Source organism: Sabethes cyaneus, chromosome 3 (genome assembly GCF_943734655.1).
Source record: "Sabethes cyaneus chromosome 3, idSabCyanKW18_F2, whole genome shotgun sequence".
Lineage (NCBI taxonomy): Eukaryota > Metazoa > Arthropoda > Insecta > Diptera > Culicidae > Sabethes > Sabethes cyaneus.
The window spans coordinates 54,522,509-54,666,687 of NC_071355.1; the positions used below are offsets into that span (position 1 = coordinate 54,522,509).

At 39.4% G+C, this 144,179-nt stretch overlaps 3 protein-coding genes across 4 annotated transcripts; 1 reads left to right on the forward strand and 2 right to left on the reverse strand.

Moving 5' to 3' along the window:
- Positions 1 to 12,225: 12,225 nt before the first annotated feature.
- Positions 12,226 to 40,867, reverse strand: LOC128742462 (uncharacterized). Its single transcript, XM_053838833.1, has 6 exons — positions 40,386 to 40,867; positions 21,873 to 21,985; positions 13,452 to 13,582; positions 13,247 to 13,380; positions 12,927 to 13,076; positions 12,226 to 12,855 (listed from the first exon to the last, which is right to left on the reverse strand). Exons 1-6 carry the CDS (start codon positions 40,447 to 40,449, stop codon positions 12,704 to 12,706), a joined length of 744 nt encoding a protein of 247 aa, XP_053694808.1. The 5' UTR covers positions 40,450 to 40,867; the 3' UTR covers positions 12,226 to 12,703.
- Positions 40,868 to 60,657: 19,790 nt separating this feature from the next.
- On the forward strand, positions 60,658 to 78,250 carry LOC128743220 (uncharacterized). 2 transcript variants are annotated; one of them, XM_053839755.1, is made up of 4 exons: positions 60,658 to 60,805; positions 77,299 to 77,511; positions 77,573 to 77,995; positions 78,056 to 78,250. In XM_053839755.1, exons 2-4 carry the CDS (start codon positions 77,334 to 77,336, stop codon positions 78,202 to 78,204), a joined length of 750 nt encoding a protein of 249 aa, XP_053695730.1. In that variant the 5' UTR covers positions 60,658 to 60,805; positions 77,299 to 77,333; the 3' UTR covers positions 78,205 to 78,250. The 2 variants fall into 2 exon arrangements, with proteins under 2 accessions (XP_053695730.1, XP_053695729.1); XM_053839754.1 differs by having other exon boundaries at positions 60,658 to 60,787.
- Positions 78,251 to 86,304: 8,054 nt separating this feature from the next.
- On the reverse strand, positions 86,305 to 105,208 carry LOC128743046 (soluble guanylate cyclase 88E). The gene is made up of 12 exons (XM_053839556.1): positions 105,041 to 105,208; positions 94,959 to 95,240; positions 94,210 to 94,415; positions 93,919 to 94,042; positions 93,709 to 93,850; positions 88,622 to 88,748; positions 88,206 to 88,557; positions 88,010 to 88,142; positions 87,230 to 87,948; positions 87,082 to 87,176; positions 86,792 to 87,019; positions 86,305 to 86,599 (listed from the first exon to the last, which is right to left on the reverse strand). The coding sequence occupies exons 1-12, from the start codon at positions 105,206 to 105,208 to the stop codon at positions 86,305 to 86,307; spliced, it is 2,871 nt and encodes a 956-aa protein (XP_053695531.1).
- Between the last annotated feature and the right edge of the window lie 38,971 nt (positions 105,209 to 144,179).

Below are 144,179 nucleotides of genomic sequence, written 5' to 3' on the forward strand. Positions count from 1 at the left end.
TGGAAAGGGATGGAACTATCATCACGAAATCTCACATGCTTCTTGGTTTTACGGATGACGTCGATATCCTCGGATTCGAACGTAGAGCAGTGGAGGAGGCCTTCAGACCCTTTAAAAGGGAAGCGGCGAGATTGGGACTTACCATTAATACCGCCAAAACGAAGTACATGGTTGCTGGTAGGGAACGTGGGAGCTCAAGTGGTGTTGGTGCAGAGGTGGAGTTAGATGGGGAACGATATGAAGTAATGGAGGAATTTATTGCATTTATTGGAATTAGTTGCAGCCACGAATCGGACTGTCTACGGTTTACGTAGCCAGCTGAAGTCCCGTAGGTTGCAAATTTGCACAAAACTGGCGCTCTACAGAACACTAATCCTCCAGGTGGCTCTTTACGGACACGAATCATGGACGCTAAAGGAAGCTGATCGACGAGTGCTTGGGGTTTTTGAGCGTGATATTCTGCGATTTATACTTGGTGGCAAAATGGAAAATGGAGTGTGGCGCAGACGCATGAAACACGAGCTGTGCCAAGTATACAAATATGCTGATATAGTAAAGGTGATGCAATGTGGCAGGCTGCGGTGGGCTGTTCACGTGGCCAGAATGCCCGACGAAGGAGTAGCCAAAACTATTTGCAGCAGAAAACCAGGAAGAGGCCGTAGACTCCGAGGCAGATCCCGCACTCGGCGGGTGTGTGCTGTCGAAAATGATGCGCGTTCAGTTTGTGTTCGTGGGGATTAGAGAACGGCAGCCCAGGACCGACGGTACTGCAGGACCATAATTCGTCCGGCTCAGGATCGGTAACGGACCGTTGCAACTAAAGTAAAGTAAGATGAAAGTAAAGTAGATACCGTTTGACGGGAAATACCCGTATTTGAGCAACAGCAAAGTTGAACAACCCTACTAGCACGGTTGTTACAAACCAGTTGTGGTAACCGATTTACGACCGATTTCAGTCATAAATAATTATCTGCAACCATAAATACGATAAGTGTGCTACTTGGGAGCATTACAAAGTTGATCAAAGTTCATCAAATAGCACGATACCTAGCTGGTTTGCGAGAGAATCATTCGACATTTATTTTGCAACAAATCCTAGATAAGTTCCGTCAGTGCCGGCTACAGACCTATCAACCGCTCGTGGATTTGAAAGCGGTGTACGATTCAGTTAAACGAAATGATCTATAATAGATAATGCTTGAACATGATTTTCGACGAAACTGATTGAGCTGAGTTAAACAAATATTGAGCGACGAACTCAATTATAAATTCATGTACAGTATTGTTTCGATAACGAATGCCTATACACAGATAGCACGAGTCACTGAAACTGAAAAATCGCGGTAACCCTACTCTTATGACATTCTCCTCTCTGTCGCTCGAGTAATTGGACCGTAGTGAGTAAGGACTCTATGCACCATTTCAGCAGCTGTCATTTGTTTTGTTTTGTTTGATTTGCCATTTTATCATGAATAGACTGAACACCTAAACCACGCCTGGGTCCATTTTACTTAAAAACGATGCCAGCCTGAACATATCAGCTATTGATGTTGCGCTACAGGACAATAATCACCAAGTTCTCTACTGGGCGGGTATTTTGCAATTTAGTTAAATTCTCAGTTTTGAAAGATGATAACACTTGAACGCATGATCAGAATATTGTAATATTGATGCCAAAATGTGAAGAATTGTGTTCAATATATGTATGTTATTGTAATGCAAATCGTTGTGCTACACGAAAGAACCGAACTTCACTAAAGTACAGCTTGCACAGATAATAATTAATAAATATAGAAACGTGACGTCAACAAGCAGGATCGTAGATGGTGCCAGAAAAGTGCAATTAATAATGTTTTGTCACGGCTAAGAGAAGGTTAATTAGGTTATTTCTATAATTAGTCAAGCACAGAAGACAGGTTTAGTCCCAGAATATACTCTGCTAAGCGCGATTCGGTACGATGGCTGCATTAGACATGCCCAGGAGTACAGATATACAATTGACGTCATTATCTAAGCCTTTCCTTTATGATTGCTGATGCATGAGGTAAAATTTCTCAAAATAGTTAGTATCATTAGATATTATTTGTCTTTTAATAGACTGTTGCTTCGAGATCACAAAATTTAATGATAGCAGTAATAGTAATTAATAGTAGTAGAAAAGCACTATTTTGAAACATATAAAAATAAACCTTTCTCTATCTATGAAAAAGATAAAGATACAGGTTTTGTAAAAGCAAAACTAAAGTGGAAATCACCATCCACTATGACTACAGCAGGTGACTTGTTTTTGATCTGTGATTTTGCATAATTATCAACCAAACGAACCAAAACTGCTATGCGGTGTTAATCGGCACTTCGTAAGCTAATCTTCGTTCCATGCGCGGATTCGCATCACATTCATGCTTATGGCGAAGTAAAGGTACCGATGTGATTATTACTCAACTATCTTCCGTACATATTCACAATAGCCGAAACAGTCTTGCGAATCAATTTCCGCGAGTCATCTATTCTTACGAACTCGAACGAAAGGCTTTCATCGTAATGACGGCACAACAAATAACATCACTTTCAGCTATACCGCCGCTCGGCACGGCACCTGCAATGTTCGCTTTCATTCAATTCAGCTAATTGAGATAATGGCAAACACCCATATGCGATTTTTCACTGTCACTGCCGCACACCGCCCAGTTCGTGCCGTTTTCAAAAGTAAATAATTACCCACAGGATTTCACTTTTGCACTGTTTACTTCCCTTCGTCCAATTCCACAATATTAACAGAAAGTAATAAAATATTCACAATAGCACCGGATTGGACCGATCGTAATATTTGCAACTAGAAATAAACCTGCAGACACGTTGATAGCTACAACGTGTTCACTTTGAACTGTCTGGAGGATAAAACGGTACTTCTTGGGAGCACTCGGAAAGCACTTAGATCACGGGCGAAATTGCTGCGTCCATCAACGTCATCACCACCATTGCCACCATCACACATTCGTTATTCAAGTTATTCAACAAACCACAATAATGGGCCACTTACATTTATTTTTACAAAAATATAGCCCTCTGCCACTGTCGATTGCAAACTCCAAAATGTATCGCGAAAGCTGACAATCTATCTAAAACCAGTGAAAGATTCACTGTCTATCTGACGAATGCTGACGAAACGATTCAGCCACGAAGGTTTTATATCTCTCGCCGGTCCGGTTAGGAATCGCATCGCACCGAGAAAGGCTTTCTTTGCGGAAAAAAGCGACCCACACTCTTAGGAACGCTTTTTACCAATCTTTCAGCTTTCAGCGATCAATCGTCGCGCAGTGGTCAAGGTTGTGTGTTTTTCCTCCGCAAGCAAAGCTCCGTCCGTCAGCAGAAGACGGATGTTCGATGATTGCTCCTGCATGGTGACTACGGCGTGCAGCCTTTCGAAGTGGTTCAAAGCGTTCATGGTAAGTTGAAGTATGAAAGCTTCATTTCGACCAGTTGAGACGCATTGAAGCTTACGGGAATGTTTAGAGTTTGAGCTTCAGACTATTTTAAGCTTTCACTTGACCAGAGTGTGGCATTTGCTGACTAAAATTGAATACTAAACAAGTTGTATCCTCATTTTCGTTTTCTGTCTTGTTTCCTATATTGTTCACTGGTTTGTATTTTTCTCTATTTTCTCTGCCTTCACCGTTTCTGCGTTGTTGAATGAAAGAAAACTTTATTCAGAATTAAAGTCCAGTATTAACTTTATAAACGACAGACACGTATTTCACCTATGACTTACCGGTTTTATCGGTGCCTGTTTTCGAACACGTAGGGTACGGGAGGGTATTTTCATCACGCTTCTAAATTCGGCCCACATCTCGGTTTTATGGTTGTATTTAGCCGAACAAATGCTTTTCCTTCATCTATCTACCTTAAGAGTAAAGCAGCATCCATATGCTTTAATATGTCAGCTAGTTTTTTCCCGGAAAGCGAATGATCTGCAGTTTTTCTAATAAACTTGAAATTCACGTTTTCCTTCACTAACACTCAATTAGGCTGAAAAATAGAAGCAATCGCTTAAGATATAATCGCCATTCACTACCTACAACATTAACTTGCTTCTTATGTCAGCCTAAACAGTATCAAGACTCATTTACACTACCACACATATGCAATGCAGGCATGCCAAGAATTTCTCATGATTAATGAGTGAAAAACCGTACTATTCATACTAAATAAATTATATTACCGATATTTTGGCAACTCTGATAACCAAAATGTATGTAAACCGGCTTACACCATTTTGCTCTATAGGGTGTTTGCAGAGTGCATATGTATTGGAGATCTGTTGGGCAGGCAAAAGTGACAGCTCCATATAAAACACACGGGCTGGGAAGAGCAAAATTTTTTAAATGATTTATTTTCTTCATTTAAAACAGAAATTAAAAATTGCTTCATACATATGGCAAGGTAATATATCTGTTTACTAAATAAAAAAATTATTTTCAACAAATAAGCTAAGACGCGGTAGCAATGAACAAAAATGTAACTATGACCTATGTTAGCGGGATAAAATTAAACAAATATCAATAGCCAGCAGTTGCTTTCGGCTAAGATAGCAATTTATTACGCTAAAACCAATTTTATATTCCGTTACTTTCAACTTGGCCTATGCCGTATATTGCTTCAAAAAACAGTATATTTGCGACACCGATTTAACGCGAATTCACCGAAACCCTAGTTACCAAAAGTCAGCATATATTTCAGAGAACATTTGTCGGTTACTTTGACTATTAGTTGCTTTAAAATGATAAATAATTTTAGAAAATAATAATAATTTTATCCAGCACGATTTTGCTGCATCGAATAGGAAAATATGCAATGTGTGCCCAACAGATGTCTTGCATGTGTGTGTAGCAAAAGCCCTATTGGGAGAGAACTGTTTCTGACAGCTATACACTCTAGAAAATCGACACGTCTCATCCACGTGAAAAATCATACACCAATTTCTGTACAGCAATTTTCATGGACCTCAGGTGCTAGTTAATGGGAAAATTGATACAATGCACTGGGATCACACATAAAACAGCTGCGGCTAGTATGAGCGTAAACCAATAATTCACGTGAACGTTACATGAAAAGCGCGGTGGATGAAAGTTACATGTTTTCACGTAAAGTTTACGTGCCGATTTTTTTGAGTGTAGCTGGCTAATTGTTTTCACCGCAAGTTTTGACATCTGGTGTAATTTCGATTCGTAGTCGTGAATGGCCGTGAGGCATTACGTGTAAGTGGTAAAATTTCGATTCGTACGCAAATAACTGTGAACCGTGGTCAAATTCCACGTTTTCGGATTGTCAGTGTATTACTAAAACAACGATCCCAACGTCCCGAAAAGTTCAACCTAGAGCGAAGCCTGCTTAAAAACACAAACGTTTGGACAGCTGTTCGATTGAAACTAAGGCGAAGGTTAGGTTGGACCTAAGTAAATACAAAAATCCTTTAGTTCCAGATGGCGCTAGACCTAATAACTCGGCGAGCTGATCCGGCCCCGGATCCAGCGTGAAATCGCGCAAATTTTTCAACCGTTGATACTCTTCGTCAACGCGGAGAGCATGTCACTCTGAAAAATTTTGGGACAACACTGGAGGAAGCTATGAAAAAATCTATAATCTATCTTTTCCCATTTGAAAGTACTGCTGTTGATTACAGTAAATGCTTGGCAAAAGATGCAATGGGTACATACTCGTTCATTTGACACTATTTATACCATATTGACTTTAGCAACAATGCATACAATTCTAGGCCATCCTTCGTCGTCGCAGGTCCTGAAATCAAATACTCGTCATTCACAAGCAGGAAACACGGTCGGTCTCGATTCGCTCGAGTACAGCCAGAAACGGCCTGAGCAATACGTGCTCATCTCAGAAAAAAGCGATTTGATGTCACTTGCAACCGTACAGAATGCAAATCTTAATCTAGATGGCCCAATTGACACAGGGAAAGACCAATCTCATTCTCTTAAGCGAATGAGACACATGACGAACACTTCAGAAATACGAAAATTGAGTATCTCTAAACGTAAAGGAAAATAAATAAATTATAAACTGAAGACACATGCTGTTTTAACAGCGTCGGAGAGACTGAACGAGTTGAAGTTTATAGAAGAGAAAAAAAGGAAGAAGTCATGAGGAAGGCAGCGTCTCCAGCAAAACGAATGGAAGCAAAAATTAAAAAAAACGGAAGAGAAATTGATTAAAAAGCAAAATAGAACGAAGAAAGCAGTGGAAAAGGAACGGCTGCAAAAAATAAGAGAGGAAGAAAAACAAAACAAAAACTAAAGGGTGTCCCACATCAAATTGCACCACCGAAGAAACGCTGTAGAAAATTACCTAACTGACCGATTCTTTTCAAACTTTCAGACAATAAAATATAACCCATTAGTAAGGGCCTGCATAGTGTCGTCGTCCTGCCAGTAAAAACCAGTTAGATTTAAACTTCTCGCTCGGTCGTAATCTACAATAGATGTAGGAAGAGGCACAATTTGTGTCTATAACCCAACCAGACGCGTCGCTACCTTGATGAGTGGGGTTTGCAGTCTCCTTTGGTCCAGCGCCTCTATGGTTCAAAGGTACAAAGGTTCAAAGGTACAAGTACCAGCGAATCACATGCCCTGGCGGGTGTTGTGGGTTCGAATACGGTTATAATCTCAGATTATAGCTTGGTCCGACCCTTGCACCTTCCAGCATTGGACAAAATGTTAAAACGACTACTTGTTAAGCGTAGCTACCAATATCCTCCCCCCTCGTCACATTTCTGCTCTTCCCCCTCCTTCACCAAAAAATTTTCATTTCTTTTCCCTACCGTCCCTTCATCAATTGTAGAACCATCGTTTCAAAAAAAAAATTAATATATATGTATGACCGCATTTCAAGGTCAAGACTAAAAACATGAGATTAGTCTAACAGCAATATGATTAGGCCCTTTTTATAATTCACACGTCATTTCATTTCACTGTCAAAGTATTAGTATTATGTTTGGCTTTTTTACTGGCGTTCGATACTGGGATGAATTTGGAAACCACATATGCCGAAAATATAAACAATAGGCTTAAAATGGATGCAGGTAACAATGGATTTATCGAGTGTATAACCCAAAATTGAAAGCGTTTTATTAATATGTAGATATACTCATATGTTCAGGATACGTAACCGAACAAACCGACAAGGACAAATCGTTTCGAGTAAGAATACTCCTATTGTAATTGGAGAAAATAGTTCATGTTGCTGCTTAATGGGCTGAAAATACCCTTCTGTACCCTACATAGACACTAGACATAGACATAGTCGTAGACCAAATACGTATCTATCGAGAGTAACATTAATAGTGGAATTTAATCGCGAGAAAAGTTTTCTTTCTTTAATTTTCGTATCCACTAAGACACTCATAAAAGCTTTAGTCAAAGATACGTTTTGTTTTCTTCTTGATGAGCGAGGTCCGAACAGCGACGGTTCGGATCGAAAAAAAGAAAATAGTCCTTATGGTTTGATTGATTTATTATAACTAACTGATGACAATTTTCTGCTATCTTTATACTATATGCGAATTTGATTACAATAATGAGAGCTGATAATAAAGGAAGTGAACCTGTAATGAAGATAATGAGATTGGTATCGAATTGAAGACGAATGAATTCTATAAAAGTTTATCTTCTATATATCGCTGTACGGGAGATGTTCGTTAGATTCCGTCACAACACTTCTTTTCTTGTTTGGTCTACTTCTTCACTACTACTTCCACTCTTCCTGACTTCTCTGTATCTTGTTAATTTAACTATAAGCTTTTTATTCATTATTTTTTTCTTTCTGTTATTCGAATTCTCGCTATTTTGTATTTTTTCTGCTTAATACGTCTTCTCTGATTTCCCCGCTTCCCAAAATTGTTTTGTCTGTTTTCCAATTTCCTCTGTTCTTTCTTGCGCGACCAAGAGACCAACGATCGACGAGCACTGAGCTCTTGGTGTTTTTGAGCGTAAGATCTTGCCATCAATTCTTGGAGACATATTAAAAGAAGGAGTGTGGCGCAGGCACGGGAATCGCGAAATGTAGCGAGTAAAACATGGCAGGCTATAGTGGGCTGGTCACGAAGCAAAAATGCCGGATGAGAGACCAGCGAAAACGATATTCAGCAGAGAACCTGACTTCGACCTCGTTGACTTCGTGGCAGACCCCGTACCCGCTGCGTGAGCGCTGTTGACGGGGATGCGAAAACAGCGGGTGTTAAGGGCGACTGGAGAGTAGCGCCCCAACACCAAAAAGCGTGGAGACGACTCCTAAATTCGGCCCAGATTCGACAAGCGAATTGTCCCCTAAAAAGTTAAGTAAAGCTTTTCTTCTTCTTTTTCATTTTTTTCAATTTTTCTATTTCAAGACTTACCCAATTCCTTTTTTCATTAACTTTTCTTCTACCCCTGTTATTTATAGATATTTCTTAGGTCTGCTGTTTTGTATTATAGATTATATTTCAAATCTTTTTTCTACTCCGCTCTGCTTTCTAATTTTGTCTGCTAGTTGTGTTCTTCGTTTGTTCTGGTTTTTATTTTTACTATTCTTCGTTTCTTTGGCGTCTGACTCACAATTTTCTTTCATATTCTCTGTATTCTTTGTCTATTGTGTATTTTTTCTGTCGTCCTCATTATCGCTTTCACAGGTTTTACTATTTTTTCTGTTTATCATATTCTGTTTTCCATTCTTGCACCCAGCTTTCGATGATTCCTCTACTTTTGTATGGCTTTCAATTTTTTAAGCATCCTTTGTTCGCTTTTATTTCTCTGTTTTATGTTAGTTTTGTTTTCAATTTCCACCGACTTGAGTTATTTTGTTTTCTTTGTTGCGTGAATTTTGTTTTATCTTTTAGTCTTCGATCTCTTTGAGAATTTCCATTTGTTATTAAAATATTTCATTTCTATTTGCTATTTTCTTCAATCTTTTTTGCTCTTCCTTGAAGTTTTCCTTTTCTTTTTCTTTGACCATTATATTTTCTATATTTTTTGCCTGATCTGTCTTACGTGGTGTTCATTTTTATTATTTTCGATTACTTTGTTTGTCTGTTTTCTACTATTATTCTATTCATTTTTTACGACCCTCGAAAACGAATGGAGTTTGATACGTTCGACCGTCAACGAGGCCGCAACCGCGGTGGTAGGAGTGGATACCTCTAGTGCACGAAATAATTGGTTTGACGGGGTACGCCAATAAGCGATAGAGAGGAAGAAAGAGCTTGGAAAAATTATTTAAGCATATTCACGAAAGAGAATTTGGCCAAGTATCGACGAGCGCGGAATGATTTGACCACGATCCTGAGGAGGAAAAAGCGCCAGAAGGGGGACAGAGAGCGTGAGGAGCTAGAACAAATATTCCGGGCTAATGACACGCGCAAGTTTTACGAGAAAGTGAACCAATCTCGTAAGGGCTACACACCTAAACCTGACATGTGTAGGGACGAGGGAGGGGATCTAATCACAAACGAGCGCGCGGTAGTCGACAGCTAGAAGCAATATTTCGATGAGCACCTTAGCGGCGATATAGCAGAAGGAAACGCAATGGCAGTTAACCTCGGAGTGCCTACAAACGACAACAGCGTGCCGGCTCCCCATCTCGAGGAGATCCGGCGAGAAATTCGTCAGCTGAAGAACTATAGAGCCGCCGAAAAGGACTGAGTCCCGGTAGAGCTCTACAAAAATGGCTAAAAACCGCTAGCAACGGCACTTCATTGGATAATTTCTAGGATTTGGGAGGAGAAGAAACTACCGGAAGAATCTACAAAAAGAGCCTCCTAGCCAGACTAGATTGCTGTAATTACCGCGGCATTTTCTATTTATTTATTTATTTATTTATTAGGGATATTTCATCTGACATAAAATATTGTCTACATGAATAAAATCTTATACTAAATTAAATTAAATCTTCTTACGTTGGCCAACGCCGCTTACAAGGTGCTCTCCCAGATTTTGTTGCGTCGTCTATCCCCAATAGCAAGAGAATTCGTAAGGCAGTATTAGGCGAACTTTATGGGGGCCCGTGCTACTACGGATCAAATTTTTACTCTCCTCCTCCTCCTTTACATTTTTAAAATCCTCCAGAAATGTCGAGAGTACAACATGCCCACGCATCATATTTTCGTGGATTTCAGGGTAGCATACGATACAGTTGAACGTGAACAGCTATGGCAGAAAATGCATGAGTACGGTTTTCCGGACAAACTGACGCAGCTTATCAAAGCTACTCTGGAGCGAGTGATGTGCTACGTGCGCGTTTCGGGGACACTCTCCAGTCCTTTCGAATCGCACAGATGGTTGCGGAAAGCGGATGGACTGTCCTGTATGTTATAATATCGCTATTGAAGGTGTGATCCGGTGAGCGGGCATCGAAACGAGAGGAACCAAATATATGGTAGGAAGAGGCTCCAGAGAAAGCAACGTTTGCCTCTCACGGACAGTGTTTATTGATGGTGATTACCTACAAGTGGTTGATGAGTTCGTATATTTGGGATCTCTAGTTACCGCCGACAATAATACGAGTAAGGAGATCCAACGACATTGATATATGTTCCTAACTTGCTGCCTCTCCTGTTACCGGTTTTGCTTTCTCGGATTACTCAGTTTTCTTTATCATCTGTTTGCTCAATTTCTCTGTAATCTCTGCTTTCTATATTTTTGCTTTTAAGTCTTGGCTTTTGTTTTGTTTTCCTTGTGTGCTCCTTCGGGTGTTTTTTTCCGCATTAACTGTTTTGCACTATCTCTGTTTTATTTGTTCATATTTTATATCTTGGTTTTCTCAATGTCCTGGGAACAGATTTATTTTATATTTGTTCTGATATCTTTGTTTTGTCAGTTGCAGGTTTTCCTGGGTCCGTTTGCATCTTTTCGTTTGATCTGTTTTTCGCTGATGCTTTTCGCTGATATTTAATTTTTTTTGTTAGGTTTGTTTATCATTTGTTTCATTATTATGTTCTCTGTTATTCATTATTATGTTCTCTGTTTCATTTTTCCCATTTCATGTTTTCTATTTTCTTCATCTTTTATGTTTATTGTTTTGGTCTGTTTTATTCATACTTGCATTTCTTCTACTTCCTACTTTTTGTTTTCTTTGATTTTTCTGCTCTTCTTGTATGTATCTTCTTGTATGTTCTTATTTTCTTTATATCTTCTTTTCCGCTGACTTTTTTATTTTCTGTTTCTTCTCTATCTTTTCGCTTTACTATGTTTTCTTAATTTTGTCTATTTTTGTTGTTTCCTGCTTTCTGATTTCTCTATATTCTATTTACTCTCTTTCATCTGCTTTTACATGTTTTATCTGTTTTCGGTGCCATATATGCTTTATATGCATTTCAATTTTTTCCTGCTTGCTGTTATCTACAGTCTCCCTTATATTTCTTTGCATTTGCAGTTTTCTTCAGTTAATATTTTCTAATTCGTTTTACCTTTACCTTTACTTTTGTTTTTACCACATCTTTTCTGTTTTCTTTGCTCCTCTTGTTTTTATTCTTTGTTGACTTCCTGTTTGATCTAATTTTGTTTAGTTTTTCTTCTGTTACTAATTTTCTGTTCGCTCTTTTTAATTTTTCTATTTTCTCTGATTTCTATTTTCTCTCTTTCCTGACATTTTTCTGTGTTCTAGTTTATCTGTTTGTTATTTGTTTATGTTTATCTAATCTTCAACGTACAAACTGTCAGCAGATAATAAGATGAATCCAAATGTTTAAAGGCAAAAAAATTCAAACACAATGTTGTTTCATTTACCTATACAAAGTTTAGCTGAAAATCAACAGCACAGCTTGTAAACACGATAATCGTTTGGAATGTCATCGCATTTTGTTTGTCATTTTGTTCCTCTGTTTTCCGTTTCTTCTGTTTCTAATTTCTATGATTTTTTTCAATTTCTCGGTTTTATATGTCATGTAATTTTTATCTATTTTCTCTTATGTTTCGAGATGTTTCATTGAATCAAAATATTTATTGTAAGGAGTTGTCTTCCAGCAATTGATGTCCTTTTGCTTGGATAAATTTGATGGAACAATGGACAAATAGGAGCAAATGATTCAATCGCACGCAACAGTTAGTGTTTCGAAAAATTTTATATTCGGATTCGTTCCAAATGTTCAAATATTAACCTTCAAATAACCTAAACTTTCCAAATTGTGGTTGTGATATTTACTAGAATAAAAATATTAGTCATTTGTATTAAAAATGTATTTCCTAAACGCATAAAACTACGCACAAATACTAGGATTGCAAATTGTATAAAATTATTTTAGAGAAGATGTCCATTTTATGAGTTTCCATTTTCATACAAATTTACAACCCCAAGCTCATTTCGCTACTGAGGGATACTACGGTTTCAACAGGACGCGTAAGTTTAGGTTCGAATTCACGCTTTGTCTGTGAATAAACCCGAGTTGTAATAAAATTGAATTGAATTACACCATACGGAACATCCAGATTCGCTGTTGCTAACCGTTGTTGCTTCTCCTGCACTATACAAACTATTCATTACTGTAACCCTCGATCAACGATTCGCTTAAAATTTCTAAACCAACATTTGATGTCTACATCTTTCGGAACAATGAGGGGCAAGATCTAATCTACAATGCACTAACAGTTGTAAAATAATCGAATGTACATATTTATAACGAAACAAAGAAATGCCAAAAACGGGACAAAATATCACAAAACATTTAGTCAATAATGAAAGAGTTCAGAGGAACATTTTCCAGCAGCTGGTTGGAGATTCCCATGAATTCGGCTGACAGCTTTTTCTGCAGCTGAGGCTGGAGCGCACGCAGTACTTCGTTGCCGTTCTCTTTTAGGAACAAATTGGTGGCTTCGGCTAAAAAGAAAAATGAAAAAAAAAAAGTTTTAAATACCTAAGATAAGCTTGTATTACCATTTATTTCATACTTAAAATTCGGTTATTATTGAAGATCTTCGAAACACTCAGTCGGGGCTTTTTGATAGACAAGTTCAGGTCTAGAGTTTCGACGCGCATATGAGTGCCGGTCGGTTTCTCGTTGAACGATACTCGACCTTTCACGTCGGCGGTCACTCCATCTGAAATGGTCGAATGGAAATTTTAAGCGATTGAAGAGAGCAGCTTGTCCTTCGACAAGCACACAAAGTTTCAATTTCAGCATGCCACTTAGTAACGTTTTGTTCATTATCTAACTGTTATTGACAGGCTATTATCATACGGGGAAGATATAATATCGATAAATTCTCACCAAAAACGGCATCGAAATCACCCGAACCACTGGCAGGAATAATAATCAGAACACCGCTCGAGGTATACTTAGCATGAATCAACAGCTTCGGAATGGTTAATCGGGCCTCAAATGGTTCATCGCCTTCACTAAGTCTGAAAAGCACAGAGGATGGGTTAGTTCAATACGAGGCACGTGGACTGTTAACGGTCAATTCGTTTCCTACTTGATATTTTTGACGGTGAAGTTACTGGCTCCGTATACCTCCATGTTTTTCAGATTAATTCTGTAACCTTGAGGACCTCCAGTTAGCTGCAGAGAGAGTTGATCCATGACAAACGGCTCAACGGGTGGGAGCTGAAATGGGAAGAACATAAAATAGTCGTTTAGTCGGTAAAACAATTGAACTGTTGGAATCAGAGCAGCTCTGAAGGCGTTATAAGTGGTTGAATCGATAATTGCACGTACAGTAAATAAAGGTTGGGTTCAACAAAGTCGTCTAAAAAGTTGTTCCGATTGCCGGATGCAATGAATGACACTTTATCATCAATGTTACTACTGTTACTAGGCAAAAGGATATCCAGATCAATTAATAGTTAGATCGAGATTAACGCTCGTGTTTTAATTGTTATTTACTGACCATGTTAGTTTCTTTGCTTCTACTCTTTACAAAACGTGTTTTTTAAATGTTTTTTTAAATCCTACCAAAAGCAAATGCCCCAGCATTGCAACCAGCGAAAGTGAAGGAAATCCAGTTGCAAAATACATATTTTTTGCGACTGACTTATAAATAGCAAACAGCTAACAGAAAATAGTTAAACAGGTTTTTAGATTAATTCTATTCCACTTTAGATAAAGTTATACTATATTTAGGGCAGATAATTCTTCTCATAAATCTCAATTCATTGTTGTTTTCGTTTCATATTGCTCAAAAAACAAACTCTGAACACAACTACAACACTGTACACACCCTGCTGAGTGGTGACTTTGGCATTGAACTTCTGTTGATTTTGATCCGCAGTTTTTACTTTCAACAGGTTGTTTGCTGACACCCAGCAGTTACGGAGCCGGCAGCAGAAGAGCACACCAGTCTACCTTGTGTGTACTGCGCTTTACTTAATTAGCGTGTACCCGGCTACTTTTGCCGAAACGAGAAAACTTCTTCATCTTCAACTTCTGGTTGATGGAGGCTGAGGCTCGTGTGCATGGTGCATGCACTAACCACAGCATCACCATAGGAGAGGTCAAAACAAGTATTTAATACTTGAACCGCCGCGCCAGTGGGAACCTTCAGAAGTGGATGCGTAATTTTCGATTACCTTTCCCTCGCTCCCACCCCCCATCCGTTCAAATTTCAATAAAAACCGGCTTGTCCGGTACCGACCGGTGTGGCGTCAGTTGATGTGATCAACTGGCCACGACCTTGAGCCTTGAGGTTCAGACCTGCTAACATGGTACTGAGCACCATTGGGTGATAAATGTCAAAGCCAATTGGGTGATGACAATAAATACGGCGTCGAACCGGTTGCCGGTGATTTGCTGGGTCGCACGAGGTGGAGCAGGAGATTTACTTTCTTGTTTTGTTTATCTTCAAGTGGTTGGTTCACCACCACGTCCAGATGTATAACATTGGTTAAAGTTTGTCGTGGTAAATTTTGCAACTTTTCCAATACATATTGATTTTCTTTTTAATGAGGTGCGGTTTTCAGCTGGTACAGTTTGTGCTGGTTAGTGTTAAGTTGTTGAATTGGTCTGTGTGCTAGTTTCTTTTTTGGTTATTGTGCTGCATTGCACAAAACCGAACATTACTTTAATCGTGTTCGATATATTGGTTTTTGAACATCTACCGTTCTCGTTTTAGCCCAAAATCGTCGGTAATTATGATTGAGTTTATTGCTTGCTGGGTAAGCAATATTCTTGCGGAAGGAATTATCGTTACCATACGTGACATTTTTGATTTCATCTTCTACTTAGAAACAACCCAAGCAACACAACTTTGGTACTTTCAGTGCCGGTGACTTATTTATAACTAGAACTAGTCATATATTGAATTGCCATAACAACTGCTTTAGTAGGGAAAGTTTAGATAAGCATTTATCCAATAATAAAGTTTCTCTCAAGCTGACCATGTTTGCAGTTTCACACTTCGCTGGTTTCGATGCTTGCGCAAGAAAGAAACCTGTTGTGTTTCTTTTCTCTGAAGCATTATCATTTAGCGATGTCCTTGTTTATTGATACCGGTAAATAGAACGAATGCTAAACCCGAGCCTAAATGTAAATACAAAAGTTTGTGTTCAACATACTGTTGCACTATTAATATTAGACTAGAGCGTTGCAGTTTATGAGGAAAACCAGAGAAAATGTGTGTTAAAATTATAATTGAAACTTGAAATTATAATTGAAAGTTAAACTAATTAACGATAGCATCATAACGTCGTTTTTATACACGGCTATTGCCACTACCATACCTGGCCCTTTTTCCATGTGTTGACTCATCACTGCGACCAGTATCGTTGATTTATTGTGATATCGTTTGGGAGTTTGCGGTATAACTTGCACTGCATTTCTTTTTGTTAAAATCGTTATTGGGCGATCGATATGCTTGTTAAATTTTATGCGTGCTTGTGTGTATTTGGGTTTACCCTTCGTTCAAAGGTTTTTCTACATTACTCATTCGTTCTTCGCAGCCAGTATTATCCCAAAGCGGTATTAATCGGAAGCGGAGAGGCAAGCTTAAAGCCGCAGCACTGTCACAGTGGTTGGTCAGAAAACCTACGAAGGGGCCGTGAAAGGATGAAAGTCATGTTGGTCGCCATCCCTAGATCGGTAAACGTCTCAACATGATGGTCGCCATCTCTGGATCAGCACACGCCGAGACTGGGACAAGGAAAGTGGACGGTCCAGTAATATGGAGTATCATCAAGTCTGAGAAAAACGCTATGGCTGTGGAGACGGAGATGGGCGTTATGACGGTCGCCATCTGCGGATCTGTTCACCTCTCGACAGGTGTATGGAGCAGTGTACAGATACAGCCTCTCCTCGAAGTAATACTTAACGGCGCCCATGAGGTTTTTAGTGGGTTAGTGTCTCACACTGTGCCCCGTGATGTAAACATACATCACTAGTGTATCAGCAGTGATTCTGCGCATCATCATTAGTGTGCTTGGCATTAAGCGTTTCTTCAAGAAAAAAACACCGACAAATGCACATCACTGGTATAATCATTTCTGCAATTTTTGTCATCTTAGATGCGATTTTTGTATCATTTTTCATTTAATTTTTGTAATTTTTTACATAAATTTACATCATTTATGTGTCATAGGTCAACATGTATTTTATGTTATTTTTGTATAATTTTTATGCCATTTTTGTTCCATTTTTCATGTTTGTGACAATTTTTTTCTACTTTTCGTCATTATTACTGAAAGCAGCATAGAAAACCCAATTTTTTTTGTTTATAGCATAATACAATTTATTTCAATTTTTAGTGTCGTTTCTGCTTGTGTTCTTTTCCATTACCGCGTTATTTTGATATTATATCCATTAGAGGCTGACCAGACGTCCCGGATTGTTCGGGACTGTCCCGGATTTGGATGGCATGCACGCTAAAACTGCGGCAGGCTATCATGGGATTTAATGAAGGGCAAAATCTACCTGGGGAGACACCTACCCCTGTGTATCTCCGAATTCTTATCCGTCACAAAACACTGATTTTCACACGGATGCCAATGAAACGCTACCGCGAGCCAGATTATAAAGAATTTAACTCCTGGGTTTTGCTGAAATCGGCCTTCTCTGAAGCTTATTCATAATCGAGCCAGACACATGCATTGCGTTTCGTCACCAGCCGGCCGCACAGCCCACAAAACCGGATTCTAACCTTTGTTTATTGTTTGAGGCTTCTGTTGGGCTCCCCACTTGCTCGGTAACACTTGTAACCATTCCTAGATGGATTCGCAGTACAATACAGTGGTCAGTTTTTGCAAAGCACAATCCGTGGTGTGGAGATCAGCCTTGACCTTCCGAATGACCTTCAACCGCAGTTGACGATCAAGAGTTCAACTCCAACTTCTGACCTGCGCCTTGTGGACAGCCCTGAGAGTTTCCTTGCACCCTTCAATTACTCACTTCACAGCTCTTTTAGGATAATCCGTCAGTCTTGCCAGCTCCCAAGCTGACGCTGATGAATTCTGCAGGTGACCATACATCATTACTTTCATTTCTCCTCCTGCATGATGAATATCTCGAAACCGCGCTAACTTTAAACTGTGAAAAAATATACCGAGCAGAACTGTTTACAAATAACACAACGCTACCAAAAGTTATAGCATTCACGGCCACTGGGAGCGCCGCTATCGCCAAAATGAAGTGCTCAATTACTTATTGGTCCCATCTTTAGCACCGAACCGATTTAGCAAATAAGCCATTCAATATGTCCCGCATTTATCGCATATATTTATAGTAATTCTCGTTGAAACGGAGCCACTACTGACACGAGATATTCAAATATTGGAGCTTTTGCACTTAATTGTTTGAAAATGGTTAAAAAACGAGAATTACATTTTTATTACCTCGAAATAGTGGACCCCTCGTTTGCCAAGCGGCCTAACAGTTTCAAAAAAGTTGAATTTTCAACAAACCTTCATGTGAAATTTCATAAATTTGCAATGAAACAACTAACAAATGGCCTAGTTCTGTAAAGAAGAAGAACAGGGCTATCAAATGGAGTACAAATTTTTTAGGCGGCCATTTTGGAATTGGTCGCCACATTGGATTTTATCAATAAATCGTCGTTTTCGCCATGAGCCTCCTAATAGATTTTCGTTTCAAGACCACCATCGGAAAGCTGAGAAAAAATACTACAAGAAAAATTCTTAAAATTAGGTGTGCAATAGCATTAACTGAATAAAACGACGAATTATCTGTAGCAAGGTTCACAATTTTCATATAATTATTGTGATATTTCCAACATTTGCTATGAAACAAACTACAAACGACACAGTTTTGTAAAGAGGAGAGATAGGGCTTATAAATGAAGTGAAAAAGTGTCGGCCATCTTGGATTTGGCCGCCATATTGAATTTTATCAATAATTCGCCGTTTTCGCCACGATTCCCGCAACCGATTTCAATTTTAAGACCGGAAAGCTGAGAAAAAATGCTACAAGAAACATTCATCAAATTAGATGTGCAACGGCATTAACTAAATGAAACAATTAGTTTTCTGTAGCAAGATATACCATTATATAGGAATTGTAAACAGCGAAGTCTGTCGACAAAGAAGGGTCAAGTCTTAGAAAGACGTTCAAGCTTAAGGCTTTTCTTTGCTAGGCACCGAAACAAGGACGACGAATGAATACTCGGTACTTGGAACTGCAGATCACTAAACTTCGCTGGTGGCAACCGGGTGCTGCTCAGCTTAAACCACGTAAACTCGTAGCTGCCGCAAAGGAGAGAAAGTATGGAAAATCCACCGGAAAGGCCCAGTTTTACCCGAGCGGTGGCGCTAGTAACGAACTGGGAACGGGCTTTGTAGTGTTCGGCAAAAGGACGGTCGCACGATAGATTCAAACTTCGAAGGCGATCAACAAGAGCATGTATCTATTGAAGATAAAGGGCCAGTACACCGCCTGCACGAGAGTAGCTCCGACGATGAGAAGACAGCGTTTTACGCGAGGCTGGAGGCAACGTACGGCAACTGCTTGCCAGGAAACATTAGGCCGTATGAATAAAAGATATAGAGAAAATGCTCCCATACGATTTAAACGGGAAAGCAAAGTAAACTGATTTATTCATACGGCCTATTAAAATCGTCATAGGGAACATGTACGTCCAGGTCGGTAGAAAAGAAATGTATAGACCGGTAATAGGATTCCATACCCTGCTCACCGATACGAACGATAGCGTCCAACGATTAATGAACTTCGCCGTTCCCCGTGGTCTGGTGATCGGAAGCATCTTTTTCCCGCTCAATGATATCCACAAAACCACCTGTCGATCACCTAACCAACATACAATGAACCAGATTGACCACGTTCTCATAGATGGCCGATTCTCCTCTAACATCACGACCAAACGTTCCTAATGGGGTGCGCATATTGACTCTGACCATCACCCAGTAACAGATTTGCACTCAAAGCAGTCAACCGTATACCAGACACGACAAAGCCGCCCTCTTCGGCTGAATATCAGGCAGCTTGGTAACCCACAATCTGCCGCGAACTACACACTGGAACCTGACACGTGTAAGGACAAGAAAGGGAATCTTATCACAAACGAGTGAGAGGTGGTTGACAAGTGGAAGCAGTTCTTCAATGAATACCTCAATGGCGAAGTTGCAGAAGCCAGAGCGAAAGTTAATAATATACTAGATTATTGTTGCTAGTACCTAATCTCCAAGAAGTTGAACGAGAAATCGGGTTACCGAAGACCACCAGAGCCGCACGTAAACGTGACTATGAAATGCTGACAACGACTCTATATTGGGTTTCGAAGGGGGAGAAGCTACAGGTGAAATGGATGGATGGATGGAAGGAGTGGTTTGTTCCATCTACCAAAAGGGTGATCAGGTCGACTGTTGCATCTACCGCGGCCAAACGCTGGTATACGCCGCCTACAAGGTATTATAGAGTATCACTATTCTCTATACGCGTTGTTCATTAGCATTTACCGAAGCGGACGGTTTGTCGAGGTAGAAAAATACCGATGAAGACTAGACTGCTCCTGAGAGCCCAAACCATGCAATAGCCCGTGGTAGATCAACGGATTTCGGGGTTGCTCGAAGGACTTATTTCTTCAGTCGGCAATAGCCCGATTGGGGTCGCGTTGAATACACTGAGTCTGAAGTCGAAATGGCTTGCTTTATTAGTCGAAGGATTTGCTTTTATAGTTGAATTTTGGTGGAAAATATCGGTAATGCATATCGATATTTTCCATATTCTAAATGCATTCTTAAAGTTAAAAAGAGATAGACTACTGGGACAGAAAGATTCTTTGTTCGATACATTTGGTTCTGGAATTGTAATTTAAATCCTTACTGAACACCGAGTCATATCGGCCACCGACGGGTCGGAGAGACAGCTCAACAGAATGCTTGCACTTGTGAAGTGTATGCATGACGCTGGTGCTTGCGTTCGGTGTCCGCCGTGTGCCTCAATACGGTTGGAGTTTTGTCTGTTTTGATTTGACCTATTGCATAATATTTGTTTACATGATGATAAGTATGGTTAGGGTAGAGTACGGATAGTACAGTATTCTTGTAGATCTGTTACGTCGGCTGTCACCGATAGCACTTGATTTCGTAGAGTAATAATTCTTAGTTTTACCATTCGACAGATTTACCATCCGACAGATCTTACAGAAATATCGGAAGTACAACGTGCCCACGCAGCACATCTTTATTTATTTCAAAGCAGCATACGATACGGTCGATCGAGACGAGCTATAGAAGATAATGCACGAACATGGTTCTCCAAACTGATGCGACTTATCAGAGCTTCATTGGATCGAGTGATGTGTTTCATGCGCATCTCGGGAACATTCTCGAGCAGCGATACTAACCTTCCGGACATTTGTGCTTGCATAAATTTGGGACCATGTCATTTTCTTCGCAGTATTTTATTTTCTCAGTCTAATCTTTTCTATAACAAAAATAGTTTGTGGAGTTGGGTTTGAGTTAAAGTAATATTAGTAAAACCAGAATTCACAGGAACTAAAATAACTGTTGGGTCTCAAATTTATGCTTGCACGAATGTCTGGTAAGTTGACATCGCTGCTTCGAGACGCGACGAGGGTTAAGACAAAGTGACGGCTTATGCTCCACGCTTTTCAACATCGCTCTCGAGTTGGTGTTCCGACTTGTCGGCATCGAAACAAGAGGTACGATTTTAACCAAAGGTAGCCAACTCCTAGGCTTCGCAGATGACATGCGATGATATCATAGCTAGGAAATTTGTAACGGTGGATGCAGTCTATGCCGGACTGAAAGCGGCATCTACGAGGATCCAAAATCAATGCGTCAAAGACCAAATACATGAAAGTACAGACTCAAAGGAAACAAACACGCACCTCCCACGGACAGTAACCGTTGACGGCGACGAACTGGAAGTGGTAGATGAGTTCGTGTATTTGGGATTGCAGGTGATTGCGGACCACAACACTAGTAACTAACAATACCACAACAATAGTAACGCATTTACTGCGACGAAGCTGACAATGTGCAAAATTCTTATTAGAACGGTGGTTCTTTATATACTAGAAGCCTTGATGCTGTCATACGGAGGACGTGCATTTAGTTACTAATGAGCTACTAGCATAGCAGCACCGTTACTACAAAAGATACAACAAAACTTCATTCAGAAAGATTGTAGATAATAACTAGTGCTACCAATGTCCCATATATAACTTTGTCAAATTTTGCTCTGCTGAGACGGTCAAATGAATCAAAACTGAGTCAAAGTGGTCGAACCATCCCTACTTCCAGTGAATAAAAACTGAAGGTATATGATTTAGTATATATCAAAATCCTTAGCTGTCCGGTACTGGGGGACTTCCCCCTATTAGCAATAATTAGGAACTGTTGCCTGTTTCTAAATGATCACCGCTTGCGGGCATAGATGAACGTACTAAAAACAGTTCTCCAAAACTTACCTTGATATCGGGGATTCCCATTGCCAGGTATGGCCGCAAATTATGCAGAGCACCTTTAATGCAACCGATTAGCTCCGGATCGGATCGTTTACATTGTATGATGTAGGAGTGAGCTGAAATTAGAACCAGAAATGGAAAAGATCTTAGTTAGTACATGCCTCATATTCAAGTTTAAAATTCTAATTAGTATAGTAATTTTATCAAAAATTTTAATCAATGTTTCTCAACCCAGCTTGCAATGGCAGCCAATTAATTACCTCGAGGTGACGACAATTTCCCAAGTCCGCAGCTTTTAGTGATATCGATTAGATTCTATTAATGTATATCAGTGCTAACGAGTTCGTATAACCTTCGCTGTCACGAAAACAACAACCATGTTCAAGGTTGTTGCGATAGAAAACCAGTGTCACTGCAGTCGGCAAGCGGTGTGCCACTCTAGAACCGCCCAGTGCATATCCGACAGACTATTTAATTGTGCGTATAGGAGCCGACGGAGCCGGCCAATGTTTAAATTGATTACTCACGATACGCGATGGACGCTTCATAGCTAAACACACAACTCAAGAGCATCCAGTCGGCTTATTTGATTCGATTACCTAATCTGAAGTTCGCGTTGTAGTTTGCATCATTCCGTGCAGTGCACCTAACTGCAAACTTCGAGCGGAACTGCACGAGGACGGCTATAACCCTTTGGACTTTGGAGGCTTTTTCTTTTAACCGACTGAAGTCATTTTGCGTGTGACCACAAAGTAGTTGCGCCCGTCTACTAATTGGGCAACGGTTTTCGACCATGTGGGTTTGTTTCTGCTGCGAAATGTTCCGCACCCCCAGCAAACCTCCACCAACAACACCAGCTGCTGCGGCAGCTCTGCTGACCTTTAAATCAGTTGCAAAAAGCATCATTTGGTGGTGACATATTTCTAGCTACCATTATCGTATGCCTTTTTCTCGTCTCACAAAGAGCCGTTCATTGCTAGGCGAAAGTAAAAGTTGTAGATTTGAACAGCGGAGACAGTTGTGCGCTGCGTTGCAGCGTTGAAGGATGTTCGCCAGTATTTCGTCAGTTTGAATGATGACTCGAACCTCGAGTTTTTTCTAGTGACATTTTCTCCTTCGCTATCAATGAAACTCAATGGATTGTGAAATTTTGTGAATGAATGTTCAAAATGTATTCAAAACTAGCATTTAATTGCATTTTGCACTACATTCTAAGCTATCATCAATGTTATATATTTTTCTTTCGATGTGGAAACCTTTAGTTCGTGCAATGGAAAACAATTCGACGTTTTAATAAATATTCATTTGATCACAAAGAGTTCATGTTCAAATTATAGTGCCTGGTCGTTTATAAATCCATCTGGCGTTTAATGTACTATTAACATATGGATCCCATACGTTATTCGCGCGCATCGTCACAATAAAGGATGCACTTCATAACGTTTGAAACTGCATACAAAGACTGCTGCGTGAGAATATCGGACAAGAAAATGCCAGTCACGTTCCTGGTTTCACTCAGCAGCGATAAGAACAGACACCGAATGGATACCTAACGGAAGGTGCTATACCTATTAACAATGCAAAGCAGCAGCAGCGTCGCCGGCGGAACACATGGGCTGATTTCGAGCGATAGTTCTAAAAGACTGTATTTACGTCATAAGACTCATGGTGAGAACACCTAGTGAAGATGACGTTACTACAGTTAATGCCAGTTAAAACTAAAAATCTGTAAGTCGGCGCACACGCAAAATGACGGTGGAAAAATAATAGTAACATATCCATAATAGTGTCAACTTGTCCATCAAAAGGTATTAAAATGTGCCAAGTATTTTCTTATTATGTACGATATGAATAAGAGATGTGACAGTTGGAACAATGAGACAGTGGAACTTCATTCAGCTTGGTGAAAACGTTTCTACAGAACCCCCTTCTGTTAATTTTATAATTTATTTGAACAAAAAGCAATCGCCGGTTTAAAAAAAACATTTCGCTATTCCTCTGCTGCCAATATTATGTTCCAAGAAGCATGTTCGTAAGATTTAAAATACGATTGACTATTGTTTAGCTTCGGACTAATTTGCCTTAATTTATTTTTTGTCGCCTTTTACGACTTTCGGCGGAAGGGGGCTCCCACCCACCTTAAGATGACAGCTCTGTTGACGAGATAGGGGCCTTAAGCTAACAACTTACGGAACCCGAAAACAAAATGAGATGATCTCAGCATCGCTGAGATGCGTTTGCGCGTCGCACGTGTTCAACGACGGAATGAAACTAGGCGACGCCGATTGAGAAACCTGAAGTGAAGAGAGTCTTCGTCGAACAACTTGAATCCCGAGCCTCGGAGTTGCCACCTGGTGGAACCCTCGAATAGCAATGGACCGGCATCAAGAACGTCTTCATCAAGACCAGTGACGAAACTCTCGGCAAAGCGAGCAGCGGACGGAGAAAGTTTATTTCGGATGAAGAGCGGAGAGAGGCGAAAGTCAGCATTGAGCGAGCGCGAACCAGATCGGTCACTAAAGTCACTGGACACCGGTTAAAGTCACTTGACACCGAATGGCCTGATTCTACTAAGATTCGAACCCACGATCACTCGCTTGTCAAACAAGACTCGGTAACCTTGCGGCTACGGAGCACCCCAACTAGCCTGCTTGCGTAGATAAGTGCCGTTTACCTAAAAGGGAGTCCCCTGAACATTTTCAAATGGAGGGCTGGGAGGAATTATTTGACTTGGGTGAGTCAACGCACTTGTTTACGCAAAGATTGCGTAGATTTAATTTAGTATTAGATTTTATTAATGTAGAGAAAATTAAGGTCAAATGAGTTATCCCTCCTAAATAAATCTATATAAGAGGCTTATGTCTGTACCGAAAACCAGGTCTCTGATAGGACGTCGTAACAGGTAACTAAAAACAAGTACCTAACAGGACGTTATGCTTTCGTAGCAATGGGTTGTATTCTCAGCAGGGATGCCACATATAATTCTGTGTTTTTTGTTGGAAAGATCTGACAATCTGTACGGCGAGGAAAAATATCTGTGCAAAAATCTGTCAAATGTAAAACAATGAGAGTGAAAGAAATAGAGAGACATTTCGCTGACTATTTCAGTCTCTTTCACTCTCATGTAAAAGCTCAAAAATCTGTTTAATCTGTGTAATTTGGCGAAAATCTGTATTCTATACATACAGATTCTGTACAGGCGATTTCTTTCAAATATCTGTTAAACACAGAATAACCCTTGCATGTGGCAACCCTGATTCTCAGTCACCTCACTGGTCGACTGCTGGACTGCTCGACTGGACTGGTCGACTGGACTGGTCGATCAGACTGCTCGATTTGATTGCTCGGCTGGACTGCTTAACTCGACTGAACTGTTCGATTCGACACTCGACTCAACTGCTCAACACGATTGCTCGATTCAATTACTCGACGCAACTACAGTAGGATTTCGAATTTGGCAACAAATGCATGTCGCCTATGTTGCCAAAATCGAAACCGTACCAAAAACGAGCCCCTGTTTTCGATATGAAAAAATTTAATGTAAATGCTTTAGAAGTTGACTAAATATCGTTAATCAACGATTACAACCATTTTATGTTTGAAAAGTCCGACAAGAGCTAACGGTCCGGTGCAAACAAGTTATTGACACCCTGCGGTAAGACGTAGTCCTACGGCAATAAAAATATTGTTCGAAACAACATAACTTTTTTTCATGAACATACTCAGGGCATCATTTTTTCGTCATTTAAAGCATGTATGCAGAAACTGATTGATATTTTTGCATATTTTTGGAAGTAAAATATCTTGTGTTGCCAAAAACGAATATTTTTGTTGCCAAAATCGAGGCATGCCAAAATCGAACCATGCCAAATTCGAAATCCAACTGTACTTGATTTGATTGCTCGACTCAACTGACAGCTTGATTCAACAGCTTGACTTGACTGCTCGACTTAGCCATTCAACCCGACTGCTCGACTCAACTGCTTGACTAAGCTGTTTGATTCGACTTAACTGCTCGATTCAACTGCTCGACTAACCTACTCGACTCAACTGCTCAACTAGACTACTCGACTCAACTACTCGAATAAACTGTTCGACTAGACTACTCGACTCAACCGCTCGACTCAACAGCTCGACTTGACTGCTCGAATGAACTGCTAACTCAACTGTTCGACTGAACCGCTTGGCCCGACTACTTGACTAAACCATTCGATTCGACTGCTCGACTCAAGTGCTCGACTAGACTTCTCGATTCAACTGCTCGACTGGACTGCTCGACTAAAGTTCTCACCTGGACTGCTCGATTTAACTACTCGACTTGACTACTCGACTTGACTACTCGACTTGCTTGCTCGACTCGACCACTCGATTGAACTGCTCGACTCGACTTCTCGACTCAATTGCTCGACCGGACTGCTTGACTGAACAGCTTGATTTAGCTGCTCGACTAGACTGCTCGATTTGACTGCTCGACTTGACTGTTCGACTCGACTGCTCGACCCAACTGCTTGACTCGATTGCTTGATTCGACTGTTCGACTCGCCTGCTCAACTCGATAGCTTGTCGCGATATCATATGGTCGGTGTTAAATCAGACCGGATCAAGTCGCAAAATTTTAAAAAATGGGTTAATAGTAGCAAACGATCAAGAATTTTCTAAGCAACATTTTACTCTAATCAGACTACATAAATGTTGCCAACAGCCAGAGTTAGAAGATGATTTCGAATGCAGCAAACTTTGAATGCGAAGTCGAAGTCAGAATTTTGCCCCTCGGTTCCGTCTGACTTAACACCGACCATATGAGTCGGTTTGCGACCATGTTGCCCGCCTATAGAATCAGCACAGTGGAGATAATGTTTTTATTCAGTTAATTCTAAAATAATAAAATAATTTTATTCAGTTATTCAGTCGATGTATCCGCAGTTTTCTGAATTCTGAACAAACTTTAATCTTTTCTGGATCGTTAGATTTAGGCTCAACTAGTGAATAAATAAAGAAATAAACCCTTCATACAAGTATCGTAGATTTTTGGATGAAAGTGACCGATAAACATATCATTTGGGAAAAGTTCTTCACAATAGTTTCCACGGTGGTGAGAAACTCTCTGGAAAAGTTAAAAAACTTTGACATGGAACATTTATTTCGTTCTGGAATGTATCGACGTCTCTCGCATTGGTTTCTTTTGCGTAAAAAATTATGTTGTCTAAAACATAATTAAAAGAAGAGGGCCCAGGGCGAGATGCTTGTGGAACCCGGAAGTTATAAAATTCAACTCTTACAGCAAATTGCGAAGTCTGTTGAACAAAAACAGAAATACTGCATTTTTCCATTCAAATTATCAAGAGCTTTTGTCCTCGAAGAGCAGTACTTGGATTCAAAATATTAAACTGAATGGTCAGCTGATTTATTTTTGTGTATATTTACAGGTAGATCGACTTATTTATGTATTTGGTCTATCTTTTTTGTGCGTTCATTATAATAATGTTGTTTGTATCATTTTACTTATTAATTATAACAAATTATAACGCAACCATTGACGCAAAGCATTACGACCAAAAAGTAAACAGCAAGGCTGGTAACTATCAAACTTGTTGATCTAAAGCAACCAGAGCTGCCAGTTGAGCCTAAATAAACATCAAAGCTGGTCTGTTTTTCTGTACGTATTGCAAAAAATTCAACAAGCGATAAAAAGGTCACCACTCAAATGCAGCGTCTGCAACATTGGATTAAAGTGATTGTTTTGCCAGGGTCGCTTGGTTTCTTTTCCGGATTGCAATCGTAATCCGGTCGTATTAATATCGAAAACTCTGACCACCCAATTAAATCGACTGCTGATTACTTCTTGAACTTCCTTGATCCTGCTTAGTATGGGTTTGTTCTACAGCAGTTCGTTGACCAAAAGTGAACACCAATTTTGCTAACTGCAGCGTGCTGTCATACTATGTTGGGGATCTGACAGCAGTACGCAGTGTGTAATGCACTCTGCGATTGCAGATATACATACATCTCTAGGTCTGCAGCTTGTCATTCATTGGCGTAGAATGGTTAATTTGGATTCGGAACAACCGGTTTCGTTAGTTTGGTACCAACCACTGTGGATAGTTGCATCGTTAGCCATTCTTGTGGTAGTAGTCATGAGCCTTTTTAGTAAACCGAAGTGTATTAAGATAGTTAAGATCAAAGCAGACCAACAACTCTCATTTTCCATTTTTTCCGATGGTCACAACAGTTCGTTAGAAATATTTATTTTAACGTGCACTGCAGTGAAATCATGGTCGCATGCTTAAGTAGAAGCGTGAGTTTAGAACTCCCATCTCACATTAATCCAATATCCAATATCAGCCTCAAAAACAATAGTTTAGTCATTACAATTGATTGCGCATCGTTTTATAAATTAGGCCAAAAGAGAATTCATGGAATTTAATTTTGTGCGACGTTGATACAATTCAAGATAATTAACAAACTTCAAGGTTCTGAACACTGGAAGTACTCGCCGTTGCTGTTGGTCAAGTGTCAGCTTAGGCATTAATCAGCAAAAAATCCATTACGCATTTGTACGCAAACTCCAAATTACCTACGGCTTAATGGTTTGCGATGTGCTTTGTAAAACCTCCAAAGAACGATCAATTAGAAGAACAACGGAATGAGCACTTTCGGCGTAAATTAATATTCTCCCATCACCTTGACCAAGTGTGTTGTGATGTCTGCAACAACGCAACAACAGCAACGCACTGCATAATGAGTTTGGTTTGCAGGTTGGTACAGCTTGGCGGAGGTTCTCAGCGATGACAGTTTGTCGACCGTGAAGCAACAATTGCAATTGTAATTATGTTTAAAATTCACTAATTGACTCGTTAGACTAGTTGCTATACACGGGAAGCCGGTGAGACACTTTTTTGTATAGAACAAAATTTAAACAGTTTGCTTTCGTAAATTTTCACAGCTGATAATGATATAATTTATCTAATAATTGTATTTAGGACGGAAAATAAGTAAAAACTGCACACAGGAAATTCACCTAATGGGCTCTTTGTGGTCGATGATAGCGCACAACCGGAACCGCGGAATATTGCGTGTTCCTGTGTAACGTTTTTGTTCGAACAGGTTCAGGTGTTTAAACTTAGATCAAAGGTGAGCCTCGCGATTAAAACTATAGCCCATAGAGGTGACTAATCTTTCTCACAATTATTCTATCATCCGAATAGTTTAGTGCTGTAGCTGTCGATTTACTTAGGTAACGATCATTACGTACCAACCGATAGATGAGAAGTGTGTTACGGGCTCATAGTGCATGACTGCAATCAGCTGTTTAGCCAGAAGTAATCTGCATTTGTAATTAATTTATGAACGCATACCTTACTACTGGTTTGAACTAGATGCTTCAGCAATGATGTGATAATCAATTGTATATAATGATAGCTTTATGTCACCTGATTGATAATATTCTCACAGAAGATCGTTTGATTCATCGACCAACTCCCGGTCGAGGGTTGATATTCTCAGAAAAACCAATACGGGATTGGTCCGAATGTGGTACTAAACTTAAAACTAGAATTAATGGGATTCCCGGCCCGGGATTTTACCTGTTACATAAATAAGTTGATGCTGATCGTTTTCTTACTTCAAAGATCATATCTGAAGCTAATTAAAATCGAGTAAACGGATCTACGTTTGAATGAAAAAAGAAACTGCAAACGAATGACGCAGCATAATAGGTAACAAGTTAACAGATTTTTCCTGTTATTATACAATCCACTTTTACCTACTGCCGGTAGCTTTATTCGGTGTACATAAAATTGTTTGAAAATCTGTTCTGATTAATGTGTACGATTTGTACTCATGCTACTACCATGCCTTTCTTCAACGGTACAAGAAACGACTAATAGAAACAAGCTGTTACCAACACCTAGCGAGCGTGAAACACTCATTAGTTCGATGCAAAAAAAAAACGGTTTTAAATGCAATTCAACTGCTGACGGCAGCTAATGGACTTACTAGTAAATGAGCAGTGCATTGCGCACGGTAACAGTTTTTCCGTCGCGTAAGGTTGAAAATCATTATATTAGAGTTTTCTGATTCTTCAAGTACCTCATTATATTTAGTGTACAAAAAATAATTTAGCAACATACCAAAGTCTAACTATCAAAATTCCAATAACGATTCAAAAATGATGGTAGATGTGATAATGAAAAAATGCACAAGCTGCCAATTTGCGTTCTACTCTTAATAATACATACATTCGAGGAATCATCAAAGTCTAATGAAATATTTTCAAAAGTAAGAGATGTCAATTAACGATATTCAATTACGTCAAATTAATACATTTTTAAGCAATGTTCTGGCTTTCAAAGCAGATTTTCAATCTTGTATTTGTCGAATGCTGCTGGGAACCAACCGCCTCGACACTAGATTCCGGTCGGGCTAGTTTCGATCAAAAACTGTATTCTAAATTCCGATCGACGTATGCTATAGAGCATACAGCTTAATTCTGATCGGGAAATTTCTAATCGATATACAGAATAGTGGCGAACATTTCGATCCCGATTTGAATCGTCTTCACAGTTTGAAGTGTTGATCGTCTTGTCCCATTCTGTTTGGATACTATAAAAACCTTCTTCTAGCGTCCCCTCTGTCAATTGTAAAAGCCACTGATATAAAAAATTCTGACATCATTATTAAACGACAACACAAAATCTATGGAAATGGGTTTTGTAATGCATGACAAATTTACCAAGAGAAAATTAAATACAAAATCACTTGTATTTTCCAGCTGGATATACTTGATTCATCAATTCTTTGTTAGTAGAGTTTTTCTTGAAAAACTCTGCAGTTTTCAGACAAATTTTGTCTCACCTGTGCAACATTTCTCTGAACTTTTCAACATTCAACCAGCACGATGATAAGATCAGTCAATACGGGGGACACTTTCCGGAGCACTTGGTCATCCGGGACCGACTTGCAAAGACCAAGATGTTTGATCAAACCAACATCATGTTTCGTTGTCTTCAGTAATGAAATATAGATGTTGTTAGTATTTCCGGGGAGACGAGGTGTGAAGGGGAAAGAGCACAAAATTAGGTAGTGAAGGGGGGGGGGGTATTTGAAGCAACGCTTATTAAGTTTGTTTCACATTCCCCTTTACCTGACTGGGGGATTCGAAACGAGCTAAGGGAGCAAATTATAACCCGATTCAAACCCAACTTTTCCCTCAAGCCGAGAGCCGGGGTGGCTCTTGCTGTATCAAGAATTCCTCTCCATTGTACTCGGTCCTGGGCTACTCGTCGCCAATTCGTTGCGCGTCTCGACACACGCAAGTCGGCTTCAACCTGGTCGAGCCATCGTGCACGTTGAGCCCCTCTATTCCTGGTGCCGGTGGGGTTCTTGAAGAGAACGGATTTCTCTACACAGTCGCCCGGCATCTTTGCGACATGGCCGGCTCACCGTAGTCGTCCAACTTTCGCCAGGTGCACGATGGGAATCTCTCCAAGCAGTGTCTGTAACTCGTAATTCATACGTCTCCGCTACTCTCCGCTTTCCGTTTGTACTTCCGTTTGTGTTTGTGGCAAGTGCATGTATGTCTTCCGTAAGCAAAGTTACTGCCTCAAGTCTGTAGAGAACTACCGGTCTTATTAGCGTTTCGTACATCATCAGCTTTGTGCGGCGGCCTATGCTCCTAGATTGAAACGTCTTGCGGAGGGAAAAGTATGCTCGATTTCCAGCTTGAATGCGTCGTTGGATCTCCTTACTCGTATTATTGTCGGCGGTGACCAGAGATCCCAAATATACGAACTTATCAACCACTTCCAGTTCATCGCCGTCAATAGTCACTGTCCGTGGGAGGCAAACGTTACTTTCTCGGGATGCTGCAATGAAATCCACGAATCCACATTTCTGGAGGCTTTGTCGGAGAGTAAAAATTTGATCCGTAGTAGCACGGGTCCCCATAAAGCCCGCCTGATACTGCCCTACGAATTCTCTTGTTGTTGGGGATAGACGACGCAACAAAATCTGGGAGAGCACCTTGTAGGCGGCGTTGACCAGCGTAATGCCGCGGTAGTTACAACAGTCTAGCCGGTCACCCTTTTTGTAGATGGGACATACTACGCCTTACATCCACTCCTCCGGTAGCTTCTCTTCTTCCCAAATTCTTGAAATCAGCCAGTTACCTCAGGTCCTGTGGATCGCATATATTGGTGAGCCTTTGAACCACGCAGACTGGATAAAAATGAAACTTTACAAAACTCTTATTAAACGTGCAGCAAACTAAATTACACCAATAGTAGTGGACTGAGTTATTTGAGTTATTAGCAATCCAATACGTTTGGTACGGACACCATACCACATTAATAAACTCTAGAACTGAGAAGACTAATCGAAAATATAACGCTCGCAAGCACAGCAAAAACAAAAGGGGTTCAAGATTACTCCCTTGGGGGATGCTGGAAGCATTCGTAAATACTTTAGAACAAGAGGCTCCGATCTTATTGCAAGTGGTTTGTTAAAAAGAATCTGAGCCAATCAAGGATATGTAGACTCCAAATTTTTCTACCAACTGCCCGGAAAATGACCCGCGTTGATTGACTTTTTTTAGGCGAGGAAGAATTTTTCGAAAAATTGCGAAGAATTTTGCAAGAATATCTTTGATGATGGAGAATTGATAAACCAACTACATTAAAATGAAACAAATACATACTTTTGTAGGTTGTAGGTTGTACAGAGAACAGACTAACAAGCAATTACCGAGAAGGTTTTGTGCAACGAGAAATCCCTCGATGGAGTACCACTCGAACTATAAATCTTCACAAAAGAAATATGTATAGGTTGTTTGGCAAACTATTTCTGGAGGGCGCCACTGAAAGATTTTACCTAAAAAGAATCGAATGCTTTCCTCGAGCGTGTTAATCTGTTATCTGTGCTTTGAATAGATTTGGCGTCCACTACAAAACCAATTTTGTTTTTTCCCATTCAATACCCACATTTATCTAGAAAAATAATCTAGTCACTTCAAGTTAAAACTACCAGCGCTTTCATCCAAATGAAAGAATGGTCGTCCATTTTATCTGCCAGAAGTGCTACACGTATCATAACACCGAAAGTTTCATTCAAAGTTTTAAATTATAAAAATCCTTGTTAATAGCGTTCCGGACTTCCATCATGTTTGTACTGCCATCTATTTACCGGGGAGCAATGAAAAACGAGGTGCTGAATACAGAAAAATACACCTTAACGATATCACAATAGTTCAATATGCTGTTCGCAGTGATAATGCCCATACAAAAAGAAAAACTGAAGGTCCTCTTTGGGTTGATCTTCAATTAATTCAGCCACCATCTTGCGTGTTTTTGGTGTTTGCTGTGAGAGAATTACTTATGCTTACGCTGCTCCTACGATATTGAATTGGATGTTCCGTGCAGTGTCGTTAGAGACCACAACACTCGGATTGGCAAGGACAAGGAATTCAGACCGGTTATTGAAAAGTTCAGCGCACACCGCCTTTCGAACGAAAATTACCAACTACTTATTGATTTCGTCGCTATAAAAATATGGTCACATGAAATACCTTTTCCCGGCATAGTCTTCCATATCGATACACCTGGGGATCACCACCACAGACCAATTTGTGAATCGACCACGTATTAATTAATGGAAGGTACTTCTCGGACAGCATTGATGTAAGAACCTATCGTGACATAAACATCGATTCTGGCCACTACCTTTTGACAGTCAAAATAAAGACCCTGACGTCGGATTCTTATTACGTTTTGTATATCGTTTACGGAAAATAAAAAAAAGAAGGAAAAATTGCCGCTCATTCACGAGTTACCAGTTATCACCTACACACATTCGTCCGAGACTGAAATCAGAGCGGGCTTCATACCAGTACATTTCTATCCAAGGGTGGGTTTGTTATGGGCTTTACGAGATGTTGGTTACGCTTTTAGTTTTAACATCTGTATGAAGTGTCATCCCATTGGTCCAAGTGCACCACAAACTTCGTTATTACAGATATTCAGAAACGTCGCCTGCCACCATACAATTTGGAACGACTCAAGCTACCAAAAGTCGCTACTGAATACGCGAAAAATCTTGAGGCAGCACTGTCGAGCTATTTAACCAAAGTTAACCAAATCGAGCCCAAGTAACAATTTGGGTTTTATTACATTCTTATGATGGAATTTAAGACCAAAATTGGTCATGAAGACGGCCATAAGAGTACAATAAAACTCACATTGTTGCTTGGGAGGACTGCTGGAGTAACGTGAAAGCAACCATCAACAGCCCAGCGAAAGGTACCATTGGATTCGTGGAGAGTGGTTGACGTATCGATTGGTTCAACGAGGAACGCCAGAGGATATTAGACGAGCAGAACGTAGAAAGATATAGGCAAAAACGAAGACAGCAATGCTAGTCTTTTCGGGATAAGAAGCGCACCGCCTGGAAGAAATGGAGTGCGATGAAATTGGACAGCTTTATCGCTCTTAGGAAACATGTAAATTATGCAAGAAACTCAATGTTTCCCGCAAAGGCTTTGTGCCACAAGCAAAGCCGTAGCGTGACACTATGGCGCCCTTGGCGAAGACCCGATTTAGTACTCCGTCGTTTCTTAAATCCGTGTTCCTTCTAAGATGATTTTTGATATTTTTTTAATCCACCAACCAGATTCTAAACCTGCGCTAAATTCTGGACTACATTTTTATCAGATTTTGTTCCAAATTTTTCAAAAAAGTTTGAAACTGATTTGAACTAGATTATGGACCACTTTTTTGATCAGATTTTGGACCAAATTTTGGAACTGGAGCAGATTTGGGGTCACAGTTTTTTGATCAATTGTTAAACCACCAACCAGATTTTGGATCAGGTTTTGAACCAGATTCCGAACCCTAACCATATGGTGGACCTAGATTGCGAACTGAATTTTTTAATCAACTTTTGTTTTGGATTTTGGAATAAATTGGCACTAGGGCATGGGAAGGTATTTTCAGCCCATTAAGCGATGGCATCTATTTTTTGACGTTCTTTGAACAAAAATAGTAGATTACATACAATCTTAAGAAAATAGTTATAACATATTAAAATTGTACGTCGGCAAAGTAGGGGCTTGTCCCCTGTTGTAAAACGGCTTCGGTAGTGAAACACCCATCGTTTTTGATGTGTTTATTAAACTAGCACTACCAAATTACTACCAACGGCTCGTCTCAATGTACTCTACCTTTTGAGCAAACATCAATCAAAATACAGCTTTTAGAATGTTTTGTAGGAAATGTGTTCGAAAAACATGCCCGAAAAAGTTTTTTAGAATATGTTTTGATTGATTTTTTTGTCTATCAAATAAAATAGAAAAAGGCAATAAAATGCATATAACCTTAGTTTGGACCTCTATTTCATTACACAGACAAATTTTAAGTCAAATAATTTACTCAAAAATTATTACATAAATTTTTGCAAACTCGTCGTTCGCCCCGGTTGTGAAACAGTGAAGTTCTCCGGTTTCGAATAATTCAGGAAAACGATTATTCAATACTTCAATGATCACAAACATTTTCAACACACTTTTCAGGCACATGAGAGCCAAATCCGCATATTTGAGATCTAGAACTACATTGATTACAATTTAGATTTAAATGATTAAATTAAGAAACTGATAAATTACTTTGCATTTAAGGTGTTTTCCTTTAATAAATGAATGTAATATTTTATTTTCATTTCATATTTCTTTTTCTTCTTTATTTTTATTTTCTTTTATGGATTTTTCGAAGTGTTTCACAACCGGGGACACTTTTTTTTGGTCAAAAAATTCTATCTCTCCCAATTTCGCTATAACTTTTTTGTTTCAAACAAAAAATATATGCTGTCTTTAGCAAAAACATATGTAAGTCTTCAATCTTTCAAATGCTTTAAAAAGATTTAGAATTAAATAATGATGAATGGTTTGTGAAACAGGTTTTGTTTTTTGGTCATAGATTTTGAACGGAATCTATGACCAAAAAACAAAACCTGTTTCATAACCGGGGACATTCCCCTATTTTGGCGAAAGAAAAGGCAAATATGCTAAATTTAGAAACCTGCTGAAAATATCCTCCCATACCCTATATTCTTGAACAAATTTTGAGTCGCATTTCTGATCGGATTTTTGACCATGGTTTGAATCAGATTCTGGAAACGCACTGGAATATGAGCCATATTTTTATCAAATTTCAAACCACAAATCAAATTTTGTTGCAGATCGTGTAAAAATTTTAAAACAGATTTGAACTAGATTCTGAACCAGGATTTTTGATTTCGGACTACATTTTAATTAGATTAGATTAGTTAATTAGTTCAGGATCAAATTTTGGTTCACATGTTTATCAAATGCGGACCAATATGGTTTTGGATAATATTTTGGATCTTATTTTTGATCAGATTTTGGATCAGACGTGGACCAACACCAAATTTTGAGCCTGGACCAGATTCTGAAGCACAGTTTTATCAGATTTTGGTCCAGATTTTTGATCAGATTCTCAAACTGGACCTGGGTTGGATATTTTGGACCTGAACTATACCGTGGACCACATTTTTTGTCAAATTTGGTATCAGATTTAGACTAGATTGTGGACCATGTTTTGGACCATATTTTTTATCAGATTTTGGATCAAATTCCAGACCTAGTTTCAGAACGTCGTAGCGTGACATTATGGTGGCGTTGGCGAAGACCCGATTTGGCGGCCCCTCGTTTCTTAAATCAGTGTTCCTTCGAAGTTAATTATTTTTTAGAATTAGACTGTGATACATAATTCGTACAATCACTGAATTCAGTACTTCGCTACACTCGAGAGTGCCTTACTGAGTGAGGTTCAGGCCGGTTTTGGTGCCCTCTAGAGTTACAGCCCTTGGCGGACGCCAGTCTAGCCAACTGCACACTACGGTGCCGACCACAAGCTAAAACATGTCTGAATAAAGATGGAGATATCTTGACGTATGAACGTGAGGAGAAGCACTACAATAAGCACCTGAATAGCGTACCAAAACAACAGTGGGAATGACTTTATGCTATATTCACCGACGCCATTAAGCGGATGAAGAACAGCAAGGCAGCCGGCAAAGATAGCATCACAGCTTGATTATTAACCGGCCGATTGTCAGAATCTGGGAGACAGAATGGTTACCGGAAAAGTGGCAGGAATCTGTAATATGCCCAATGGATTACCTAGGTATGGCTGAAATTCAAATGGCCAGATCACGAATGGCTGAAAAAATAAACGGCATAATATATCAAATGGCTGAATGATCCAACCACGAATGATCGACAAAATTCATGGGCTTCAACCTGCACAAATGTTGACTGCATGCTGTCCTTACTCGCTACCGCTCAACCGGTCTTAACTAAAGGATAATCCCTACTAGTCAGTAAATCTCGGAAAATGTTTGCACCTAAATAGAAGCGGTTTCCCCGGGGGGCTGACCCCGCAGTGGCCAACCTTTCCGACGGCAGGTCATTGGAGAACACTCGCGACCTTCAACCGTTTCGCCCTGAACTGAAGCATCTGGGAAAGATTTGCTACTGACACGGCAAATAAATGAAAACATCTATCCAAAATACAGAAATACACATAACATGAGCGCTAAATGAAAGGTGTTTTTGAAGCATTTTTTGTTTTGTAGTCAATAGTTGTGTTGCTTATCTTGTTTTTTGTTCGATTAAAGTTATTTACTAACTGCTTTCCAATTCGTGTTTTTCATGGAATAGGCATGTAGGCATTCCCAGAAATTCCACCCTTCACATTGAGCCTTTCGAGACTGAGCCAAATAGTCATTCGACCGAATTCAATTTCGGCCTTCTGTGACAGTTGTTGAAATTAGACCATTTGAATTTCGGTTTTTTTTATTCAGGCATTTGTGTTTCGGCCATTCGGTGCCAGCTCTGCCCAATATACAAGAGTGACAAGTTGGTAAAAACTACCGAGGAAGCAATTCTTAACATTGCCTATAAAATGCTTTTTCAGATCATCTCTTGCCAATAGCAAGTATTTTTTTATTTATTTATTAACTTTTTTGTATTGGGGCTTTCAACCAGTGTTTGGTTTGCCTCAACAATAGCAATTAGATTTGCGAGTAATTATCATGCCAGTTTTGTGGACAGGCAGCCAACAATGGACCAAACTTTTGTGTTGCGTTAGATCCTCTAAAATGTCACGAATATCAAATCAATGCGTCACACCTTTTCATCGGTTTCAAAGCCGTATATGATAATATCAACCGTGAAGAGCTATGGAAGGTAATGAGCGAAAACGACTTCCCCGGAAAGCTGATTTTAAAGTTGTAAAAATCAAATTCAAAAACGTTTAATATTTTAGTACAGCATAATTCCATGGAAAAATGACCTGTTGAGGTTGTGATTTTGTTCAATCTGCTTCCTTGTTCAAGAAAACCCTTTTAAGTAAGAGGAGAAAAGGGGGACTCCGTAGCCGCAAGGTTACCGAGTCTGCTTTGACAAGTGGGTGGTCGTGGGTTCGAATCCTAGTAGAATCATGCCACTCGATGTCAAGTGACTTTAGCAATGGGTTTATTCTCAGGCCCCTCATTACCCTTCCTTCATGCTGAATTCTATATTTACCCACTGAAGCCTCTTGACAGTGCAAAAGTCGCTCCTATAATTAAGTGTGCTGGTCAGAGGAACGAATTGAGTCCTCGCCAGGGATGGCTATAATATGGGATAGTACTGGCATCGAGGAATAAGTGGGTAAAGTAGATCAAGCTTTGAAGGAATGGTAAACTCCAATACACACAAGCACGCATATAAAATTTAATAAGCATATCGCTCATTCTATAGCGATTAAAGCAAAAAGAAAGGCAGTGCAGGTCATACAGCAAACACCTGGGCGATATCACAATAGATCAACTAATGCTGGTCACAGTGATGAGTCCACACAGGAAAAAAAGAGGAGAAAAAGGCAAAAATGATCATTTTTGCGACCACTCTAAGTCAGAAGCCAGGACCCTAATCGTAAAATAAAACGAATTCATGACTGAAATTTTCCGGGTAGGAACCAGTACAAAATGGTTTGAGCAAAATCGGATATGATCAGAGATGATATTTGCTATTTTACTAAAACGCTCAAAAGCAGACTTCAGTAAACTTCAATCCAACCTTTTATTTTCAAAATTGAACTAAACTTCGTCTAAATTTTAAAGATATGACATTAAAGACTTGTGCTGTTAGTCGCAAGTCTCATCAAATATTAATGGTATAATAAATTTGGTTAATATTCTTTACAATATAAATAGCAAGATAACGATAATATGCTACAAATTAAAACATTGATTGTCTTACTATATAAACCTCTAGAAAGCATCATATTACTTTACCAACCAAACCGTTCAGATCCCTAGAATTAAAAAACAAATCCAACTCTTTCTGAACTTTTTCTTATCTGATATAAAGATAGGTGTCTTCTCTATTTCAAAAATACCAGATCTGGTTCCAAAATGATCAAAATTCCAATGAAACCGAGATTATATAACATGGCCAGTGGATAAACTTTATATAACGTTTCTCCACAGAGATGGTTCTCAGTTTCCATTATGCAAATTATTACACAATTTCAGTTCAAACAACGCAGAAGAAGTAGTCACACAAGCATATGGCTTGGCAGCACAATTCAGCCGCTGGCTAAGCGCGATATCTAAACTATCAACGAAAGCCTTCGTTGGCGACTGGCGAACGAGTAAATCCAATAAATCTAATTTTATTATATTTTACAAAATAAATTTCCACACACACAAACACACCGGTATTCTATGAGCCAAACGGATCACTTTCGACATAACATCGCACAACTTCAATCAACTTTTAAACGCGGTTGGCAATAACCTAAAGAAACTAGATCACAGCACGATAGTTAATAAGACAATGTGCTGCAAATGAGTGACACTATGCATGAATCACATATTTTCTGCATTGGTTTTAAAAGATCTTATAATAGACGATTCGTTACGCAAACTCTGCGCTGCGTTCCAATCCAAAGAGAATGAGCATTGTAAACTTCACAATTTGCATCTAAGGGCTGAATGGTTTTTTATTCATACGAGCCGTGAATGGTTTTATTGAAAGATCGGAACCAACAACGTGTTGACTGAGATTAGCAAACACTCATTAAACTCAAGCATTAGTCGGATATAAATGTTATTGCAGTGGTTCACACCACCGTTCAATATATCAGAAGGATCAATCCATTAAGGGTTCGATTGCTCCTTCAACTAAAACCATTTTTTTTTTATTATTATTATCTCTTAACGTCATTATCACTTGTTAAATTTTTGCTTCCTTATTTCCGTACTACCGGTTCAACGGCTAATTATTTTCGGCCAGTACAGCACGTAAATAACCTTCGCGGTAGCAATCGAAATCACCCTTCACTATCTGGTCGGTCCTGCCATCGTCCGATGCACTAAATTAAGCTGAACTTCTGCTGAGCTTCAATAAAAGGCGGAAAATCCAAAACGGAACCATCAAGTATCTCGCGTAGCTGTACTTACTCGAGTCTTGCGCCGCTACCAGCGTCACCGTCAGCATAAATACGTTGGCAATGAACTTCCACATTGTGTCGTTGGATTATTTGCTCGAATTGAAGCGCTGGCTATCGGTACAAATTACCGAAAAATCGCCGGTCACGAGTTGTCTCGTTATCACGTACTCGCCGCTGGAAGCAACACCCGCACGGAAGTTTTGTTCCGCACCGTGCGTATTTCGATGACGAATTTTTTCCGTTTGATCACACACTTCAACCTTTATTCTAACGCACCGAGGGCACCCAATTGGTCACTTTGCACCGAAAACTTGCCCCAGATTGATTCTGATTGTTTACTTCGCGTAGTGTACTTTACGCGCCAAACGTAACCTGATTGGATCTTCCGGTCTGGGAGTCTGTCGACTGTCGGCTAATAGCTTCACAACACTGCACTCCGAGCTAATATTCTACCTTCCGATCTCGCACGGGGGATGTCCGCAGGGTACCAGTTCGTTGTTATGTCTGTTCGCCACTTGCTGCGTGCCGTCTCTTTTAATGAAGTTTCATCAACCTCGCGCCCGCCGGCGGCAACAAACGCGCTCTAGCAGTGTGCAGTAGTGCAGATTACTTGAGGGGCCGCAACGCGACGATCCATGCCGTGACGTGACAGACAGCCGAGGAGGCGAACAAGCAGTACGTTGCATCGGTCTAAGGTACAGGCGTTGCGTCGCTCGAACCGTGATGGGATTGTTGCGTGTTGCATTGCATCACGAAAACCGGTGTCGTGCGACTATTCTTCATGCAAGGATAGCACATTTTACGATGAGAACAGATTATTTCAAACAGATTTTTTCTACGAAGAGAAGCTTGGTGGTTACCCAACATCAGCTACAGAGGGTTATAGCCTGTATTCAGACTCACTAGTCACAAATGAAAACTTTTAATTGCTTTGATTAGTGTTCATCATTAGTAAGTAGGTATAGTATTCTGCCGCACTGCTTAGTTTTATTTTGTTTCTACTCAGAAAGAAAGCTTTGCTGTCCATTGTTGTCGTTTCTTATTTAAAGTATTTATATGAATCAAATATGCGAGTTTCTTTTTTAGCATTGAAAACATTTTATCTGCTATCGGACGGAAACACACCCATTATAAAATTTACGAAAATGTTAGCAAAGATGTTACACCAAAGAGACATAGTCATTAAATCAAATATTAAGGTTAAATTGATATCGTTGAATTGAGCATTTAAGTATTTCTCCACCTCTTGATTGTACAATATTCATTTAATTAGATAAAATACACTGGCGTGTCCATGTTGCGTCACACTGGAACACGAGTCCCACCTTCTATAACAAATTTAATGTATAACAAAATAATTTCTCAAGATGTAACTTGGAAGGTCGGAGTTGTCGATTCAATAGTCCAATAGTTGTCAATTCAATTTAGTTTCCCATTTCAAGTTGAATTGCAAGTCTAATTTAGTTTCAATTTCACCTCCGATTTCAAATCCAATTACAAGTTTCCGATGCTTAATATCCAATTTAATGCCAAATTCAAGTCTAGTTTCATGTGCAACTTGAAGTTCAATCAAGGTCCAATTTTAATATCTCATTTTAAAGCGAACTTTCAATCTTAATAAAATTTCAATTTCACCCGTCGATTTCAAATACAATTTAATGTCAGATTTTAAGTCCAATTTGAAGTTCAATTCAGAGGGCAATTTGAATTCCAATCATGAGCTTTATTGTCTAGCCTTAAAGCGAATGTCTAGTCTAATTTAATTTCAATTTCACCACCAGTTTCAAGTGCGATTTCATTTTCCATAGAGGTCCAGTTTGAAGTCTAATTTCAAAACAAATTTGAAGTTCAATTTCAAAATCCTATTTAAGTCCTATTTCAGATCCAATTTAATGTCCCACTTTAAGTCCAATCCGAGTTTAATTTAATTCCGTTTTCACTTCAGTGAAATCAGTCCAATTTAATGTCTCATTTTGAGTTCAATTCCAAGTTTAATTTAGTTCCACTCTCACCACCGATTTGAAGTCCAGTGGCAAGTCTAATTTTAAGGGAAGTATAAAAAAACCTTTTTCGAGGTAATCGGCGACTGTACAGCCGAAAATCCCCGATAAAATACATCCCAGTCGATCTCAATGACATTAAAGGGGTGTTTGAAGTTCAACTGAGGTCCAATTTCAATGTCCCATTTAAAAGCCATTTTCTAGTCAAATTAAATTTTAATTTCACTACCGATTTCAAGTGCAATTTCAAGTCCCATTGAGGTCTAACTTCAGAAAAAAAATTAAAGTTTAATTAAACAATCCAATTTAAGTCCGATTTCATACCCAATTTAATGTCCCATTTTCATTCCAATCCCAGTTTAATCTAATTCTAATTTCACCTCCTATCTCAAGTCCAATTTGGTCTGACCAATTTAATGCCTTATGCCCAATTTTGAGTCCAATTTAATGCCTAATTTTAAGAACTATTCGAAGTCTAATTTAAATGTCCCATTTTAAAGTCAATTTCAATTAAATTAAAATCAAGTCTTATTAAATATCAATTTTAGTACCGACTTCAAGTCGAATTTCAAGTCCCAAAAAGCAAATCCACCATTAAGACATTACCTTTCTTTATCGATAGACTTCGCAGCCAGGTCAGGTCAGGGACCGAAACGGTTACATTTGTTCTGTACATTTACCAGCATGCAATGCCATGTCAGACTCTAACCAATACCATCGCTCTGTACTGTTTCTGTATCGACAGTGCCTATCTCTTGCAGGTGTTGAAACTAGCCCGAATACGTAGGGTAAGACTGAACGCACTGCGGGGGTAGAATGGCCCATGCTATTAATTGCTTAAAAACGCGGAAACTATTTGGTAAAATTATGAATGGGCATTTTATTTTGGTGTAAAACACGCTAATTCATAATTGTGTAGAATGTAAAAGCATCAAACATAGCCACATCCAATAAAATCAAGCGATTATTTGCGATCTCATTCCACATGTAAGAAATCACGGTTTTCTCTTAAGCTTTTACCACTAGTCGGTATGCACATTTCATAATAAATACAGTCTATCTAATTGATATACTGTCATACTCGATGATTCATCACAAAAACAACATTAACTATGCATATTTTTCACATATATTGCAAAAAACTTCAAAATACAAAACAGGGGTAGAATGCATCACAGCGGGATCGAACAGTTATAAAATATTTTTAATTTGCAGTACATCTTTTGTTTCGGATTATTTATTAAAAATGTAGTAATATTATGTATTGTATAGGACTTAGAATTTGCATTAAACCTAATTGTACATTGTTTAACTTACAATATTTCATCACACATCAGTTGAAGAAAAGTAGATGATTAAATTTTATTGCCAATTATATGTTGAGATATTATCCCATTGTATCCCAGCAAACAAGCGTATGTAAAAAACGCTATAACGAACGCTTCCGCCATTGCGGCAGCCTAGTTTTAGGAGTTTATACAACACGTGATTGAATGGTAAATTTTTTGGTTGCGTTTAACGGCTAGCTGGGCAAACTTGGTGCGTTTTGTCCACGGGCTTTGGCGTTCTGCCTCACATAATGATTTTGACTCTTGCTAAAAATCGTCAAAAATAACAAAAAACACTGGTTTTTGTTAGGAAATTTCACCAGGAGATAGTGTAAAAAAGATACCAAAGTCTTCTTGAAGTTGAAAAACGTGGAACAAACACGCCGTTGCTCTGCAAAATGATGTTTTGCTTAAGCGGTGCATTCTGCATCACCTTACCCTACATGATAATAAGCAAACATTTTCGTATATCAGCCGACCATTCATACAAAATGTCGTGTAGAAATTACATGCATTTGTCGCTTTTTGCTTACAGTTGTAGTTGGAATAGTATGGAGCAGTGATAGAGAATAAGGTGTATTGAGGACCTTCTTATTTAAAATCGTGTTGTTTGGGGAAAAGCTGTATGTTTGGTTTACGTGCGCAACAGCAAAAGAAACTATAAAAAAGTGTCTCCAAGACTGATGACATTTTCTCTCCTATATCGAAGAGTGTATGACACGTAGACCAAGAGATGTTTTCGTTGTACTTGCATTTCTTTTCGGTGCTTGTGTACCAGTAACATGTCGCAAGACTGGTAGCAAGAAAGAATGGTAATTGTATTCAAATTTTTGTCACCAACCAGTACATTTTACGTGCCTGGTTAGGGTACAGGACATTTACAGGGCTAATGCAAAATTCTTACTGACTCTATCTAACAGCACCGTCTAGCCGAGCCTTCGAACATACGACGACTGGCTTGTTAGACCAGCATCATACCTCGAAGCTAACTGGGCGGCTTTTGCCACGAAGGATTAATCGCAGAAGTTTACGCTAAAAAAAACCCCAAGTACTCGTCAGTCAGCTTCCCTTAGCGCCCATGATTCATGTCCTTACAGGGCTATCGGGAGGATTAGTGTTCTGTAGAGCGCCAGTTTTGTGCGTATTGCCCTACTAGCACGGTTGTTATAAAGGTGTTGTGGTAACTAAAATATCACTAACTTCGGTCGTAATCCGGTTGCTTCGACTAAATGGACCTATAGTGTGCTACCTGGGTTGCAAACTATAGGACTTCAGCTAGCTGCGTAATCCTGAGAAAGCCTGATTCGCGGCTGCAATCCATCCTCCCACGTCCTCCACGTCAACCCGAGCAGGAGCGAAGAGCAAAATAATATAAAAACAATATCAAACTGTGTTATCTATATATATAAAAGTGAGCGTAAGTATGTTTGTATGTTCCACCATAACTCCAGAACGCATTGACCGATCTTCACCAAACTTGGCACACATGTTCCTTGATATAAGAGAATCAGCGCTGTGAGGAGCGGGGGTTGACAAAGGGGAGGGGGGTTCGTAACAGGGGGGAGGCCATTACTCCGAAATGCCTGGACGGTTCTTCATCAAACTTGGCACACATGTTCCATGACATGAGAGAATCAGCACTGGAAGGTTAACAAAACCGAGGGGGGAGGTTCCCTGACAGGCGAGAGGGTCCCTAATAGGGGGAAGGCCATAACTCCGAAACGCCTTGACCGTTCTTTATCAAACTTGGCACACATGTTCCTTGACATCAGGAAATCAGCACCGGTGGTTGACAAAGGGGGGTGGGACTAATAGGGGGGAGACGATAACTCCGAAACGCCTTGACCATTCTTTATCAAATTTTCATACATGTTCCTTGATATAAGGGAATCAGAATTAAAGAGGTTGACAAAAGAGGGGGGAGTAACAGGGGGAAGACTCCGAAATGTTTTGACGGTTCTTTCTTAAGTTATGGTGGGACAAAAGAGGGAGCTGACAGGAAGGGGGAGTAACGCCAACACGACTGTAACAATTTATCCATACAACAGAAAAAATCAAAATACGAAACACTAAACGGCAATCCTCGCAGCTGATTTTTCAAGTGTAATTATGCGTAATTATGTAATTATCACAGTGACCCGTATAAAAAGTGTTCGACCATTACTGCTAAGTGTTGCTGGCCGACTTTATTTGAGTCACAGGGGCAATCATTCAAACAGTGTGGAGTTGATCTGAGAACACCTTGTTTTTCCCATGGTCATCTTTATGTTGCATGTTCCAGAGTGGGCTCGGCCAATAATTTGTGCATACTTGCTCCTGGTGGTGAAAAACATTGTTTACAAACAAAGGAATGACAGGTTTTATGTATCCATGGAAGAAACACTGTTGCACCTTCTACTTTTTTTTAAAAAGTACAATAACATTGCTTGGCCATTGCTAGAAGGTGCAAATAGGATAAATGTCTTTGTTTCTCTTTCTGTCTAGGGTTTTATAGGGATTTCCGTAAAGAAAACAGATGTGTAAGTGGCCGGGTAGACAAAAGAGGGGGAGCTGACAAATGGGAAAGAACGTCCAAAAGAGGAGCAAGCGTTTTATTTTTGCATTATAAGCATTTCGGTTACAATAACTGATGTACAAGTGACTGTGAGACAAAGGCGCCCCGAGTAAGATCGGGCACTCAGCTAGTAATGCTATATTTTGTTATTGAATAGATATAAAGTTACATTGATAACACATTTTGTTAATAAGTAGATATTTAAAACAGTGGTTGTAAGTCGAGTTTAATGACTGATTTTGTTATCATATCATATTATGACCTTAAAATGGCATTCGATATATTTCATAAAATTTTATTTTATTGATTAAAGAAATTTTAGATTATAAATATTTTATAAAAGGATTTTTTAATATCTCATATGCTACTGCATTTGTTTTTTAATACCTTAATAATACTAAAACATGTTATTTTGTTATTACAAAAGTGTGAGCCCCGCGCACGACATACGGATATAAATGACTTTTTATTGTGATTTGACTTCTTATATCTGTGTATAAAACCAGTTCGTTTTTTTTGCATAACTGGTTCATGTTGTTATAATAATAATTATCTTATAGATATCACGTCTTGCTCACTCCTTTGAGGGGGTATGCGGCGGGACCATCATCATCATCATCATCATATTCCAAACTCTGAATATAGTCTTGTTATTGCTTTGTTATTCAAATAACACAAGTAGTTATTCTTTTGGCCTTAAAGGAGCCAAATTTTGTTATTATTTTTTGTTATTCTACCAACTATGTCAACCAAAGCAAGACCAAATTTTGATACGAGTTATTCGATTTCCATAACACATTTTGATATCATTTTGCTCTTCGCTTCTGCTCGGGAAGTCCCAGTGCAAACATTCGCCACGTTTGACAACCTTGTACGAAACTTACACACGACGAAATAGTGATCGAGTCGATATTTAGCCCCCGAAAGGACCGTTCATCGATGACATCCGAAAAGTGTCGTATGTTAATCGACTGACATCGATCTGAAAGCTAGAGTCCCCATTTGGATGCCTCCAGGTGTGTTTTTGAATATCCATCCGATGATGAATTTCATGTCATGTTTTGTGCACTCTCCATAGGTCCTCTCGTGTCTATAGTAGAACTCGCCCTTAGCTTAGCATCATCGGATTTATCATTTGTCGGTGTGTATACGTTGATTAGGCAGTAGTTGAAGAATTTTCCCCTAATTCTCAAAACACATATACGGTCATCTACGGGCCTCCATCGGATAACTCGTTGCTTTTGCTTTCCCAAAACTACCAAAGCGACTCCATCTTCTGCCTTTCTGCCGTCACTGTAGTAGATGTGGCACTTGATAGAAGTGCCTGCAATACTACTACGCGGAACTCCCAATCGGAACCAATCGGCGTGAAAATTTGCATGTAGAGGTTTTTGGGGCCAGGAAAGATTTTAGTGATGGTTAGAGACCCCTCCCCCCACTAAGAGGGGGGGCTCCCATACAAATGAAATACAAATTTCTGCATAACTCGAGAACTAATCAAGCAAATAGAACCAAATTTGGCATGTGGGTGTTTTCGGTGACAAGAATTTATTCTAGGGTAATTTGAGACCCCTCCCCTCTTTATAAGGGGAATTATAACTCCTCTCCACTTTAAGAGGGGGGGTTTCCATACAAATTTCCTCATAACTCGAGAACTAATCAAGCAAATGGAACCAAATTTGGCATGTGAAAGTTTTCGAGGGCAAGAAAATTTTCTATGTTGAATTAAGACCCCTCCTCACTTTAAGAGGGGGGGCTCCTGTACAAATGAAATACCAATTTCCTCATAACTCGAGAACTAATCAAGCAAATGGAACCAAATTTGGCATGTGTGTGTTTTTGGAGACATAATTTTTTTCTATGATGAATTGGGACCCCTCCCCACTTTAAGTGGGGGGGGGGGCTCCTATACAAACGAAATACAAATTTCCTCATAACTCGAGAGCTAATCCAGCAAATGGAACCAAATTTGGCATGTAGGTGTTTTTGGAGGCAAGAATTTTTTCTATGATGAATAAGAACCTCTCCCCACTTTAGGAGGGGGGGCTCCTATACAAATGAAATACAAATTTCCTCATAACTCGAGAACTAATCAAGCAAATAGAACCAAATTTGGCATGTGGGTGTTTTCGGTGACAAGAATTTATTCTATGGTAAATTGAGACCCCTCCCTCTTTATAAGGGGAATTGTAACTCCTCTCCCCTTTAAGAGGGGGGGCTTCCATACAAATTTCCTCATAACTCGAGAACTAATCAAGCAAATGCAACCAAATTTGGCATGTGAAGGTTTTCGAGAGCAAGAAAATTTTCTATGGTGAATTAGGACCCCTCCCCACTTTAAGAGGAGGGGCTCCTGTACAAATGAAATACAAATTTCCTCATAACTCGAGAACTAATCAAGCGAATTGAACCAAATTTGGCATGTGTGTGTTTTTGGAGACCATTTTTTTTCAATGATGAATTGGGACCCCTCCCCACTTTAGGAGGGAGGGTCCTATACAAACGAAATACAAATTTCCTCATAACTCGAGAACTAATCAAGCAAATGGAACCAAATTTGGCGTGTAGGTGTTTTTGGAGGCAAGATTTTTTTCTGTGATGAATTAGGACCTCTTCCCACATTAGGAGGGGGGGCTCCAATACAAATGAAATACAAATTTCCCCATAACTCGAGAACTAATCAAGCAAATAGAACCAAATTCGGCATGTGGAGGTTTTTGGAGGCAAAAATATTTTCTACGGTGAATTAGGATCCTTCCACACTTCAAGAGGGGGGGCTTCTACACAAATGAAATACAAATTTCCTCATAATTCGAGAACTAATCAAGCAAATGGAACCATATTTGGCATGTGGGTGTTTTTGGAGGCAACCATTTTTCCCATTATGAATTAGGACTTCTTACCTTTTTAGGAGGGGGGGGCTCCCATTCAAACGAAATACAAATTTGCTCATAACTTTAGAACTAATCAAGCAAATGGAACCAAATTTGGCATGTGAGAGTTTTAGATGGCAGAATTGTTTTTCTGTGGTGTATTATGACCAGAGATGCCAGAAGTGAAGACATGTCTTCATTTTGAAGACATTTTAGTTACAAAAAAGTGAACTGTCTTCGCTTGAAGACATGTGAAGACATGTCTTCACCATGCAATTTAAATGAGCGGAAAGCCGAAAGAAGACAAATGAAGACATTTTTCCTTGATTTAAGAAGACTTTTCAAAAAATCACCTGGCATCCCTGATTACGACCCCTTTCCCTTTTAAGAGGGTGGGCTCCCATACAAATGAAATACAAATTTCCTTATAATTTGAGTACTAATCAAGCAAATGGAACCAAATTTAGCATGTAGGAGATTTTTGAGTCTTGAATTTATTTTATGATAGTTAGAGACCTCTCACCCCTGTGGTAGGGGGATATGGACTCTCATACAAATAAAACAGAAATTTTTGCGAAACTCAAAAACTAATCCAACTCGAGAAATTCGAGACTCTTCCATAAAACATTAATCAATAACAAGACCACAAAAACTATCTATAGTAACATTAGATCATTCAGGACGAGCCGGTCGCGAGTGTTGCCGGTGACCCGCCGTCGGAAGCGCCGCCCACTGGGGGGCTTGCAAAACTCGAGATAGTGACAAAGATCATCCGAGATTCATGATTTATGTACAACACAGGTTAATTTGTGGCAATACGAAGTTTGTCGGGTCAGCTAGTATACAATAAAACAACATGAAAACGACCTGTTCTTCCACTAGAACTAGGTTAATGCTGAAAAAATAAAAGTAATCGCTCGAAAGGCTGGAAATACACTCCCGTATCCTACTTCTTTCCGGGGCTCCTAAATGGCTGGTAAAATGCGAAGAAACACAAGCAAAATGTCTCATACGGAAAATCGTACCACTTTGGTATGAGCTCATTTATTTTATTTACTAGAAAGATGCAACAAGCCGATTGAATTTTCACACTATCAATTCTACCAGAAGAAAATTATTGCTTATCTTCCATGTGCGAATTACACGACAAAATTGATAAGCTTTGTACAGATCAAACAATCAAGTAAGGAAGCATGCATCGCCATAAAAATAAACATAATTATTCCTAAAGGATAATATAATATTACTCGCAACTATCTAAGACGCTTTCGTAAGGCTTTCCTAGGCAGCTAACGCCAGGAAACAAATTCAAATCCGCCGGAATTGAACAAATAAACAACTAGCGGAAATTAATTTTCTACTTTACGTCGACTTAGCGTGGTTGGTTAGTTGGTTAGTTAGAAGAACTTTTTCTCTTTCAATTAATGGAAGTTCCAGAAATTTTCTTCGACTGGCTTTGAAGGTCGGTTGGCACACGCTACATATAAAACTTGTAGAATTTCGCATTTAGCCACCGCCTAAAATTCCTTTCAGTCAGTCGATGAAGCTCACGCTGAGCACTGCTACGTTTCCGCTTCAACAGTCAAAGACGAACATGCAATGGTGGTTTAGTGGCCTTAAAAATGATAAATTTGAGCTACTAATAAACTGTAAAGCGATAACTGTGAAACTATGCTGCCATTCTATTTACAGTGCTCCTTTCGAACACATCGTCACAATCTGCGTGAAGCAAATGTTCGCTTAGACTAGAGCATCAATTTTGTGCTTCAAAAATTCCTTTTTCCCATATTCTGTTTGAACCTTATTGTTACCTAGAAGTAGCGATATTATAAGTAGAGTATTGTTAAGGAAAGATATTATCTTCTTTTCTCATTTTTGTTATAGTCACTCTAACACTAACTGCTTAGGTCATTCGTAACTTCTACGGGGTTGGGATTTAAACCCGAGTCCTCGGGCACTACATCGGGAATGACCCGTTTTTGTTCTTCGTCTCTATAGTTCAATGTAAATTTAATAGATGAATATTAATAAATACATATATAGTACCAATTACTTTTATGGTTATGGTTTTAGGTTTTGAACTGTTGATATTTTACTTAATCGCCAAAGGTACTAAACTAAAGTAGCTTATATTGCATAAAATGGTGCTTAGAAAAACCTCCATGAATAAAAGTTCAAGGTTTTTCTAATTTGCTACGTTTCAAACAAACATATTTTTCGCAATATACCTAGCCCTTCGGTATCACTTTGACTTTTCCTAGGAAAACTATACTTAGTACCGTAAGCAACCGCCATTGAACTCCGTCAAACCACGCCGCGCCGGTTTAGCGTTAATTTTTTTATTTTCTACATTTGCTAGAGCTATGTATCAATGCCATGGACGAAACCAATGCATAATTTTGCTATACTGCGTGGAGTTTGTGTACCGCACCGCTACAGCAAGAATTGCCGGTGAAAATTTTACGCAATAAGCTAACTTCAAAAGCTAAATGAACGGTCCTATTTTCAGTATATAAGTTGGTTACCATTCCATCCGCTCAGTTCCAAGCTACTTTGCACTATTATGTTTCTAGCAATAGAATTAATCGAGACAAATATTGGTTTTCTACCTTAGTTGTGCTTCACTGCCTACACTAAGAAATTTATTCGTTTTCACTGAAGCACAAAATAGGGCCCTGATATGCAGATAGCAGTGGTCTAGCTCGAATGCTATTTTTTCACTTGATTACTAGTGCATTGCTTTATAGATGTAAGATTGCAATTCAAACGAGAAGCAAACACTTTTAGAAACTAAAACTAAGAATAGGTTAAAGTATAACTTAACCATAAGTAGAAAGGTTTCTGTCACTATTCTCATTGTAGTGAGTGCTATTGTTTATTAGTGCTTATTTCTATTTACATCAAAATGAAAGAAAGGATTGTTCAAAATCTTTTGAAGTCACTCAACCAATCTTATACTGAATCTAACATTATTTGTAGCAATTTTTTGTAGGCCATTATTGATAGGCAGTTACTGTTTGGGCGTAAGAGTCCTGTACGTAAATATAAAAGGAAATGTTAGCAACCATTACCTTCGGCTACCATCAACAACATTTTAAGGGCAAACAAATTGTTTGAAAATGCAAAATCATGTATTTTTCCGAACTCTACATAAATTTGATGTAAGATCATAAACACAACCGGAAGTATTAACTGATGAAATAGACCAAGAGAGTTCAAAATTGCTTTTGTTCAACAATCAGTTGAAAAGATCGCCAGCCGATAAACCTTGTCCATACTCAGGAAACAAAAAAGTGACCGCCCAAAAATAGAACTATTTTCGCCTTAGTGTATTCAATACAAAGTGGTAGCAATCCGCATAAATGGTTTAATTTTGGGCTGCTCTATGAGTGCGCACCATCATTAAAACAAAACAATCGTGTTCAGGCATAAAGTGTTTTACAATAAGCTCGGTTGATTTTTTTTCTCTCGTTACTACTACTTTTTTTTAAATCCAGTCCAAATCAGCAATAGCAAGTATCTCAACGTATCAAATCCGGTGAAATCCAGTAAACTTTTTCGGCACAAATAAACTTAGCTTCTTTTGACCTTAGCTGCTAGAACCCAACGGCCGGCTACGGCCGCTCAAGTGACCCACAAGGCAACACCATGGATGGTGGATTCATAGTACAAGAACTCTTACCACAAAAGCATCTTTTTTCTCTCTTAATTATGCACCGTCTTATTCGAAGGTAAGCAAACATCGACAAAAACTGGTCGGTGCGAAGCCTACCCAACAAAATAACTTGACAGCTAAACCTCTAATTAACGCCAGAAAAAAAAATAATACGCACCAGTTAGACAAACGATTGATGCAGGATGTTCTCTTCCGAATTGACATTTGCGTTGCTGCATAGCTGGAAGCAATCAGCTCACGTAGCGCAGATCGGAATTGCAGCGATGCAACAAAGCATCGCCGCAGTAAGTAACCTTTTGCTTGCACTACGTGATTCACGCGTTCCGTTGGTATCGGCTCGAGACGCACCGCTATCTTTCGGATGGTATCTGTGCAAACACGCGGCCACAGCCTTACCCGACCGGACGGACAATGCGCACACAAGTGCTAAATATCTAAGCAAACCAACAAAGCCAATCGATTTGATCCTAGAGCGTTCAGATCGAATTCCCATGCGTCTTACTCGAGTAACTTTGGAAGGATTTAAACAATGAGCCAACATTAAAAACAAATCTATCCGTCACTGATGCAGTGAGGCGATTTTTTTTTCGTCAAATGGAATTTTTTGAGTGTACAGTTTGTTTGAAAATGTTATATTTGAGTGATGGTTCACAAACATCACACTCTTCAAGGAAAACCTCCTTGTCTGCATTGATCGAGATGGGTAGAACGTGGTATTGAACATATGTAATGATCAATTCGGTTGATTCTATCTATACTTTTAAAAGTAAGTTGGTAAAAAGAACTCTTTTAAAGTATATATTTTATGTACGAATCATTCGTCAAGTGAACATTTTGTGAAAAAGTAGAATTATGATGTGACTCATATGTATTCGAACAAAAACAAAGTCATACCGTTCTGATTCACACCAAAAACAGTTTCAAACTTCGAACAGTTAGAATAAAATACTCGCTAGTATCGCTAATATGATAAAATATTATGCTTATTGTATACCACCGGATAAAGGACATTCTAACGAGCACGGTGGTATAAAATAAGCATAATACTAGCGATATTAGCGAGCATTTTATTCTAAGTGTTCGAAGTTTGAAACTGTTTTAAGTTGGAATCAGAACGGTATATTTTTGTAAATAAAGGTTATATTTCGCATTTTAGTTTTAGAAGGTGTTTACCCATAACGGGTGGCAACTAAAATTTTAGAATTTTTTCGAGGCCCCTCAGAGAGAGAAATGAGAGTTTGTATGTGTTAGTTCTCAAGTATTTTCTGTTTTGTTGTTTTGTTCTGCAATTATTTTTTGTTTTGTTTATACTTGCCAGATTTAGCTCAAAATTACGTTACAACAAGAAGCATTTCGCGAGCGCGTTGTACACTTCTACGAATTGCACAAAAATATCGGCAAAAAGTATACGGTACAGTATTTTAAAAGCGAAAATGTTGCAGCTTCGACTATTTACCATATCTTAAGATACCCAAAAACTATTTTCAAGCAAGGTAGTGGAAGACCAACCAAAATTGTGGACGCAGAAGGACTTCGTTCTCTTTCTCGTGGCTTCAACAATAAGGATTCCGCGAGTGAGCAGGATGTCTCAAAAATGTTCAACTGTTCCCAGTTCCCACCAGTACATCTGCAAAACATTGAAATGAGTCGGAATAAAACGTCGAAAGAAGATAAGAGCCCCGGTATACACTGAGGGACAGATTTCGACGCTGAAATCCCAATGCCGTTGTTGATAAAAATATATTCCGGAAAATGCTTTGCTTTGGACGACGAAAGTTACTTCCCTCTTTCGAAGACACACATTTCCGGAAATGATCGATAATAACTATTCCATGGATAGTTCCACTGCATCTCCAAACATTAAATACAAGTTTGAGCAAAAAGTGATGCTGTACATTGCAATTTCCGAGAGAGGTATTTCTAAATCATGGTTCAAGCTCTTTGGTTTGACTACCACTCAAGATATGTACCAGAACCAATTTTTGTGGTAAATTTTGATTCCGTTTCTACTAAAACATCATGTAGATGGACAATAGGTGTTTTGGCTGGATGAAGCTTCATCGCATTACGCCACAAACACAATCGTACACATACGAATACACATTCGTTCCCATTTGTACCCAAAAACCACAGCCAAACAAATCTGCCTCCTTGTAGTCCATACGAAGATTGCTTCAGGATTTTAAGCTCCTTGATGTACAAAAATAACTTGAGAGCTACGAATTGCTAACAGTTGATTGGTAGAATCGAGAGATGCATTCGCAAAGTTCTGTTTTTTTGACAGCTTAAGAAATAAATTCCAAAATTTTAGTTGCCACCGGTTAGATACAGAAAGCAACAGACAATCATTACTCTGAAGTTTTTGGAGCGTCTTAGTAGAATACGAACCCTGGAAATTAAATAAAAAGAAAACTTGTCCAATTTAATTCTACTATGTATATTTATTCTTGACAGATACGTATTTCGCCTACGACTTGCAGTCAGTGTCTGTTTTTGAACTCAGACGAACTCAGTTCGAAAACAAATACTGAGGAAGCCTGCAAGTCGTAGGCGAAATACGTATCTGTCAAGAATAAATATACATAGTAGAATTAAATTGGATAAGTTTTCTTTTTATTTAATCATTATTTTATAGAATCGCCTTTTGCGTGGATAACACGCTTTAAACGCTTTTTGAAGTCGTACTTCCATCGGAATATCATCCCATATCTTGATGATAACTAACTTAAATTCATCCAAATTATGATATTTATAATCCTTGAGCTTCTGCCGCATGTACCCCCCTATACAAAATTCCATTGGGGTCAAATCAGGAGAACTTGGAGGCAATTCCTTTTTCGATATGAAATCCATGAGTTTGGCTTTGCACTACGTCTGCACAAGCTTTGCTGTGGGCTGGAGCTCCATCCTGTTGAAAACAATAATATTCTTCACCATTCATTCCCCGAACGTAAGGCATCAAATTTTGTACTAAGACCATTTCTAGATAGTATTTTGCATTAAAGGGTTATATACAGTTAGGAGGCTTAAAAAGTCGATATTTCTAGAATTTTACTATAAAAACCCCTTATTTCAGTGAAAATTTGTATACATCTTACGGTAGCTTTTGGTTGTATTTTAACATATTTTGTTTTTAAAAAAGTTATTGAAATAGCTGCTATAGTCAATCTCCTGGAGCTCTTCTAAAATAAGAGGTCTTGCGGTGAGCATGATATCTATGGACCGAATCGTCGGAAGTCCAGAAACCAAAAAGAAATCAGTGGTAAAATATATTATCTATAGATTAATCGAAAGAAATTAGCAAAATAATCATTTTTGACGAAATGGCGACTTCTTAAACAAAAAAAAAACGATTTTTGGCATAAACTTTGCTCTTAAATTGTCCATAAAATAAGAAATATTAATCGGCGAGGGAAAACCTTCGGTTAATGTCTAAATTATATCCATAGAACACTTGTGTCAAAATTTTAAGTGAATCGGTTCAGCCGTTTTCGAGAAATCTCGCTCACCGAGATTTGCGGCTTTGAGAAACCCGTGTTCAAAGTTTTGCGGTCCTTCTTTAACTTAGTTAATATTTGGCGGATTGGCAAGAAATTTTCTGTGTGCTGTGTGCATGAAATTTTCTTGTACACTACGATCATGAATTTAAAATAAAAGCGATTTTTCGAAAAATTTTACTGTATATAAGTCCTTAACATCCACACCCTTGTCAATAAATACAAGGAAATTACCCTTTCTTTTAAATGCCTCCCCACACCATGACCGCTGATGAATTTTGATATCGTAGTACATTTTTCGCGATCCTAAAGATAAAACCTAAGGACCATGAGGCTTTAGCGACAACATACGAGATATGATGCTTGTACGTTAACTGCGAATCTAAGATAACGCCCAAGTCTTTAATATGCGAAACACGTTCAATGACTGTGCCCTCGAGCGTATAACGAAACAGGATCGGATCTTTCTTACTGGAAAATGTGATTGCTGAGCACTTCTCCGGGTTCCCTATCATACAGTTCACGTCGCACCAAGTGGCAAAGGCCTCGAGTTGATTTTGAAGAAAGTGACAGTCGTGGGCCCTTAATGACCAAATTAACGTCGTTGAAATAAAGCAGAAAAATCAGAGGACCTAGATGGCTTCCTTGAGGTATACCTGACGAGGCTGGATAGCTATCGGATCGACAATTTCCAACGGCAACCACCAGCTGTCGATCAGTGAGATACAAGCGAAACCATTGCTAACACCCAGTCTATGTAGTTTTGCAATTGTAATGGCGTGATTTACCTTGTCAAAGGCTGCCGACAGGTCGGTGTATTCTGTTTGAGCTCGTTGTGCCATACCCTCTGTTATGTATGATGTAAGACACAGCAGATTAGTAGTGGTAGAATGCTGGAACGTGAAGCCACAGACTAACAGACGTAACACTTCGAACAAATTTTCTAACAAAACATCGTTTCAATGACTCCCCTAAAACCTGGAAAAAGCACTAGCATCATCTGGTACTGTCTTCGCACTACGCCAGACTAGGTTGCTATAAATTTACTTGTATATTATTTGACAACAGCGCCAGCGCAGGCGAACGGCGTTCTCGCGCAGCGACTGTTGTTTGAATCTTGGCATAAGCGAAAATTTGAAATGATCGTTTTTATTGACGATGAAATGAGGCTTCAGTGTTACGTCTGTTAGTCTGTGGTGAAGCCATGTTGATCAGCACTTAGATATTGTTTACAGTGGGAAAGCAGAGGTTCCATGACCACCAGCTCGAATAGTTTCGAGACTGCGCTCAACGATGTGATGCCTCGATAGTTGTCTACATCTCGTTTACTTCCTTTTTTGTGTACAGGGAACATATGTGCAAATTTCCAACACGACGGGAAAATCCCACTGGAAATGGACATTTGAAACAAACGAAGCAACGGTGTCAGCAAGCAGTCTATGTGTGTCTTCGGGAATACGGAAGGTACACCATCGGGTCCAGGGTTGAAGGACAACTTGAGCATGTTCGCAGCCTTCGAAATCATCTCATCATCTTGTTGATCAGCTTTACGGAAATTATATGAGATAGCAGCTGGACATTCATCGAAGTCCTGAAGGAGTTTATCTTCTATACAGACGATCAGAGGAGGATGGTGTGGAACTCTCTTGATTAACAGACATGGAGCCGCTGAGACGAATGGGACCTTGTCCTGTGAGCTCACGAAACAGAGGTCTAACGAACGGTTGTTCTCGTTGACGACATGATTAACTTGATGAAGCATTGCAGTACTATAGTTGTCAAGAAGATTAATTGCACCGGCATGGATCGTAGAGTTTTCAGAATCAGGGTAGAGGCAAGCGCTATGGGCAGGTTTCCACGAGATATCTGGCAAATTGAAGTCGCCCAAAATAACTATCTCATCGAGCGGCGTAGCGTCCCTCATACTGAGGTAAACTGAATAAACTGACTGGCAATGAGCGTCAATTAGATCGTTGTCCCGGACACGATCAGGTGGGATGAATAAGGCACACACAAAAAAAGAAGCGATCACTCAGCTTGATGGCCATTCAAACCTGTTCTACGCAGTTCCATGAGTCCTTCTCAATTGCTCTTGCTTTCAATCCACGTCGAACAGCTATCAGAACAAACAACTTCTCATCAGAAAAGATCACTTCGGAATCACCGTGCTGACGGAGCAGCCGTTTGCATCTTTCCTGCCGTTTTTATTTCGTTGCTTCCGTTAATCCAAAGATTTTACGTTTTACGTATGCTTTCATATCCAGATCCATTTTCAAAACTCGACGAAGAAATTCCCTGTTGATATTCTGCTCAACTGCCATTTCCCGTGCGACTACGACAAATTTGCCCTCGAACAACCTTTTTGACCCCTGCAGCTCTAACGCTTCGCTTTCTTCCGTTTTTTGCGGTTTTCAACAGATCACATCTCGATCAATTTTTTACGGTATAGTATACAAATTCAGTACAAATTTTGCAGTAATACAAAAATAGTATTTTTATGCCGAGTTGTTTGAGGTCACTAAAAATAGTGCCGCATATTGCAACATACAACGGCTGGCTTGTTAGGTCAGCATCGTACCCCGAAGCTAATTGGGCACCGTTTCGGCATTTATTTATTATCAACGACCGTAACTCAAATATGGTACATGCACACCGAACGAGACACAATACGAAAATGAAACTTCGTCAAATAAGACTTAAGTCATGATGGCACACAAATGGTATTAGTTTGATGGTATTGATTGCAAGCAGAAAAAAAAGTTTTTGTTCGAATATACAGTGTGTCACACTGTAAATGGAAAAAAATATATTACTTTAAAAAACTACGTGGGAAATTCGGAATCAACAGCAATGCTGATTTGAGCCTTCAGCTCGGTCAAATGACTCCCTCACGGTTTGTTTAGTGTAAATAACATTCAAATCAAATTGATATTCTATTGTTTCAGGATTAAACAAAATCCAAAAAATTAGTGGACACAAGCAAATAAAATTTTGATCGCTAGTCTGTAATAGGCCTGTATGTAGATTGTACATAGAGTGGCTCATCGAAAAAAGCTGCCACGTGAAAGCACAAAAATATTTCGACCATTTCGACGTTATGTGAACATAATAATTCATATTTTGGATGTGGAAAGGTAACAATAAGGTGCTTGACTCTCAGTAGTTAATAATCGTTTTGATTTAGCAATCCGAACTAACTAATAAGTCACACTTATTATCCGCTGAGCTTCGTGCGAAACACGGCCGAAAGCTTTGCTGCTACACAACTTCATTAAAAAGCTTTTCGCCCAATCTCGCATGACAACCCCACATTGAAAATAGCTTTCATACAAGTTGCGCTCGAAATCATACATCTGCGTTGGAATCTTGCTCAGTTTTGTTATACCAGTTATACCATTCCTTTTCTGTTATACAGCTCAATATACAACGAAATAAGCATTTGAATATACTAGAATCATGTGGTGATACTCAACATAATTAGAATTAAAATGTATGGTTTTTTAGTCTTGAATTTCTTACGAAAACTTTACTTGGCGTTTTTGACTGCCGTTCCGAAGGTCTATGCCGAAACATCACCCGAAAACGTCAAATAAAGTTTTTGTAAGAGCCGAGACTCAAAAGCCACATTTTTTTAATTAGATTACAGCGGCCTCCATTAAATTAATCAACTTAATATAATATTCAAAAGGATTTTTGTTAGACTTTGCCAGCTTTTCTTTATAATGTGAGTTTTAACAAAAACAAGATTAAAAATAGAGTGGTCCAGTAAACAATAAAACTGGTCACCTACTACAAATTTTAAAAGTTGGTTGCCGATATTAGAGTTATACATTAAAAATAAATAATTCAATAGATGTACACCTAATAGTCCGAGAATGTGTATAATTTTTATGCTTTTAGCATCACGATAGTACAAAAACATACAAACAATGTAGTTTAATATTGATTTAATCGCTCCGCAAGAATTAGCGCCGGCCTCTATCGCCCCCTGAATCTAAAAGTCTAAATAGCCACCGGTGCGGTGCTATATTGTGCCATACAGCTATACAGGCGGCATGCCGCGCGCCGCTGCAGTAGCACGTGCTTGCGGCGTTTCTGTGTTTGTTCAGTAGTCGATCATCAAATAACGAGCAACCGAACAAGCGGCACACACCTGCGACCATAAGCAGGTAGGCAGTTCAGATTACCGCTAAAGACCCATAGAAGCGCGCAAATGTGCTTCTCATCCACCCGTACCCTGATGACGGCTATGCAATCGAAGGTTAGAGCACCGAGTTGGGAGTCTATGCTGGGCCACAAAACTGCAACCGCTCTGACTCGATCAGTCTTGAATCCGACGGAACGCAGAATAGATCGAAGTGAACGCGAACGGTACAACAAGTAGTACGTATACGTACGTGGAGCGGCAGAAAAAAAAAGAAAATCGTCGGTACCAACCGCGAGTGAATTGCTTCGCGAGAGTACTTCAGTGGGGGAGAAGCAAGGCGAGTGACAAATTAAATGTAAATATTGAAAAGTGTGTTCAAAAAACGGACAACAACAACAAAAAATAAGTAAGGTCATCTGGCCATGGCTTTCAGCTTGATTTTCGAATCTGCAGAAGGATTGAACAGCATCCAGGGTCATCGGGTGCCAGATCAAGTTTTCCCTTTCATTTGAATCGCCATTAAAATCTACTTTTGCATTTGGTGCAGAACAGATGATAGGCTAACATATTCCGGATCGTGCTGCGCGGATTGGAAAATTTTTCAATTCAAGAAATCGTGACGTTGATGTGGGGATTCTCCTGCAAGGTTCCGTATTGTGTTAAAGATTTCTTTTTTTTTTTGCATCCACGATGGACGTGAATCAAGCAGACTGCCTCAAAAACCTTGCTTTTTTGAAGCCATCAAGCTGAACCTCGTCACACATTAATTTTCATTCACCTGAAAAATAATTTTGTGTTCAGTTGTGATGGTTCAGTTCGCTAACTGCAAATTTATATTTTTAGTATGTATTTTCAGCAAACTAATCAATGGTATAATCATTTTTGGTAAACGCAGAATTTAACCAACTTTGTTCACAGTGTAAAATTGTCTAAAGTATACTGACCAGATGTACTGGATTTGGATAACTTATCCTGGATGACCAAACGTCCCGTAAAGTCTCGTATTGATTAATTTTTATTGTTCCAGTTGAAACGTTAGCAAAACGCTACAGAAGTGACAGGCTTTTGCTGGAAATTTTGAAGAGTTATTCAAGAAGTTCTCTATTTACGTAAAATTGTTGAAACAAGTCAATTCGGCAAATAGGTCATAATATATCACACATTCATCTAGAAATGAACTCGTCATTTTAGTGTAACTATAGAAATCATTTCCAAAATATAAACTTTTTTCGATAAATATGCTTCCTGAAGAGAATACATCGAATATATTTGAATTGCTGAAAGCAATTTGAAGTCTGCCTTGATGTTGGTTTCACGTCAATCGAACTTGGTCAGCATCGTCATTCTTCGTCGTCGCATTCGTCGCATGTTGTTCAGCCCTTTCCTGGCCTTGGCGATCAACTACTGCTCCGTTTTGGCCATGAAATTATTGAAGTAGACTCTCCGTTAGAAGTTTGTACAAAATTTTTCTATCAGTTGCAGCTAGGAGACGTTGGAAGAGTTGGCGGTGTTTAGTACAATATTTATCCTCAGCCGATCCATCTCTGCCATGGATTTCCTCCAAATCCTCCTTCAGCCCTACTTTTCCCTTCGTAAAACGCTACGATCAAGAAGCATAGGGTAGCACGGGGCAAGACGCCCACCCGGGGCAAGATGACCACCCTTCCAAAAATCGTTATATACGCTATAAAGGTATATAATTAGTAACCGTACGCATAAATAAACACTACATCTAACAATAATTCAAACAATTACAAAAATAAAATCATTGAACTCTTCGATAACATAAAAAATAGATCGATGATTAAAAATACTGCATTTATTATAAGATTGCGCAGCCATAAAATAAGGTTTTAATCATGATTTAAAAAAAATTTCATCTAACGAAAGAGTTATCGTGGCATTGATTTTAGTAATGAATCAGATGTTGATATTGCCGCAATTATGCAGATAATGTATTTACCACAAATTGCTTTTAAAAAATACATCTACTTGCGGGGCAAAATGCGCACCGCTTTATAGACCATGATTGCTACACGCTATGTCCGAAGGTATTTATTACTTAACTTACATGCACCTCAGATTTCTTTTCACAGGATGTTAGTATTAATCAAAACAATTAATTTAGAGAAGGTCTTAAAATATTCTATCTTGGGTTTTTTGAAAAATTCATTTTTCAAGGTTATTTAGGGGTCATCCCCTCTCAAGTGATCATATCCGTTGTATTCGACCACCTCCGATTTCAACCAAATTTGGTATAATTGCTCATTTCGACCCCACATTCATTTTCCCAAAGATTGGTACGGATTGATCAATCCCCCTTGCAGTGATGCTTCTTCATTTTTCTCAGATTTTCGAAAATACTCATTTTTCACTGCATGTCACTGCAAGGGGGATTGTTCAATTCATACAAAACTTTGAGAAATTAAATGTGGGGTCAGAACAAGCAATTATACCAAATTTGGTTGAAATCGGAGGTGGTCGAATACAACGGATATGATCACTTGAGATGGGATGACCCCTAAATAACCTTGAAAATTGAATTTTTCAAAAAACCCAAGATAGAATATTATAAGACCTTCTCTAAATTAATTGTTTTGATCAATACTAACATCCTGTGAAGAGAAATCTGAGGTGCATGTAAGTTAAATAATAAGTACCTTCGGACATGGCGTGTGCTACCCTGAATTGCATAACCATAACCTTAAATCAGCAACAATCGCTGCATAAAATATTTGTAACGGAATAAACATGCATATTTATTTGTTTTCGATAAAAATACATTGTTTAACATATTTCTGTCTAATAATGACCACAGAGGAATACGTACATTCAATGAACAACTTTTTTATGGTTAACTAAACACTCCAAATTATTCAAATAATGTTTAAAATGGTTTATGACCAGCTTGAATCCATAATATTTATTATTTAGATTATACGTGAAATACAATGAAGGTTTAATAGCTTTTGGAAAGGATGGTCATCTTGCCCCGCAGGTTGGAAAAATTCCCAAAAATCGATGAGTTTTTGCTCGTGAATATTTGATATGCGTTATAATTTTTAGCACCCAATATGCATACAGGTTATAGAAAAGACTGTAAAAGATAACGTAGCGAGGGGTTTGAGCCCTTTGCTGTAGATTTCTTCGTACATATTTATAGCGAGCTTAAGGTGGGCATCTTACCCTACGCCTGAAGCTGTGACGCTGCTCACGGAGAACATACGCGCCCTTGCGGCGATCGAGCGCAAGGTGCTGCGGTCCTTATTTGGCAGAGTACAAACTAAAGGTACATACTTCTTGATAAAGGAGGTAATTTCTGGTAGGTACCTTGTACTGTATATCTCCCCGTTCACTGCAAACCCCGAAGGGAAGAACAATGGCTTAGATTTTCCGTTCTCACTGATCGTTTGCTACAGAAGGACCTTCTGCGGGAACTTGGTGTGGAAGATATATTTGACGTCATCGCCTACCTCCTTGGTGAGGGGACGTAAAGGACACTGTCAGTTGTTGCCGTCCAGCTTCAATTAGGGCTCGTCATCCATTAGGATCACGACGAACTTCGAACCATGTTACCCTGATCTGCAACGCTAACCATGTCTCCCCTTTTATGAGATATTGCAGTCTGCGTGCTAACGGGGGACAACTAAAATTATGGAATTTTTTCGAGGCCCCTATACTCAACAACAAACGAGCTCAGAGAGAAATGAGAGTATGTATGTGTTAGCTCTCTTTCTCCTCTATTGGTCAATATTTTTTGTTTTATTTATGCTTGCCCAGTTTTGCTTAAAATGGCGACGAAACAAAAAGCATTTCGGGAGCGCGTTGTACACTTCCACGAACTACCACAGAAATCTTCGCAAAAAGTATACGGTAAAACATTCAAAAACCGAATATTTTAGGGCTTCGACTGTTTATCTATACTAAGATCCCGGGTAGAAATGCATAACGAATATTAATGTAAAAACAGTACGGTTACTATGAATTTTACTGTTTACAACACTTTATGCTGTAACTTCACTTTTCATATTAATGTAAAAACTTTACGAATACAATGAATTTTCTTGTTTACTACACTTTATGCTGTAACTTCACTGTACCGTTCTTGGAAAATTTTTCATATAATTCGGCAACAATGCAAATTGTTTAGAAGCAGGAAATAATCTCTATCTAAGGTCCAATCCTTGGCAGGTTGAGTTATTTGTAGACACAAATTGTGTCTCTTCCTCCGTCTACTGTAGAAACCATCGATCGAGAAGTTTAATCTAATTCGTTTTACTGACGGGACGACGACATTATGCAGGCGCTTGCGACTTACTTGTTCGTCTGTCAACATATTAGCCGCGATTCTTAACGCGGGTGTTCGGGGAAAGGCTCCGTTCCTATGAAATAGACCAACCTCGTTGTTTCTACGTCTTGACATCGAATGAGGTGTCAGGCATATAATTAAGTTTTTATAACGGTAGATTTTACAATTGAAAGGGAACGATAGAAGACAGTCATAAAACAAAGAGTCGATAGGATATAACAGATTGAGATAAGGCGTGAATGGGAAAGAGCGGAATTTGTTTATGTAGGTGTACTGACCTCTAATACTTTCCTAATATGAGCGATGAATGCGGCTCGAAAATCATAATAGTTCGAAGCCTATCAAATTCATTATATCTTCAAAAACATGAAATACCGTAATTAATCAGCCGGTTTTATTTTGTCCTAATAATCCGAAAGCCTACAATTTTTTTTGCAGAACTCACCTTAAATTTCATTGTAACTTCGTTGTAAAACAATGTAAAACTTATAGTGAATGTACCACAAATTTTACTGTTTTTGGTTTTTATTTGTATGGGAAAAAATCGAAAAATTTAGTGTTACATCACTTAATCACCCCCTTATTCGCTGTAAAATTGGCGGTTTCCATTAAAATTTACTGTGAAAACAGCGGTATTCATGGTAACTTCAGTGTAACTTTTACAAAGATTTTCACTGTTTCAATGTGGTTTTTCGAAGTTTTTCAATGTTTGTAACAGTGAAATTTAATGTTTTTTTGCTATACATTTTTATTCGGGATGCCCAACAATTATTCTTAAGTAATGTGGTGGAAGACCAGCCAAAATTATGGATGCAGAAGGACATCGTTCTCTTTCTCGTTTCTTCAACAACAGGCCCTCTAGTTTGGCTATCAATAAGGATTTCCATCAGACGAATGTTTTAAGAAAATTTTGATCCCGTTTCTACAAAAACATCATGCAGATGGACAATACGTATTTTGGCCGGATAGAGCATCATCGTATTACGTCAAAAAAAAACACAATCCTTCCTGAATTCCCATACGATCCCATTTGTACTCCAAAACCACGACCTGACAAATCTGTCTCAGTGCGCCCAATCGAAAATTTCTTCGGGATTTTGAGTTCCTTGGTGTACAAGAATAACTGGAGAGCCACGATGGGCAAACGGTTGATTGGTAGAATCAAAAGTTGCATTCGCAAATTTGACATGACGGCTGTACAACGCTCCTGTTTGGACATCAAACGGAAGCTTCGCCGAATTACGGACCGTTTTAAAATGTACACTAATTTTTTTCAACAATGAATAATGTATCTTTATTTTAAGTAAATCAGATCTTCTTCATGTATTTTTGTCTTTTTTTTGACAGCTTGAAAAAAAAATCCAAAATTTTAGTTGTCACCCGTTATAGATGCTACACAATTGTAAAGTAAGTGTTCCGAGGTTAAATATCATCTTGTACGAAACCGAGATTCCGAAGATGATATTTACTCGGGCAATATTCTGTCACAAGACCGGTAAGCGTGCTGAGATTTCTCCTATTGAGACTCGGCAACTTTTGAGTAACCTCAATACTCGACATTATAGATTTTTTTAGATTGTTTGAGCGATTGTACTGCCATCCAATTGGCCATGACTGTTCGGCTCTCCCGTCTGTCGACTCATTACGAGTCGGCGTGTTGAGGATAGACGAGGAACAGGACTAAAATTCTGTTAGTACATCATTCAGGTCCTCCTTAGGTGTTCCTCGTCTATTTTCCTCTCCACCTCCTTCGTTTCTCTGTTTTTCGGCAGAGAGCGGATGCTCGGTAAGAAATGGTCCACTGCATCAGTGACCGGCTTAATGCAGCAAGGGTAAATTACTGTGGAGGGCGCCCTGGTACTCCACAGGATTCGTTGCGGCAGAGTATTTATAGAGCCCCCTCCACCATTCGTCCCTCGACACGGGTCGCGTCACACCTTGGATTAGGGATTTATCCATTCAAGACTTTACAGATAAGCCATGGATAACAGCCATCAAACCCATCCTCCTTTTAGGTGCTTTGGACCCTCTGCTATGGTTCTCAGTAGTCATAGCTCTACAGAGATTTGCAGGCGGAGTTGTATATTGTAAGATTAGTCGTCGTCGTCGTCATCGTCAACATAGAGCCGGGCTGGCTCGTGCTGTATCTAGCAGTCATCTCTATTTAATTTGATGTTGGGTCACTCGTCACCACTTTCCAAGACGGCTCAGAAGTCGCAAATCACTTTCGACATGGTACAGCCATATTACAGGTTGAGCATTTATTATTGAACAGCATGCGAGAGATAAGCGACCACTTTGCCTCAAACTTCGCCGCGTATCGAAGAGACTGGAGTGTGTCCCTGAGATGCGCACGGAACACATTATTCGACTCAATGGCGCTCTGATCAGTCACGTCAGTTTGTCTGGAAAACCGTGTTCGTGCATAATCTACCCTAGCTGGTCTCGATCGACTGTATCGTATGCTGCTTTAAAATCATTGAAGATGTAATGTGTAGGCACGTTGTTCTCCCGACATTTCAGTAAGATCTACCGGATGGTAACAATTTGGTCCGGAGGGACACGCGCCGCCCTGTTTGCTTCGGGGTACAATGCTGGCCGCTATGGAGTCAGTAGGATCGGTGTAGTGTAGGTGTACTTATAACATGCCCAAACAAGAGGCTTCACTGTTGGTAAATGCAGAAACCAATATGAAGGGAGAGAATGCCTGAGAATAACTCTATGCTAAAGTGGCTTAACTTCGAAAAACCAGATTCTTCTAAGATTCGAACCCACGACCACACGCATATCAAGGCAGACTGGGTAACCTTACGGCTACAGGGCCTCTCTCCTACGGCCCTTATCAAAGTAATAATAATCTGATTTATTTGTATACGGTTTCTTGAAATATGGTGGATATTTCAAGGGTTCTGAGGTTAGCACAAGGTTACTGAGATTTGCACAAGGTTACTGCTTGGATAGAGTCAAACTGTTCGATAGCGAGGGGCATGGGTTTACTCTCAAGACCCTTCACAGTCTTCATTCTTACTGAATTCTGCCTTATCAACGATGAAGCCTCTTGTTAAAATAAGTTAATGATGGTATTGGCTTGAGCAACGTAATCACACTTCTTATTCAAGAACAAAATGATTATTTTTAAATGAGATTATTACAGTTCAAAGCAAGAAAAACTATTTGAATTTTTAAATATTCCAACTCAAGTACCAACTACTACCCTCCATGACCGTAATATGTACAATCCAAAGAACAGAACAAAAGACTAAATGATATTACCCCTTGAAAAAGCCACCAACAAAGTGTCGAAACGTCGGGAAAACATCAAACTTTAGTCTTGATAAATTTCTTCGAAGACTGCCCTGCCGAATATTAACAGTTGAGATTATTATTACAAAGTAAAAAGCTTCAAGCAAAAAGTAAAACATACACATATAAAAGGGCAAATTATAACTAGTTTTCATACTTCTAGGAGCTAGATTGAAATTTTATTTGTATTGTATTGAATTTTTAATAATATGATTGTAGCGGTTCTTGGAGCTTGTTTTTAATTTTTGGATCTAGGAGTCTGATGTCACAGTTCACCCCCTCTTTTACTGACGGCGCGTGGCCATTAACAGATTAATGAAAAATTGAAAAACAAAATAGTCAACATAATCATGACAGCACAATCAAACAAAAAGAATTGTACATTCGGCTTAGAAATGCAAGTATTTAATGCCGAATGAATGCAGAAATGCAAGATGTATAAAAGTTAAATTTAAAAAAAATGCAGACTCCCCAAAAATTAAAAAAACGGTTGAACTTCAAAGAATAAACGAATAAATAAATTAATGAATGAATTACTATTTTATTAGGTAGCGCACGGGAGGGTATATTCAGCAGGTTTCTAAATTCTGCCTATTTGCCTCTTCTTTCCCCAATAAAAATACTTTGCCGACTTACAATTTTAAAATGTTATAACTATTTTCTCAATACTGTAAGTAATCTATTATCTTTTATTCAAAGAACGTCAAAACCAGCTGTTCTTTCACTAGAACTAGGCCATAGGCCGAAAAAATAGATGCCATCGCCTCCCGTGCCCTATTTGCAAAAATAATGCACAATTATTCAAAATGTCGAACTAAAAGCATAAATTTTTGAAAATTTAGCTCTACTATACATGTGTTGTATGTAAACATTCATCAGAATTTAAGCAATGTAGTTTAAAGGCTATTCACATTACTAGAAAAAGAAAACTGACACATACTGACACCCATTGCTTCTATCATTTCAAATGTTTTATGTTGTTCTCGTTTATTGTTACCGTTGTCTACTATCAAGTGAGTTGTAACTGTAAGGTTAAACAGCTCAACTATGACACATCAATGACACGTAGACGCTGTTGCTTGAATCTGCTGGTCATTCACATTCCAAATCGGTACTCTAACGAGTACTACCCGTTGCATTCACAGGTGCTAAGTGCCGGTTGGTTTGCGGTCATAGCTCGTTGCGGCAATTACCAACGGTATTTAACATAATCGTTTATGATTCAGTGCCAACCGCATGCACACTTATGGTCGTAAAAAACTCTAGTAAATAGTTATTAGTTTATGTTTCGTTTTCTTAAAAACCGTATTAACATACAATAAAGCATGTTGTTAGATTGCTATAAGTTGAATTACAGAACAAATCTAAAAATGCCATCCCTGGTAATAGTTCATGTTTCGCCCTAAAACCATGTTATAAACACAAAACTAATAAAAACCAAGAAGGCCTGTGGTCTACGTAGTGTACTCAAAGCATATGTTTTCATTTATCTCATTGTCATCACAAGCGTGATGCATGCCATTTTCCGAATGCATTGTGCAATCTTCAACTCAACCATGTGTGCTATTTCCGTCGAAAAGTGGTAGTCGTATAACCACATACCGAATGCGTCAAGATTTACCAAAAACACTTGCAAGCATTGCTTCTTTCATGTTTAGCTATTTACTTGTACTATTCGCCAAAACCGGCGTGATATTGCTGCACAAATTGATCCAATCCTATAAAGGCAAACATTCACGTGCAATGAGGTGTTTCCAACTGCGAAACCCCAGTAACATACTGGCTGACTGGCTGAGTGACTGATCAACAAAATGCTCTTGCATGCAATCAAACGCAAGCAGGAGCGGGAGGTTGCTGAACTGTGGATGTTTCGCAGCATAATCAAGTGTGAGTAAATTTTGCCAAAGCCCGATGGTACTGGTTGGCCTTCGAGTCCAAATAATGTGCTCCACCGCAGGCAGGTCTGCTGGAAAGATGCTTCTGTAAAACATGCAACATACAACAAGAAACCTCAAACCTGTTCGAATGCTTACCATCCATGTCTGATCGGTATGGTATAATCGGCGCCGATGCTCCCATTGAAGCGGTGTGACAATTTTACCGGTTCCTGAGACCAACAAACTAGCACAGTTTCCAAATAGGAGCGTTTCAAAATGAATTTGCCTAAAAATTGAACAAAAAGCACAACACAATGCAAGTCAAGGTAACTATTTACCTTAATACTGCACTGCTGAAACTGATCTTCGGACAAAAAAAAAGCCTGTGCATCATTGACCGCTAAGCTTTCAGGTCTAGCGGCGCGGCGTGGCAAACCACGGCGGGCGTAAAACTCATTAACAACTTCAAGGTTTGCGTTTGCTTTTCGTATGCAGTAATTAGTCGAGGCTTAGTTCTCAAAAAACGGATTATTTGTCGTATATTAGAAGAATGTGAAATTCCACCTAATTTCAATAATTTTTTTATGCTATAACAATCCAAAAGTACTGCACTTTTATATTTTTATTTTTTCAAGAAAATTTCCGAAAACAAATTTAATAAAAAAGGGAACGGTTGATTATGAAAAACTAAATACTTATATTCATAGCTCATCGAGTAAAGAAAGTACATCAATATTTTATTTTTATCAATTTTCCACTAATTAAAATACATTAACCGAGTCCACTTTGAAGCACAGCCAGTAGTGTCGGACAGCGTAAAAGACGCCTGCAAAAATAAATAATCACACTACTAGATGGATTCGGATCGTTTCTTGAATTTGCTCTTTTCTACGCTCTATGCGTTAATGATCTACAACTGAGGGTCAACCCTTTTAACCGTCCATGTGATGTGATATACGAGGTAAAACTGTTACAATTTGCGTACATTGTGAAGATAAATTAAGGGGTTATATACAGAGTTGAAGGACCTATACATAAGTCGATTTTTTATAATTTTTCTACAAAAATTCTATTAAGCGATTGAAGTAAAAACTTGTTTACATGTTACGATACCTTTGACTATTTTTAACGTATTTTGTTTAAAAAAATAGTTATTGAAATAGCTGCCATAGTTAATCTCCTAGAACAATTCCTAGTAAAGCGTTTTGCGGTGATCTCTCATTTGCACATAAACCCTTTTCACATGTTGCTTGAGATTGGACTAAATGTTTGGAAAGCAAAAATCAAAAAGAAATTGGCAATAGCTAATATTATAATTGATCGAAGGAATTATTATTTTCGACATAGACAAACCATAGATTTTTGACATACATTTTAGGCTTACATTGTCCATAAAATAAGAAATATTAATCACTGAGATTTATAGAATAAATATTCGTAGAAAACTTGTGACGGATTGGCATGGAATTTTCTTTGTGCATACTTGTATGCACTTTGAACACTAAATAAAAACAAAATCGATTTTTCTAGAATGCTTACTTTATATAGCTACTTAAAATAAGAACTTCTTGGTTGGCTTTCGGTCACGGGTTGCGTGCGAAAATATTTATTTTCCGTTTACAGTCGACGTTTCGAGGGATATCCCCTCATCTTCAGGACAGAACGTATACAAATATTTTTTTGTCAAGTGGGTTGTGTCATTGCACTGTGGAAAGCTTGTTATTCTACAACAGGTTTTACCCGGGCACATCGAACACAGATGATATAATCATATAATCTGTGTTCGATGTGCCCGGGTAAAACCTGTTGTAGAATAACAAGCTTTCCACAGTGCAATGACACAATCCACTTGACAAAAAAATATTTGTATACGTTCTGTCCTGAAGATGAGGGGATATCCCTCGAAACGTCGACTGTAAACGGAAAATAAATATTTTCGCACGCAACCCGTGACCGAAAGCCAACCAAGAATTTTAAACAAAAAATAACAAACGGTCGTTTTTTCATTATAATTAAAATAAGAACATAATTTCGTATATTTTTAGAAAAAATATTCGTAAAACTATATTCGTAACTGATAAAAAGTATCATACAATTGGAAGTATCCTTATTTTACACCGCAATTATGCATTGTTATTACGATTAGATTTGGTACGAGAACACATTCGTAGTACATTTTGCACCAGCTCGCATTTGACTATCAAAGATTGCATGTAAGAAAAAGCATACTTGAGAATTATGACCTCCTTAATATGAGTCGTCTGCTGTTCTTATACAGTTGGATTTCGAATTTGGCATGGTTCGATTTTGGCAACCAAAGGATTCGTTTTTGGTAACACATGATAGTTCACTCCAAAAAATATGCTTGAATATCAATCAATTTCCGCATTTATGTTTTAAATGACGAAAAAATGATGTTGCCCACAGTATGTTCATGAAAAAACAATATTTTTATTGCCGTAGGACTACGTCTTACCGCAGGGTGGCAATAATTTATTTGCACCGGACGGATAGCTTTTGTCGGGCTTTTTAAACATAAAATGGTTGCAATCGTTGATTAATGATATTTAGTCAATTTCTAAAGCATTTACATTAAATTTTTTCATATCGAAAAAGGGTCTCGATTTTGGCACGGTTTCGTTTTTGGCAACATAGGCGACACGCATTTGTCAACACTATTTTTGTCAACAGCTGAATGTGATACAATTCCTATAGTGCCCGAAGAATTTCTTAAAATACAATGATTCGTAAGGATACACTCTCGTTGATATTCACGAAACATTCAGGATGGATTCGACGAATCTACTTCGTCGTAAAAAACAACAACAGAATTCGTGTAACCAGGGATGGTTCGATCACTTTGACTCAATTTTGATTCATTTGACAGTACCGTCTTAACGGGGCCAAATATGATAAAGTTGTGTATGGAACTTTTGTAGAACAGATTAATATCTATAATTTTGCTGAACAAAGTTTTGCTGTATCTTTTGTAGTTACGGCGCTACAATGCTAGTATCTTATTAGTGACTAAATGAACGTTCATTTAGTCACTGATGAGTTACTAGCGTTGTAGCACCGTAACTACAAACGATACAGCAAAACTTTGTTCAGAAAAAATGTAGATTAAAACTTGTTTTACAAATGTTCGATACATAATATTGTGATATTTGGCTCGACTGAGACGGTACTGTCAAATGAATCAAAATTGAGTCAAAGTGATCGAACCATCCTTGCGGTGTAACAAACGTACTATAAACCATGGTTTATTCTTAGTGTACTTGCAGCAACATAGAGGGGTGAGTATTGCTGAATCAAGAATCTTTTTCACTGTATTCGGAGCGGAGCTACTAATCTACCGATTCGACGATGACACACGCAAGTTAGCTTCAAGCAGGTGGAACCATGAGCCATCTATTACGTTAGGCCCCTGTATTTCTGGTGCCGGTAGGGTTCTTGAAGAGAACAAATTTCCTCCAGTCATTCGACACACTCGTGTCATGATCAGCCCACCGTAGTCACCGGATGAGAATCTTGCCAAGTAGTGCCTGCAGCTGTTGCTTATACGCCTGAGCCTTCGCTTTTTCAGCCAAGAATAGTCAACAATACCTTCCGACCAGATACGGCAAGTGCACTTATGGCTTCCGTAAGCAAAGTTACAGTCTGAAGTGCGTAGAGGACTACCCCGGGCAACAACGTGAGTTTTATTGTACTCTTATTGCAGCATTCAAGACCAATTTTGGTCTTAAATACCATCATAAGAGTCTGGGGACAGATCTAGTTGGCGTTTTGTATATCATCAACTTTGTGTGGCGGCGGGGACACACCTTGATCGAAGCGTTTTGCGGAGAGAAAAGTAGGCCCGACTTCCAACTTGAATGCGTCGTTGAATCTCTTTACTCGTATTATTGTCAGCGGTGCCCAGAGATCCCAAATATATGAACTTATCGGCCACTTTTACTTCATCGTCGTCAATAGTCACTGCCCGTAGAAGGTGAACGTAGTTTTCTCTAGAGCCCCTTCCTACTTCTTACTTCCTAACCTCCGTTTTTAATATGCAAAATAAAAATAAAAATAAAAATAAAAAAACATAAATTTGTTTTGTCGACTGTAGAATTGAATATTCTCGAACAGCCAATTAAGGCTGTCAGTCTATTAATAGTAGAACAGATTTTGTAATCTTTCCAACGTTTCAACTGTGTTGAACGTTGGAAAGTTTACAAAATCTGTTCTACTATTAATAAACTGACAGCCAATTAAAACGAGAATAAAAAATAATAAAAAAAAATTTAAAAAAATATGGCTTAGATTGTCTCAGCGCTCCCAAGGTTATTAGTAATACGTAGAGGGAGACTTATATATATCGACTGTATATTATTTTTCTTTCACGGTTTTTCGGCTTTTCAGTGAAGTGGATCTAGCAAACGATTGTTTTGCTTTTACTTATCCGATGTTTCGGCGATTTAGGTGAAAGTGAAAAACCGTCAAAGAGTTACTAGTAACGATATCAAGGTCGTCTGCAAAGGCTGGATGTTGGCCACCTTTGCCGCAGATCGTTCGTCTCGTTTCAATGCCCGCTCACCCGATTACACCTTCAAGAGCTATGCTAATACGGGCTTATAACCTATCCTGCGAGGTTTGCAGCAAGTCTCTGCGCGTTTCGAGGGGATTCGAGAGTGCCACTGAAACAAGCGTCCGTTTGTTCGGAAACCGGTTCGTCGTACATTATTTGTCCCGACTGTACCGTATGCTGCTTTAAAATCTACGAAAATGTGATGCGTGGACACGTTGTACTCCCGATACTTCTGGAGGATTTGATTGAGAATTTAATTTGATCCTTACAAGCATGAGCTCTGATAAAACCTGCCTGATGCTTACCTATGCAATCTTGCTATTAGCGACGTAACGAGATCTGGGTGTGCACCGTTTAGGTGGTGTTGAACAGCGTAATCGAGCAGCAATCGAGCCGACCGCCCTTTTTTATCGAAGAGACAAACCACACCTTCTATCCAGTCCTTCCATATCCTTGAAAAACCGCCGGGTTAGCTTCGAGGTACGATGCTGGTCTAACAAGCCAGTCGTCGTATGTTCGAATCTCGGCTAGGCGGTGCTTGCTAGATAGAATCAGTAGGATCGTTGCACTGGCCTCGTAGTTTTCCTGTACTCTAACAGCCGGCTGCTGTACTCTAACAGGAAGTCTGTTGATAATGAAGGGTAATGTCTTAAGATGGTATAAACCCCAGGCGTTGGTTTTATATCCTTGAAATTATCCAATGAAGTGCCGTTACTAGTGGTTTTTTGTTCTGTTTGTTTGTTTTTAGAGTTCTGCCGAGAGTCGGTTCTTTCCGACAGCTCTATTATTCTTCAGCCATCCGATTTCTTATCAGATCTCTACGAGATTGGGAACCGACACGCTGTTATTAGCATTTTCTGTCAAACCAATCATTTCTTGCACTCGAGGTTTCTACACGCGGCCTCATTGACGATTGAGCGTATCCTGCGGCATTCGTCGAGGGTCACAGAGCAATGGAGAGCTTCATCCAGAAGGCATGCTTAGCTCTCCGCAACTCGTGGGTTGTCAAATTGCAGAATGTTCAACTGAGGAGGTCGCGAGGAATATACCGTCAACAGATTTAAGTAGTAGTAGTAGTAGTAGTAGTAGTAGTAGTAGTAGTAGTAGTAGTAGGGGAAAGCCACCATCATTTCAAGGACTTGCCAATGTATGTGGGTAGAATTACAGTAGATCCAAATTTGATTATCAAATGAATTCACGCTAATGCTGTTACAGAAGGGTCAAAAGGGATTGGGCGGACCCACAAGCAGAGGCACTTGTGCGCATTCCGGGGTTATAAGAGTCGCCTTCCAGCATTAGGATCCTTCCATGTAATAATCAATTTCGCTGTACCAATTTTAACCCACGTGATGATTTGTTTGTTTTGAATTGAGAAGTGCCATATTTGCTTCAGACCTTAAGGATTCAGGTTGGCAATCCACTTCATCATCCAGCCTTCCACATTTATGATTTCAATAATAATACTGTTAATAATATGATATTAAGATGAAATGTGGTATATATAGGTAAAAATAGAACAATCTCATCAGCAGTCCTTCGTATGAAATAAAGTAGCGTCCTTTGAGGTTCCATAAGTGCTTCTAATAGTTAATTCAATTTTTCATTCTGGTATCCATGTGCAGTATTAAAACTCGTTTTGGCCAAAGTTTTTACTATATAGCAGTAGATGCGTCATAAGCTAAAACGAAAAAAATTATTAAAATAACTTATTAGGCTTACCAATTAGCTAGGCCGTCTGCCCAAAACCTTGGTTTTGAAGTCAGGCAGCCGGAAACCACCCAGCATCGCACCTCCTAGCTTGGCTACTCAATAGAGCATTACCAGGTATGGCCACGTGGAGGCGCTAGGTAGGGGCTTGGGATGGCTAGAGCTATATTGGACGCTCCTCATTTGCCTTCCCCATTTCATACCCTATACCGTCAATAGTTTTAAGTGCACATATACTACTAGTACTAGGTAATTCCAGGAGGCTTTGTGAATATCTTGGAAATATCGTGGAAAGAAAGTGTTTCTGATCACCGTGCATAGCTGGTCTTTATCGTTAGTGTTACTGGTCTATACATCGCTTCCCTGCCGATCTGGGCGTTCATATCTTCGACGACGATCTTGATGTCCCGTGGCGAACAGCTATCGTACGTTACCTCCAGCTACGCATAAAACGCTCATTGTCGAGTCTACCTTCGTGTCCACAGTGCACGTTTACACAACCTCTTGTTGATCGCCTTCCAGTCCGCCACGCGATTTTTCATTCTACCCATTACTACAAAGTCCGTTTCCAGCTCGTTGGTCGCCCCATCACTGCTCTGGAATAATTGGATCTCCACACCTTCTCGGCTTTGCGATAGATCTCCTGCAATGTCACGATGCCAAACTTTCGGGGTTCTAGTTGTTCCAACTGCATGCAATTCAGCCCTATTTCGTCGCCTTTGTCCATACTAAATGTTTCGAATGTACAACCGCGCACTTGGTTTAAATCCGAAACCATTTCGACCCACTGTGGAACTCCATTGTTGATTACTTTTCTAACATTTCAATTAGAGTACCTAATCGACGCTTAAGGAAGCATAACAAACTTTTTTAATGTTGTGAGTAACCCGCCTTCATATTTCACAAAACTTTTGTCTAAATTTGCAATGTATCTGTATGAAATCCCGATAAAACTTCCTACCATTTTAAAACGAAGTATTTCTCAAACAAAATTTCTCTTAATTTAAGCTGAATATATTTTCATGGATATAAGAAAGGTAAACTAATTACGTAAAATATACATTCTTTATTTCAACTTATAGTTTGCAAACCTCGCGCGTCACACATACATTTGACAATGCGGCTGCAATACATAATACTCACCTTAGTCGCTGGTTTCCTATCCTGCTTCATCGATCCAGTGTCATCACAACGAGAAGCGCTTCGACTGTTCAAGAACTGCCGGTTTGGAAAACCCGATTTTGATCCGTGCGTTAAAAAAGCATTCAATGCCCTGAGGCCATGGTTCAAGACAGGTTAACTGAAAACTATTTTCACCCTCCACCTGATAGGAAGTTATATCGATTTCATTTCCAGGTCTTCCCGAGTACAACGTTGCTCCCTTCGATCCGCACAAATCCGCTTTCGTCGAACAGCACCGGGGAGACCAGGACGGCTTGGCCGGCTATAGGCTGCAGCTGACCAATGTGTCCGAGTATGGTTGGAGCATTTCGGAAGTGACCAAATATAAGACTGACTACAAAAACAACCGAATCATCTATTCGCAATATTTCCCGGAAAAGTCGCTCGATGGGCAGTACGACTTTCATTCGAAGCTGCTCGGTAGTCCACGACACACGAAGGGAATCTGGAATTTGACTCTCTACGAATATAGCCAAACTACGACCGTTACGCGGGTGGGTGGCCCAGGCGGACTGCTCAAAGTGCGCGTTGAAATCGACAAGATCGGAGATATGAAGCTGCACATATCGGATTTGTTCAATGGGTCAAAAATTTTGGGTAAAAGCTACTCAACTCAATCAATACTAGAATTCATTTGTTTTCTACCTTTTTTTTCAGAATCTCTGGCAGACTTCTTCATTAACACCATGTGGCAGCCAGGATTTCCGTTTGTGAAACCTCTAATCAACGATCTAGTCAGTGTGGCGTTTACCGATATTTTCAACGAATCATTCCGATATTTCCCCCTGCACGAGGTGATACGATAGCGATAGTTTAGCTTAGTAAGGCTTCTCTATTTTGTTAGGACTGAAATAAAACTAGTTGAATTTCATTGACGGCATACCGCAATTTATGCATTTTCCATTTTTATTGTCTGTCCGGTTTCCTGAAGTGTATCAATTCGCTAGTTTATTGTCAAGTGCAATCCTGGATGTGGTTTTTCACACTGTATGATGATTGAGGGGTACATTTTTCTCTCTCACGTTAAGCTGCTGTTAATAATTGATTCTGTTTGTTAAAATATGTATCTTGTGTTTCTGGAACAGTCCTAAAATAAATCTACTCTATTGCAATACGCTGTAAATGAATTATATAGATTTTTAAACAGTTTTCTATTGAAGTTAACAGTAAATACGGACTCGGATTCTATGGTATCTGATTAGTACAGGTAGTTTGTGACACAGATTGAATGCGATTTGCTATATGAATAACTGCTATGTAGTGAACACGAATAATCTGTGAAAGCGAAAATGTTGCTTCTAATACTTTCTTCTGTCGGTTACTCTAGTTTGTTACATTGTTCATCACAATTGAACCCTATTTTGGTTTCACTCAGTGCTCTTGCCGCCGGTGGCGGCGGTGCCATCCATAATTAACTATACACGGTGACTTCAAACACTTCACATCTTTGGTCAAAATTGATTGTATTCCTATTAACATTTCGATTCCACACCAATAACATACATACAAACACTCATGTCTTAATTCTTAGATTTGCAGTTTTTATTTAATTTTTATTTTTATGAGGTCGAACCCCAATAACAGTTAAAATTTAGTCACCTTTCGTTACGAACGGAGTCGACAATCTTATACAACATATTTTCTCACAAAGAACATTTCGTTTTTTGATTTATCTGCTTGCTTGCACTACCCGATTGATGGAAAACTAAACAGGATCAAATAATTTTACGCTGAAACGTAAACACGACCAATTCATATTGCAGGTTTTCTAACTCTACTTGAGTGTTTTTTTATTATTGTGACTACGTAAAATACTAGGAGAAAAGTGATGGCTCCGTGCTGACTACTCCCACTGGAAATAAATTTTGACTAGATATTAGGAATTAAGCATTCTAGCATTTTATTTGCTAATTCAATTAATAAAAATAAATCCTGTCTTGTCCAAAAGAATGCGTCGCCCGCGCACAAGGTGCACAATTATTAAAAATTAAGTTCAGCAATGATTTACGGCATAGTCTTCTGCATCTTATCTATTATCAAACTATCAGTAAATTGGCCACCAAATGATTGGAAAACTGCAGAAGATTTTCATTTTAAAGATACAACTATTCAAGAAGAAAGGCGTACTCTCTCTCTCTTTATTATGACATCAAAAGATTCAAAATAGACCAGCGACATTAGGAAATATAAAGATTCATCAGCATTTTCACCAAAAAATTCCCACTCTGAGACGACAATTGTGACGCATCAAATCACGAGGCAATATCGAAATGTTGTGCTGCAGAAAAGAAAATTCAGCACCATCCGCATTAACACTTCAAGGCAGCGTACGAATCAGTTAAGCAATAGTAATTTCTGGAAAATTTTGCATGAAAATGGCTTCCCAATAAACTGATTCAGTTAATTCGTACCATAGCCTTGAATCTCGAATTGACCGTTCAAGACAGCATCATCAAGAGTTGTACGCAGAACATGTGTACGAACGAGCTGCTTCTTCATTTCAAAGTCTCACATGTCTCTAGGTTTTGCGGAAGACAGTTAAAACTAACTAAAATTAAAAATCGGTTCAGAATAGGTTAGGATTTCTTCTGAAGCGGTTATTCGTGGGCCGCCATCGTCAGTGCTGCTTACCGATAAAATAGTGTTAATCAACAAGTAGCAATCACAACCACCAAAATGGTCGGCAGTTACTTCCTTCCAAAAATCGAGAAACTACTTCTAGAAATCATCATTATGCTTCTGCCATGCTTTGGGCAGGAAACTCACACCGGCCACGTCCCTTCAATTTTCCTGGATAAATGAGTAAAAAACCAAGCAGTGAATCCGAAGCTACTAACTGACTCCTGAGCAGCTCCTTAGACAGCATAGTATTTAATGCAATAATAATTGAATTTTTCAGCAGCTGTGAGCGCCTGCTCATTCACCAAAAGAGACTATTAGTTTTTCAAGTGTCAGCTTGTAGTCTTTACGTAAGCGTTTAAAACTCAGCGAAGCCTCACTGTATCGGTGACAGGACTGCAACTTATTTTAAAATTACATCTGAAATCACACAAGGCAACCATCTGGGGCCATTCATATTCCTGATCTTCCTCAACGATCTTAATTTTGCATTAAGGTGTCTTGCGCGTTTGATTTCAAATAATTGTAAGTCGAGAAATATTCCAAAAACGCTTCATTTCTACGCGCACTATGTCAACCAAAGCGTAAATCCGAACAATTCGGTGATCAACATGGTAACAGAGTCTCTTTTGCTTTTATTTTTCTTTAAGAAGGCTTTAGCATAGAAAGGAATAAAAGCAATATAACCAGAGTGCTCGCTGCTGTATGCTTTGACATGCTTTCGTGTGCATTTGTGTGCGTTCGTGTTTTCGTCGAAATAAGTTATCCGCTTCCGCCAGATTCGCTAGTATCTGTGAAAGGTAGCATGTACGTGTTTGGATTTCAACTTCCATTTCTGTTCTGTGCTGTTAGTTTTTTGAAAAAAAGTTACTTTTCCTTTTTTTTCTTTCGATTCCCTTGAGACATTTCTCTATGTACAAAAATTTGGCATCAGTATGGGAAACATCCTTGCCAATTGGCTTCGATACTAGCCCAGCAATTATTCTGTACATTAACAGTTGGCTGCGAAGTTCATCGAATAAAAAAGCAGAAAGTCAATTTCCGTCAGAATATAGCGCCAATACTTTGCTTTGCTTTGCTAGGAACAGTAAGCTCTCGCCATAGTTGGTGAAATCTTCATGAGCCACTTTGAGATCGAAGCAAACAATTTAATCGATTCTCTGGTTCGCGTCGTAGTCTGCCCAGTTAACTTCGAGGTGCGATCCTGACCTAACAAGGTCGGCTGGGTTGTGCTTGCTAGAATCAGTAGTATCGTGACACTAGCACCGTAATTGTCCTGTTTTGCGGCTTTGAAAATTCAGTCTGTCGATAAAAAAGGTCAAGTGTTAAAGACGTTTATGCCCAAGGCTTTTTTAAGAATTCCTTAAGTATCGTAAGTATCAAATATTACCTGATTGCAGGCAAGCAAAATCTTTAAATGCCACGTAGAACATTGCAATCCGGAAAATTTCTATAAAAATGTCCAACATTTTATCAAATTGTTTGAAATTTGTTTCATTCGGTCGGTTTAATTTCAACGCTAAACTGGAATTAAATTGACCGGACCAAATTGACATAATCTATCTATCTTATTCTGACAGATACGCAGAATACTCGTTTGCGACTTGTAGACATCGTTAGTGTTTGCTTTGGAACTCGAAACAAGTTCCAAGACATAAATTTCAAGGGAACATTGCTGACTGAAAATTTTAGAAAAAAATCTCAAATTTTTGTTTCCGATTTGGTTTAGACTTTTCTGCTTATTTTGATACTAATTTTGTATTGATTCGATCACAGGAGGTGGATAAAAAACTTTACACGTAGAAGTGTTCCAGGACCGCGCGGAACAAACTACACGCAATAAAATTTCACTTCTATAAAAATAACATTTTGAAACTGGATGTACGTTTTTCTCGGAAATTATTCGGTGTATTGGAACGAACTGCTTAATGATTTGCTGACAAAGGTATGGAGAAGGCTTATGTAACTTTTGAGCTTTGTAAGCAATATGAAAAAGAAAACGAAGACAAAGTTCATTGTTTTAGTGATTTTTTTCTAAATTTTTAGTCGGCCATTTAATTATTTATTATCATACCTTCCCTTTCGATAGGCTTCGCAGTGTGCATAGGGTCAAGAGTTGAATAAATCGTGGTGCAGCGTTAGACATACGGATGTTATGCCTAATGGATGATAGGCATAATGGCTAATACACATAATTTACATAACTTCGCTTTCCTAAGAATACGCACTTGAGCTAATCATCGCTCCGTCACAGCACAATGAGTATAAGTACCGCCCATTTAGCATGAAACTGTTTCGCATAACGCCGTTTGGCATAAAAAGATTTGCATAATCATAAGCGGCCATTTGACATAAAGATGAAAATAAAAATCATTTTATGACTTTTCATAGATAACTCGCAGCGAGATGGCCGCAGGCCGCGAGTGTTGTCAGCAATCCACCATCGGAAGCTGCAGAAATTACATCTAACTAAGTCTATTAGTTCTCCTAGGTCTACCGTCTGTAGTTAGCTTTCGCTAGTCCTCGCATTGATCCACTCTACATACAACTGAGTTAATTTGGCTTCTTGTAAGCCAACGGCATCTGCCCACTTGCTTCCTACACTGAGAAAACTTTTCGTATAGTTTCTATGTGTTTCATACATAGATTTTTTCCATGTTCCCAGTAAATGAACTTTATGTGCCAAATAGTTACCATTTATGTGTTTTTAAAATTTCCATTTAAAATTTGCACATACTATTCATATGCATATAATTTTCATGTGTACTTCTGGGCGGATTGTGTTTATATGTGGCACATAATAATCATGAGGATTTTCATATGGAAATTTTCCATTAGTTATGTGCGGATTATTTTGAGTTTAGGACAACTTAATCTTAATTACTTTCCCTTAGTTTAGTCCGAACGAACACCGGCATGTAAAGTGTTTCTTACGGACGTTGTAAAATCAATACAAAAAAAATCACGACATCAAATTCACTGAAATTCAAAACAAAAAATGTTGGATTGTGAAATGCAAGTGATATTCCCAACGCATTGGAAAAAATCGGTTATGTTTCCAGTTTTGAAAAAAGGCGATAAGCAAAGTATAGAAAATCGCGAGGAATTATATTTCTTTGGGTGGGCTCAAAACTGTTCTAAATTTCTCAAAACTGTTTGAATGCATCTCATCGGACCAACATGGATTTTCCCAGGCAGATCAACTACGACAAAATTTAGCATAGCACTGCATTAGGGCTATTGAAAACGGAGCTCAAGTAGAAGCCGTATTTACCAATCGCCTAGACCACCTCATCCTACTGGCGAAAATCGAGCGCCCTGGAGCCTATTCCAACATAATTGAATGACTGAAATCATACCTTAGGCGGTCATGAATCACAATGCTTCCCGAACTTGTCGGGTGTACCACAAGGAAGTAATCTGGAACCATTGCTTTTTATATTATTTTTCAACGACGTCTGTAAGAAAATACCATCAGGCCAATTTTTAATTAACGCTGACGATATAAAACTTTACCTTGTTGTACGTGCTTCATATAAATACCTTGGCTAAACGAAGATATATATATATGTAGAGCAGTTTTTGTGGCAAAGCTGCTGATAGGCGAATCTGTCTTTTCTTTTATTCTCTTCCAAATTGACATCAAGATTCCACCTAGAAACTCTAGACCATGGAATTTTTTAAGACTGTAATATCAGCGCACTGATTACGAAAAAAAACGAACCTATAAGGGCAATGTGTGACATTTTCGATAAGTTTTATGTGCATTAAATGCACATATGGACGTTTCTATGGTCATTAATGTTCCATCATCAGCCAGGCTGAAAGCTGGCAGAATTGCCGGACCGAGACAGTTGGTGCAAAATGTGTCTAGCGTTCATTATGCTTACCATACATTACCTCTTTTGTACATTATGCCTATCGTCCATTATGTCAATCGTTCATTATGCCTAACACCCGCTATGTCTATTTTATTTGCCTAAATCCATTATGTCTAGTCTTCTTTAATCACCGTGCGTTATTATTTTCGGATTCATTCACCGGGAAAAACTCAGTCTAAGCCCGAAAAGAAACCCATAATGTTTAAGGCGATACCGAAAGTGGCTGACGTTATTGTGTTAGTGCGACAAACACTGTACTGTACATCTCATGTGTTCGTTAAAAACCTAAACGTTTATTTGAATATTGCATTAGTATTGGTAACATATGTCAAATATCGGAGCTTGCAAACATAAACACACCTGATCAGCAGCCAACCGCACCGACTACAAACATCCCGAAATATGGTTTGTTTTCTTTACAATAATGCATAGGATCACTAGGATGTTTAATTAATCCGGAGGCCAGTTTTTGATTTCGGCGCTTGCGTTTTGTTTGTTTACATCACTCTAAGCTTATCGATGCGGCGAAAGTTGAAAGCTCTTTAAAAGCTCATTGATGTGACGAAAGTTTGATACTGTGTTGCTGCTTTTCCGGAAACCGCTAGTACAATGAAATATGTGCGCAACAAAGTATCTATTAACTTATTCCAAATTATACATTGGTCGCTTTTATGAACACGTAATGATCGATATGATCAATTAAATTTATTTTCCATTAGCAATTATGTTTTGCTGAGCGTTTGTTGATATATAGCAGATCGATAAATGGAATGACAAGTTTTAGGAAATTATAACAGCACTGGAAGCACTGATTATGGGGCGAAAGCGTGCTGTGCCAATACAGATGCATTTTTAAGGTGCAAAACAATACATGCTTCGAACGGTAGCCATTTATCCAGCCATCTTTGAGGCACTTTCGGTTTCCCCTTAACGTCCGTAGATCAGACGTCCGTAAGCCGTATGCCTACGCTACTAGCACAGTTGTTACAAACCAGTTGTAACAACCGAGATATGACTAATTCTAGTCATAAATAAGTTGCTGCAACAAGGTGCTGCTTGAGTAATGGTGTACTGCCGAATCAATCCAGCTTATCATTAAAATATGTTCTTTGGTTTAGTTTTCGTACTAATTCTGCGATTAATTCTCTCAACTTTCCCCTAGTTGCGACTCACCAAACAGACTACCACGACACATCGCGAATGAATCCACTCTGATTTCTTATAACCACAGTCTTCCCAATAGGTAAAGTAAATGGAAGAATAGAGTAATAAAACATAGGTGTTTTATAGTTCCTCCAAGACTGATAAGATGTGAAAAGGGAAGAGCAAATTTCCCAGGATGCAAGAGAGTCTGCAGCGTAAAATGCTTCGGCAATTGATGAAAAGGTATTACTAGTGCTAAAAATAAAATAATTCTCACCAGCTGTTTCTTACATAACACACAATGGCATTTAGCTACTAGCTATGGAAAGTGCGACCGATAAGAACTTAAGCCATAAGATTTAATTTCCTTGTGTTCACCAAATGGTAAGTGAAATAAGGAGATAGCAGCTTCTCGTGGCGGAGTTTGGTTAGTAGTGATCACATTGGCGATCCTGCCAGTTTGAATTTTCAGTGTACCTATTTTGTGAAGACTATGTGAAGCGACTTTGTAACACTTTGGATTTCTTATGGAAAATTATTTTGGAATGTTTGGTGATCTATTGATTTTTTTTCATTTTCTGTATTCACACCAAAAATAGCGATTTTTAAAAATTAATATATGTTAACTTTTGATCTAAACGAAAAATGTAATTAGAATCAGGTCAACAAGTTTCATATATTTCTGGCGAATCTTTGGGAAAAGGTAATCGAAAAAAAAACTTTCGCACTTTCTCCACCGAATTCGCATTACTTTTAAAATAAAATTTTCAAATGAATTTTAAAGTAACCTGTTTGTCGTCACTTTAAATACATTCAAGTAAAATGTGACTAGGAACGAAAACAAATTTTAACTAACCTTGTGCGTTACCGATAAGATTGTATCCTCTAAAAATCGTGGTTAGTGCCAGTAATGACAGTTTTTATTGTATCATTGAGCCGCTTCTAAATGTTGTCAAACATTTACTGGTTGATTCCCACGACATGTCTACAATAGTTTTGCTTGATATTGACAATAGATTGCAAAACATTGATGTGACTTAAACTGGAAACAAATTTTAGGCAAAACTTTTACATCACAAATATCCATCTTTCTAGCCATCACTTTTCAATCCTAATCATTACTAAACCAACTAATTGATAATTACATTCTACTATACACAGATCACGGTTCTAGTGCAACTCAGTATACAACAAAACAAACCTACAATGGGAGCGAACAGTGTCCTACTTTCTATCCCCGGAACCTAGCGCTTTCGATCAACTCTACAGTATCTGACAAGCGTTCGAGTGCACTTTATGGTGACGGTCGTTCTGGTGGTGGGCTGCCATGGCTGCGGCACACCCGCCGGAATAACACTTGTGCTCTTTTGCGTGGGAAAAGCTAAAACTATGCGGTAATCGGCCGCCACCGCTGCCGCCGCCGCCACCGACTCCACCGGCAGCAACACCGGCAGGGGCCGGCGAGGAACCTCCGCAGCCATGACAGTGCTGCGGTAGCATACGGGCGTTTTCGCATCTCGACGGCGGTGCAGGGGGTGATGGTGCAGGTGCCTTGGTTCTACAAGCGTTGATGGTGCCGACGGAATTGTTGTTATTGCAACAGGTCGCCGGAACCGAACACGTCGCAGAGGACGAGCATGTAATAGGAAAATAAACGTTTAGGCTATAAAGTGCAAAACAAGGATCGATATTGTTATTGACAACATTGTTCTGATCGTAATGGTTTTCATTGCATTGTGCTACTACCGACCTACTGCAGTTGGTTTTGCAAATATTGCCATCCGATCGGGATATCGGAGGGCTCATGAAGCACATCGCCGGCAGATCCGTGTCGCAGATTTCCTCCACCATTTTGTCCAACTTCTCCAACGCCTCGTTCTGCTTCTGCTGTGCGCTGTCCAGCTTAGCCTTCCTGCTTATTGCCTTCTGCTGTTCGTAGGTGGTAGTTGAAATCACATGAGATCTGCTTATGAGATTACTGGGAAAAGAGATCCAAATATGAGTACAGTCAACTAAATCTGAAAATTAAATAGCACGTACGACTTTTTCGTTGTCTCCTGCTGGTAACTGTGGTCAACTGAACTATGCGCTGAGGTTGTAGTATTGGATAGGAGATCCAGCTCCTCTTTGCTGAACTGTAATGAATCGAATGTAAGAGTTAGGTCGCCTCGACTATGACAATAGTTACCTGACATGGTAGGAAAGATTTATTCTTCGACCTAAATGCAGGCGGAGGACTGAACGCACAAGATGAAGGAGTCGACGAGGTGTACTGTGTATTGCTGAGTGAATTGCGGTGGTGCAAATCTTCCAGGAAATCTTCCGTATCGCTGATCAGCGACCCAAACACATCGGAAACGCTGTTGAGAAATGCATGACCTGTAGAATTTGAGCGACTTTCACGACGAGGGGCAAAACTGTGCAGTTTCACTGGAGAGTTTGCTGTACTTCGCCGAGCGACGTCCTCGAATGTCACTGGTGAATACACGCGTCGATCCTCGGATACCCCTCCCGAACTCAAACCTCCACTTGAGTGTTTATTCGACATATTGTATGACACGCTAGATCGGCGGTCCTTCGGTTCAGCGTACTCAATCGATGGCCGCTTTATGTCGTCACCCAGCATCTGCAGTGGAGGTCGGTTCTCCTTGCAATCCAACCAGTAGGTTTTCATTGTACCCTTGCCTTTGACATCGATTTCCCCTCGTTCAGATACTTTATATTTCGAAGGCAAGAAGTTCTTCGTTGATTGTGATATGTGAATTTTCATCGCTTGACTAGTAGACTCCATTCGAGAAGCTGTATTTACAGAATCACCGAAAAGACAGTAACGAGGCATCTTTAAACCAACAATTCCTGCTACGACAGCACCAGAATGCACTCCCACGCGTATCCGTAAATGGGTATCTGTAAAACAATAACATGAGCGACAAATAAACTCCTCGACATTTTTCAAACAGAAAATTACCAGTGGAAGGGTCCTTCAAGTCCGTAATCGCCTCGATCATATCCAAGGCCATATCACAAACTTTCTCCGCATGATTCTGTTCTTTTTCAGGTGCTCCCGAAACCACCATATAGGCATCGCCTATCGTCTCCACCTACAATTACGGAAAATACCATCTGGATTAGGAAACCATAAAATCAGTCGCTTCCACTCTTACCTTATATACATTATTCCTCTCCGTCAGCGTGTCGAATATCGAATACATAGCATTCAACATCGAGACCACCTCCATCGGCGTAATGCGGCTGCAGATCTCCGTAAAGGTCACCACATCCGAGAACAGAATCGACACACTGTTGAACATCTCGCAGGTATCGATCGGATTCTCGCCCCGCCGCAACCGGTCGGCCACCTGTTTGGGAATCATCTGATACAGCAGCTCGTCCGTGCGGCGCATCTCTTCGTCCAGCTTGCGCATCGATTCCTCCAGTTTCTTCGACTTCTGCTGCTCCTGATCTAGGGCCAACTTAAGCTCTACCGATTGCTGGGTACCCGCCAGCATGAGATCTCTGTGAAAAGTTGAGTTTTTTTTTGTAATTTTCTGATCGAAAATGACGAGGAGTGCCAACCTACCTACTAAAGTCATGCATCGACAAATCGTTTATATACAAACCGGTTGAGATCAGCGAGGATAGCTTCGGCATGACCGGCGTTCCCAGGAACATTATCATGCGCCAATTTTCCATGTAGATCATCTGACCTAAAAAGGAGCGAACAGGTTCCATTTCGTAAATATAAATTGTAAGTATTGGTGTAATATTGAAAATATGCTGAACGTATATTTCTGTGAATTGTTTCCTCCTTATCTATCGTACAGAACGCACCAGTCAGTGGGGTAAAAAACCAGTCGCCTCAACATGAAGTCTTTTCTCCGCTTTTTGTTGTGTTTTTGTCACTTTTTCGCCACTTTTCGTCATCGCGTTTGTTGTAAAACAAAAATGGCGTCTTTTTACTGCCTTTTGTCTTTTCTTCGTCTTCTTTCTGTCGTACCGCGACCGCTCCAAATTCTGCGCAGCTCCTAATTCTGCGCATTTTTCTTTATATAAGTATTGTGCATTGTGCATACCTATGATCATTGCGTTATTTTTTTATAAATGTCTGTTGAATATTACGCCATTATTGACAAACGGGCCATAATGTTTGAGAGCGAAATAATTTAACGTCAAACTGATAGTATTTTATATGGCAGAAAACATCGTCGTTAGCACCAACGCTAAGATTGTCCGTCTAGAAAATTAACAAATTTATGATCGAAATTCTTTGCAATGATCAAATTACCCAGTATAATTAGAAAGAATAATTAGTTTTGATCATGGTTTAGACAAAAAGAGTGATTGCATGCATTGCTTTCCTTAGAAAAATGCGATGCAATAATGCGCAGATTTAGGCACAGATTTTTTATTCATGTTCCAAATTCTGCGCAGTAATGATCCTACGAAGAAATCGCGAAAGAATACGCAACCTCACCCAAATAGCTGAGGTATAGAGGTATGAAAATTCAAGTAGAATCTTTAACTTGCATTTGGAATCCTGTGCTGTGTCTCGAGGTCCGAACCTACGAGCGCCTATTCATGAAACCATGTCTTCTATTTTTTTAATGTCCAACCTCATGGGGCTTTCAGAGAGTGGGGAAGCGGTTTCTACATGAAAACACAAAATTTTTAGTATTAGTCTAAAGTGTAATTTTCAGTATGCAGAAAACCCGAATCAATTCGCCCTTCACGTTATCGAGATTAAAATATTTAAAATGAGGCAATCAAAATGATAACAATATTCCTTTACCACCCGGACAGCACAAGAAGGCCGGATCATGGATTTAATTATGGTAATGGCTAATGCCGGATTTTTCGGTGTGCTTTCAGCGTATAAAGACATAAACAGCATGGTAGGAGTATTTATTTTCACTTTTTAGGTGCGCAGAATTAGGAGCAAACATGCGCAGAATTAGGAACATGGCCAAGAAAATGCGCAGAATTAGGCATCATGGATAAGTTTACAAAACGAAAAATATACTCAATTGTTGGTCGACTTATAATTCCCATATTTTTTACCAGATATTATAGACCGTAGCACTACACGTTGCTGCTATCCACGCTGTTAATTTAAATCTAGAATACTTAGAATAGCGGAAGAATCATAAAAATGTCTTAACTGCGCAGAATATGGTACGTTCGCGGTATATCTATCATCTTTGAGTCGTTTCTTCGTCTTTTTTCTATCCTATACCCACTGTCTTTTAGTTATCTTTTTCCGCATATTCGCCTTTTCGAACAATTTAAAACGTCTTTTTTGTCCTTTTTCGGGCACTTTATTTTTATAGCCGCCGTTTTGGCGCCTTTTCGTTGCGTTTCTTTCAATTTCGTTGCATTTTTGACGTTTTTCTCAAAATTTTCATATTTTCGCCATCTGATCATCACGTTTTAGTCATCTTCTCATTTCGTTTTCGTTATCTTTACGCCGATTTTTCGCCGTTTCTTCGTTGTCTTTTTGTCGTATTTTAATCATCTTCTCATCACTATTTTTCTGTTTTTTTGAAAACTGACATTTAACAATCTACAGACAAAAAGTCTATATTTATCGCGTTAAAAGATTACAGAATAAAAGGGAACAAAAGAAAATAACAGACGGAAAATGCGAAAGAAAATAAAAAAAATCGAGTGAAAAACATGAGGAAAAACAAGTCTGAAAATAAGAAGAAATGGGACAGAAAACGAAGAAACCCAATGAAACAGGAAATGCTGATCAACAAAAAGCAAAACGAGAGAAAGAGAGAAAATATGAAAAGGAAAGTAAAGCCAAAAAAAAACGTTACAAAAAACGAAATAAAAAACATTAAAAAATGGGACCGGAAAAGCGAAAAAATGGAACAAAAAAGTGGCAAAACGTGTGAGACAATAAGGCGAAAATGAATAAAAACTGCCATGAAAAAAACGAAAGAGAAAACGTAACGGAATGAGAAGCGAAACGGAACATTAAAAAAGGAAAAGAAGAAAACAAGTGAGAAAGAGGGAAAACGTGGTAAAAAACGAAGCAACTGCCCAGGAAAAGAAGAAAAATGAGAGTAAAAATGAAAAACAAATGAAGAAAACGGGACTAGGAAAGAGAATAGATGGAACAGAAAAGAGGTAAAATATGCGACGAAATTGGCAAGAAAAAAAGAAAAAGGAAATTGGCAAGAAAAAGGAAAAAAACGTGACAGAATGGGAGGCAAAACGGAACATAAAAAGAGAAAAAACTGAAGAAAAAGAGATAAAAGAGGCAATAGAGATGACTGGAGAGAAAAAGATGAAGAACGGACGAGAAAAGATTAAAATGAGAGTTAAGAAAACGTGAAAGTAAATGAGGATGAACTGGACAGAAAAGGTTGAACAACGGGATAGAAAAGGAATAGAGGAAAATAGAGAAACGAGAACGGAAAATGAGGAAAAACATAATAGTAAAAGATAAACTGGAAAGGAAAAATGAAAGCAGTAGACAAAACGTATAGAACAGAAAAGAATGAGAGAATGGACAGAAGAGGAGGAAAAGCAGGACTCAATAACAATAAAAACGGAGAAGATAAAAACGACAAACGGGATAGCCCTCGAGTTAAAAAAAACTGGGAAAACTGGGACCGAAAAAAAGTACCTGGTGTTGGTCTAAAAACGAGAAAGAAAAACGAAAGCCAGCACAAAGGAGCATATGGACTCAGGAAAGGGGGGAAAAATTGACCAGGAAAAGAAGAGAAAAGGAAAAAAGGAAAAGGAAATGCAGGCTGAAAAAAGGAAACACTAGAGAGGACGGAAATAATAGGAATCAAAAGTGAAAAGAATATGAAAGGAAGAAAACGAAACCGAGAAAAGAAGGTCAAACGGGATATAAAGGGAGAAAGATGGGACAAAAAACGGGAAAATGGGACAGCAAAAGTAGACAAGGAAAACAAAAAAAACTGACTAAACAAAACAGCAAAATGGAAGATAAAAAGCCGAAAAATAGGAGGAAAAAGGGAGCCAATAAAAAGTTACAAAAAAGACTGAGAAACGGGGCACTAAAAAGAGGAACAATGAAACAAACGAAGACGAAAAACGAAAAGGAAAGCAGATATAAAGTGTTATAGTAGAGAAAAAACGGAAAACGGAGGAGAAAGTAACAAACATCGCTCGGAAAACAGTAGGAAAATAGGACTTAAACTAAAAAAAACAGAGTTAAAAAGCGAAAGAAAGGCGAAACCTGTAGACACGAAGACCGAAAAATAGAAAACGAAGGAAAAAGATAAAAAACCGGAACTGAAAAAATATGGACTCTGAAAAAGGGCGAAAAACGGGACGCAGAAAAGTAAGAAACAAAGCGGACAGAAAAAAGAAAAAACAAATGAGAACAAGAGACGAAATAGGAATCAAACGAGAAAGAAAGAAAGATCAGCGAGAGAGAAAAAAGAAAATCGATAAAAGAAAGAAGGAAAGAGGTCAAATGAAATATAGAAGGAAAAAGATTGGACAAGAAAACGGGAAACGGGAAAGAAAAAGAAGAAAAGAAAAGAGGGATAAACGAACTAAAGAAAAAGGTAAAAACGAAGATAAAAAACCAAAACGGGATATTAAAAGGAAAAGGAAAGGAAATGTAAAAGGAAGCTAAACAGCATGAAGGTGACAGAAAAACGGGTCACTAAATAGAGGAAAAACGAAACCAGCGAAGATGAAAAGATATAGAAAGATTTAGAAAAGATTAAACCTGAGAGGGAAAAAAGAAAAATAAAAGAGAAAAGACGCAAAACGGGAAAGAAAATAATAAAAAATCTGTAAAACATGCGAAAAAAGTTGTCGGAAAATAGGACAAAACGGGACCGAAAACGCAGAAAAACGAAAAAATGTAACAAGAAGCAGAGACAGAAAAAAGTAAAATAGTAGAAAAAGAGGAAAAATGGAAGGAAAGTGGGAGCATTAACCAAGAAAACAGTACAGAAGAAAAGAAAGCACGGAACAAAAAGTGGAAAAATGAAATTAAAAAAGAGTAAGAACGGAACAGAAAAGATATAAAACGTGTGAAATAATAAGACGCAATAGGTCTTTTCTTATTTCAAGTAAAACTTTGTATCTAATTTCCGGTCCACGTCTGGTTTGACAAATTGCTCCTAATTCAAGTCTGATTTAATATTTTACGAATCAAGTCCGATTTCGAGTATAACTTCAATTCTAAAGCGTATTCCACCCGAAATTCCGTAGTTTTCAACTTGATCGGCCTGTATTTTTGTGATAAGAAATAACAGATTCTTCATCCTACGATTATTCGGTTTTTCCAGGCCAAAACATTTATCTGAAAGGTCGGGTGCCTCACCTTGCATTAATGTCTAGGCACGCTAGTGGTGAAGTTTGTGAACCTATTTCACATAATATAGTTTGAGAAGTTGCTGTGCATGTTTTCGTTTAACGCCTGACTGTCAAAGATTGGTACGTTCTGTCTTAGGGGCTTAGGCGTTTTGCCTCACGTAATGATTATGACTCTCGATAAAAATCTTCAATAATGCCAAAAAATTCCACTTTTTTTAATGAAATTACACCAGGAATATGAGGAAAGATCACAAGGTCGTTTAAAAATATAAAAACGTGGAACAACCACACTGTAACTCCGCAAAATGATGTTTTACTTAAGAGGTGCGTTCTGTACCACTTTACCCTACATACCTTTTAGTCGCAGGTGCCTCTCGACTTCCTCGCAATGCTCCTGCTCACTGAGGAAAATTTCAGTCTTTCTTTGGTTCTCCGGTCGCTTTTTAACAGCTTCCATTGTGACTAGTTCGAATATATTGTTGGTACGATTTAGAATCTGTCAACGAGTTTATTAATTAAACCATTTTCCGAAATATGCCAAGCAAATGAACAACAATCAATTACCGTTTGAAATTTGAACGCAATTAGCGGCCGCCTCAGCTCAAACCAATCTGTAATCTTTTCCGTCAGCAGATCGGGAATAATAACCATCAACGAGTTACCTATGCTGCGTACGACCATGTCGGCCCTGAACGAAAGCAATTATAAAATTTTAATGAAATATTCATTCCCATTTGGTCTCGTTTATTGTTCGATAGCAGCTAATCAAATTTCCAACTTGGATAATTACGGTAACGCTCAATGAATCAATTAACCACCCCCTGCCCGCTCTGCGTAAACCAATCGAACACTTACCCGAAAACAATACAAAACGGAAAAATCTCGAACAGCACCGAGGCGCTAATGGGCAAATGTTTCTCCTCCCGCGTCATAGCCAGTGTTGCCAGCGAAAAGGCTCTATTGTCGAAGGTTAGCTGGAAGGTGTAGTGGTTGGTTTCCCCCAACAAATCCGACTGAACCAGAGAGATCTGCATTTCCTTGTGGTAGAAATGTCGCGCCACCTGTCGACGGGAGAGAATACAAAACGGTCAGCCAAATAAATCAACGATAACAGCACGTGCGTATCGACCGACGGCGTGGCGTGGCATGCCAGACCGGAACAAACGATTGTCATAACCGCGAAAAAGCATATAATCGTAACCATAAAAACTTATACTCCCTAGCAGCTCACCGTCTACCGTCTGCAAATGATTGTGTTGTAGGCAGGCATGTGCGACAAGCCGGCTCACTTATCACGCCGCATAACATAACGCAAAATCAAAACTGGAACGTACATTAACGGTGAACAGTGATAGTAAATCGTTATCTTTTTTGGTTTAAGCTTTACAGTAGTTCCTGTTTCCGGTAGTTTTGCATCTCAATTCCGTGATTTTAAACGAGGCTTATTAAGAAGCATGTTTCCTATTTACTGTATCATGTATTCTTCCCTGACTTATACGACCATTGCCTTTAAAGTTGCTCATAGCGAATATTACCCAGGAAACCCTTCCTTCATATTACTACTCGGTACCGGCAATTTCGGCCTCCCAATTAGCAGCACCTACCTGTCTAATTTGTCCCATTGTGTAGTAGACGAATCCTTTGCGCTTGGTGCGATAATGTAGCGTTAGACCGTGACGGGTTTCGTTCTCGCAGATGAAGCTGGGGGCGCGCATCAGCGGGTAGGAGAACTTGAGATACTCGTGCAAATTATCCAACCCATTCAAGAAGTCACGCATATGACGGCCGAGCACCGACAGCACCCGGTCGTAGCCATACTGGCTGACGAAGTTCACGAAATAGACACCCATCTGATCCATGAAGTCACGTTCCGATACGCCGAGGATCTGTTCAAATAGAGAGAATAGCTGGTGAACAATACCGAAGGATATGTATGTGGATAAATGATGGTTCATTTAGGTGCTTCATACAAACGCATATTCTGACAATTGAAGATGATATCTCGTGCATTCAGTTTTCGCATTCAACTAGGTGTAATAACACGCATTTAAATTATTTAGATATTAAATCAGCTTCAAATGTACCAATTCTGGGTTGGAAAATCAAGCAAACGCTGCCAAAAATTATTTGATTAATTTGAATGATCAAGTTAGGGGGCATCCATAAAGTACGTCACGCTTATAGGGGGGAGGGGGGGTAGACCTAATCGTGACGATTTGTGACGTAGGGGGGAGGGGGGGTATGAAGTTATGTGACATCACATGAATAAAAAATCAAATGAAAATTTTATTCGGGAAATTATAATTTAGGCTTCATTTTAAGATACAACTATTGAAGGTTTCTATAAAATTAACGTTCTGATGGATTTTAAAACAAATAGCTAAACTTTTTAAATGAAAACTTTTTTTCAACATATATGTGTGAACAGGACTCATTTATTCTCCTATGTACAGTAGACTCTCGGAAAAGTTAATCGATTGGGGAATGGGTCGATTAACTTTTCCGAAATATTAACTTTTCTGAGTAGTCCTAAGAGTCATCGAAAATGATAAATACAAAAGCGAAAAATATATTCTCGGATACAGGATATACATTTTTAGGAATCTGGAAGTTGTAATGTAAAGAAATATGTAGCAAGATCCTTATGAAATGATAGTTAGTTCCTTTCAGTAAATTTTAAATAGTCGGTTATTCTAGTTTACTTTTGATTTTTCGTAGTCTACGACAACGTTTTGACAATGTTCGCGCTTATTTTTTGATTTGTACTGTTCCTTCTTTTGCATTTAAAATTCAATCTGAGATGCCGCTTTTCCAGTTTGTTATCAAAAATCCTGAAACAACTATGTGGCTGTATTGAACTATTACTACAACTGTCCGGTACAAGAGTTTAATTTAATCCCAGCTATGATGATACTCTGTATGAAGTTGTGGAAAGGCGATAATAAACCGAAAAATGAGAAATAAAGATAAAAGGAAACACATGCGTGTGAATGAACGCTTTGGACAACCAATAAATTTAAACTCTCAGAAAAGTTAAGCCAAAAATTAACTTTTTATAGCGTTGCATGAGAACTAATATTCGCTTAACTTTTCTGAACAATTAACTTTTCAGAGAGTTAACTTTTCCGAGAGTCTACTGTAGTATGTACTCTCCGTTACGACTTTACAGAATATGCAGTACACCGCTGAAGAGCTGCTTGAGTACCGTCCTGCCTAAAAGATTTTTACAACCGCAAATAGCAGTCGCACAAACTCCTGACGGGCTACGGGGTGCTACCAGAGCCCCATGGCAATGTTTTCCCTTGATATTCGTGCTGAACTCAATCGATGAATATAAACTCATACCGAAGTTCCACGGCTGCTTTTAAGGTTTTTCGGTATAATTTATACTGCCCCTCATTCAAAAGCTATCTAAACGATAGAGTTTATGCCACTTGCGGACTAAGTTTCGCATCTAAGGTAGTGTTGAATGATTGCACGATTGAATGAATACACAAAATGACAAAATCCGTCAGAAAAGTTTTTCCAAGGCGTGTTGCTGCAAGACGTCAGCAGGAAGTCCTGATTCTTTCAACTAGATCAGATAAATTTGAGTGGATGGATGTAAAGAACGTGGATATGCGCGAAACATTAATCGACGTTACATCAGCGACTTCTGATCATCTTCAAAATCCGTGAATCGATGACTTATAAGCTCGAAAATTTTCCTATTTATTTGCTGAAATTCATTTGATAGCTTTAAATAAAAAGGTTTAACTGAATATCTAATTTTTTTGTTTTGGGGGGGGGGTTGCCGTGACGTGACGTACTTTCTCAGGGGGGGTCACCGAATGTGTGACGAAATGTGACAAGGGGGGGAGGGGGGATTGATTTTGGTCAAAATTTGCGTGACGTACTAAATGGATGTCGCCTTAGTAGGCTATGAATGCTTTTAATTAAAATTTTAAACGAAATTTTCGCCTCTAAAATATAGATCTGCTTCAAAATTCATCTGCCTATGGTAATCAAATTTACCGCTATCAACTGAATAATTGATATGTCAATCTGCCAATTTTCCAATCAACTCTCTAAGAGAAGAAATGTTACGAATGTCTTTCTCTTTCGATATTTTTCTTTTATTGACGTAGGACTACGTCTTTGTTTACTATACTGGGACTGGGTAGCACTTTGTGAAAACGAAAATAGAAGTGTAACGTTTGAATGAAAGATTTCAGATTGTAATAACTTCTAAACTACTGTATGAAACTGAACAATTTACATGTCGTTGGATAGATAAAATGACCAGCAATTTTATGAAGGGTGAGAGAGCAATTTTAAGGAGGGTGTAAGAGGGGGGCTCTTATACAAATGAAACACAAGTTTCCTCAAAACTCGAGAACTCATCAAGCAAATGGAACCAAATTTGGCATGTGGAGATTTCAGAAAGTAGGATTTTTTTCTATGGTGTACTGAGACCCCTTCCCCTACTAAGAGGGGGGGCCTCCCATACAAATAAAATACAAATTTCCTCATAACTCGAGAACTAATCAAGCAAATGGAACCAAATTTGGCATGTGGGGGTTTTTGGAGGCATGAATTTAGTTTATGATGGTTTGAGACCCCTCACCTCTGTGCTAGGAGGATAAGAAATCTCATACAAATAAAACAGAAATGTTTGCGTATGTGCCATATTTTCTGCTATGTAACAAGCGGTAAAAGGTGTGAAAGTAAACTAATTAAACCGTCTCGAAGCAAAAGATATAGCGTTTTTGTTATTGCTTAGGTCCAACTTAGGTTCGCTCTAGTTTCAATCGAACGGCTGTCAAAACGTTTGTTTTTTCACTCAGGTTGAACTTAGTTTCGCTCTGGGTTAAACTTTTTAGACGACGGGTTCGCTCTGGGTATTTTTACAGTTCCAACTCCGCTATGAGCAATACACTGACAACCTGAAAACGTTTGTTTATTCTCCCGAAAATGTTTGTTTATTCAGTGGTCGAGTTGGAACTTACCCAGGTTAAAAAACAAAAACGCTAATAGTGAATCGACGCCGCTAACTTACGTGCCTCTTGCCATTCATGTCAAAAGAGAAGGACATTCGCATGGCACGTCATATTTACGATGAACGTGCTTTGGCTTTAATGTAACTTGTAACCAATGGCGCTTTAAAGGCCACAAGGGAGTTAAAGTAAGCTTATTGGAACATGTTAAGTTACGCATAATCATATTTAATACATCTGTGGGCTGGTCATTTATTACTATTTCAACCTTTATGATGCACACAACTGATTTTTAAAAGAAATTTCTTTATCTCAATGGTTGTAGGCGTTGTACTTTGAATCCCCGTCCACGTATTTTCAAAGCCACCATTGAATTCAATGAAAAATTGAATCTGAATATTTTACTTTTTCTCTTAATGGCACTCACAGATTCTTACATACATATGCCTGAAATACAGTCTTTGATCTAATAATCTGATACAGTCCTACGTCACCCTTTCGTACAACCTTTAGGGCTGTATACCTTGTAGTTGTTTTGCTGCATTTCGGGAAAATAGAGCAAAAGTGAAAACAAAGAGAAGGGAAGAAGTGTCTGATGCACAGAATGATTAATTGGGTGAACTGAAAAATTTCTATATAAAATAAAAGTAAATTACGTTGTGCAGTGGCAGGTGGGGCACGCATCCATGCTCTTTCGGTTAGTACCCGAATGTTTTACTAACTAAACCACTGCCGCCCGTTATATTAGGTAGTCTAATACCTAGTTTTGTTTCATTCTACATTCACGCCACTCTTTTTCTTTGTTAAACGAATAGATTGTCTGTATAAATTTCAAGAGAATACGAACGTGTTTAATCCGTAATTCGACTGCTGATCTTACCAAATACACAGAATAACCTTCGCAACGTGAATATTTGGTCGAACCAAGTACGGGGAAGTATAACCGGGTCATCATCATGATTTTATTCAAGCTTACTTTAATGAATCCATGTTTCATCATCCGTTACGATGCGATGAAGAAACCTTTTTTATTCCTACCGCTAATGTAGATGTTCACAGACAAAAAAAAATACGCACATCGCTTCAAATCACAAGGAACCTTGGTGGGTAACTCCAAATGCTCTTCATGTGTGCTCAAAGGTTTTTGACCTTTCTTCGCGCGGACGGGTATCAACATCAAACGCACGGTCTTTGAAGTCAAGCGACAGAAGCAATCACAGCACATTGCCATTGTCTTAGTTAGATTAGCGTCTCTGAAAATTTTTTTGAAGTTCTCGAACCGTTTTGACCGCCGTTTGTTTCGAATGAAAGAAGAAAGTTAACATTTCTCGAAAGGTAAAACGCGTAAAATTTACCGTTATGCGTGATACGGATATTCATATCAATGAAAAAAATTCTGATGGCCTATTTGTAACTTCGCTTCCTGCAGCCAGTTTTCAATAGAACGATTAAGCGCCACGGTCGCTAGCATTTTCACCTTCTCCAGTGTTTTACCTACCATCGCTAACATGATGTCATGGGCAGAGCCGAGTCATATATATATGCTGTATATCCCGCTCCAAAAAGTAGGGCCAAGGATGGGGCCCTGCGGAACTCCTGCCATGATCACCATCATCTTCCACCCCTCGGCGGACTCCTAAACAAGCACTCGGTTCTGAAAGTGACTCCTCAGAATACTGTTCAAATATCCAGAGACCTGCGTTCGGTGCAGCGATTTGGCACCATCTTCCAGGCATTTCTGCAGCACTGTCCGAGATATATCGGAGCACGCTTGCATCGCTGCCTTTAGGGCCACATTGGGAATCCATCCGGACCAGGTGCCTTTTTGGTCTTCAGTCGTCTAGCTACTGTTACTAGCTCATAGTCGAAAACTTGCAGGCAGCAGGAATGATCGCTGCTTCCATACCGCAGGATCGTGCGTCAAGCAATGTCCCTCCACGATAGCCTTCTGCTAATCCGAGCACAAGCAGCATGGGTAGCAAGGTAGCATCGCATACCCTCAGCAATTTGTCCATTAAGTCGTCTGCAGTCAGGATCGGTATTTCATTATCTACTCGGAGTGCCTGGACAGAGAGGTGTCGTCATTCACTTCCGCTCGTTGGTTCTAGCTCTTTGTATTGTACCATCGGATTCTATCAGTCTATACTATACCTGATCGTTTGATAAGCACTCATAGGGCCCGTACACAGTAAAGGCGACTGCGACGTAACGCGACTTCACCCACATGTCGCTAAATGCACAGTCCTACTTCAGGCAAAAAAGGGCTGCGCGTATAATTGCAGCAAGAAAAGTCGCGTCGCGTCGTAGGTCGCTTTTACTCAGGCGGTATCCATAGTGGTAACCCTCACAAGCTCTCCAGTTCAGATTCGGCATTAGCGACGGGCTGCCGTAGATTACATCAATGATGAGTTCGCGTCCATCTTAACAAAAAGCTCTCACGGAACCTTCGTTCAACAGCACCACATCTAGTTTAGCTTTCAACAGGCCGTACCGTCTGGTATTAGTGCATCTGCTACACAACTTCATAGCCCAAGCATTGAGGTCTCTCTGAACGATGATTGCCTTCACCTGATGAGCTTCTCGGTAAGGGCTTCTAGCATGTGGTGGAAGGGTGGAACTACTCTATGGTTCATCTTGATAGCGCGTATAAATATCCCGTTAGATTTGATAGCCATTGCTGCTCTGCCATTGTTTCTGTTGTCGACTGCCAAAACAGCTAGAGCAACATGTGAAAAGGGCCTATGTGCAAATGAGAGATTCTCTTCGCGACTCCCCTCTTCCGCTTATTACAGCGATGCACTAGAACGGATCAATTGTGCATGAAACGGTTGCTGGCGTTATTAGCTAGCTATTGGTTAAGAAAAATTGTATTGAAATGCATCTATATCGCCGTGGCAAACGCAAGAGAGGAGACACAAAGAGAATCTCTCATTTGCATGTAGGCTACATTCACATGTTGCGCGAGAGTTGTTGTGCTGTATGTATCGCATCACTACTACTCCGCCTTCACCTTTTTATACGATGAGCATTGGCCTCCAGTCAAGTATACGTTTCTCTCTTCTATTTAACAGAGCATAAAGCGTGTCTTTCTGTCCCATCTGTCCATCTGTCTGACCCATCTTTCTGTCTGGCACATCCACATACCATCAGTCTGTCTGCCCCACATCTCTGTCTGTCTAATCTGTCCATCTGTCTGTCTATCCCATCAGTCTGTCTCTTCCATATATTGGTCAGTCCCAACTGCCTGTATGTTCAATCTGTTTGTTCCAGCTGTCTGTCTGTTCTTTCAGTCTGTCTGTCTTATATAACTGTCTGGCCCCTCTGTCTGTCGGTACCAGCTCTCTGTCTGTGCCATCCGTCCATATGTGTGTCTGCCCCATTAGTCTGTCTGTCCCATATAACTCTCAGTCCTATCTGTCTGCCAGACCCATTTGTCGGACGGTCTTTTCTGTCCATCCCATCAATCTGTCTGCCTCATATAACTCTCAGCCTATCTAACTATCTGGCCAATCTGTCTGTCGGTCCCATCTGTCCGTCTGTTCCAGCTGTCCATCTGTCTGTCCCATCTGTCCATCTGTCTGTCCCATCTGTACATTTGTTCCATAAATCTGTCAGACCCATCTGTCTGTCTGGCCCACCTGTCTGTCTCCCATCTGTCCATCTGTCTATCTGTATACCTGCCCTGTCTGTCTGTGCCTGGTCTATCCCATCTGTCTCAGTCCCATTTGTCTACCTGGCCCATCTGACTGTCGGTCCCATCTATATGTCTATTCCTCTGTCCATCTATATATCCCATCAGTCCATTTGTCCCATAAATCTGTCAGTCCCATCTGCCTTTATCTTCAATCTGGTTGTCTGTCCCATCCCTCTGTCTGTTCATCGGTCTGTCTGTCCTATATAACTGTTTGGCCCATGTGTCTCTCGGTACCAGCTGTCTGTCTGTGCCATCTGTCCATTGTCTATCTGTCCCTTAAAACTCTCAGTCCTATCTATCTGTCTGGCCTATCTGTCTGTCGGTCCCATCTGTCCATTAGTTAGATAACTCTGTCAGTCCCATCTGTCTGACTGCCCGATCTGTCTGTCTGGTTCATCTGTCTGTCTGTCCCATCAGTCTGTCTGTCTCATATAACTCTCAGTCCCATCTGTCTACCTGACCCATCTGGCTGGCTGTCCCATCTGGATGTCTGTCCCATCTGTCCATCTGTCTGTGCCATCTGTCCATTTGTTCCATAAATCTGTCAGTCTCATCTGTCTGACTGTCAGATCTGTCCAAGGATGGAAAAAGTCATTCACTCAAGTGAGCATCGCTGATTTACGATCATAAGTTGTCGAAGGTAAAAAGATTACTACCGCTAACGCTCAGCAGTGATCCAGAACTGTACTGATTCGCTTTCGCTGTTAGATGTGCATGAACCAGTCTCGAAAGAGAAATGATTCAAAAGGGATATGAAAATTTTTTGATTGGATCAGAACCGACACAATAGCAAGCCGAACGTAAGCAATGGGAATCGGTTTGAACTTGTTTCACTTACGCTCACTGATCGTTCAGTATAAACTCAATGGTATTCACACTTCTGCTATTAAAATATATTGTAATTATTCTCCATATGTTTCAAATATTCAAGCAGTTTATAATTATTCAGAAGTTACATAACTTATTGGAGCAAAAGCTGATTCAAATGATAATTGCAATCATTTTCAGTTCATGAACGATTGAGAAGATGAAAAGCAAAATAAAATCGGATCAGATTCGTTCAGTGGCAAACGTTTGGTTCGCTTCGTTAGGGTCAGAGAGTGAAAAATACAGAGTAGGCATGATCGCAATCATTTCAGCTCATATTCAATTTGGTTCGTTTGCAACCAGCGTTGCCAACCTTCCAGATTTGTCTGGATTTTCCAGACTGATGCCTAATCAGCCAAAAAAAGACGTTTTCCAAACATTGTCTTCCATTGGAGCAAATGGCAGCCAGACTTTTTCCAGACACTTTTATTCTCGTTTTCCAGATTTTCGTAAAAACCGGTTGGCAACGCTGTTTGCAACAAATGATTCAAACAGCTATAAGGGCACGCTTGGTCTCTCTGAGTGAGCATATAAAAGGTGGTGGTTATGTGAGTTGAATCGGTGATTGAGTATTGATGACAACATTTTGATGCGATTTTTGACCATGCCTGCATCTGTCCATCTGTCTGTATGTCCCATCAGTCTGTCTGTCCCATATAACTCTCAGTCCCATCTGTCTACCTTACCCTACCTGTCTATCGGTTCAATCTGTCTGTCTGTTACATCTGTCCAACTGTCTGCCCTATCAGTCCCTCTGTCCCATAAATCTGTCAGTCCCTTCTGCCTCTATGTGAAATCTGGTTATCTATCCCAGCTGTCTGTCTGTTCATCGGCCTGTGTGTCCCATATAACTCTCAGTCCTATCTGTCTGTCTGTCTCATCTGTCCATCTGTTTGTCTACTCCATCAGTCTATCTGTCCCATAAACCTGTCAGTCGCATCAGTCTGTCTGTCCCACATAGCTCTCAGTCCTATCTGTCTTTCTGGCCCATCAGTCTGTCTGTCACAGCTATCTGTCTGTGCCATCTGTCTGTCTATCCCATCAGTCTATCTATCCCATATAACTCTCAGTCCTCTCTGTCTGTCTGGCCTATCTGTCTGTCCCATCAAACTATCAGGCCCATCTGTCTGTCTGCCCCATTTATTTGTCGGTCCCAATTGTCTGTCTGTCCCATCAGTCTGTCTGACTCATCTGTCTGTCTGTCCCAGCTGCCTGTCTGTGCCATCTGTTCATTTGTCTGTCTGTCCCAGCAGTCTGTCTGTCTCATATAACTCTCAGTCCCATCTGTCGGTCCCATCTGTCTGTCTGACCCACCTGTCCGTCTGGCCCATATGTCCGTCTGGCCTATCTGTCTGTCTATCCCAGCTGTCTGTCTGTCCCAGCTGTCTGTCTGTCTGTGCCATCAGTCTTTCTGTCCTATATAACTCTCATCAGTCTGTCTGGCCCATCTGTCTATCGGTCTCATCTGTCTGTCTGTCCTTTTATATTACTTTTATGTTAAATTCATAGCTTTTAGCTTAAATTCAAATGTAACCAAGCGGTAGTTGTTCAACTATAATAAAGTAATAAAGTAGTAATAAAATTTTCAGCAAAAAATTGTACGATATTCTTTAAAAAACATTTCGGGTTTAAGAGTTTATTGCTAATCAAATCTCGGGTTCTTTTTTAAAAGGATGTATCTGCAAACGTAAACAAACTGAGTTAGACTTGATTTCACTTTTTCTCAAAGTACTTCACTTTTTGAAACTGTGCGTTTGCAAAAGCACCCAAGAAATCTTCGCTTTCCTCATACATTTACACCCGTCGCACTCATAACCCGAAACCGAATAAGGCGCTGGCCGGCGCTGCACGCCAATCGCGTGCTCTGCTTGCTCTGTTTGATTTTTCTCAATTTTGTTGTCATGTTTATGAGAAATTATAACAATATAACAAAAATCAGCTAAATTGTTTATTGAACAGCTGAAAATTGGCGGTGGGCGCACAGTACCATTCATCGCCTTATTCGGAAGTTGCCGTATCTATTTCTAAGATATTGTTTAATATCGCTGAAAACAACTCTTTTTTGCATTGTTGGTGTTTGAGGGTACAAAAAAAGCTGAAAAATAAAGGTAGCAGTTGTGTCCCACAAAGCACAAGTGTTGATACTTACTTCCTGCGCCTTCGACGCCAGATGATTGAGCAGATTCTCGTCGTAGTCATCGTGCACGCTGAACGACGGAGACGAAATTCCGGTCTGACGGCGGATGTCATCCCACTTGTCTTCCCCGTACACACTTTTCACATACTCGGAGAGGTTTTCCAGCAACAGACCGTACATAGCTGCCCGCGCTCCACCACGATGACGGCGGTCGGGGTGGAAATGATGGCGGATACGTCGTCAGCAGCGTCGTTGTCGTTAATGATTGCTGACCTCTTCGGCTGCCGTAGGCCCGCTCTGCCTATGGGCCAAACAGAGGACCAGCCACGGAGTAGGGGACGTGTGACGCTCAAGCTCAAGCGATGCAGTTAGTCAATCAGTTAGTATTCGTACCCGGCACCGATGGACGGAGAAACTGCAAGGAAAGAGAGCGCAGGACATACAGATTTCAAAATGGGTGCAAAAAATGTCACATTACTTTGATATATTGAATTCTCTGACGTCAATCGAATTATATTTATCGTGGTGCACGAGCTCGTTTTTATTGCAGTTTCGATTTTATTCCTGAACGCCTTCATGACACCGATGCCAGCAACGGCGACCGACCCGGCCGGCATCGGCAGTGTGGCATTCATGTAAAGCAAAAACAATAATGGTCTATTTATTTTTGCTAGCGCACTCCCATACGTCCCATTCGGAAAACGGCGCTTTTTATCCAAGAAACGTGACCGACAGCCATTTGATGGTTGGCACCGTCGAAGATGGACAGTTTACTAAAGAATATGTACACGCACACGTTTTAGAAAACTTTTAAAAACTATGTATACTTAAGTATCGTAGTTTTTGAGTTATCAAGAAATACTGACTTCACTACAAACCTTATAAATAAATCCATCAAACAAAACCATGCAATCAGCCAGGCAATTAATGATCTAAAAATAACTGAAGTTTGATAATGGTTTCCGATGCTTTACGTACGCGTATAACCCAATTAATAGGACTCTCCATCGTTTGTCATCTATTTTCGGGCTTGCGATTTAATATCGGTGCAGGTAAATTGAACCGAATGACATTCCCTAATTGCGACAGAAGCAATTTCTGGTGTCTGGATGGAAAATTTTCGTTGCAGGCACGATTGTCCATGAACTTATAACTGCTAACACTTTAGGCCATAAATTGTTTGTTTCAAGAAAATATTTTAGAATAACAAAAAAGCTCTGGTTCGAAACTCGAAACTTTTCCTGTAAATCTTTTTCACTCAAAACAATCCCTAGTTTGGTTGATTCAATTGGCTATATTGAACGAAAATTTGTTTAAATGACAAAACCAGCTAATTTGGTTAAAGAATGAAATTTAAGACACGAAAATTAAAGCGTCAAGTTGAAATAATTATCGTCTTTCTGTTGTTACGTCAACATTTTTACGCTCCATTCCCAATTTTTAATTACTTAAGACGCAAAGACTTTTCATTTCAAGTTTGCACTTAACGTGTATTTTATTTTCCGTCAACAACTTCAACAATTCCAAATTCCAACGTTGATAACTCAACCACCACCATAGAAAAGTCAACAATCGATAACCACGTGTCGCATTTTATTCTTTCAGCACTTGTAAATCAAGAAAATCCTTTTGATGACGTTTCCAATTCCTATGAAATGAGTGATTAGCTCGGTTGTATCAGAATCATTGTAGAAAGGAATAAGGCGTTTGCAATAGAGACTTCGTTCAAACTTTCGCCATTGGTGAGAACAAAATATTGTTAATTACGATTCGTCCCTACGTGACACCTCGAGGAGCGCTCTTTGCTAACCACCCCCCGGTTACCAACCAGTAGTGTGTGAATACAAAATTTGATAATATTACCACCCAGCTGTGTCGTGCCTATGCCTGTTTAGTCACGAAGCTAAATCTTGCACTGCTTTCCGCTTCCTTTAGACGGCATACCTACACAAAACAACAACGATTATAGCACACCGTCAAGTGGAATTGCTTTTCCCCAAACCGGGCGCTAATGTGCACACATAAAACGATCTAAATTGGATTTGCGATGAAACGAAAATGGAAAGGAACAACGCATTGTCGGGGCGGTGCGGAGGTGCGGTGTCGGGAGGCTTTGGCTGTGTGTCACAGGGGTTTCTGTCCGGAGTAAAAGGTATGCGACAAGTCAACAAGATAAAATTGTGGTCTAATTCAGTAAGTAAGTAAGTAAGTAAGTAAGTCTAATGATTCTTTCACAAAAAGGCTTGTATGACTGGAAAAGGGCAATTTATTGACACTGTTAAAAATTAACTCTTACCAAAAGTTGATCAAATTCTAGTCGAGTCTTTGAATCTAAAAAGCTATCAACTATAAAGTCATTGGGATTTTGACTATTCAATCAATAAAGATTAGTAGACACCTCGTTTTACTTTTTACACCAACGTTTCGATTCTGATTTGAAGCTTTTTCAGGGCTTCTAACATACTTAATTTTTCCATTTGTTAAAGATTTCAATAATAACTAGCCAAAAACGTAGGAGAATGAGACAATGTCGACAAATTGATTTATTTTTTGGCAATAAGCTGTTTAACAAAATAACTTTTTATAGAATGATAAAAATTTGACTTGACTTTGAAAGCTTAAGTTTTGCTATGCAATAAACGGGTATGAAATGGGGAAGGCAACTAGGAAGAAGCGCCCAACATAGCTCTAGCCATCCCAAGCCCCTACCTAGCGCCTCCACGTGGCCATACCTGGAAATACTTCAATTTGTATAATTGAGTAGCCAAGCTAGGAGGTGCGGGGTCGTGCGGTTTTCAGTTCCTAACCTTACAAATGTAGTTTTAGGCAACCATTAAACCACACGACTTTATTTTCAAGTATTATATGATTTAAACTAATATTTTTGGCAAACTAATCTATTTTCAGAGTGCGAAATAAGGCGCTATATCCTTGGCCAATTGCAGCCTGGCTTCTGGTCTAAATACCATTAGTTCATCCCTGAGGGTCCGGAGTATTAACCGTTATTAGCAAAGATACTCCCAACGATTGTAAATAAATCATTATCTATGTGTACGGGAAGCGTTTGGTACGGGAGGTCCACGCTTTCTTCCTTGCCCTTGATTTCAAGGAGTTAAATGGAATTAGATATTTTTTCTGGTTCCACTTGATTCCTTGGAATTCTCTCTGCGGTACATGCTGCGCAGTTGGCCTGGCCGTTGAAAAGAAAAATGATTGATTCAAGTAATTGTCATTTTCCAGGATGCCTTCAAGAATTGGCTGCGTTAGTGTGAGATTAGATAGATTAGATTAAGTTTTGCTATGCAATAAACATTTGGGCTTTGACATACTATTACCCGTTATTGTTCAGTGTAACTGATCGATACTGAAATGAAACGAATCTCTGAAATTTCCCACGTCACACATTTGTCAATAAAGAATATTACCGAAAACAAAGCGAATATTATCCGTAATATGATATCTATCGCGGTTAATTAAAGTTGAACTACCATTATTGGCTACCAACGAACGAGTTTAATTAATTTATCAGTAAGAGTTGTTACATATCACATGCATATTATCAAATCTAAAAGCAATGCCATTGAATACATACTATTCCAAATAGAAAAATCATTCACCCATGCCAGGCATATAATTGTTTTTGCAAAATGACTTGAATTAAATTTTCTAATTGCAAATTTTCTGATCCTTTTATAATTATTATTTCATACATTTGCCGTCTATCGTCATCCGTAGACCGTATTCAAACTACGCACAACTGCAAAGCTTGGGCCACTAGCTATCTGCCCATTCAGTGAAGATAATTTGTTCAAAAGCATCCTACGAGCCTAAATTAAACACCACACGTGCTTAATATCCTAGGAAAGACTTTGCTAATGCTGCAGGTATAGGAAACTAAATTTAATATTATACTCAACTTTTATAATCTTCGTTTAAAACAGGAAAGAAAAAATTAATGACGTTAGCGTCATTAAATGAATGACTTTTGTTTTTACGAAGGCAAGAAGCTATAATTTCACTGCAAAAATCTGTTCCTGATCAGAGGCTGGAGAAGCATAAAACGACTATTATTACAACCTAATTTCATACCTAATTTAGTCCACGACCGCGCTGTTTTCCACGTGTTGGGCTGCCAAATTCCACTTGATCTTGACCTCCTTCCCAAGCAACCAAAAGTTCGCATTTCACTTAAGAACAAACTTGGAAGTTCATATTTGGTTCAAATTTGGTTCCGCAGAACTTTCTTGCTGAACAACCAGACAATTTATTTATAAACCGATCTTTATTCTCTATAAAGTACCGTTAATATCTGTAGCTACTTCAATGTTCAACATATAACTTAAAGGAACTAAGAGTTCGGATAATGGAGTTAAGGAAGGTTAATAAGCTTATGTCTATATATCTATAACTTGCTAAGCAGCTTTATCTGCAATTAACCGAAATTCAAAGTTGCCCTTAGTCCGCTGCATAGAGCGCTAAGCAGCTCCTAAAGAAACTCTGTCGAAAATTTCTAAATTGGCACTTTAAGTTCTATTTTTATACTTTTCTATTTTCTACCGCCGCCGCCTCCTAACTTCTGTGAAGTCGGTTCATGCGATTAATATAGACCATATGGACCTGCGTCGTCCTTTGTTCCACAGCTACAGATTGTTTACCACACAAGAAACTTTGCCGTGAACTTCGACCTCTTCTTTACGTTGAAGACTTCAGGGAGACTCTGCCAAACCGGTGACAGAGATCAATTTCAGGAGGTAGGTTGGCGTTTTGGCAGCCGACGAAGTGCGTAACGAACATACTTTTTGACGTAGGACTACGTCTTACGGCAAGGTTTGAGAAAGGGTGTCATTCCAAAATATCAGAGAATGCGCGAGCGCCACGAAAATCTGCAAGATTTTGAACGTTAAAAGTTCTGCCAACTTTGGATAGATTTCCATGGTTTAGATTCCGATCAACTCATAATATATGTAGCAATTATGCGATTTCTATTATAACTTACCTATTCAATCACGATTGAGAAAAAATTAACGAAAAGTTTCAGGTCAAATTTCGCCATGCATTTTCTTCGTGATCGCCAGGCTTCACTGGCAGGGACGACAGTTAAATACACTTTCTGTTTACTGTGATTTCGATTACTTTATTTTTAGACAAAAAAAATGACCATCCAACCAATGACCAACCGTCCCAACAGGTCGAAAATTCTTTACGACGTTCATATTTAAGGCCCTCGTCACGTAGAACAGGTTAGCGAAAATGTTGGGCCAACACGCTCGGTTGGGTGTGGATTTTACGAACCTGGTTGACAGTTTGGATGCTAAGTAGGTTGGGTGTTCGGCTTGCCAAACCCCGACCGACATTCGTCCAACATTATATTCATGTTTGTGTATGAGCACTTTTTTCATACATTTTACGCATACTCTTTAATGTTTGTCAGTTCAGTCCAGTTCATGCACATTAGGCTAAATTTAAACTGTGTTTCAAAGTGAAGAATGTCTTTTGCAAACAGCAAAAGCTTCTGGACCGAATTTATAGAATTATACCACAGCCAGCTGGCATTATGGGACTGTAGGAGTAAGCTGTACTCGAACAAACACGTCCGCAACGAGCCTTATTGTCTTATAGTCTTATTATCTACTACCGGAAAAGGCAAAGAAAATTTAACAGAACGCAGACGTAAAATATGTTCGTGTAAAAATTGAGTCTGCGTGCATCGATCCACAGGGAATTTAAAAAAGTTAAATCATCCACTGATCGTACAGGAAGTTCGCTGGAAGATGTTCAATGTTGCTTAATATTGTTGGAACTCTAGTTGCTGACGTTTAAATCATGTCAATCCTGGTCGCGTCGGATAAAAATATTGTGTAAGTTTACATATGACAGATGCCAAAAGTAGAAATATCTCCTACCCTCTTTTTCCTAAGTCAAAACCACAAAACTAGAAACAATTCTGCCAACATGAACTGCTATAGAGTGTGCACAAGCCGAAAATATTGGGCTCGACGTTGCACTGCCGAGCACGTTCGTACGTTTATGGAGGGCCTTTATACTAATTTGCTATCTGTGCTTGGGAAATACGCCAGAAAAAGTGTAAAGTCTCCTCATCTAAACAAAAAACAAGATTTCTTAGGATCGCGATAAATCTAGTCCACTTTGATGTCCTGAAAGTGAACAGTTATAAAAAAGTAACTGACCAACCCTATCTTTCGCCCGATCGCAAGAATTTGTTCAAAACTGATGTCTTATATGAAAAAGAGGTTGACGGAATATTCATGCACGTGACGTGATGTAGCAAGTTGAGCAACAATTAGCGATAGTCTGATCCGAAAATAGATGTTGAGCCTTTATTTGTCGGTTTACAAGTAGTTGCATACAATTATTTACATACTTGCGATAATATTGCTGTCAAGTACGAAATAATTGATGAACAGAGTGTATCTATATTCACAAGAAAACTGTGTAATGTGACCCAGTAGTAAATGATAACTCAGATTTTTTATTTATTCCGTTAAATTGTAAATTGCGCGTCCATTAACAAATATTTTATGTTTTGGGCAAGATTCCTAAGCTAGTAAACATTTGTTTCATAGCAGTTATCTAAAGTTGACTAGTACTGCAAGTCATAAAAAAAATTCAGAATATGATATCGTCGCCAGATCACCAGAAGAAGTACGATTGTGACCTGATGAAACTCTTAGTGCAACTACAAACTCTATAAAATGGATAAAACTGATATACAGAGCACTGGCATTTAGGAAATTTAAATAGGAATGAAATAAAAATGGTAAATGAAAAATTTGCGTAACAGACATTTGCAAACTGTCAAACTTTGCCGAATTGAACCTGCATTTGTAGTCCTACGTGATCCCCTCGTTCGTGCCCTTAGACACAGCGAAACTCAAGAACTGCACGATCTAAAGAGCAATACAGCGCTCGCAAGCACAACGAGTTGCGAAAGTCCGGAAAGACTTTGAAAATAAAACCAAGCTATTGTTACACCTTATGACGCCAATATCAGGGAATTGCCAAGCGGGCTTCAGCTCGCCCCAACGCGGGCTAAATTTTCTCAATCTTACCCGCAAAAATACCAGAAATCAGACGTGCATGACATATTCATCGACTTTAAGGCAGCATACGATACAGTCGATCGACGGCAGCTATGGTAGACAATATGCGAAAACGAATTTCCGAGTAAACTTACAAAACCGATCAAAGCTACACAGGATCAAATGGTATCTTTCGCTCACGTCTCGGGAACACTCTCCCTTCGAGAATAATTCCTTCGAGTCGTGCCAAGTTCAAGACAAGTTGAAACTTTATCTTACAAGCAGTTTAATATTGCCCATGTGAGTATGATTTAGATGAACTGGAAGTGGTTGATGAGTTCGTACATTTGGGATCTCTGCTCACCGCCAACAATAATACTAGTAAGGAGATTCAACGACGCATCCAAACTGGAAGTCGAGCCTACTTTTCCCTCCGCAAGACGCTTCGATCAAGAAGCTTACTTCGCCGCACAAAGTTGACATAGCATCCCGAGCAGGAACGAAGAGCAAAATAATATAAAAACAATATCAAACTGTGTTATAATGGTATATTTTGTTATTGAATAGATATGGAGATACATTGATAACACATTTTGTTATTGAGTAGACATTTAAAACAGTGGTTGTAAGATGAGTTTAATTACTGTTTTTGTTATCATATCTTATTTTGGCCTTAAAATGACATTCGATATATTTCATACAACTTTTTTATTGATTAAAGAGTTTAGATTATAAATATTTTATAAAATGATTTTTTAATGAATCCAGTCATGTTATTGCTTTGTTATTCAAATAACACAAGTAGTTATTCATTTGGCCTTAGAGGAGTAAAATTTTGATATTATTTTTTGTTATTTTACCAACTATGTCAGCCAAAACAATACCAAATTTTGATATGAGTTATTCGATTTCCAATAACACATTTTGATATTATTTTGCTCTTCGCTCCTGCTCGGGATTGCATAGACAACCGTACCGCCGCACAAAGCTGACATTGTACAAAATGCTAATCAGACCGGTAGTCCACTACGGACTTGGGACATTAGACCAACCTCGTGTTTTTAGTCTTGACCTTGAAATGCGGTCAGGCATATAAATTAATTGGGACGGTACCTATACTTACGGAAGACATACATACCCTTGCCGTATTCACGAAAGATGTTGCGAACTACTCTTGGCGGAGTACAAACGGTTAGCGGAGAGTGGCGTAAGCGTATGAACCACTAGTTGCTGGCACTGCTTGGAGAGATTCCTATCATACACCTGTCGCAAGTTGGGAGACTACAGTGCGGCCACGTCGCAAGAATGCCAGACGACTGTGCAGTGAAATCCGTTCTCTTCAAGGACCCCACCGGCACCAAGAATAGAGAAACCCGACGTGCTAGATAGCTCGATTAGGTTGAAGCCGACTTGCGTGTGTCGAGCCGCGCAACGAATTACGAGAAACCCATGGCCGAATACAGTAGAGAGGAATTCTTGATATGGCAAGAGCCACCTCAGCTCTCGCCTGGTAGAAGAAGAAGAGAGTATGATGATATGCGGGCATCGAAAAACGGCACGTTTTTCATCAAGTTTGCCGACTAAATGCGCCAAATACATGAAAGAAAGAGCCCTAAAGGAAACAATCATGCACGTCCCATGGACGGTGGAAAACCCACGAGTTCTCTCAAGAAGCATACACCTTCGCGTGATGCTTATAAAGTACAGAAACCCAGCAGGTACAAGTGAATAAGGTTTCTGTCCAAGGGGACGTAGAGGTGGAAGCGTGTGAATCATGACGTACAGGCATTGCTTGGAAAGACTCCAGAATCCAGAAGGAAAGTCGAATATTGGCACCAGAAACAGAGACACAATGTGCTAGTAGACGGTTCCGGCCGACTTACGGCTTCTGAGACGCCTAAGAAATTGCCAAAAAATGACCCTAGACCGAACGGTCTTGGAACAGAGATCAGTAAAGCTGACGGTTGAAGTGCCACAAGGCTTTAATATCGGACATATACAATATAATATACAATGGTTTTCTGATCCAAAGGCTGCATTAAAGTCTGAAGAAAGTAGATTTTATGGAAAATCTCATGACCTTCAGGCGTTACAGGGTTATACACACATGATGACTATGTCAGCAAAAGACATCATTCACGCATATTGTGTTGTGAATTTCCGAAGTCCTTTAATATAAATGGTACCTCACTTGGCATAACGAAGATACCAGTTTGTTTCGAACTAACGCCATTTTGATATAGATCTCTTTGGAAAAGCAATGCATTCACTATTAGGTAGGTTGTTTTAGTGCAAAAAACGACCTTCGCAGAAATTAAACTCCAAACATTATTCGATTGATTGGAATGCATCACTTCCGATCGGCACAGCACTGATTGCACTTTTGCCATTTCCGAAACGGATATATCATTTATGACACTGACAAAAATGTTTCTGGTAAAACAAAAATCCGCTATTATCAGATACCTTTCGCTGGAATCAGAAATCAATATTCCATTACGGTATAAATTGGAAAACTAAAACAATGCAATTCCCTGCCGTATACCTACCCACCGCCACAGGGAAGAGAGAACCCTAGCTCACGATTGTGGGCACGAAGTCTCGACAAGTCAGTTCAACCTTTTTGTAGCCGGTGGAAAAAAAAGTTATCTGCCTTATTTCATGGTCCTTCCTATCGACGTTTCAGTTTTATGTTGTGTAAGTCTCGGATTATCAAACCCATCTACAAGGAGACCGTCTACTTCAAGGTCATCAAACAACGCAGTGGTTGGCTTTCGGGTCGACCGAATACCGAAGGGATCGATGCATGCCTGTCTGATGCGGCGGCAGCTGATGAAGGAGCCTTACACAGTGTGGAATTTTTTTGTTTTTACTCGAATAACTCGAACCTTTTCTTGTTAGGTACCGCAAAATGGAAAGCTGAAAATAATATAACTAGCTACTAGCTAGGAATGAGATAACGGCTGCGCTGGCTTATTATCTGCTCATGTGAGGTGGCAGATGAACAACGGATTGTGGGAAATTCGCTAGAAAAGTGCAGATTGTGGCGAAGTAGACATTGTACATGATTTAGAACTGGACGCAATAAGCAAATATTCTGAAATTTGGCAACAATTACTTGTCGTTAAAACATATTAACACTCCAATATCTATAAATATTTTTGAAGGACGAGTCACAAATTGTTGTCCGAGATAACCACGTTCTATGGTACTAAAATTAAATTGAAAAATAACAAATTTTATTTACCTGTCGCGAGGAGACGTTACAATAATATCTCAACACTCAACAACATTGCATTCTAAATATAGAAGCAATCTTTTCTTACCCCGACTTTCTCTACCGGCTGGCTGCCAAGAAAGTTAACTTTTTCTCGCATCATCGCAAATCGCTTTCCGATAGATTGGCTTTGAGAGTTCGTTAAATACAACTGCATAAGACAGAATAATCGCCCTCTGAAAGATTGAAACTTTTCCATCGAGTCTCAACTAGATCTTCCACTTGAACTCCAGTTTGCATGCTTGACATCAGAGCACTGAGTTGTACATAATCCGATGTTTGCTTTTAAAGATTTAACAGTTAGCAAACCGCCGTTCGGCCACTTAGATTAAAGCTGCTAATACATTTGCTCCCAATAATGAAAAATTCCTGTTCTGGGGATATTGAATGGTTCCAGATAAGCGCGCTCTAGGATTTCCCATTAGGCAAGTGCCATTGCTCTTCTGAGTTGTCAGAACAGAATAGGAAATGGTAACGGGGACTCGTGATGCGACCTAACGCCTTCCCGCCCTATTTTCTTGTCGTGAATAATGAACCGCACTGAGCTGATCCGGACGTTCGGTTAATTTAACTTTCTTTCAGCTATTCATCATGGTTCCTGACACGTCGATGATGAAGATGGTGAAAAGGAAAGTTTTTACCAGCCACACCTGAACTGGCGGATTTGGCGTGAAGCAATCACGAATGGTTGGATGCTGGGGGCCCAACTGCTGCGGGTAGAAAACTCTTTTGTCAAACTGATGCTAACAAGTTTGGCTGACACAGGTTGAAAAGTAGCTAATTCCTATTCCCAATAGTCCTATCCCAAGGAGGATGTTTTGGCTGCTGAAGATGTACATACATAGGCGAACATCACGTGTGTGACAGATACGAATATGACAACAAAAGACTCATGACATATGTACAGTTGCAAACGTGACGAACAACAGAGAAACGTGAGACGTTCCTCTTCAGTCGTGGAGTAACAAAACTGCTTGCTGTAAATTTCATTCAGACATCATTGATAATATTATATTAAAAAAAAATAATTTGCAATAGTGCACATTAATTGTACTATTGTACTTCCCCTTGATCACTGTCTAAAGGGATCACGGTCGGATAATCGCTTTATTAGGCAGGACCCCGAGACGGTTGATCGCCTACGGGCAGAACGTGTTTTGACTAGGATGGTGTGATTTATTTAGAGAGAATACCGCAAGCACTGTCTGGAGCAATGTCACAACGTATACCCTGGCGACATATTTATACCCTGTTAACGAGCAAAATTTTGGCCATATCAAACACCATTCAACTAGCACCAGCCACAATGACACAGAAAGATAAAAAGCACGCCGACCTGCTCCGTCATGTATGTATTGCCATAATTTGATTTTGCTTATGTAAATGAAAGAGGCAGCTCCACGATTTTCCCTTCGGTCGTTCTCTGTACATTAGAAAATATTATTTCAGCTTGCTGGATGGAGCCGGGGCGCGTGAAAGCAAGTACCTACAGACAAACCTCTTCAAATTATAGCAAATTGGGCCACCGAATAAAGTTCCTCGGGGAATTGAGATTCCTTTCCAAGGGGGAAACGAGACGATTGGGTAAGAAAAAGCTTAGAAAGCGGAACGGTAACTGGTGGCTGGCGCAATAATTTCGTCTCCGTTTGCTCATGGGAAATATAAAAGTCTCTGGGAAGGAGCAAAAACAAGGCTGATTTGGTTTATTTCAGTAATTTTCCTTTAGTTCAGAAAGCTCGCAGCTCGCAGAATAACGGTCGCGTCCTGGAAAGTGTTCTAAAAATAAATCGTTTTAACGTTCATAAAGGAAAAAAATAAATTAGATTTTAGAATTAGCCTTTGCCGCCGTGGCTAAAATTATTTTACTAATTCCAACTAAACTAAACTTGCTTGATTCAGTCCTCCCCATTGCGGAATTAGATTTTGTTAAACCACTATAAAGAATGTTTTGAGAGTGTCCAATATCAAAACCTACAATACTATCATAACATTTTTGGCATAGAATATTGTGAATTTTTAATTTTCTAGAAAACTCTTTCCTGAATAACTAAAAGAAATTTGCATATATGAATTTTTAAACATGTAGATGGTCACAAGAATTGAAATTGCCGGTCATAGCTCCAGAATGACATAAAATTCGGTATGAAATGGGGAAGGCAACTAAGAAAAAGTGCCCAACATAGCTTTAGCCATCCCAAGCTTCTGCCTAGTGCCTCCACGTGGCCATACCTAGAAATACTTCAATTTGTATAATTGAGTAGCCAAGCTAGGAGGTGCGGGGTCATGTGGTTTTTAGTTCCTAATCTTACAATTGTAGTTTTAAGCAACCATTGAACCACACGACTTTATTTTCAAATGTTAAATATTTAAACTAATATTTTTGGCAGACTAATCTATCTTCAGAAAGCGAAATAAGGCGCTATATCATTGGCCAATTACAGCCTGGCTTCTGGTGTAAATGCCATCAGTTCATTCCCTAGGGCCCAGAGTATCACTTAACCTTTATTAGCAAAGATACTCCCGACGATTGTAAATAAATCATTATTTATATGGGAAACGTTTGGTACAGGAGGTTCACACTTTCTTCCTTCCCCTTGATTACAAGGAGTTGAAAGGAATTAGGAATAATTTCTGGTTCCACTTTATTCCTTGAAATTCTCTCTGCGATACGTGCTGCGCAGTTCGCCTGGCCGTTGACAAGAAAAATGATTGATTCAAGTAATCGTCGTTTTCCAGGATACTTTCAAGAATTGACTGCGTTAGTGTGAGGTTAGATTAGATTAGATAACTCCAGAATGACAGAAAAAGATATCATAAAATTTGCGACGAAACCCGAAAAAAAATCGGTGGACCTGATATTTTTCCTGGATTGCTGAGAAAATTTTCTGATGTTTCATTTATTGCGGATGTGTCCGAGCCAATTGATCGGGCAAGCAACCCCAGTAGAAACTAAAGTCGTCTACCGACAGGGAAGGAGACACTCATGAGTGTAGCATCGAGGAATATCCTTGTCTGTCTCGAGCGTCTGTTCCCATGTCCGAGGCAGCTCTCGATGGCTTGACGACTCATTAACCAAGTTCGTGGTTGTAGTCCAGCTTAAGACCGGCTCACGACAGCGTCTGGTCCGGGACGGGGGGCTGAATTAACAAATGTGTTGTCTCGGCACTAATCCTAAGATGGCAGGCCCATCACGAGACTCCTCCCTAAACTGCGAGGCAACCTCTCCAAATGGCGAAGGTGTGTCTTTTGAAGATAAAGAGCCGTTTTTTGACGTATCACGACAAAGTTAGACTAGATAGTTTGTCATTCCAAAAAATTTATCTTAAAAAGTAGTCAGGTTTTGAACGCTAATATCTCAGCAGATTCCTGATCGATTTTCAATATTTTTCTACGCGCCGATACAAATAAGAAAAACTATTGTAATTAGAAAAATAGAAAAACTATTGTATAGTGAATGGTGATTGACCCTTCGGTTAAACCACTCTATAATAAAAACTAACTCAACAGCTAGATAGTGAAAATTAACGAACAGTTTCAAGGTCAATTTTCCCCATACATTTTCTTCGCGTTCGCCTTGCTTCATAGGCAGGTACAGTTGATTACGATTACTTTCTTTTTGGAAAAAAGTGACAGTCTCCTCGTCCCAACGGGTCGAAGATTCGTTGCGACGATTAAACCTAGCCCAATTTGATGTCTCTGTTAGGAAAGTACGCCAGAAAAAAATAACAAAAACTTCTCATCCGAATAAGATTGCTTACGACCACGGTTAAACCTAGACCAGCTTGATGTACGTGTTAGGGAAAGTACATGTATGCTCACGTTTGCCATTCCACTGCAAGAGTGATGAAAGAGAATGAATTGTGTTGTGGTAAGGGATCGAATTGGTAATATGTCTTCAACGAGGGAGAATGGTTGATAATAAAAACAATCTTTGATTTCTGTAGGCTTTGTTTGTTTAGATTATAGTCACTTTAACCAGTTTTGGGTCATTCGTGACTTCTGCGGGGTTGGGACCCGACAAACTTCGTATTGCCACAAATTAAACTGTGTTGTTCATTGCCAACATACACCAATTCTCGGTTGACCATAGCGCGGAACATAAAGTTTCGCAGAATACCATTTCGCGAAAACCCTTCCGCGGGATGTACCATTTCACGGAAAATCTTTTCGTAGAAAGTACCATTTCGCAGGGGTAACCCAACTCAAGGAAAGTAATAAATTTCAGTAGATCTCGGAAAATAAATAAACCTAGATAGAGGTGATCTCTAAGGGGGGCTGTCTTCCCGCAGTGGCCGGCGAATCCGACGGCAGGTCGCCGGCAAAACTCGCGGCCTGGGGCCGTCTCGCGCTGAATTATCTAATGTTACTATTGAACATTTTTGGTGGTCTTGTTATTGATTAATGTTTTATAAAAAAGTCTAAGATTTTTGGAGTTTGATTAATTTTTGAGTTACGCAAAAATTTCTGTTTTATTTGTATGATAGTCCTTATCCCCCTACCACAGGGGTGAGGGGTCTCAAACCATCATTAAAAAAATCCTGCCTCCAAAACTCCCCACTTGCCAAATTTGGTTCCATTTGCTTGATTAGTTCTCGAGTTATGAGGAAATTTGTATTTCATTTGTATGGGAGCCCCCCTTCTAAAAAGGTAAGGGATAATAATTCATCATAGAAAAAATTCATGCCTCCAAAAACACCCACATGCCAAATATGGTTCCATTTGATTAATTAATTCTCGAGTTATGAAGAAATTTGTATTTCATTTGTATAGGAGCCCCCCCCCCCTCCTAAAGTGGGGAGAGGTTTCAATTCACCATAGAAAAAATTCTTGTCTCCAAAAACACCCTCATGTCAAATTTTGTTCCATTTGCTTGATTAGCTCTCGAATTATGAGGAAATTTGTATTTCATGTGTATGGAAGCCCCCGTCTGAAAAGGGAGAGAGGTCATTATTCCTTTCCTAAAGAGGGGAGGGGTCTTAATTCACGATAGAAAAAAAAATTGCCTGCAAAAACACCCACATGCTAAATTTGGTTCCATTTGCTTGATTAGTTCTCGAGTTATGAGGAAATTTGTATTTCATTTGAATGGGAGCCCCCCCTTCTGAAAAGGTGTGGTCTCAATTCATCATAGAAAAAAATCTTGTATCCAAAAACACCCACATGTAAAATTTTGTTCCATTTGCTTGATTAATTCTCGAGTTATGCAGAAATTTGTGTTTCGTTTGTATCGGAGCCCCCCCCCCCTCTTAGTGGGAGGAGGGGTCTCTAACCATCATAAAAACCTTCCCTGGCCCCAAAAACCCTTATATGCAAATTTTCACGCCGATCGGCTCAGTAGTTTTCGATTCTATAAGAAACATTCGGGTAGACAGACAGAAATCCATTTTTATAGGTATAGATTTGTATGGGAGCCCCCCCTCTTGGTGGTGGGAGCGATCTCTAACCATCATAAGAACGTTCCCTGGCACCAAAAACCCCTTCATGCAAATTTTCACGCCGATCGGTTCAATATTTTTCGATTCTATAAGGAACATAAAGCAGACAGAAATCTATTTTTTTAGGTATAGATTTGTATGGGAGCCCCCCCTCTTCGTGGGGGGAGGGGACTTTGGCCTTCTAGAGAACCTTCCGTAACCCCAAAAACCCCTACATGCAAATTTTCACGCCGATCGGTTCAGTAGTTTTCGATTCTAAAAGGAACATAGGGACAGACAGACAGACAGAAATCCTTTTTTATAGGTATAGATTTGTATGGGAGCCCCCCTCTTGGTGGGGGGAGGGATCTCTAAACATCATAAGAACCTTCCCTGGCACCAAAAACCCCTACATGCAAATTTTCACGCCGATCGGTTCAATAGTTTTCGATTATATAAGGAACATAAAGCAGGCAGAAATCCATATTTTTAGGCATAGATTTGCATGCAATGATCTTGTTACGCAGTGAAAAACATCAACTGAAGGCTATTTCCCTGCTACTTACTGGGCTATTTGAGGGTTTGGAAGACGTAAATACCTAGTAATTGATATCTTTTCTCCTCCGCTGTGTTAATAATAAGACGACTTTTTTAATGCCAGTGTGACGATAAAACGATTACTGTATGCTTTATTGAACGGCAGAAGAAGCAGTTAGTTTGTTTACGTGCTCTAAATACTCTCGATTTTTTAGGCTGGCAAATGAGTGAACATGTGCAAATATATCACCTCTGTTTTCTAACTCCTATCTCTACCTCCACGAGGTGCCGGCTGGGGTACGGTAGCCAAAGTTGCGCACCTGGTGGTACGCAACTTTGGTTGTCGTATGCAGACAGAGAAGGTGGAACACTCGCCGTGTGGTTTCCGGCTACCTAATCGTGCAGTTCGGCGCAGGATTTTCGGAGGGCGCGGCTGCGGGGTGTGAGCACACCGGGAGAGAGTTATTTTCTCAGCTGGCTTAGCACAGAGAGAGAGAGAGAGACTCTTAATCGGTCTGTTTTACACAATCTGCACTTACGCCCTTTGGCGGTTGGTGCCGAATTGTACGTTTGGGCAAAAATTGAGCCACGGGACCTGATCCTGCCGGGAGTCGGCAAATCAGGTGCCCCTAAGTCAAGGTCTATCTCCGTGCCGATGACTGAATGGCTGGAGGGGTGAAAACATGCCAGTCGCGAACGGAGTGCTTTGGGCATCTTGCCCCTACTGTGCCATGCGGGGCTCTGGTACGGTCGATCTTTGTTGTCCCTTGCGTTTCGTGGGAACAGCATAGTAGTCCTGCCCAATTTCCCTTATGGGTTTTACGCCAAGTGCGTTCTGGCCAACTTAATTGGCTTCGCTTACAATTTGCTGTCTGATCTGTGTTGGAGATTGTTTGTGCATATACTCCGCTAGTCAAATAGTTAGAGTCGCACAAATAAATCTTCAACACAAACGGGCAGCAAATTTGTATTTATGCGAAAAACTTTTTAATGGCTCTGTCACCATCGCATTGGTCCAGGAGCCATTTTTTCGCAAGGGGTACTTTCATTCGACAGATATTGGAAACCAGAACTTTGCTGTTTTCAGCAAAACTGGTATGACAAATCCTCGTTTGATGCCCAGGGCATGCATATTGTTGCATAGGTCAATTAGTGCATGCCTTATCTCTGAGTTGACTACTCGAGATATTTGTGCAGTCACAGTAGAACTCGTCGTGAATGATGTCCATAGGCGCTATGTCTACTGTTCTGCATACTTACCACACGATGAACCGTCTCCCAGCGACGATTTCAGAAATGTGGTGAGATACTGCCAATCTAGTGGGCTTCCGCTCATTGTAGGCAGTGATGCCAATGCCCATCACATCATTTGGGGCAGCTCGGATATCAATCTGAGAGGCTCTGATTTGATGGAATATTTGAGTGGTACCAACCTTGGAATACTCAACATTGGCAATTGTCCAACTTTCATACGAGCTGGTAGAGAGGAAGTGTTAGATATAACACTCTGCTCTAACAGGATCAGTCATGAGTTGGCACAATGGCATGTTTCAAATGAGACACCAATATCTGATCATTGCTTTATATATTTTGATCATTTGGGTGTCTCCTTGAACGCTGCAACATTTCGCAATCCGAGATTTTCTGACTGGGAACTCTTTGAGGAGGAACTGGCGACGAAATTTCAAGGATTCGAACCAACGATTGAGTCATCGATCGACTTGGATGTGGCTGTAGATGTCACAACATCTTTTATTGCGGAAGCTTTTGAAGTAGCTTGCCCACTAAAAACTATTAAAACGACTAGAGGAACACCATGGTGGAACTCTCATCTCGCGGAACTAAAGAAACGATGCAGGAGAGCCTGGAATAGACGTCGGAGGGATGGCGTGGAGCCTTTCAAGCAGGCCCGGAAAGCCTATGCAAAGGCTTTACGATCTTCAGCACGCACGAGCTGGCACAGGTTCTGTAGCAACGTTTCCAGTTTCGGCGAGGCAAGTCGACTTAATAAAATACTGTCAAAATCGAAAGATTATCAGGTTAATAACATTCGAAGTTCGAACGGTGAATACTGTTCGAATGACAATGAAATCCTGGAATGTCTCTTTTATAGTCACTTTCCGGGCTGTGTGGAACCTGAAGTTCGAAACGATCCAGAAATCGTTTTAGGTGGCTTAGACTCATGGGCTTTTGCTCGGAGACTTGTCACAACTGAAGCGATTGAGTGGGCCGTGAACAGCTTCTCTCCATACAAATCTCCTGGAACAGATGGAATATACCCTATTCTACTGCAAAAAGGATTCAAGTACTTCAAACACATTCTGAGAAGGATGTTTGTGTGTAGTATTGCTATTGGGTACATCCCAACTCAATGGCGTGAAATAACCATTAAGTTTATTCCTAAAGGTGGACGCGCGACATACGAGCAAGCCAAAAGTTTAAGACCAATCAGTCTAACGTCTTTCTTGCTTAAATCACTTGAGCGGATTGTTGATCACCACATCCGCGAAACAAGCTTAGTAGAAGTTCCTCTTCATTCAGCACAACATGCTTATCAAAGTGGCAAATCTACAACCACTTTATTACATGATGTGGTGGATAAAATTGAGGTTGCTTTTTCACAAAAGGAATCTTGCTTAGGAACTTTTTTGGATATTGAAGGCGCGTTTGATAACGTATCTTTCGCTTCCATTTTGGAGGCTGCTCGTTATCATAATGTGCCTTCAATAATCATAAAGTGGATAGAACAAATGCTTAGTAACCGATTGCTTTTTTCGTCCTTACGGCAAGCAAGCATTTGGAAGCAAAGTGTTTGTGGATGTCCACAAGGTGGCGTTCTCTCGCCTCTTTTATGGAACCTTGTGGCGGACGGCCTATTGAGGAAACTCAATGGTCTAGGCTATCCGTCATATGGTTTTGCAGATGACTATCTCATCCTAGTAGTTGGAAAGTGCATAAGCACATTATTTGACTTAATGCAGCAGGCACTACGTGTCGTAGAAACGTGGTGCCGAGAAACTGCACTTTCGGTAAATCCGAGCAAAACATCTATCGTCTTATTTTCAAGATGTAGAAATACCAATGGAGCTCGCGCTCTGCGCTTTTACGATTCGGATGTTGATGTTGTGAACGAAGTGAAGTACGTGGGGTTGATTCTCAACTCCAAGCTTGACTGGTCTACAAATATTGACTTCCGAATTAAAAAAGCGTGCATGGCCTTTGGGCAATGTAGACGAGCAATTGGCAACTCTTGGGGGCTTAAACCCAAATACATACACTGGTTATACACGGTCGTTGTCAGACCAATACTGGCGTATGGTTGTCTTGTATGGTGGCAGAGAGGGGAAGTTGTGACTGTCCAGACAAAGCTAAACCATCTTCAAAGGATGTGTTTAATGGCAATGTCTGGTGCATTTACTACAACTCCTACTGCCGCCCTAGAAGCTATTTTCAATATTAAACCTCTACACTTCCACCTGAAGCAAGAGGCACTAATATGTGCTTATCGACTACACGCGATTGGCCTTTGGCAGTCTGTGGACGGTTCCACTGGTCATACTCGACTGTGGTCGCAAATTGTTGCTGAGGACAAGTTTGCCCTTGCTCCTAGCGATGTAACGCTCATGCGTACTTTCCCGTATAGGACTTTCTCAAGTGACTTTCCTCCTAGAGAGGATTGGATGTCAGGCTACATGGAAAGGAAAATTTCCGACTATGTGGTCTGTTATACCGATGGTTCCTTGTACGAAGGTCGCGCGGGTGCTGGTGTTTACTGCCGTGAGCTGGAATTGGAGGAATCCTATTCGTTGGGTAGTTACTGCACCGTTTTTCAAGCTGAAATCTTTGCAATTATGTGCGGAGCTCAGTTTGCACTTCAGAAAGAACTGATAGGCAAGATTATCTACTTCTGTTCTGACAGTCAAGCCGCTATAAAAGCCCTTTGTGCGGCTAATTCTAAATCTAAAACAGTCATCGCCTGCCACACCCAATTAGAAGAACTAAGCATTCTAAATGCCGTTCATCTGGTTTGGGTTCCTGGCCATTCTGGTATAACCGGAAATGAATGGGCTGATGAACTAGCAAGATCTGGAGCAGAAAAGTCGGTTTTCGGACCGGAACCTGCTTTACCAATTGCGGCATGTTGGATAAAACAAAAGATTCGATCTTGGTTTTCATCTGAACATGTACGTTATTGGGAAAATCTTGAAACTTGTCGTCAAACGAAAAGTTTCATTGTTAAGCCTTGTGAGAAGGTTGCGAAATTTCTTTTGCAACACTCAAAGGTAAATTGCAGTATTCTTGTCAGATCACTGACTGGTCACTGCAGACTAAATTATCATATGGCTACGATTCAGCGAGCTGAATCGTTTCATTGTAATTTATGTGAATCCGACTACGGTACACCATATCACGTAATTTGCAACTGTCCTGCAGTAGCACAATTGCGTCATAGGATCTTTGGATCCTACGTCTTAAATGAATCGGATTTTAGGAAACTAAAATTACGAGACATTTTGATGTTCCTTACCGAAAGCGGTATTGACCTATAAGCTCTTATTTATCATGAGTATACCCCCCAGGGGGTGTACTTTTGATAAGTTAACTACCAAGGATTGCAGTATCCCCTCGGGGGTACAAAAATCTCTCGGTATATATATGTTTGTGTTTGTCCAAATTCCTCATCCACCCCTTCCTATTCCTCCTGTTTTCCTTCCCGTCCTCATCAGGTAAATGATGACACGGGCAAGATGGGCAAGGCACAAATCTTCCACATGATTGTGAGGAACGTGCTGCTCGAGCCAAAGATGCTGATACCTGATACCTGATAATAATAAGACGACTTTTTTAATGCCAGTGTGACGATAAAACGATTACTGTATGCTTTATTGAACTCTTTATTAATACTCTCGATTTTCTACGCAGATATTGGTTGGTAAATGGTTGAATAATGCGAAAAACAGACCCCATAGTGGTCCTAGCCTCTTATTCAGCAACTGCTATCCCTACCTCCACGTGGTACCAGCCGAAATACGCGCAACCTTAGCGGAGATCGAATAACCAACCCCAGTGAAAACTAAGGTCGTATACCAACAGAGAAGGAGGCACAGTGTTGTCTCGATACTATAAGATGGCAGCCCCATCACGAGACTCGGTAGCGTAGGCCTTAATACGGCTACCTTTCTAAACCCAAAAAACTAACAAGAGCCAAGAAAATTCTACTCGGAACGTTCGGCATGGACAAAGGCAACGAAATAAGGACATAGAATGAAAACTTGGTACCTGGAGCTGCAGTTCGCTAAATTTCGTTGGTGGCGACAAGGTGCACCTCGGTCAGCTACAACCACGAAAGTTTGGCATCATGGGACAGCAGGAGATCTGTCGTAAAGGTGAAAAGGTGTGGAGTATCCGTGGCGGCAAAGCCCAATTTTACCAGAGCGGTGGAGCATCCAACGAGCTGGGAACGGGTTTTGTAATGATGGACAAAGCTACCGAAGGATGGATGGAAGGAGTTTGTCTAATCTACAAACTCGGTAATCAGCCCGACTGCTGTAACTATCGCGGCATAACGCCTACAAGCTACTCTCCCAGATTCTCGTACGCCGGTTGTCAGCGAAAGCACAAAATTTCCCTGGGGTATTATCAGGCTGATTTCATAGGAACTCTCGCCACTACGCATCAAACTTTTACAATCCGACAGATTTTGCAGAAATGATGGAAATATAACGTGCCCACTCCTCATATTTTTATCGACTTCAAAGCAGCATATAATACAGTCGATCGCGACCGGCTACGGCAGATAATGCACGAACACGGTTTTCTGGACAATCTTCATCGTCTTTACGCCTGCTTATCTTCGTCATATTTCCATCGTCTTTTCGCTGTCTTTCCAATATCTGTTCATTTTGTCATTTTATCGTTGTCTTTTCGTCATTTCTCACCGTCATTTATCGTCATATTATCGTTGGCATTTCTGTGCCTTTTCGCCGTCTCTTTGTCATCTGTTTGTTGCCTTTTCTTAGTATTCGTCGTCGCTTTGTCATGTCTTTGTCGTATTTTTATTGTGTTTGTTCGCGACAGCGAAAAATACGCTAAAATCCGCCAATCGAATGAAACACGTGCTTTCGAAGATTCGAGAAGCATCTCCAAGCTGCCTGCATCTGCTAGCAACGTACATCGAACATTCTAGGCACTTCTTTCCTATGCCAGCAATGTATTTCGTCGAACCATCCCGAAGTTGCCCGAGATGACCAGAATGTCGCGCAGTGTAGTATAAATACGGGCGTTTAACATAATGCAGAAGAAGAAGTATTTCAACCGTCTTAGAGACAACATCGATTTAACCACCGAAATAGTTACAACAAGTGATTAGAACTACGTGAAAGTGCCACATAGTGCAAAAGTATAGTTAAATAAAAGTAGTGTTAAGTAAAAGTGATCTTTTCCCGACATCCGAAAGAATTCCAGTTTGGCGTCCTCCCTAGTCGGTAAACCGTTCCGGCTAGGATTCAGTGTTTTGCGTGACGCTTCCATCCTCTCCGGCGTCGCCTCTGGACTCTACCCTTCGCAGTGGTGTGGCACAAATCCATCCAGCTGTTGTTACCGTGACTTTTGTTCCAACGGCGGTAAGAAGGCACCGCTCACCCCCCCGCCTTCACATGTTGGCATTGGTGCCAACAGTGTTTTCATGGTCTTTTTGGTATATTCCATCATATTTTCATCGTTTTTGGACGTCTGTTTTCGACATTTTTTGACACTTGTTTTCGGCGACTTGCAGTTTTTTTATCATTGGTTTAGCTTGTGTTCCTTGTCATGCGTTTTTTGTCATCTTTTGCCCTCTTTTTTGTCAAATTAACAAGAATATTGTCTTGTCTTGTATTTTCGACCTCTTTTCGTCATCTTGCAGACGTATATTTACCATCTTTTCGTCATCATTTTGTATGTTTTGTTGTCTGTTTGCCGTTGTTTGCATGATTTTGGTCGTTTTTCGCCATCTGTTTATCACTGTTCCGTCATCTTTTCATCATATTTTCGTCATCTTACCGCTGTATTGTTGCCGACTCTACGTCTTTTCTATGTATTTTAGTCACCTTTTCATCACTTTCTAACGTACAATAGTTTCTAACTATTTATCCCGTAAAAAGAGCAGTATTTTAAGTAGGGGAATGTCCCCGGTTATGAAACAGGTTTTGTTTTTTGGCCATAGCTTTTGATCGGATCATCCAATTTGAAATCTTTTTAGAGCATTGAAAAATTTAAACGTATACCAATCTTTTTGCTAAAGGAAGTATATGGTTTTTGTTTATAACACAAAAGTTATAGCAAAAATTCAAAACATGGCTTTTTGTGGTTAAAAAGAAACTGTCCCTGGTTGTGAAACACCTTGGAAAATCGTTAGAAAAGAAAAAAATATAGAAATATCGAAGGAAAATCAAAAATTAGATTAGATCATTTATTCATGGAAGATACTAAAAATACAAAATCATTGAACAATTTCTTCGTTTAATCGTATAAATCTGAATCGCTAAAAATGCATGTAAAAAACAAGCAATCATACTGGCGTATTTGAAATGCACTGGGCTGTTACATGTGTTACAAGGAATTGAGTTTTTGCTAAACCTAAATGAATCCTACTGCCATAAAGACTCATAATGCCCCAATTAAAGTAATGTATGATCAATGAAGTATAAAATAATTGATTTTTTAGATGTTTCACAACCGGGGAACTCAACTGTTTCATAACCGGGGCGGTGGCCATATTGCAAAAAAATTATATAATAATTTTTAAGTCAATTATTTCACCTAGAATTTGTCTGTGTGATGAAATAGAGGTCCAAAACTAAGCTTATATGTCTTTACCTGACCTTTTTTATTCTATTTGGCAGACAAAATAATTAATATTTTTTTGAAACGATGGTTCTACAATTGATGAAGGGACGGTAGGGGAAAGAAATGAAAAATTTTTTGGTGAAGGAGTGGCAAGAGCGGAAAGGAAGGGGGGGGGGGGAGGGGGGTATTGGTAGCTATGCTTGACAAGTAGTCATTTTGACTCCTACTTTTTGTCCAATGCTGGAAGGTCAAAAGGAGGGACAAAAGGTAGGAGTCAAAATGACTACTTGTCAAGCATAGCTACCAATACCCCCCTCCCCCCCCCCCCTTCCTTTCCGCTCTTGCCCCTCCTTCACCAAAAAATTTTTCATTTCTTTCCCCTACCGTCCCTTCATCAATTGTAGAACCATCGTTTCAAAAAAATATTAATGTATGTATGACCTCATTCCAAGGTCAAGACTAAAAACTTGAGATTAGTCTAGACAAAATAATCCTTTGCAAAACATGCGAAAAAACTTTTTTGGGTGTTTTTTCAAACACGTTTCCTACAAAGCATTGTATATGTTGAAGTTTGACCGTTGTTTGCTCAAAAGTTACATTACTATGAGACAAGACGTTGGTAGTAACTTGACAGCACCAGGATAATAAAAACGTTAAAAACTACGGGTGTTACACAACCGGGGCCGTTTCACAACAGGGGACAATCCCCTACATATAGAACAAGCTCCAGCTACTTGATTTCCTTCCTTTCCTGCGTCTCGTCGGTAGTGATGATCCTTTGAACCACAATGGACTGGACAAAAAGGGAGGCTCCACAACCCCCTTTTTAAGCGTGCGACATTTTTTGAGCTCCACCAACACTAATTGGTTGAGTTATTTATAGACACAAATTGTGCCTCCATTAAAACAAGTGATTTGTTTCGTGAGCAACTCGGGGACATTCTCAAGTCCCTTCGAGACGCGACGAGGCTTGAGATAAGGTGACGGCTTATCCTGCTGTTCAACATCGCTTTTGAGATACTGATCCGACGAGCGGACATCGAAACGAGAGGCACGATTTTCACCTGAGGTAGACAATGAATTAGAAGTGGGAGATAAGCTCGTGTATTTAGAATCGCTAGTTACTGTAGACAACAACACTAGTGAGGAGATACAGCGGCGCATTCTAGCGGGCAACCGGTTCCCTCCTTTTGTCCTCCACAAAACGCTACGATCGAAAAGCATACACCTTGCATGAATCGGTTGCCGGAGTCACGCTAGCGAGCGTAATGTTTTGAAAATTTTCTTTTCAATACATTAGTATCGCCGTGAAAAGTGGAAGCGAGGAAACGCGAAGAGAATCTCTCATTGTCACATAGGTCTATTTGAACAATTACAGCCGACGGCGACGCAAGTCGGTAGACGGTGCGCTAGACATGTCGTAGAGACAGTGCGACGAAAACAGTTCTCTTCAACAACCCTACCGGCACCTGGAACAGAGGCACTCAACGCGCAAGATGGGTCAACCAGACTGAAATTGATTTGCAACTTCTGAGACGCCTGGGAAATTGATAACAAGTGACCCCAGATCCAGTTGAATTGAGACGACTACTTGAAACAGCACGATGCTTGATGCTGCTGACGACGAACCAATTACGATACCCAAGGTAGTATAGTTGGACCATTTAGGTTATTTTGTAGAGTTGCGAAATGTTCAGGAAATCAAATAAATAAATAAACATTTTAGCGGAGGCATTACTTAAAAAGTTTATGGGTCAAAGAATGTCAAAGTCAACTGACTTGGACAACTAATGTCAAAGAAAACTGACTTGGACAACCAATTTTATGCAAATCTAGAATCTTAGTTTCTGTTAAAAACGTAACTAGACGCAAAACTTGATTTATCCCAATGCTGTCACAGCACAGTTTTATGAATTTATCGATCTTTTCTGTTCGCTAACAAAAAAGTATTCATTTTAGAATATTTCGGTTTACGTGTCGATCTGTGAAACTTCCAATATCGCTGATTAAAATTACTATAATCATAAAATTATCAACAAATAAGCCTGACAGAAACCTGACAGTTGAAAACTGGATTGAAATTATAGACGGTTGGGAAGATAAAGACAAATTTAATTGCGCTATTTTTTACGAATGAACCCTTTATCCTCTGATTTTAGTACATTCATGCAAACAACTTATCTCAATGCTAGAAGCATAAATTAGTGTGACTTTATTGCGCAATTAAGTTTTCTGGGCCCGGGACCATTCTTTGATGTCAGTTAATGACAAAAAATCACTTTAGATTATATTAGATTAGTATCCCAAGTGTAAGCGCCCCTTGAAAGAGCGCGAAAAATAAGCGTTAAATTTGGCGTAAATCCTCAAGAATTCAACAAAGCAAAATGTGCAGGTTTATCCACTTGTATGTAATGAGCAACTCATAAACTTGTCAAAAAGCTACTTGTTTAGTACTACTTGACGGAAAACTGTAAAAAAAGTTATGGGATCCGTGGATAATATACTGTTTTCAATGCCTACAATCCAATATTCCCTCTGCATTTACGGACATTACGAATGTGAAAAGATTACATACCTAACTATCTTTGGAAGAGTGATCAATTGAATAGGTATATATTCGTCTTCCAGGGCAAAACGGGTCGTCTCCCATGTGGAATGGTCTGCCTTGATATGGATGATAAATCAAAACCTTAATTCAATTTGCCAAAATCGAATACATTTGTTAAGTTCCTTTCTTCCATCTTTGAAATCAGCAAATGCCATGATGGCTGTTCGCCCGGATCGCAAATCAGGGATGAAAGCAAAAATCAAACTAATGCATGCAACCACACAAAAAGGTTCACATTAGTAGTCCCGAAGCATCGCATTTTCTTTGCTCACAATCGAAGCTGAAGACAGTTTATGACTATCCTTTCTCCCTGCGAACGGAACGGGAAATTTCCATATAAATACCACCAAAAAATGCTGGCGCTTTGAATCGCAATCGCAATTCTTTTGATGTTCTATTGTCAGTTTTTGATCGGTTCACTGTTCCAGAGAAGGCAGCAGAATTTTGCGACCGCTGCTGCTGAATGGTTCCAAACCAGTGGGCCAATAAAATTCGTCCTGAGTGAACAGCTGATGTTCAGTCTGAGGGAAAAGAAAAATAGACATCATTTGCATGGTGGTGACATTTTTCTTTGAGCTAGAATGACGGACTGCCTGTTTAAAGACATAAATACGCTCGGTTGGACACCTTTTGGAGTCACTTGCGATGGTTGGTTTGTCAATTGAAAGCTCCGAAAGGTTTAAAATCCTTCAAAAAATTTGAAGGTTTTCTAGCAACATTGAAAACGACTTCTCATCATTTAAATTTTCCCACAAAGAAATGGCAGAGAGTTTTTCACAAATAAAGGGTACAACAATAAGCAAAATAAAATTGAAAGCAATTTACTACCGAACATTGTGGCACAGGGTGTTTTGAAGGTTGCTGGAGAAAAATGCTTCAATCTATTAGCTGCTCGGTTACTCGGGGAGCAGTACCTAGATGAAGAAGACGGTGCTGAAAATGGGGAAGGCAAAGAAATATTATCCTTGCGGTGATTGCTTGTACGCCGGTAGTGCTGTTTCGAATTTCAAATTAGATCACTTAGTTCAGGTTCTGGTTGATTTGATGAGATTCCCACCTGAATTCAACTGTCACAGAGTGTTGTACGATTTCATTTTGTTTTCTTGCGATGTTCATTCATTTGTTATAATCAGAAAATTTGGTCTATTGCAATTGATTTCAGTGTGCTAAAATGGGTCGTAGTGAAACAAAAATAAACAACAGTTGTCGATCGCCGGTGGCAGTATAGACATTTTCCAATAAAAGATTTCCCTTGTTTACCCTGCTCAAGTGAGCCGAAATAATTTCATTATTTTCTTATTTTTTTTTTTTTCATTCTGCCTGTAACCTTCAAGGGCCAAATCGAATTATCGCTTTTGAGGGTATTTCGACGCTAACTTCTAGTCTAGTAGCGAAAAGCTGAAAAATTGGCAAAGCAATTAAGTCATTTTTCCACGAAAAGCATTCTTTTTCGTTGATTGCGTTTCACATGTTTTTGATTTAAAAATAAAATTCCTTTGCGTTCGATTTAATCTTGACGTCTCTCTAGTTTGGCTGGATTCAAATATGATTCACTGATTGCAAATCTCAAAGTCTCTCAAATTTTGCATTCATGTTTGTTTACTTGGTCGGAAAATTATTTCGCCGAAAGCCCATTCAGTCTGTGGCCGATGGTACAAGTGTGCGACGAAAACCAACAAAATAAGATATTCCGAGATTGAAAGTAAAACAAGAAAACAAATACCTAAAAGTAAAATGAATCTGCGGTCTGCCGCACATCCAATCTGGCGCACGAGAGTAATTGGTGAAACCGAAACTTCTGCGAATTATTTACACTTCATCAAGCTCGTTATAGATTGATAGTAGCGAGATTATTATCGTTGTCACCCAACAAAAAAAATTAACAGCAAAACTTTTTGTAAGCTTGAAATAGAGGTACCTGTCAATTGGTTAATTTGTAATAAACAATCACTAACTCAGGCGTGGGGGTTCGAGAAAGTGATATGACAGAGTCGTAAAGCTGTCAGTTAATATAGTCGAAGGCCAGCCAGCACACATCGAATGCGATTAATCTTAACGTGTTACGTGTTTTGCCCGAAATATTACCGTTTTTTCCGAACGAAACAACCCTGACCTAAAAAACGCAAGCGGAGAAGATGAATCTCACTCATGATCATGTTGCCCGGTCAAAGTGAATCAATCAACAGCTACGAACTGAACCATCTGTCAACAGCAAGCGGAACGAAGGGAAAAGGATGTCACGGAGTATTTTTCGTCATTTATTAACTTTAATGTTTCGTGCCTAGTGCCCTAGAGCTGGGGTAGCATATTTTATTTCCGATTTTCCCCATCTCCTGCACAAGTTTGACAGGCGGAAACGATATGTTCAATTTGAAAATTCATTTTGGTTTTTTCTTCAAAGGATTTATGAGCAATGATTTTTAACTGTTGATGGCAGCAATTATCAATGGGATGTATATCATCTCTTAATATGACAACATTGATGATTTTTTGAATTTACGACTTACCTCCTTCGGACGACATTCCTCAATTATTACTGACGTGTCCAGGGCCAAGGTGAAGGTGTGGCACCAAGCCCTTGCAATATGTACGGAGTAGACCCAGTTTACTAATTGGTGTTAATATAATGCATGTAGCTATAATTTGGACTTAACATTAAAGTACTTAAACATATTTAGCTTTAGAGCGATTCTGAGCTTAACTTAGGAACATTTTCTGTTTTGCCCTTTTCCGGCCTTTCTAAGGGGTTTAGAGTGATTCTGAGCTTTTTTTTTCATGTGTGGACTCATCACTGCGACCAATATACTGCCCATAAATGGAAGACAGTCACATCTGCAAAAACGTGCAACTACGAAAAACGCTGTTGAAGCCACGACAATTTTTCTTTAATATTGAATCGATTTTGGAAACAAATCGTCCAAATCGTCATAAAATCAGTTGAATGTACATAACAGAATACTTTTACAAGCAATTGGTTCACAAGTGACCTAAAATTTGTTCCAAAATTTAGAAAAACTGCCGAAGTTACTGATTTGCGTTTATTTGTGCTTGAATAAGCAAGAATAAACGCATAACAGTCACAGGTCACAGCCACAGCATGCCTTGATCCTTGCGTTGTCGGTGGCTCGGCAGTACTTTCAAGACCACGTGTTGTTTTGATAATTCACGTGCTCGTTCAATTCAATTGTTCAAAATGTCCTTTTAGACTCAAATCTCTTCATGCCATTTTCTCCTTTTTATTGTAATTTGTTATCTTGAATTTACAGTGAGGTCCCATAACGTGTCCGAGTATGACCAATGTGATCCTGGACACTATATGTGACAACAAATGAACTATTTCAAACTAGTTTTGCAATTTCGAGTACGGACTTAGAGAAGTCACATGTTGCATTTTAGTTAAATTCAGAAACTGATCCCCGTAGAGGTATCTGGAATATTCACGGACATGTTTAGATGTGGCCAATGTCGTCTTGAACACTTTATACGACTACCAATAGTCTAGATTTGCCGTGTATTTATAGATGTCACATGATGGGTTTGTTGTAATTCAAGGTGCTTCCATGTTCAAGTCCCATATATTCCGGAGCTTGTTCCCACTGTAACTTCGGAATCGTACATCCGATCCAAATTCTCCTCAATAGTGTTCTTCTAGGCCATAAAATCTTCCGTTTAGTAGTTGCTGCAGTCGAATCGGTCCAGATATTTCCAAAACAGGGACTTATTGATATATTTTCACTACTGTGACTGTTATGCGTTTATTTGTAATATGGGACTGACATAGTTTGATATTTTTTTCAACATCTTGGGAACAAACATAACTTTTTAGTTTGAAATATTGAAAGAACAGTTAATTTAAAGATGATTTCCAGGTTTATCTCAAAAGTGGTGAAAAGTCAGATGGGACTGTTATGCATTTATGGGCAGTATAGATGATCTATTGTTATATTATGCGTGCTTGTGTGTGTTGGGGTTTACCCTTCCTTCAAAGCTTGATCTTTGCCGTCCCTGGCGAGGTCTCATTTATACCTCTGACCAGTACACTTAACTATAGGAGGTACATTTGCACTGTCAAGAGGCTTCAGAGGGTAAATATAGAATTCAGCATGAAGGAAGGATAAATGAGGGGCCTGAGAATAAACCCATGCTAAAGTCATTTAATATCGAATGGCTTCATTCTACTAACATTCGAACCCACGACCACTCGCTTATCAAAGCAGACTCGGCAACCTTGCGGCTACGGATTCTGAGCTTAATTTGTGATCATTTTCTCTATTGGCCTTCTCATTATAGTCTAATCTATTCATTCATCGATATAGTTTGATTTATTACGGTATTTTAAAATATTTATTTCGGCAGTTGCCCCCGTGTGACCCATCCTAGACACGCTAGTGTAAAAAAAAACGATTGTCATTTATTTGTAAAGCGACATAATCGCCTTTTAAAGAATTGCAAATGGCGGCTTTAAGACCATTATCGTAACCATTTGCCATAGCGAATCAATGGGGCGGTGCGGTGGTTGCTGCGTAAACTGTGTATCACTTCGCTATTCACGAGGTATAAACATTTAGGATTATGTTCAACATTGCCACATGTTGGTGCCACTGGCAGGATACTAGCATTTTAGCCAGGCCACAACTTTGTTGCTCAGCCATTTTTTATGGCTCCCAAGGGGCACGACTAACGGCACATATTTCATTGCAGCAGCAGTCTAAATCGAAAAAGTTCCCATGAATATGATTTTCCATTTCAAATCAGACACAGAACGAACATTCCCGCATATACCAGTTGATTCGAACTTCGACCAATGCAGAAACACCATAGAATTTAGCATTCTGTAGGAAGCAAGCATGACTCAGTACCAATGCTATTTGGTTTGAATTGAATGTGTTTATCGGGAAATTCTCAGCGGAGTATTGTATAAAACGATAAATTGTTCGGACACTCGGCTATTGGATTTTCATAGAATTGGAAACCTCTCTAGTTCGAATCGAATCGATTTGCATACGTTGTCACTGACATTTTCAAGTGCAGTCGTGCAATATATTATAGTTTTCGGCCTCCAGAAAAATACCACAAATCTACTAGTACACCAATTGCTACTGCTATCAACTCCAAACTGACCGTACTGCACAGCCAAAGCCATATGCAAGGAACATAATTCATTGGAACTTATGCTTTCATGGCTACGCAACGCTGCTGGCAGCCTGTTTCCATCGTTTCCAGCCGTTCGGTCAATTGTTCGCTATCGTTTTGCAGATTTAGTTTGTTCCAGCGGGAAACATTGGCGGCTGCCTGCCACCACCCCACCGACAATAATTGAATCTATGACAACAAAACACCCACACACAAAAACACGGGACAGGAACAATAAATTGCGGGTGACACATAATGGAAACCGCCTCGTTAAGCCGAAAACAGCAATCTGCCGATTGGAATTGCATTGGTTGGTGACAAAAAAAACCCTGTCATATCAGTAGTGAATGCATGAACTGCTTGTTTTGTGTACCGGAAAAGCCGATAAAATAGACTTAACAGTCGACACACATGTAGATACTCAGTATTATTTTTGTAACATATTTTTAGTTATAATATGAACCAAAAGACTTCTACTGGATTCCTGTTGCAATTATGATACCATAAAGTAAAAGTGAAATACATTATATTATCCAAGCGTTCCATTCATTACTTTTCACAAACTCTTATCCAATTAAATACTTCTAAGAAAGTCTCAACCGGACTATGGCCCTCAGATATTTTTTTCCGAAGATATGGCCTGAAGCGTTCGTGGAAACTCATAACAGTTGTACCCTTCATTCATGAAACGTAAGTATACGATTTCTTTTGTAAAGTAATTTCCTGATACCGCAGCTGGGTTGGCTCTGTCGGGTGAAAGAATTTCTTTCTGTGCAGTGAGTATTTGAAGCCATTTTGCTTAAAAACTTGTAATTCTTTTGCGGAACTAGTTGGAAATGACCGACTATTAGAGATTGCTACCAATAGTGCATAAAATGTTTCTTCATTGAAAAGTGCGGAGCAATTTTCAGATAGCTCCACTATAGAAAAACTTTTTGGTTTTTATAGCGGAAGACTTTTCAATGCTAGAATTACAATCTTGTACTATTCAATTAGGGTTGAAAATCAAAAGAAAAAATATGGATATTTAATATCGCAATATATCGGACCACTCCAATAGAAAGTAATAAATACATCGCGGCCAAACTCGTGATACACTCAAGACTGGTTTTATGTTCACTATTAAGGAACGTAAAATAATCGGTCGTACATAAAGGGCGGTAGATCAAATTTTGAACGTAAAAAGAAAGGACGTTATTTCGAAAAATTTCGATCGTAAAAAGAGATTACGATAATTCAAATTGTTAATTGTTTAAAGTTTATTATTCTTCGCCCAAGAAACTCCTTCACTTTACAAAAAAAAGTTTACGTTGGACCGCGACAGAGTCAGAGACAAGTAAAACAGAAACAACACACCCAGTGTGGTTTAGGCTGAACATGCCGCATCGATGGTCGGCAACTAACTGCTTGCTTCTACCGCACTACAGACTGATAACCGTCTATCTTCTCGGTGATAAAAGCAAAGTTTATTATCCAAGGGCAATCAAACAAACATAATTACCGTCGACGGCGGAACGTATGTGTGCGTGTATGGAATAGTTAAAACTGGGAGGATAAAAATAAATATGGGACTATCTAATATAAAGGTTAGGCAGTAGTTTAATTGCAAAAACATGTGTACCAACCGAAAGAGTGTGCATAGGAGGTCCAGCTGCTATTTCACGACCCAATATATTTTTGGTTCACATATCGAAATTTCTTCCATTCAGTTTATCATTCTTTACACCAGAAACTGTTTCGCTTTACAAATTTTGGACGTGTAAAGAAAATACATTAATTCAAATTTTGGACGTAAAAAGAGAGGACGGTAATACAAATTTGGAATGTAAAAAAGTTGACGTAAAAAGGAGTCGCGTAAAATGAAAGGACATACAAAGAGTTTCTAGCTTACTTTGGTATATTGTAAAATCTGTTAACGACGTCATACTGTTTGCTTCTTGTAATAACAAACTGTGCAACCATATATTCTAAGGTCAGCATTCAAACTTACGAGAAAATTGTTATGTTTGATATAGTGCCATTGTTTCTTAGAGCTCTTGAAGGCTGATTACTTCCGCAGAACGATTACGGGGCTAGCAATACTATTCTATTGACTCTTACAGTCTTTCCTAGTTGAGATTCGAACATGCAACGACTGGCTTATTTGACCAGTGAAGTTGGAAGCTCGGTAAGATAAACTCCTCATACTTAAGTATTATTTGTAGCATTTAGCAACAGCATTATCATCAATGTTGCAAATTGATCGAAAAGCAAATGATGCCTACTCTTAGAGAAGCGGTTGTGTGAAGCACACAGCAAACGCTTACTCCACTAACGCAATCGTACGACAAAAAACCGCTGTTGCTAAGGGCATACATTCTGCTATCTACACCTCGCGAGCGAACAACCTCGTACCGTCTACCAATGTTGCGAAGCCCGCACACTTTTCTCTTTTCTCACACACGCGTACTCATTTTAACAAACACGCCGGCATGAGAATTCCTTTAAAGCTCCCCCTTTTATTTCATCATGCAGTGCAACGAGTTTTTGTGCACATGTATTTAGCTAACAGCTACAGTTGTCACTCGTCGTTCGTCGTGAGTAGAATCGAGGGTGAAGAAGAAGAAGAAGAAGAAAAAGTAATGCAAAATGTGTATCCCAGTGCGCGACCAGCCTCACGGACACTCGTGGGGAATGAGTTTTTTGCCTCGGGAATAAGCCATGCAGGAAGACGATGTGAGGATAAGCGTGCGCGAGTGTGTGGGTAACAAAATAGCTCACACAGCACCGGCGACTGTTTCTTTGACGCCTACGTGTGCGGCGTAAGTGTTGAATTTTTCCCATAGTCTTTCGCGTGTGAGCAGGAATGGTTGACTTCGCGCTCGATTCGCAACATTGCCGTCTGCACAGGCCGCTCACGAGGCCGACACGAGTGCGGCATCTCCAGGAAATTTGGCTACAAATTTTGCAATACTTCGTCTTTTTCTCTTCATCTTACATCTTCGCTTACATATACGGGTGAGAATGCAGGCCTCGCGAGCGATCTGTATCAACTGCTCGAGTTGCACTGACGAACAAGTGCAATGACTCTGGCTGATACCTAAATACTCGCAAAATCTCGTGGCAGTGCATGGAAAAATCAAGAGATTCCGACAGAGATATTGTTCATCAGCATCATCATCATCATCATCATCCTCATCCTCATCATCATCATCATCATAATCATCATCATCATCATCATCATAATCATCATCATCATCATCATCATCATCATCATCATCATCATCATCATCATCATCATCATCATCATCATCATCATCATCATCATCATCATCATCATCATCATCATCATCATCATCATCATCATCATCATCATCATCATCATCATCATCATCATCATCATCATCATCATCATCATCATCATCATCATCATCATCATCATCATCATCATCATCATCATCATCATCATCATCATCATCATCATCATCATCATCATCATCATCATCATCATCATCATCATCATCATCATCATCATCATCATCATCATCATCATCATCATCATCATCATCATCATCATCATCATCATCATCATCATCATCATCATCATCATCATCATCATCATCATCATCATCATCATCATCATCATCATCATCATCATCATCATCATCATCATCATCATCATCATCATCATCATCATCATCATCATCATCATCATCATCATCATCATCATCATCATCATCATCATCATCATCATCATCATCATCATCATCATCAGCATCATCATCATCATCATCATCATCATCATCATCATCATCATCATCATCATCATCATCATCATCATCATCATCATCATCATCATCATCATCATCATCATCATCATCATCATCATCATCATCATCATCATCATCATCATCATCATCATCATCATCATCATCATCATCATCATCATCATCATCATCATCATCGTTGAGTTGAATTTGAGTTCCAGAATTTTAAACCAGCAAAATCCATTTTTAATTGGCAGAGCTATTAGCGTTCAAAATCTTTCATTTTATGTGACCTTTGCACTTTTTAATTTTTTGGAATGATACCCTATCCCAAACCTTGCCGTGAGACGTAGTCCTACATCAAAAGTAACGGATAAAATTGTGAAATAAGTACATCAACTACATGACGTTGTAACTTGCAAGTCGAACAACCACAAAATCGATTCGATCATCCCATCCTCATTGCAGGATGTCGTGTTTCGCTAGAACTGTCAGTACAAGACGGTCGTGAGATTTATTTGCTTTTCCTTCGAATGTCATTTCCAGCTGCAGCATTCCGGCTGACGTTTGCTCAATATCTCTTGCTACTACCGTAGTAAGTACTAATACCAATACTATTTCTAATCATTCGTTATTCTGTCAGTCCTCTGTGATTCTTTCATTTTAAACCAAGCGCATACTTGACCATCTCGTTGCTGCCTCTTGAGGGAGAAAAATATTATGCTTTTCCTGCACACCCACCACCAATGCAATATGATGAAGGCAACGTGTCAATGTCAGACAATGATCTTTGCAATAACTATAACTCAATACCAGGAACCGCATTGTGTATTATTGCTACGAAGAACTATGATTAATTTTATTTTTTTATAGGAAAAGGCTTGAAAAAGCATCCAATATGAACAACTAATTTTCGTTGCACCATAAGATGGATTCAGTCGGAGTTTTACGACTAGATTGAACAATAAAACCTGATGGAAATGCAGTAATTACTGAAAAAGTGAAACGAGTTTAATACATACTTTTCGGACTTTAACGAAAAAGTTTTTTTTAGCCAGATATAAAATATCATTTCAAAGGGGATCTTAAGATTCTTCTGCATCACACTTGAACAGAACTTACCCGCCAATCTATTAAAACTTTCCAATTATCAACTTTTTCTTCTTTTTACGATTACCCTCAAACGTATCAGAAACGGTGGGCACCTGAAGGGATGAATTTCTTTTTCACTCTATTTGCTCGGTAACACCACAGGTGCTGCCTACAGTGACTCCGGCTAGATATTGCACAGCTCAACGAATTACAGGGCGATTTAATTAAATGGAAAAACCCTCCTCTTTAAATTCTGTTCATCGTACAGTTTAACCATCAGACGGTGTTTGCGAACCCAAGAGTGTTTTTTTTTGTAAAACTCTGCGAATATATGCTACAAATTCAGCATTCTTATGATGATGAATGTTAAATTTAAAAAGAAGTTCACTATAACGTAGGTCACGTTTTTCATAAGAAATAATACGTAGAATCTTTCCAATTCCAGTTCTTAAAAGTTCTCGATCGAAAGCTTCTGGATTCCTGCTAGTCATTCTGATATTAGTTATTCTTTCCAGTAAAGAGCTATACAAGTCAACAACCCCGCAGTTCAAGAAATGAATTGCAGCACAATTATTCACTTTAAAGGAAAATATTATCTGACAAACGATCCCGTTTTTCAAATGTATTTTTATATGGCCTTAAGCTAGCTGGTTTCAATATAACACTGTTAACGAAACTAAACAATTGAAGAGGAACAACAACATGTGAACATACAAACTGCGGATCATATCAAACCACATACGTGCCACTCGCATGCATATGTAATCTCATGAATAGATTAAACTTGTTTTCCTCCATGAAAGCAAATTTTTATTTCGTTTCGTGTGCATATGGCAGATATTTATTCTACATTCAATGTGTAACACAACATAACAAACAAGTGTTTTGCGGAAATCATTTGCATAGCGCCTCCTTCAAACAACTAATCCGGAAACCGAGTGTACCGCAAATCGTACCATACGGCCGTACCGTAAAGGGTTATCAAACTCAAAAATATTGTAAGAAGAAAGTTTTAGGCTTACGGAAGTGAAATTAATTTGAAAACTTTTTACTTTCCCGAAAATGTTTCCAGCACTGATTGAAAAATGATGAAAATTGTGTTCCTTTTCTTCTACCTTTTCTTTCTGGATCGCAGACTAATCATTTGGAAACATATTTCTGAATTAAAACTTAAAATTTTTACTTTATAAAAACAACTCAAACAGTTGTGTCATAACAGACCAGAAAATAGTTAGAAAGCTACTATTAAATAAAACTTACAATTATTCAAAATTTGTAAGTTGGAATACTTTTTCGAAGAACCCAAAAACAAAACTTCATTCGTTCATCTCATCTTCATGGCAGGAAATTATGCTTTGCTGGAACCTGTCAGTGCAAGAAGCACGCACGTGAAATTTATTTGCTTTTCGTTCGAATGTCATTTCCAGCTGGAGCTTTTCTGCTGACTCCCTCAGTATCGCTTGCTACTACTGTGGTAGTATAGTATACCATTGCCAGTCAAATACGTTTTTGTATTCATTCGTTTCTCTGTCATTCCTGTGATTGTTTCATTTTGAAGCAAGTTTATTCTTGACCAATCTCGTTGCTGCCTTTCAACGGAGAAATATACGAAGTTTTTTCGCCACACCCACCAGCCACCACCAGCACCGCTGTGATGAAGGCAACGTGTCAATATCAGAGGACAATGATCCTTGCAATGGCTCAATACCAGGAAGCACAATATAATTTCTTGCTATAAAGAATTATGATCATTTCTTTTTCGTTAGTGTTCGTTCGTAAAAATTCGATTTTCCTGAACATTTGACTGCTTTAAAAATTCATATCTCAGGATGCAAGCATCCTAGAGCAAACATTTGTTTATGAAAATAAAATGAAATTTTCTCAACGATCTAGAAAAAATAAGACCTAAACAAGTTCTTTACCATTTTTTTTTAGTTTAGTGAAAAGTCTATAGATAAGTCAGATAATCAGAAAATCTGAGGAAGAACATAGAAACTTTCAAAAATACATTTTCTTATTCGTCGGTTTGCAATCCGATAGTGGTATCTAACAATGAAAATTTCACGAAAGCATTTCATTCTAGAATTTCGGCCGGAAAACTAACGACAGCTTAGGCACCGTTTTTCAGTCATAACTCAGGATCAAAAATAATGCTATTGTAATAGCGCATGGAACTTTCCTTTTTCATCAATTGAAACGAGGTTGTTACTGACACGAGATCCCAAATAATGAAATTTTTGTACTTGATTGATTGAAAATGGGGTAAAAAATGAGAATTGCAATGCAAACTTTCAATGTTTCGAAACAGTAGACTCCTCGTTTGCCAAGGGGCTGAACAATCTTCGAAAGGTTGATCTCTCTCTAGTCCAGATGCTAATTCTATACTTCGCACTTCGTTCTTTTTGCAGTAATGCTATAGAATGAACTAACTGCATATTATCCACATCCACTACCAACTTTCGAGCCCACGACCACTC

Bases quoted from the DNA above. Each gene is read 5' to 3' on its own strand.
- LOC128743046 (XM_053839556.1), bottom strand. From the start codon at position 105,208: ATGTACGGTCTGTTGCTGGAAAACCTCTCCGAGTATGTGAAAAGTGTG. The intron at 95,241-105,040 runs GTAAGTATCAAC...CTATTTGAACAG, and splicing joins TGGCGTCGAAGGCGCAGGAA to ATCCTCGGCGTATCGGAACG. The intron at 93,851-93,918 runs GTAATTGATTGT...ACTCGTTGACAG, and splicing joins TTGCGTTCAAATTTCAAACG to ATTCTAAATCGTACCAACAA.
- LOC128742462 (XM_053838833.1), bottom strand. From the start codon at position 40,449: ATGTGGAAGTTCATTGCCAACGTATTTATGCTGACGGTGACGCTGGTA. The intron at 21,986-40,385 runs GTAAGTACAGCT...TTCTAATTTCAG, and splicing joins GGTAGCGGCGCAAGACTCGA to CTCACTCCTACATCATACAA. The intron at 13,077-13,246 runs GTGAGAATTTAT...CGACCATTTCAG, and splicing joins TGATTTCGATGCCGTTTTTG to ATGGAGTGACCGCCGACGTG.
- LOC128743220 (XM_053839755.1), top strand. From the start codon at position 77,334: ATGCGGCTGCAATACATAATACTCACCTTAGTCGCTGGTTTCCTATCC. The intron at 77,512-77,572 runs GTTAACTGAAAA...TTTCATTTCCAG, and splicing joins GAGGCCATGGTTCAAGACAG to GTCTTCCCGAGTACAACGTT. The intron at 77,996-78,055 runs GTAAAAGCTACT...CTTTTTTTTCAG, and splicing joins CAATGGGTCAAAAATTTTGG to AATCTCTGGCAGACTTCTTC.